The sequence below is a fragment of the Salarias fasciatus genome, chromosome 20 (genome assembly GCF_902148845.1).
Source record: "Salarias fasciatus chromosome 20, fSalaFa1.1, whole genome shotgun sequence".
Classification (NCBI taxonomy): Eukaryota; Metazoa; Chordata; class Actinopteri; order Blenniiformes; family Blenniidae; genus Salarias; species Salarias fasciatus.
The window spans coordinates 4076184-4195580 of NC_043764.1; the positions used below are offsets into that span (position 1 = coordinate 4076184).

At 43.8% G+C, this 119397-nt stretch overlaps 8 protein-coding genes across 18 annotated transcripts; 2 read left to right on the plus strand and 6 right to left on the minus strand.

Annotated features, from left to right (window-relative positions):
• Positions 1-564: 564 nt before the first annotated feature.
• Positions 565-13709, minus strand: LOC115408399 (protein-glutamine gamma-glutamyltransferase 5-like). The gene is made up of 16 exons (XM_030119130.1): positions 13676-13709; positions 11721-11915; positions 9916-10152; positions 9713-9831; positions 9499-9627; positions 9198-9375; positions 8116-8251; positions 7768-7871; positions 5429-5668; positions 5300-5353; positions 4417-4458; positions 4115-4171; positions 2835-3068; positions 2589-2749; positions 2378-2517; positions 565-868 (listed from the first exon to the last, which is right to left on the minus strand). Exons 1-16 carry the CDS (start codon positions 13707-13709, stop codon positions 715-717), a joined length of 2214 nt encoding a protein of 737 aa, XP_029974990.1. The 3' UTR covers positions 565-714.
• Positions 13710-18859: 5150 nt separating this feature from the next.
• e2f1 (E2F transcription factor 1) lies at positions 18860-24737 on the minus strand. Its single transcript, XM_030119667.1, has 7 exons — positions 23543-24737; positions 23335-23434; positions 22360-22579; positions 22128-22280; positions 21700-21814; positions 21337-21616; positions 18860-20948 (listed from the first exon to the last, which is right to left on the minus strand). Exons 1-7 carry the CDS (start codon positions 23792-23794, stop codon positions 20704-20706), a joined length of 1365 nt encoding a protein of 454 aa, XP_029975527.1. The 5' UTR covers positions 23795-24737; the 3' UTR covers positions 18860-20703.
• Positions 24738-25016: 279 nt separating this feature from the next.
• znf341 (zinc finger protein 341) lies at positions 25017-34960 on the plus strand. Of its 2 annotated transcripts, none has more exons than XM_030119675.1 (16): positions 25017-25364; positions 27189-27299; positions 27461-27666; positions 27763-27912; positions 28267-28599; positions 28679-28862; positions 29940-30033; positions 30113-30203; positions 30307-30469; positions 30571-30785; positions 31290-31498; positions 32303-32399; positions 32859-32991; positions 33447-33558; positions 33679-33749; positions 34231-34960. In XM_030119675.1, exons 1-16 carry the CDS (start codon positions 25334-25336, stop codon positions 34743-34745), a joined length of 2715 nt encoding a protein of 904 aa, XP_029975535.1. In that variant the 5' UTR covers positions 25017-25333; the 3' UTR covers positions 34746-34960. The 2 variants fall into 2 exon arrangements, with proteins under 2 accessions (XP_029975535.1, XP_029975536.1); XM_030119676.1 differs by having other exon boundaries at positions 29943-30033.
• Positions 34961-42081: 7121 nt separating this feature from the next.
• ralgapb (Ral GTPase activating protein non-catalytic subunit beta) lies at positions 42082-65344 on the minus strand. Of its 9 annotated transcripts, XM_030118195.1 has the most exons (32): positions 63850-64026; positions 60386-60588; positions 60056-60222; positions 59787-59973; positions 59454-59585; positions 59083-59261; positions 57393-57461; positions 56768-56919; positions 55984-56242; positions 55334-55369; positions 54226-54427; positions 53536-53703; positions 53263-53377; positions 52804-52951; positions 52650-52714; positions 52424-52562; positions 50978-51108; positions 49903-50085; positions 49657-49805; positions 49235-49422; positions 48629-48732; positions 48370-48525; positions 48177-48242; positions 47370-47579; positions 47047-47205; positions 46796-46964; positions 46594-46716; positions 46368-46504; positions 46168-46276; positions 45279-45357; positions 44700-44848; positions 42082-44406 (listed from the first exon to the last, which is right to left on the minus strand). In XM_030118195.1, the coding sequence occupies exons 1-32, from the start codon at positions 64024-64026 to the stop codon at positions 44213-44215; spliced, it is 4704 nt and encodes a 1567-aa protein (XP_029974055.1). In that variant the 3' UTR covers positions 42082-44212. The 9 variants fall into 9 exon arrangements, with proteins under 9 accessions (XP_029974055.1, XP_029974063.1, XP_029974057.1 ...); XM_030118203.1 differs by lacking the exons at positions 48177-48242; positions 57393-57461 and adding an exon at positions 65207-65344 and having other exon boundaries at positions 48370-48522; positions 63850-64084; XM_030118197.1 differs by lacking the exon at positions 55334-55369 and having other exon boundaries at positions 50978-51099.
• Positions 65345-70824: 5480 nt separating this feature from the next.
• On the minus strand, positions 70825-82256 carry vwa1 (von Willebrand factor A domain containing 1). The gene is made up of 6 exons (XM_030119648.1): positions 81870-82256; positions 76648-77205; positions 74566-74895; positions 72813-73088; positions 72248-72523; positions 70825-71796 (listed from the first exon to the last, which is right to left on the minus strand). The coding sequence occupies exons 1-6, from the start codon at positions 81946-81948 to the stop codon at positions 71768-71770; spliced, it is 1548 nt and encodes a 515-aa protein (XP_029975508.1). The 5' UTR covers positions 81949-82256; the 3' UTR covers positions 70825-71767.
• A 16018-nt stretch (positions 82257-98274) lies between these two features.
• On the plus strand, positions 98275-106490 carry tmco4 (transmembrane and coiled-coil domains 4). Its single transcript, XM_030118689.1, has 14 exons — positions 98275-98333; positions 98906-99056; positions 99155-99329; positions 100624-100651; positions 100754-100883; positions 101149-101246; positions 101385-101528; positions 101610-101729; positions 102439-102603; positions 102724-102860; positions 103807-103891; positions 104044-104161; positions 104238-104355; positions 105567-106490. Exons 1-14 carry the CDS (start codon positions 98291-98293, stop codon positions 106005-106007), a joined length of 1953 nt encoding a protein of 650 aa, XP_029974549.1. The 5' UTR covers positions 98275-98290; the 3' UTR covers positions 106008-106490.
• A 487-nt stretch (positions 106491-106977) lies between these two features.
• Positions 106978-113627, minus strand: htr6 (5-hydroxytryptamine (serotonin) receptor 6). The gene is made up of 3 exons (XM_030119131.1): positions 112758-113627; positions 110542-110676; positions 106978-107334 (listed from the first exon to the last, which is right to left on the minus strand). The coding sequence occupies exons 1-3, from the start codon at positions 113625-113627 to the stop codon at positions 106978-106980; spliced, it is 1362 nt and encodes a 453-aa protein (XP_029974991.1).
• Positions 113628-115580: 1953 nt separating this feature from the next.
• On the minus strand, positions 115581-118776 carry micos10 (mitochondrial contact site and cristae organizing system subunit 10). Of its 2 annotated transcripts, none has more exons than XM_030118944.1 (4): positions 118648-118776; positions 116979-117026; positions 115812-115918; positions 115581-115733 (listed from the first exon to the last, which is right to left on the minus strand). In XM_030118944.1, exons 1-4 carry the CDS (start codon positions 118709-118711, stop codon positions 115722-115724), a joined length of 231 nt encoding a protein of 76 aa, XP_029974804.1. In that variant the 5' UTR covers positions 118712-118776; the 3' UTR covers positions 115581-115721. The 2 variants fall into 2 exon arrangements, with proteins under 2 accessions (XP_029974804.1, XP_029974805.1); XM_030118945.1 differs by having other exon boundaries at positions 115581-115730; positions 118648-118774.
• Between the last annotated feature and the right edge of the window lie 621 nt (positions 118777-119397).

Below are 119397 nucleotides of genomic sequence, written 5' to 3' on the forward strand. Positions count from 1 at the left end.
TCAGTCCTCAAGTGTCCTCCAGCTGGTGTTCAGTCGGGGCTTATTCAAGGAATGGCCCAAAGTAACCAGACGACAGGACTGTGCACGGTGTGTGTGAAACACTGCGATAGTGCCACAACTGTCACACCATGCTATTCTGAAGGACTCGTTTATGCCTTGTTAACCCACATTGAAGTGAAGGTGTGGTCTTTATTCTTATGCTCTACACTCCCAAACTAGTATTGTATGACCTTATAGAAGGTATATTTTAAATTGATGTTATGTTGTTTTTATCGCAGACCCTGTGTCACCATTTTGTTCTGCAGTGCATCTCTGATGTTCTACCTGAGTGACGGTAAAGCAATCTGAATCTGAATCCCGTCCTTTTCTATTCAAACAGGCACAACCTCCATCAAGGTATAAAATTCACTCAAAGTAAATTTAAATATACTACTTTTTTACTTCCACTGAAGAAGACGTTTATTGTTATGTACAGTATTTAGGCAGCTTCCTGATATTTACAATCATTTGTATACACGGAAACTGAATTTAATGCAATGCATCATGGAATATTGAGTGTTTGCTGGTGCAAATGCTTGAGCAGAAGAGAAGCCTGAATTGAGGAGATCTTTCAATAAATGGAATTTATTTTTTTCTTGAAACACATGGAACAAAAGTATTTTCAGGAAAAATACACCAATACTGCAATATGCTGAGAGGATTTGGAGGTGGGTTTCATGCAGTGACAGAGACTCTGTGGAAGGTCCTGGACACGATGCTGGGGCTGCTGCCGTGTGAGAGCGTGGCCATGAGCAGCTTGGTGCCCGGCGACGTGGCCTTGATGGACACTTTCTTCTGGATCTGCTCGCCTGGCTCCAGGATCAGCAGCCTGGAAAACAAGGAAGAGAAATTTAAAGTCTTCAAGTTCCAGCCTTCACATGCAGAGTTTCAGTTCAAAGTACTGAAACAGATGTTGATTCTCCAAAGGTATGAAATGATGGTTAATCGTCTGTCCTTTAAATATTGATTAAAACCACCAGTTATTCCAGAGATTCTGGAATAACAGGTACAAAGACTTTTGTGGTTCCCTGAACTCACTTTCTGTTCTTTCTCAAGCCAAAGGCACAAATTCAGCACAGTGATGGGTATAAATTACCTCGTAACTCGATATTCATGCTGAATGACCTCTTATTAGCCACCTTTTTCCTCTCTGAAGAAAAACTTGTGCCTCATAGTCTGTGCATATAAAAAAAAAAGCCACCAAATGTCCAGCAGGTCAAGCCAGTACAACTTTTTTCTCACTTTTATCTGTAAAGAGTCCAAAAGTACCATGGAGAAAGATGCAAATGTGAAATATTACTAAACTTTCTCATCATGTTCAATACGGAGCAGAGCTGATCAAGCTCTGGTCCAGGGGCCAAAACAAAACCAAACTGTCACAAAGACATGCAGACATACCAATAAGAGATGCAAATAAGAACAAATCAGGCCAAATAATAAAGTACTAAAAAAAAAAAAAATTAAATGAAATGAAAATAGATAAATATGAAATTACTACAGAGGCATGAGGAAAATATAAATAACCTAAAAAAAACTACAACCAAGGGTAAAACCACCACAAAAAGTTCCCACAAAGAGACAAAATCTGTTTACTTCAGAAAAATAGTTAAGGATCGCTCAAGTTTTTCTTTACAATCAGATGTTGAGTTAACATATTAGTGGAAGGTCATACATACATTTAATAAATTAGGCAGATACCAGAGGTGTCAAACAGAAGACCTTTTTGGACATTTTACTGTATTTTGCACCACAAGGTTTATTGAAAACTGACTTTATGTTGAGATTCTAGTATTTTTCAGTATTAATTTTAAGGTTTTGTGACAACATTGACATTTTCATCACGTTTATTCTGCGGTGCAACAAGAAAAAACCTTCAAGTTTAAATTTAAAGGTTATTGTGTCACTGTTTGACTGGTCAAGATGAGACTGGGCAGTCTGTGGCCCCTGAACTAACAGGTATTTGACAGCTCTAATGTAGATATTCAAAAATAGAGTAGAAGAAATTGCAGCACGATATTTCTTTTCTCTTGTATAACCTGATCTACAGGTGAGGCTTTATGTTACTGATTGCAGCATAAATATGAGAAACGACACAGTCTAAGAATGCAGTTGTAAATCTGTCTCCTGAGGGTGGTAGTGCTGCTCTACACACAGTTAACTCCATTCACGTGTCAACATTGTGTTCCTGCTGAAGCACGGACACACCCGACAGCATTCCCGGGCCACATTCCTCAGGCGGAAACCACAAAGGCAATGTGTGTCTGCGTCTACAGGAATGTGAGCTCTGAAGTCGTCTTTTTAATGATGATTTATTGCTTTGCTCCCACTCTGCGCTCACCTGGCCTCCTGATCCGCCTGCAGCAGGCCGGATGCCTTGACGGTGAGCACGGCTCCGATCAGAGTCTCAGGGAAGTGGTTGGTGAAGGACACCTGAGCTGTGTGCTCCTGGTTCATCTGGATGCCGTTTCCTCCTTCAATCTGCGCACAAAATCATGTCCTGACCGACACAGCCACACAGCACTGACACTTCATCAGAGCGGGGAGGATACCTGGATGGATATCTGAGGGGGGCTCATGTTGAACTCCTGCACGGCCAAAACTCTCTCTTTGGTCTTCAAGTCTTTTATCACCACCGCCACATTAACGACCTGATCACCAGTCAGGATGGCCTCGTACTGGGGGTGAGGGATGATGTGGTGAAGCTTCAACGCTTCAAACGTGGTGAGACGGGAAATGAAGCGTCAGAATAAGGTGAATGAATGAAAGCGGTAGTGTAAAGCGTGTCATGAAATCACCTTGGCAGGGCGACAGGTGCAGCTCTCTGTGAGCGGTCCAGAAGCTCTCCTGAGGGCTTCTGTTGTACTCTTTCACCTGAGCGCTGACGTGCTCCCTCAGGACTCTGGAGCTGCTCCGATGGTTTGTTACCGTCACACACATCCGGATGCTCTCGCCCAGTAACGGCACCCCGTCTATGCTGAGGGATACCTCCAAACCGGGGGGTATTTCTCCTGAAGACAGTGTGTTCATCACTGGAGGGGAACAAAACCAATAATGGCTGCACCTTCTGCCATCAGACATTTAATAATATTTGATTAAAAACTTTATGCACTTAGAAGAAGCTCAAGAAATTCTGCATCAAGCAGTTTCAAAGGACATCAATCCTTTACAAGAACTTTACAAAGAAGCAGATGATCTGGGATTATGGCCTTTTTTTTAAGCACATTTGAACCAGGTGTCAGTGTAAATTACTTAAAACTAGAAAATTATTCAGCTTTTTTCAATTTTTAAAAAAATCTAATCCCAGTTTGTTGATTAAAAGTAAATAGATTTTGCTGTCATATCAATCCAATACCTTGGAGCACATGTCAGATATTTTAGATGATCCAGAGAAAAGGAAGTCGCTCAACTGTCACTTTAATTTAAATGTTCACTGAGGAAAACTTGATGCAACAAAACTGCTGACGATAAATGAAATCCATAAACTTTAATCCAGTGATCTGCCCTTTGCAGTCAGAAAAACTCTTGTTCTTCCTCCTCTGACCAGCTCTACCCTGTGTCTTTCATCAGACCAGTGAAACAGAGATATGTTAAAGCGTTGGGCTTTTCGTTTAGACGTAAACAAAGGTCCAAGTCACCAAAAATGATTATCTCTGTAAATTCTGGGCCAACGCAGAGTTCAGGAAACACTCTGGTCTTTGTGTTTGCATGCAGATAGCGAAGGAATTACATTACAGCACGAGACAGAAGCATCATCAGCCTCATTGTGCCACCTGTGTTTACAGTTTTCTGGAATCCTGATTGGCTAATCATTATGCTTCTCCTTACACTGCCACCTATAGGTGTGACAAGCTCAGAGCAGCTCCTCATCAGGCTTTTGTTGCGTGTTTGTGTAAAGGAAAATGTTTTTGTAAACGTGGGAAGATGAATATGTGCTGTTGTAAATACCCAGGTATGTGCAAACTGGACATTTCCATGACAACAATTGAAGCCTTTTTGATTGAATTAACTTCAGCATTGAGCATCACCAGCCTTAATTTGACAGATGTTTTATCAGTTCTAGCTATAGAGTTCTTACCTGGTGCATTGTTTGGTGTGCTCGAGAGTAAAGCAGGACATGAGTTGAAAAGAACCGCTGTAAAAACAAAGGAGTGAAAAAGCAAAAGCAGGTGATCATAGTTGGGATTTCGTTGAGGCCCTCTGGTTTCCTCCCACATGCTTTTGAGGTTAATTGCTGGCCATAAATAGTCCAGTGAGCTTAAACATGAGTGTGTATGACTGTCTCTGTGTTTTCTCTGTGATGGACCGGTATGTGTGTGATATGCCTGGACCTTCAATCGGTCAACGGGTATCACATGCTGAGCCTTGAGTTTCACTGACCCGACCGTGGCTTCAGTCTCTCTTCCGTGGCTTCTGTCCTTACTGTTGAAATAAAAGAAGAAAACCTCATAAAACAAGTGGAAAACAAACAGAGGATTTTCTTTGCGGGACTGTAAAATGGCAACGGCCAATAATGTCATAACTGCCAAAAATTTCATAACGTGAGTGCAATAAAACCAAAAATATAATAAGGAATGTTCTTACAATCAGGATTAAGAGTGTTGTATTGTATTTAACAAATTAATATGAATACTATTTCCATCCATTATACCAGGAGTCGACAACTTATTTTGCCACATGAAAAATAAGCACTTGAGGGGGGAGACAGCAGTTAACTTCAATTTTGTTTGAAAGGAATTTCCTCTTGATCTAAAAAGATTATTTTTTAAAACAGGATATTAATGAGCTGCTGTTGCTCTGACTAACTTTTTCTCTGATTATTTGTCTGGAAAATATGATTACATTTTTTTCAATTTAGAGTTCAGTAAATCAATAAATAAAAACTTTTTTTTTCCGTACTATCAGACAGGTTCAAGGATAGACATTGCTATGGTATTGCAACCAAAGACAACCTGCGATAAATTCAGACAGTCTGAGAAATTTGACAAGGTTTGCTTTATGCCTATTTTTAATCAGCAAACAGCATAAAAAAAATGCATCAATGGCTGTAGTTATTACAACGAGAAAGGATCTTATTGTCATTTAACTTATAATAAGAAATTGATCACAAAAAGCTACTTCAGTCATGTAACTTATTAGATTATCTGCAAAATGTTATCACAATTATGGATCAAATATTTTGTTACCCTCTTGGTGAATCATTACAGGATGAGATTGATTCCATTGAAAATGGCTTAAAGTATAACATAACAGTGTTTGTTACCTGACCGTGGAACTCTTCTCTCTGGGCTGTGGGCACGACGAACTGGTTGCCTTCCTGAAAAAGTCCAGAAAACAAGTATTTCACACGAGCAAAGATAAAATGTCTCACATCAGTGATCCACCGTCTTACTCTTCATGCCTTTGTACGTCTGCGTCAGGTTCTCCGGCCTGTCCGAGTTCACGCTCTTGGTGTAGATCCTCTGTCCCACACACTCGGTGTCCACCCTGCGGCCCACCACCGCTCCGTTTCGCACAATCAGCTGCACAACGTCCGCGTCCACGGAAGCAAAGATGAAGGAGGCATCGTACGGGGCGCCGAGGAAGCGCGACTGGATGGCGGCAACCGGACAGGGCCCGCAGCAGAATATACCTGGGGACAGGTCAAAGGTCAGGGCTTTGGTTGAGGGGAGTTTGTGCCTCGGGAAACATCGGTCAGAATGAACAGTGTTGGTCAGGATCTCTCGATTCAACATCTGGTTGGTCATCCTGCAGATTTCATCAGAGCCAGAGTTCGACCGAACATGTGAAACTTGGGGTGCAAGCACAGGAGATCCGACTTCCCATTTCCAGCAGGTGGCGCTGTGGCTGATGGCGGTGAGCATCATTTTGTTGTGATCAGATGGGGCCTCTGATGCATTGAGTAAAGTCTGAAACATGTAAAGCTTGAGCCTGATGGAACCATGTTCAGAGTATTCACAGTTCACTTCCTGTTTCATGGCCACACCCCCATCTGTGAGTCTGGCAAGGTTCCTAATGAGAAACTCTACAAATACATTAGGGTCCTTGACCTCTGGGGCTCGGTGAAATGCGTACATAAAAACTGCTCCATATGATTCTCCTTGGTGGTTTGTTTGGGAAAGTTTTCACTTGCTTGTTGGAATATAAACTGAGAATATTCTTTGATCTGGCCTTTCAGTGAATTTATATAAAACTAATAAAAGGAGAGACAGAAAGTTGGATACATAAAACATTACTGTGTGAATTTAGGAACGCACTGGAAATGTAAAACCGAAAATTTGTATAAAAAAGAATATTCTTTCCGATTCATTTCATAGATTTGTAATCTAGTATATTGATTTACAATGATTTAACCATCAGTCATAACATATTAATAATGAACAAACTGGAATAGCATGGGATCAGGGGAATAGTTCTACACGAGGTGGAAAGTTATTCAAAGGTCAGGAGGCAGTTTGTGAAGCTGGGAAACTGGACTTCTTCATGCTTGGAATTTTCTTCTAAGTTTCCTTTTTCATTGAACTTCAACTCATTACTTAATTTCTATTTTTCATCTTCAAAATTTAACAAACAGGAGATGCGTCAGGCGTTATGCTGCTGTTACAACTTCAGCATTCTGCAGACTGTGGCATCACGACCTCCACCACTGCTTCAGCAGCTTGGCGGAGGAGAAAGCGAAGCTGCAGGAGGAGAATGAGTCCAGGAAGGTGTGGGGAGATGGCCGGGCCATGGGAGAAGAGGAGGTGGCTGCTGAGATCTCAGCTCTGCGCCAGGACCAGGCTCCTCGAGGAGGAGAAAGATGAAGCAGCCAGCACCTCCACGAGAAGGCAGCACTCGAGGCCAGGCTGACAAAGCTGTAGAACCAGCTGCTGATCACTGAGGCTGAGTGGGTGAAGAAGTACACAACTCTGGAACAACTTCAGAGGGAGACGAGAGCTCGGGAGAAGGAATAGCAGCAGGACATCCAGGTTCTCGTTGCTTCCATGAGTGATCGGCAGAAGGCAAAGCTGGAAAGGGTGGAAAAGAAAGCACGAAAACAGGCCGCAGAGGAGCGTGAGAAGGAGAGGAGGGAGGGCGAGAGGGTGACAAAGTCTGAATATTCACAATGTCTGAGACGATGACCTCTTCCTTTGTTTCCCCGAAAAAAGAAAAGATGACATAAGATCAAGTAAAATCGATCTAAATTTGTGTGACTTCTTTCTAATTCAGGTGTTGCTATTGGTTGTTTTTTTTTTAACTCACCAGGTTTGATCAAAACTTGTTTAATGTAATAAATCCTGGATGTGTCACTGTGACACACATTAAAATTTCATGATCTGATATATAGTTATTTAAAAATGCAGCATGTCATTAAAATGCTCAAATATTCATTTGAACCACTTTAAAATAAGTGTATAGTGTTTTAGATAATAACAGCCGTGAGAGGTTGAACATGTAGAAATGGTTCATTGACTGGCGTAAAGGAATGTGTTCTGCTGCTCGGTTTTCACGTCGGGCCACTAGTGGCTGCTACTTGTTTTCGTCATGAAAACACAAACGCAATATGAGAACACTATACCATAAACATTAATGACTGCATGTGCAAACACATTCAAAAGGACTGGCTGGAAAATCTGATGTCTAAAGACAAACTGCAGACTCCCTGTTGGATTTAGGTCAGGAAGAACCGGCGCGTGATTTAAAGTCTTGATGACACGAACGAGCGAGCGTTGGTTTGGTCGCTGGACCCACCTGCACTTTTCTCCTGGGGGGTCGGGTCCACCACCTGCCAGCCGTCAAAGAAGGCACCCAGGTCTGGTCTCTTCATCCAGCACTCCACCCACACATGGAAGTTCCTGCAGAAACACACAGACCTCACAGACTGATGTGCATGGGGGGAGAACGTCTCATTCGGTGTCTATGTGAAACACACTGCAGTGCATGCTGGGTGTGCTGCAGTGCCGAGTTGTATCGGGGATCTTATATGAGTTCGAGCACTCCGTGGAGTATTGGGCCCAGTGCTGGTATCAGTATCGGTGCACCTCTAGCCAGTTGTAAAACAAGGAAACTAAAAGAGAAATATTGATCACAGACACCAACCAGATGCTGTCCTTCGACAGGCCGAGCTTCTCTCCTGTGCTCGTGTAAAACTCGGTGATCTTCACGTTGCCGTCGCTGTCGTGGGCCGAGTTAAAAACTGTCACCACCCTGGAGGGGATCCCCAAAACTCTCATCACTGTGGGAGGCAAAAAAAGAGCATTCAGACTTTTTTTTCCTCCTGAATGAGATTTCATGTCCGTGTTGACATGTATAGTATATACATAGATGCACTTTGAAACAAACGTGAGTTAAAAGAAATTACTGTGGTTGAAACTGAGAGTATAAAGAGAAAGACCGCTATCATTTACCTGCAAATACAGTGCTGCCTTATCAATCCAATTTTACAGTTGTGCATACGAATCCACTATAATAGGCCTGACTAATCAAAATTTATTCATTTCAAAGTATAAAATCCTTCCATTTCCATCTAGTCACTTCTTTTAGAGTAAATCAGAATAAATAAGAATGATAAGACTGCTTTACTGAAAGTTATATTAAAATATGTTTCAAAATGCAACATATTGTGAATGAAATGAATACAAGTTAGATCTATGCAATAAGTTATCGAATGGAAAAAAGTAAAAGGTGTTTTGATTCAAAGCTTGATGCAGTCACACAGATTTAAAAAATAAAATAAAATATAAGCTTTTAACTGTCATACATCAGTATTTACTTCTGTTTGCAGAAGCTGCCAGTTTGTCCCACATAAGATGGTAAATTCAGAAGGAAAGAAAGCTATTCTCCTTCCTCCAGAGCAAAAATATAAAGAAACCAACAGAGGCAGCAAACAGTTCACAGTCAGCTTCTTCTGTCTGACACCAAATCAAGATGAAAAGATTCTCAAAAATGCCGTGCTGGGGAACATGTTAGTCCACACTGAAGATAGTCTGACGCCCAACTACTCAATCCCAAAACACATTCACACACTCCAAATCATCAACTTCCAGAAGTAGAGCGGCTCTTTAGAAATCAACATTCTCATTTTCATGGGTGTGCATTTCTGTGTGCATCTAATCCAGACTTGTTCTGGTGGTTGATCAACTTTTCCAGTGTCACAGTGGCTGATTAGTGGTTCACAATACCTGTGCAGAGGACGGATGCAAAGACCCAGCACTGTCCGTAGCGCACGGGGCTGCAGTTGGAGGAGACCCAGCGGTGGAGGATGTCGGCGCTGCCGCTCCACTCCACGGGATTGACTCCGCCTGCGTAGCTGCCCTGCCACCGCCCCTCTAAAATCCCCATGTCGTCATTACAGTTCACCTTGGACCAGAGGAGACACAAGACTGGCGTTTTAGTTACATGCTGGTGATCCTGCAGAGAGCACTTTTTCTGATGATAACTGGAACAGCCCTCTTGATTTTAAGGGATTCTTAAAATTCTCACCATGGCACAGACCACCCTGCTGAGGTAAGCTGGGTCTGCGCGTCGAAGGAAATCCTTGTCTGGGTCCCTGAGATGCTGGGGACTGACCTGCAGGAGCTGCAGACATGCCTCCAGGACTCCAGGCTCATACTGCACACACAGCCAGCAACCCCTTCAAATTACAGCATGTGTAGATTTTACATGATCTACTCACTGCGTGCCGAGTGTCACGCACCTGACCAAAAGACCAGGGCCGGCTCCTGACATTCAGATGTGTGCCCATGTAAATCAACCCGTAATCGCTCTTGACATACTCTTGTATGTGGACGTCCAGCGGCATGTATACCGGATCGTCTGGAAAGGAAACTCTTTAGTAGGGTTTGGGCACAGCAATAGGAAACAGGCTGCAGCCCCCATCAGAGACCTGCACCGACCCACCTTTCAGCCAAGGGTTGCAGAGCAACACAAACGTTCCCACCACGTAACTCATCCTGCAGTTTGCGTCCTCGATGTGGAGCAGCAGCTGATACGTGGCCACGGAGGACTGAACCGGGGAGCACAGGTGGACGGTGACCGACTGGGAGTGAACATCCCCGGGGTAGACTGCTGCCCACCAGGCCAGGGAGCAGCAGCTTCTGTCAGAGATCCGGACTGGGATCCTCTCTGAAAGACGGCCTGTAATGAAGAGAAGAGGGAGTTGGGCGGGTGACGGACCCAAATATTCCAAACACACTGTTCAGGAGGAGAAAGTGGAAGCGTGACCTGGTCAAATATGTGGCTGGACTTGTCTGTGACTAAATAAATACCTGTGAGCCATTCTACAGAGAAAGAAACAATAGAGTAGGAAAGAAACCCCTCCAGCGTAGAGCTGCTGAATTAGAGTCTGTCCAGAACACCTGAGAAAAGCCACAAGCCACTGCAGCTCAAAGAGAGTGAGCAAGAATAAATGATAAACTTTTTAACTGCAAATATGATATGGAACAAAAGTGGGGAAAAAGGAAAAAAAAATAACAAAATAAAAATATAACATATCTCAGCTACTTTGCTGTTGTGCTGTTATGATCTCCGTGTGTGTTTTCTGGTAGGATGAGCCTGTTATCAGAGCTAACAGGGAGTCTAGACCTGATTAATGATGGAGTGGTTTAAATTCTCACCTCGGAGTCTAAACATCTCCGGTTTGAGCTTGAATCCTTCACGAGCTGCATGTTATTTACCAAGCTGCTGTCCACCTGGTGACTGCAGCTCTGTTCAGCACTCACTGCTGCTGCCTGGAGTCCCTGATCAACTGGACAGACTGGACAAACTCACTGCTTTCATTTCCTTTACAACACTTCTCTGTATCTACAGTCCCTTCTCTGCTCATACCCAGAACCCGGACCTCTATCGATCGCTCCTCGTTTCAGTCATCTGAATGCCAGATGCCTGAATCATCTGATACCAATAATGACGGATCACTGCACTTTTATTTATCTTTTATTGATTTGTTTCTCAATATGTCAGTACTTTCTTTATAGATTGTGTGACTTTGCTTCTCTTTGTTCCTCCTCGCCGTTTCTTGCTCAGGTCGTCACTGACGCAATATTGAGCCCATATGGTTCTCACTTTCCATTTGGAGTTTGCATGCCATCTGTGTGTTCTCTGGATTTTCGGGGTAATCGATAACTCAAAGCCGTCTCTGTGAGACACGAGGGATGATTGGAGTCAATGTTTTAACATGTACCAAGTTTTAAAAGATTGTCCTGTGAAATTCTCTGTTTTCACAAGGAGCGAAATCTATTCCAGAGTCATTAAACTCATTTAATTCAGGCTGTTTGATCTTAATGGGAGCAAGCAGCTGAAAAAATAATGCTTAATGCCCTCTTGATGAAGTATGTCTCTATTCTGAAGTCGTTCACATTAAATTTTTGACATTTTGTTCTACAAAAATGAATATGTGCATCTGGAAATTCTGTCTTCCACTGTATTTCTGGGCTGTATGAGTTGTGATTCCTTCACAGGGCACATTTTCACACAATCACCGTGCATGAATTTTTGCCAATGCTATGCTTAAGATATCAGGGATTGTGTCTGAGTTTCACGTTCTGTCTCTATCGTCAGTGGAAATATCAAAAACAGGCAGTGACTTGTCTCAGTGTATTGCAGTCAGCGTCGGGTCTTTGTCACACTGACCCTGTCATAACGTCGTCTAGCGAGACCAAACGGTGCTCAGAGTGGAAGTGATTCAGTTTCTGAGGTGTCTGTACCTAAGCAGACCTCCAGCCACAGACTCTCCAACAGAGGGCTCCACGAGCGGCCGCGGAAAAACAGCGTGAGCTTGAACGGTTTCCCCCGCCGGACCACCAGCTGCGCTTTGCTCAGGCCCTGTGTCTCATGGGAAACCGTGTTCTCCTCGGCCTCGAAGTTCACGAACTTCAGCTGGCAGCCGCCGTAATGAGGCACTGGAGAGGAAAACAAAGACAGAGTGAGAAACAGAAATCTGCTGTAAGTCAAAAGTCTGCATCACAGAGAGGAGGTGTTAAACACAAGAAAGAAGACAAACTGTTTTTCCATGTTGCTTTTGCATCACAGAAAGTTACTGTCTTCTACAACGAATAAAATTCTTGCAGTTCTTGTGAATGAAATCCAGTCTAGTTTTCTTAAATTTATGCTCAAAAAGACCCTGGATAAGAAAAGCTTTACCTCTGACTTTAAATGTTAAACTGGATTCTACAACCAGGTTCTTCCAGGTTAGGAATCTCAAGCATCCAAGATGAATAAACTACAGCATCATTACACACATGCAGTGTTCTCACTAATGTGTCACATCCTGCCTGCTGCGGCCGTATAGGGGGCTGGGTTTTGTTCTTGTACCCTCTCTTCTTCGGTGGGCGGTGCTGGCGTTGGGCTGATGGAAGCACGGGCCTGGCTTTAACGGTAATGGTGTTCAGCTGCGACTGGGAGCGGAGATCGTATTCCTAAAGAGGAGGGCGTCTGTTTAAGCGGACCTCAGACTCCAGCCCGGCGCTGGATCCTAGCTCTACCTAGAGTCAGTTCAGTGCTCAGCCTGCGTTATTTGTGGTTCTCACATCTCTGCTCCATTCTAGTGGAAGTCGGCCCGATCAGCCTCCTACCTGCTCCACCTGCTCCTGGGTCTCTCTCTGAACCGGCACATTGGCCCTCGGTAGTTGGCCAGGTCACCCAGCACCTTTGGACCTGCTCCACCTTTCCGGAGAAACTAGATTCACTGGCACCCCTCTTAGGACTTTGATCTTTAATAAATTTGTGTTTCTGCACACATTTGTCTCTGTATGTGTGTGTGTGTGTGAGTGTCTGCCCCATCGTATCACACATACATAAATATAGAGCTGCTGTCTTAGGTTGGTATAGGTACAATGCCATAAGAACATTTGGATTTAAAGTTTTTCTTTGTTGTGGCACAGAGGACACGTGATGAAAATACTGATATTTTTACAAAACTAAACAACTGAGAGAGAAAATGAATGAAATCTCAACATAAAGCCAATCTTAATGAAACGTTCTGGTGTAAAATACATTTGACGTGCATATACGTCAAATTCTCCAAAAGAGTTCTCCTGAACGTCTGTTTTTACCACCTCACCCTGACAGCATGGCTCTGAGACTAAAACCAGTTTGCTGTTTTTCATGGCAGCATCAGCTGACGCCTCAGCTCGGGTCTCAGTGTTGCATTCTGCGTGCTACTTATAGATTTTTTTTTTGTTTTAATCAATATTTTCTTTGAAACTTTGGCCATTTGCTTGGTTTGGTGGACCGGAATTGAGCCTCCTGCTGAGCGGTTTTGGCCCATGGGCCTTATGTTTGACACCTCTGTTTCACAGCAACACTACAACAACACTGCATCATAAACCAAGAGGTATTTCCACAACAACTTTAAATTACGTCCACAGTAACTACAAAAGTAACTGCGTTGCTTTCTGAAGCTGTGACTAATCGTGTCTGCAGAGGTTGTTTTGATAAGCAATAATATAACAAACTAATCTTTAGACAATCATTTAAAATCAATTAATTCAAGCCAATGCTTTAAATAATTCAATGAGTCACGTGAAACAAACTTCACCACGAAGCACAATGTGAACACATATTGTGACCCAGAACCTTTCCATTTAAAAATGCTTATACATATATCTCAAAAGCCTTTCGTTAATGTCTTTTAAGCTTTGTGAAAGACTGAGAGCCTCACCCCTGATGTGGTTCTCCTGCTCGGTGCAGTCCATGGTGTGACAGGATTCAGTGGCAGGTGGCTGAAAAAATGACTAGCATGCTCCACCTTCCCCCAGATAAACATCTCACTCTCCTTCTTTTTTCTAACAATAGTCTACGCACCATTCTTCAGCTTTATCTCCTGAACACAACTGAAGCAACGCAAGTTCCACCTCTGCTGAATCTTATCTCCAGCTACCAAACGCTCCTTGGCTAGTTAAAATTGAGGAAGGCTTGACCTGGTGGAATCTGGATCAATCTGAGTCAGGGGTCAAAGTCACTTTTCTGTTATGCATTAAAACCAGTGTACATATTTAACTGAAAGGGAACCTGTTCACCTCTGCTTTATGTGATGAAAACTGAATGAAGTAGGCAGGACTTCATGCATAATGAATTTAAAAAAAAGAAAACTTCCAGTAGCTGTCAAAACAAATGAAGGTCTGGTCTTATTCCCTGAATGGAGCCAGCCTCCTGTGGTCAGGATTTCACTTTCCCACTTTAATTATAAGTAGCCACCACTTATTTATTCATTTAAAAACAAGCCTGGCTTGCTTCGTGCCACATTAACTGCCATCAGCAGAGGCTCTGCTCCTGTTTCTTTTCCTCTTACTGCATGTTTTAGAAGGTCCAGCACAGCTGATCTCACCACAGCATCAAAATGCATCAAATAAACGTTTTCAAACCTCTGTGAAACAAAGCCGCACACTCTCACACAGCTCAACTCGTGCTTTCTCTCAACATGTCCACACTTTGCTCACACTTTTAACTTTTTGGAAGCAGAGATATTAATGTATTCCCTCATTCATTACATCTTAAACTTAGAGAAATCTCCTCTAAAATAGAGATATTAGTTTACTCTTTAAAGGGTATTCAATGTTACACTTGTCACGACACAGGCTTGGCTGACTGTGCAACAGGTGGACTTTATTCTCCAAGTACAGAAAATAACAGTATTCAGTAGTAGCGGCGTCTCTGCTCCAATCAGTGGTAGACAGTTGGAACACACTGAGCATCATTTCTATCTTATTACTATGCAGGGTAATACCTTAGCAATCATACAGTCCTTTACATAGTCTGTCACATTTTACAAGCAAAAAGAAAATGTTTCTGAAACTCATGTTAACATGTAACATGTAAACATAAAACATAACAAGAAACTTGGCTTATAAATTTAAATTTGAAAACTCATTCTGATTATTTGTAACAGTGAGTAAATATTTCAAATAATCCATGTAAGTTCAACCAGGAAGTAACACATTTATATACAGCATAGCCCAAACGGGGCAAAAAGGCCTTTTCCTGCTCTGCCCCTTCTACCTGGAGCACACTTCAGCAGGAACTGAAGTTATCCAGCTTGATTCCTCTTGGAGACTTTAAATTATTGGTGCAATATGGCGTCTGGGCCTCTGACCAGCGTCAGTGCTGCGCCTTTACTGCCATCTACTGGTGAAAGTTAGTATAGCACCAGAAATTACTTTTCAACAAGCACAAACAACACAACACCGGTGGACTGTGGGCAAGTGCTAAACAATATTAACAAAACAATTGAGCTAATTATATCTTGTATTAGCAGATCTTAATGAGATCATTTGACTACAGATTAAATATATATGGTGATTTAACACGTATATATATATATATATATATATATATATATATATATATATATATATATATATATATATATATACGTGTGTGTGTGTATATATTGTATATATAAAAGACATATATATATGTGTGTGTGTATGTATGTATATATATATATATATATGTGTGTGTGTGTGTGTGTGTATATTGTATATATAAAAGACATATATGTATATATATATATATATATATATACATATATACATATATGTGTGTGTGTGTGTGTGTGTATATTGTATATATAAAAGACATATATATGTGTGTGTGTATGTATGTATATATATATATATATATATATATGTGTGTGTGTGTGTGTGTGTGTATATTGTATATATAAAAGACATATATGTATATATATATACATATATATACATATATGTGTGTGTGTGTGTGTGTGTGTGTGTGTGTGTGTATTGTACATATAAAAGACAAGTTTCTCTTGTTTTGAACTAACGTTAGCTAGCTATACTGCTTTTACAGGCTAATAGGCTAGTTAATAACTTTACTAATTTGAGGAAGCTTTTAAAAAATCCCCTTGACACCAAACCAGCCTAACAATTAACCAAGACATGCAAACATACCTTTATCTTTTTTTATCCTCTTCCTCTTTCTTCCTTGTCCTCTTTTCAGCACCTGAAGGGTATGTCTTTTTTTGCGACATAATGCTGAACCTGCGCCTACCCCTTGGATGCGCAGTGTGCACTGCAGGGCTGAGGCACACATTACTGGTGGAGCGCTGACATTTAGAGCAGAGAGGCAGTAGGAAACTAGTCTTTTAACATATTATCTTTTTTGTACATTAACGTACATTTGAGGATATATGAGCCATCATCACTCACACAATATAATATTGTGTGGAAAACATAAATGACTTTTTTCTTTTTTTAAGTTAATTGCTCTTGGGGGGCCCCCTAGTGGTCACGGGGCCCTAAGCAGTTGCTTAGTTTGCTTATGCCTTGGGCCGGCTCTGACAAAACTGTATTATCAAATCAAAAAAAAAAAAAATGTTGGGATGTATTTTTTTCATAAGCAATACTTGGGTGCCACACCAACACTCATGTAGTTAAAGAATATTTCAAGACTTAGAGTCAGACTTAAAAAAGTTATTAATGTAATCTAAGTCTGCTAATTTCTATTAAGCAACTTATTATTGAATAGGTGAAAGGTTTCACTGCAAAGTGAAAGTTCCTATAAGAATTTACATAATTTTAGAAAAGTTAAAGTAACACTAAGGAACTTTCAGTTTTCGTTGATTTTGGCAGCACCAGTGGACAAAAGCACGTGTTTTGCCTGAAGGAAGACTACAGTTCCCACGAGGACTAGTGTGTGGCGTGGTAAAATGCTGCTCCCGGTGGCGTGCTGTTGGACTGAACTCGCCTACATTTGTTTCCAGTGGCTGTGTGAAGGACGGATAGCGACGAGGTAATGAATCTAATGGTGGCTAAACAATGTTACATCATGATGTGACGCATGCTGTAAAGCAGTCCGCACATTTGGGGTTTTTAGTGTGCAGGGTTCCTACCACCCTCCTCACAGCTGCTTAGTCCAAGTGAAAGCAATGCTGACGCCCTCAGGCCGTGACAGAGGGGTCATTCAACTAGTTGTACGTCGCTGTATCATCACAAAAGATATTAAAATGTTTTATTAAAGGTGCCTTCAGGAGTTTGCACGTTTTATGCGAAACAGTGCCCCCTGCAGGCCTTGGGCATAATGCAGCTTAGTGAAAAACTCGTCCCTGTGGCTCGCGTGCACGGAAGAGGGGGACTCCGTCTTCGCTCGTTTAGTAGCGCTCAAGTGAGATTTAAGTTTCTTCTACCTGGTGGAGTCTGTGTGGAGCTGTGGCAGTGCTAGAAGCCAGTCTGTTCTGACTTTCTGGAAGCTCCTGCTCAGTTGTTGCTCACTAAGCATCTGGCGGAGTAATGGCGGACAAAATGAAACCTAACCAGCCGGAGCGCGCATTAAGTCATTCCTTTCAAATTCTCCCCAAAAAAACTCTTGTGCCGGACCGGCACTGCAACTTTCAAGTGACAATTTAGCGCTGTTAGAGGTACTTGTAATGAATATGTCAGGGCACATTGTACACATCATTAAAAATGTGTAACATATTTATGGTAGAAAATAAGTATTTTTAAGGTTGTAAAACTCCTTAATGCACCTTTAAAAAAAAAAAAAAGAAGAAGAAGAAAAACAAAAAAACTTCACGTTCACCTGGCATCGTTTCGTCTACCCGAAAACAACAGAAATACTGGAAATGTAGTTTTGATGTTGGGTCATGTTGTATCATTTCAACAAGTGGACACGGTTGGAGCGTTTTCAAAAAGTTGCGTTTTCACTTGACAGTGCTGTGGTGTAAACACGGCCTCAGAAAGACATGACGCCAACTGGTCAAATCAAAATAGTCCATTTTTATTTTTGTCCAAAAAAGCTGGTAGAAAAGGCAACAGCTGTGGGAACAAATACAAACCTGATGTTTTAAACCAGAATGAAGCCGAAACTGGAGGGAAAAAAGTTAAACAATGATTGTGAAACCCGTCATTTCATCACATTCAGTCCGCAAATGTAATTCCACTTCTCAAAAGCGTTCTCTGATAGTGTTATTCAAATGGGAAATTTTATTGATTTTCAAATTCATCTGAGAAACTCCAGCGAGGTGAACTCTGGAAGAGTTTAAAAAAAAAACCCTGGAAACCAAATCAAGACGAGAATCCACACCAGTCCTGAAGAGAAGAGAAGACAAGGCACTGCATCTGTTCTGCAGAGAACTCAAACCTGGCACACACACATGCACGCACGCACACACAGAGTTTAAAACGGGATGTTTCCAAAGATTTTAAAAAGTTTTGGGGGGAAATCCTCGACTTTCTGTCAAATGTGTTTTTTTTAATACATTGATTAAATCAATAGTCAAGTGCTAGTTAGGGGTTTTATGTTGGAATTAGAATCCTTGTTACCTCTTTAGAAAAAAAAAAAAGAAATCCTGTTGAGGAAAGACTCGGGTTCCCTCTGAAATGTTGCATTTTCCTCAATTAACACATTTTTTAAAAGTTGCGTTTTCCATGGAGTTGGACATTAGAGTGTTTTTGAAAATTGCCGTTCTCAAAAATTCACATCGGCAGTGGCTTTACGCACCGCTGCCACGTGAACGGACACCTGCACGGTTACGCGCACGAGGCCTGAATCGAGACTCCTTCCATCAGCTCTGTTGCCTGCAACAAGAGAGTGACTGAAATATTCCCTTAGTTTGTATTTATCTGGTCTTTTGATGTATGATTAACCAATACAGAGGTTGCGCATCCTAATATATTTCTTTAAGTTGGGGAAAGAATATTTTTTTAAACGAAGCAAAACATTACAAGCTAGCATACAAAACATACAAAATTCTCAATTGTATGGATTTACAAATAAACATCCCTTACAGACAAGAAAATTGATTTTTTTTTTTGTACCTTTTTTCTCTACTGAATTTTTTTGTAAATAATAAATATCAATTTGAAATTCACACACACACACACAAACCTCAAGGAATGCAATTATAATGTTAGCTTAACTTAAAACACAGATTTTTAACACATGCATGAAAGAAAAATGATTATTGCTGCCTAAATCCAGACGAAAGAAACAAGGATGTGATGGAGGAGGATGAAGATGAAGACCTTTTACCTGATTTACACTGAAGTGGAGATTAAACATGAAGCTTGGGAAATTATTCGAAGTGCATTTACTGCAGTCATTTACTGAAGGGGGGGGGGGGGGGTTTGAGGGTCCTCTTCTACTCCCACTGCTGTAAAATTTGCTGAAAACATTTAGATTCCAAACCTACATGAAACATTTCTCTCTGTTCTCCGAACACCTGAGACTCGCCAGGCTTTCCTGAACACATCAGACGTGTTTCGCCTTCAAACTGGACTCCTGAGCGGCTCCGGGGTCACAGGTCACGAGACGAAAAATTACTGGACAATTTGAAAAGTGCTCTTAACAAAAATAAAATAAAATAAAATCACATAAAGGGGACGAGTTAGGCTCTCCTGGGTGTTTCAGTCAAACAATGACAAAGTGTTTGTGTGATCAAAAATTGTCCATTTCCTTAAATGGACTAATGAAGCAGGTGCCAAATTACAGGTACTGCGAAGATGAGCATGAAATGATGCTGGGGGCAAATTACAAGGATCAGAGCGGTGATAAATGAGGCAATGTCAAATTACAAGTGCCATCCACCAATTGGAGGATGTACAATTATTAATACTGAGTCTGGAGGCAAATTACCGGCACCAGATGAAGCTGGTGCAAAATTACAAGCATCAGCAAGGCTGGGGCCAAATTACAAGCACTGACCAATTAAGTGCTAAATTAGAAGCAAAACTGACCCTGGAGGCCAATTGGGGGCATCTACGAAGCTGGTGTCAAATTACAAGCATTATTGAGGCCGGTGTCGAATTACAAGCACCAACAAGGCTGGTGCTAAATTACAAGCAGCAATGAGTCGAAAGACAGTTTCAACATCTGCAGAAAGATTACAAAGCACTGACAAGGATGCTGGTGTCAAATTACACAGGCTATCTGGCTGGTGTCGAATTACGTGCAGTGACTCTGAATCCAAACTATGATAGGAATAAATTGTTTGTAGACAGTTAAAAATAAAGACGTGTTTGGATGAATGAGATTTCTACAAATTTCATGTCCGTAGATTCATGGTGTGGAGAAAAGCCTGGACTGGAGGGAGATTATCTCGCCCCGCTCTGGAGCCTCAGGCTGAGCATAACTAGTCCTCTTTAAGCAAACTTCCAGTTTTCATTCTTTTTGACATTTACTTGGAACCCGCTGACTGCAGGTCAGTGATTATGATTTACTGAGTCTTCGGAATTTGTGCAAGTCGAGTCGGGGCTCCGGAATGCCGCCGCAGGCTGTCGGGACGACACAGAATCCAGTTTTTCGGCTTGTTCGATGCTTTTGGGAAAAGCTGGACTCCGAATCTGTTTGACTGATCCTGAATCAGTTTTAAGAGCATGAGTCAGTGTTAAGGAAATCAGCCCAATGAGTCCAAACACTACACACACACACACACACAAATACACCTGCACAATCCACATGTAAAAAACACGACAAAGAGCCCTCTGCAAATATCAAAATAACATTCATATAAATAATTTAAATAGCTATGCCAAAGCTAAAGTCTTGGTCTAAATATTTTATGGCCAAAAGAAGAGGTGCTAAAGATGTGCTGTACAACTCTGGGGAAATGTCGGGGATTTTGCGGTTGGAGAGGAATAGGGGGATTTGGAGGGGGGGGCACAAATTTTCCCACATCCCAAATATTAGTCCATTAAGCGCTTCGTTTCCACCCCTCGGTCCTGAATTCCTGGTCTAGCCCTCGCCCAGGACCTGCGACAGGTCCCCGAAGTCGCAGTCAAACAGTTCGCTGATGCCTTCGTGGTCCTCCAGGCCGAAGTGGTAGTCGTGGCTGTGCGGGGGGGACAGGTTGATGAAGCCGTCCAGCGGGAGGGGGAAACCCTCGCCGTTCAGGAAGTCCGAGGAGGACAGTGGGGACAGGTCGAAGTCCGGGAGGTCCGCCATGCTGGAGAAGGGGTCTCCTCCTCCCAGGAGCGAGTCTGAAACACAGAGACAAAACAAAAGTCACTTTAACTCAGATCAATACCCGATTACAAGCAACGAGCAACGTCTCAAGCTGTGGAAATATCAGGAACAGAAGCACCCAGACATTTCTTTAACCTCTGCTGTTCTCTGGAGGTTCTCAAGCATCTCAGTAGAGATCAACCCCTGGACTCCTGCTCAGGTCGACAAACCCTGAAGACCTCTGACAAACTCCTCATCGCACCTCCCACAATCAGACCTCCAGATGCTGGCGCTGCACCCGGAGCGGGTCTGCCATCGTTTTCCATGAGAACTTTGGACTTCTGTTCCAGTAAAACTGAAAGACCTCATGGGGCTATCCCAAAAGGACAACATCCCTCCTGCTTCCGAGACTTCCGTTCTTACCCGTGTCACCACTCAACGCCAGCGACGAAGGCTCCTGCTGCGACGCTGCCGTCACCGTGGACGACGTGGAAGCCGGCGAAGACAAACCCACCTCCACGGCCGTCGAGCAGGTTCTGGTTTGCGACTGGTCGCTCGATTGAGGCGGGACGACAAGAGAAGGGTCTGCGCTGGGTTTGGAGGGGCTGGCCCCGGTCACCGGGCTGCAGACCCCAGAGCTGTCCTCCGGGCAGAGGAAGACGTCGATCGGGCCCTGCGTGCTCTTCAGCGACACCTGGTAACCCTGAGAGACGAGGACAGACGGACACCGTCACCCAAAACCCAAAAGCTTCAGGGCAAACGCAAAAATCCAAACACGGCTTGTACCTCGCTGGGTTCTGAAACCTGCATCTGGGTCTCCGGAGGAGCTCGGATCACCATGACCAGCTGGTCCGGGGAATCGAAGGACTGCCTCAGGTCCTGGCAGCGCACGTAGCCCAGCGTAAAGAACAGGGTTCAGGATCTAAACTCAGCAGTTTGGGTTTTATATTGGCCACAACAGGCTGAAATCAACTGTGCTGCTTCACTTGAACTGATCTCAAAAAAGTCAAACCCTCATCTTCCTTCTGGCAGTTCACAGAGAAAATTCTGAGCTTTCCAAATCTGGTGTAATCTTTACGTTAACTGTAGAGAGCAGTGCATTAACAGTGTGACCAGCTCAGATGTTTGACTGACGCTGAAACTTTTCATATAGCTGCACTGAAACGTCTCTTCCTGAACCGACAGTGGAGGAACGGTTGTGTTTGGAAGGATATTTCTTGTTGTGCGAGTCCTCTGTGAGCAGCTGGAGCTGCAGGTTGCATTTCGAAATGAGTTCGTCCAGCTGCTCCTCGGCCTTGGTGAGGTCACACACCTCCCTCTGCAGCTCCTTATATCGGGACACCTGCGCCGCATCGATCCGGTTACCACTGCGGAGGGGGAGGGGACGTCGTGGTCAGGACGGAAACACGCCCACAGCTCTACAGAGCTCCCACTCTGAACACTCACAGCCACTGGATGTGGTTCTTGGACTTCTTGGAGATGAGATGGATGCCCTCCAGGACGTTGGTGATGTCGTAGATGCGTCTCTTCTGGACGTCCAGCACCTGCGAGGCCCAGTTCAGGTCCACCACGCCGTCGGCCGACTGGGACAGCAGGTCCAGGAAGCGCTTGGTGGTCAGGTTGAGGGACGTGTCGTAACGGGACTTCTCCGCAGTGATTCGAGGGACTGGTGGTAGAAAAGATACACCAGCGCAGAGGAATATTTTGTCTTCATAAAATGACAGGAGATCAGGAAGCACTGCACTGACAACTTCTAGAATCATGCTTTGGGACAGATTTTTTTTTTTCTCGCCTCTAATTCACATTTAAATTTCAGATTTTAATAACGGGGACATGCATATGTTAGAATTTAAACAATTTACAATCTGTTTACACATATTGATGTGTGGATAGTAGAGTGTAGAGGACAACTTGCGTTGCTGTTCTTCCTTTTGTGAAGTGTATGTTAGGAGTGTTTATATTACAATATGTTGTTCAGCTTTGTGTCTGTAAGATCCAATAGATCAACTTTTACACATTTGCACATTATAATGCATTGAGTAATACAGCAGTTACAGAAACATCACAGTTGACATTTAGTGAAAATCATGTTGTGCTGATGTTTCTCCTTTAATACTGTTTTTGCAAACAAAATCAAATGCATAAAAAACATTCTAAACATGCTAACAGCTCCTCATCCTCCCTTATGAGTATACTGGCTTTTTCCTTTCTCTGTTGAACCAATTCCACCTTCTACCTGATATTTAGGATATATTAATCACATTTCAACAACGGAGAGCGAACAATGGTCTGATCAATCATTTGCACTCATAAAGGAGAATGGCTTCTTGAGTACGTATTCAAGAATGAATGGATGGATTAATTGGATGCAGCGCATACTTACAGGTGTGTGTGTGTGTGTGTGTGTGTGTGTGTGTGTACCTCTGGGAGGGGCAGGAGTGGAGGGAGGCGCCTGGCCTGTGGACGGTCGAGTGGTGCTAACATACTGATGATCACTGTCCAGGTCCAACTTTCTCTTTACCTGAAGAAGACAAAAAAGCGTTTTTCAACCCGTGCTAAATGGCATGTTATTACAGTTATTTTAGCACGAGGAGAGCAGAGGAAGCTCAAACTTTCACTTTCTCCTCACCGGAGGTCTCCCAAGCACCGGCCGTCTCTTGTCCTGGACCCCCACGTCCACGGGGCCCTGTGGCGTGGCGAACAGCAGGATCTCCCCAGTGCTGCTCGGGGCGGCTGCCGGGTGGAGGCCCTCATTGCTGGGGCTGGTGATGATCACTATCTGGTGGTCCTCGCCCAAGTCAATGCTCCCAGAGTTCAGCAGAGTCTCAAAGTCTGCCAACAGATCCTCTGACGTGTGGCCTGTGATCAGAGCCTCTGACATGGCAGTGTGACACTGGACTTCGGGGAGGGTCACAAAGGGAGGCAACACTCACTAATATGGAAAATCCTGAAGCTATGCCAGCAGAAGTTCAATAGCATTTCTTAAAATGTTCCCATTCTGCCCGGTTGTGCAGAAACAACTGCAAGTAAGAATATAACCCAACAACAGGATGTTCTGTCAAACAGGAAATCCAGCAAATAAACTCATCGTGCTAAGTGCACACTAAGTCTAAATATGGAGGCCGAGTCTGTCGGGGGGAACAACCGTAAACCATACAGAGGTGGAAAAAGAAAATCTGGAGGTTAGCAGGCTAGCACAGGAGCGAGCTAATCTTTTGTTTTGGTGTGTGCTGTCAGTCCAGTCAGGCAAGGCCTATGCACAGCCTGCACAATGCACACAGCCTCTACAGGGCTGCTAACAGCTAGCGAACGACCCCAAAAAATGACAAGGAAGCCCGAATCCACCAGATCACCACTGGAAACCTGGAATACTCATCTTTCTGTGGGGCAGAAATCTCTTTTCATACGTGGTTAAAACTTTATGGCAGCTTACAAAAGTAAGCTATCAGGATAAAATCCACACATCTCGAACGGCATCGACGTGATTCTAGAGTCTCCTCAAGAGAATATCTTTCAATAGGAGCGTCAGTTCAGCGATAAACACACGGATTCAATCAGATGTGGAGATATAGGGCAGATTAGCATGCTAGCGGAGGCATTAGCCGCTGTTTTCAATCCCCTCGGTTTGTTGGGGCACGCAGGAAGCAGTCCGAAAAAACTGGAAACGAAAGCACAGAAAGCGGTGAAATCCCCGCACATCCTTCAGTCCAGCGGCCGCTACTTCTTCACTGCTCTCCCCCGGGCGCGGTCCATCCAGAACAGCCACGTCGCGACCCAGTTATCCGCCGATATTGTTGTTATTGTCCCAGCTGATCCACATCTAAACAAGCCCCGGACGGTTTTCGCGCGAAATCTTTTTTGCCGCGAAACTGACACGTGCCTCAATCCGAGGCCGGGCATTGGTCGAGAAGCTGCGTCTTCCGCGGGGCGAAGGGAGAGCTTTCTGATTGGTCCAGACCGCCACTGTCATCGTGATGCGTTTTGCGTCATTGAAGGGGCGACGCTTGAAGTTGCGTTCAGTTCAGACAGGAAAAACTGAATTTTGCCTTAAACGACGCATTTAATTCAGTTAATTTAAGTTCAGTATTACTCATTATAAACTCTGCATCAGATTTTATTGCAGCAATTTTGTATTAGTAATGATAAATTAGATTTTTGTTACAATATTAATATATTTTTCAAAGCTATTAACGTTGGTACGATACGCCCATTTGCAATGTGTGTGCTTTCTGGGGTTTATTCTCTCAATTATATCAAGTATTGCTGTCATACTGACACAATTGTATCAAAAATACAAGTTTGGTGTTTACAAAAACAATTCAAATGCAACTCGTGCCGCAAAATTTTCTTGTTTTGAATGTAAACTATGAAAATTCCAGATCCCGAATGCCGTCCCTGAAGCGGCTGCAGTACGACCAAGATGGCGCAGGCAATATTTGAAGTGCTTGAAGGTAGGAGTATTTTCTGCATGATTCTGTTTAACTGAGGAGAGTTAAACAGCAATAGCCGTTGTAAAAAAATGATATTCTAAAGGTCGTATGGAGCATACAGAAAAAAAGAGAACCGTATCTTGTTAGGATGTGTGTATAGGTCTCAGAAAGAACAGGGAGGATGTAAACAAACTGATTGATCACCAGTGAAACCTGAAAGAATGACATTAATCTGGTTTAATAATACACCGATAGAGCACACCTCACACACCGAGGTTCACCTGATATTTAAACCTCACATACTGAGCTTCATGTGATGTCTAATCGTCACACACTGAGCTTCATTTAATGTTTAAACCTCACAAACTGAGCGTCATGTAATGTTTAAACTGACACGTTGAGCTTTATACGATGTTTAAAATTCCGTAGGCAGGTAATCATGCCATATTCAGAGGTAACCATGTGATATTTAGAGTGCTGTTTGTGTTTATTGCTGCCAGATTGGATTGATTGTGCAATACTGAGATCCCTGTATGACCACGCATTGATAAGGTGTTCACGGTCATTACACACTGTGCATAAATACAAACAGAACATTTTAGTGTTTATTCACATTTTTTATGACCTGAACTCTAAATCTAAGACTTTTTCTATGCACTCAAAAGGCCTATTTCTGACATATTGCTTACAAATGTCAATAAATCTATGTTAGTGAGCATTTCTACTTTGCTGAGATAGTCCATCCTGATCACAGGTGTGGCAGATCAAGGTGCCGATTTGACAGCATGATTATTGCTCAGGTGTGTCGAGGCTGGCCACAATAAAAGGGCACCCTAAAATGTTCAGTTTTATCACACAGCACAATGCCAATGATGTCGCAAGCTCTGAGGGGTGCATCCTGACGGCAGGAGGGTCCACCACAACTGTTGCTTGTGAAATGAATGTTGATTTCCCTCCCATAAGACAGCTCCAAAAATCTCAGAGAATTTGACAGTACATCTGACCAGCCACATAGTCTATGTAACCACATAGTCCAGGACCTCCACATCAAGCATCTTCAACTCCAAGACAGTTTGAGAGCAGCCACCTAAGTTGGTTTGCACAAACAACGAAATTCTGCACCAACTGTCAGAAACCCTCTAAGGGAAGCCCTTCTTCATGCTCGTCATCTTCATCTTCAGGGTCTCAAACTGACTGAAGTTTGTGGTCGTAACAGTCTTGTGTGAGCAAATGCACACATTCAATGGCGTCTAGGACTTTGGAGGGTGTTGTCTTCATGGACAAATCCCAGTTTTCACTGTAAAGGTCAGGTGGCAGACAGTGTGTAGGGCATCATGTGGGTGAGCGGTTTGCTAATGGCAACATTGTGAATATTGGCGTGGGATTATGGTATGGACAGGCATATGTTATGAGCATCGAACACAGGTGCATTTTATTGATGGCATTTCGAATGTACAGAGATACCGTGATGAGAACCTGAGGGCCAGTGTTGTGCCGTTCATCCACAACCATCCCCTCATGTTGCAGCATAATGCTTTGCCCCACATTGTAAGGATCTGTACACGACTCCCGGAAGCTGAAAACATCCCAGTTCTTGCATCGCCGGCACACTCAACCAGACATGCCTCCCACTGAGCATGTTAGAGATCCTCAGGGTCTGCACTTGGCACATACCATGGCATCTTCCAGCTCCTGCCAATATCCAGAAACATGATGTAGCCATTGAGGAGGAGTGGACCAGCATCATTATCAATGGCGTTCTGTAGCTGGATGAGTTTGTTATTGGGGGGATGGATCATTTTCCTGAACAGATTTTGTCCTCAATTACTTCCTGTTTGTTTCCAGGCATGGACAACCAGACGGTGTTGGCGGTCCAGTCTCTGCTGGACGGCCAAGGTGGAGTTCCAGACCCAAACAGCCAGAACGTCTCTGGGACGCCCACCATCCAGTCTATGGGTACATCTGAGAAAAGCTGCCTTGCTTTCTTCTTATTACTGTTAATTTGTTCGGCTGAAAATGAAGGATTATGAGCTGTTCCAACAGGTCAGGATTTAAATCTGAAATGGAAATGAGACAGATGGTGTTTTTCAGTTTGATTTCTCTCTTCTTCCCTGCAGACGATGAAGACGTGTTCTTGTGTGGAAAGTGTAAGAAGCAGTTCAACTCACTGTCAGCCTTCATGACGCACAAGAGAGAGCAGTGCCAGTCCGGAGCCGCCTCCCTGGGCGCCCCCTCCCTCTCCACGGTGTCCTTGGCCTCCACCAACGCCTACACCCCCGTCCCCTCCATCAGCTCGGTGCCGCAGGCTGCTGCCAACAGACAGGTCCGGACATCAGTCACTCCTTTCAAAGTGCAGAGCACAAGCGAGGGTGGAGTTCATCTCTTTTGGAAGTGAAGCTCATGTGTGCTTTCTCATCAGGTGTCCACCTACATCACCGTCCCTCCCTCCCCCCTCACACACACTCTGGTCCAAGGCAACGTGCTGGTCAGCGACGACGTCCTCATGTCGGCCATCTCGGCCTTCACCTCCATCGACCAGCCCATGGCTGCCATGCAGACGCCTGTGCAGGTAACAGAGGACGGCCGCTTCCTTTAGTTTGTTGTTGTGTTCCAGACTCAACAGAGTGTAGAGATGATTACTGTTTCCAAAGTTGTGGTGTGGGACCTCCTCAGGGGGCACGAGAGGTCAAAACCAAGAGCTTTGTCAGAAGTAGATTTACAAAATTGAAAAACTGAAAACTTTCAGGAATCTGCAGCAGACTTAGAAAACCGGCCTTTTCTTTCTATACAAAAGCTTCTTTTTTGAGGGGCTGAAATGTTTGTGAACCATTGGAAGACCTGCTCACAACACCACCATGTGGTGCAAACTGGCATTACACGGCTGAACCTGATGACTAAAAACTGACCTCTTCTTTTAACACAGAGTAACCTGAGCATGCACACAGCTGGCGTGTCCTACCTCCAGCACCACCCTCACCCTCACCCCCACCACCCTCACCACCACCACCACCACCAGCACCACCAGCAGCAGCAGCAGCAGCAGGCGCAGCCGGCAGCCCACCCGCTGCCCTCCAGCCAGGCGCCGCCGGCCCAGCAGCCGCTCTCCTCCCAGGTCCCGGCGAGCCACAGCAGCTCTGTGGTGCAGGTCTACAGCACGCTGCCCCACATGGCGGGCGGCAGCGGGGGGGGCGGGGGAGGCGGTGGAGGCGGGGCGGAGATCCACACTCTGGGTCTGCAGCCTTTCCATCCTGTGCAAGTGAGTGAAGCTTCAGGTCTGACTCTTAAACGTGTGTACAGTCCTTAAGTGTGTGTGTGTGTATGTGTGTGTCTCTCAGGTGCCCAGTCAGTGTGTGGAGAGCCAGTCGTTCACCACCCCGCCCGTCTACAGCCCCGGGAAGCAGGGCACCAAGACCAAGACGTGCAGCATCACCGCCACCCTGACGGAGCTGGGAGACTTCGAGAAGGTCATCATCCCCAAACGGCCGCGGAGCAGCAAGAAGAGCGCAGACGGAGCCGCCGGTAAAACAACGCTCACCGTGCAGCGTTCACGCACGTGATGCAGCTTCACCGTTTAAAGGACTTAATATCAGCAGTTCAGTGAGATTTAAAAGGAAACGAACAAAAATTAGATTATCAAGCAGATGAGAAAAGTCACATTTTTGATTTCAAAACTCCGTCTCTCATGTTACTTTGAGCCCGCTAGCGTCCGGGTTGATTCCACTTCTATGAATTTGTGTTTTCTCCTTCTTGTTGGACGTTCACCAGAGCAGAGGGTCAACCTGTGTTAATCGAACTGTTGATCAAACATTCTGCACAGTTTGACCCAAGATAACCTCGTATTGCAAATATTTTTGACGTTAACTACTGTTGCAGTGGTGGCAGAGACAAAACACAAAAACGGCCCTATCAGCTCAGGTCTGAATGTTGTGTCTTTTTTTTTTTAACTGATAGAATAAACTAAAATAAAGATTATAAACAATAAAAGTTTACATTTTGTAAAGTTATCCCGAGAGTCAGACTGAACTCTCTGGTGGACCAGGTTAGGTCCACGGGCCATATGTTTGACACTGCTTCAGTCACAGTAACACAATACTCCCCCGTGTGGTAGAAAGTTGTATTACATGTTGGTTTGATTAATGACTTCAGCAAAGTACATTGAAATCAAATGATGGATTGAGTTTATATTAATGCTTTAAAATGACATATTCTCAAGAGAAAGTGACTCTTTAGATTTAAGTATAAGTGCATAATGAGTGTTTTCACAGCTTCACTTTGTCCTCTCCGTTGCTTTCTGATCACATTTAGACTGTTGGTGTTCTTTTTCGCTTTAAACCTTTAAAGCTGAATCGACTAAAGGGAGCATTTTGCCTGTGTTGATGAAAATCATTTATCTATTTCTACTTCGAATAGACTTTCCCCTTTTTTTTAATTAACGTAGATCTTCTAAATGTAGCACACAACAGTTTAACTATTCATCTACATCCATGTGATTCAAACTAACCCTGAAGTGAATGTTTTTACATTTCACGTCATAAAAAGTGAAAAGATTCTTTTATTTCAAAGTCTTGAAAGAAACTCTTGCGTGGCTCTCGTCAGCAGAGCAGCTGAAAGGAAAAGGGCCCAAGCTGAAGTGCAACTTCTGTGACAAGATCTTCTCCAAGAACTTCGACCTCCAGCAGCACATCAGGAGGCGAGTTTCTGCTCCGCACCATGACTGTTTGGTTTGTGCAGAGAGAGAATCGATTCTCACGGTTCTCTTCGCCCTGCAGCCACACCGGAGAGAAGCCCTTTCAGTGCATCGTCTGCGGCCGAGCCTTCGCTCAGAAGTCCAACGTGAAGAAACACATGCAGACACACAAGGTCACTTCTCCTCGATGTAAAAGCTGCCTGTTTGACAGAAAGAATTATTGAAGATTTATTTGAGATTTCCGGATTCGGTTTGTACTCTCTCTTCACGTTGAAGGTGTGGCCGATGGGCGTGGCCAGCACCGTGTCCAGGCTGCCAATCACAGTGAAGGTGGTGCCCGTGTCAGCCAATGGGGACGAAGGGGGCGGGGCTCAGCAGCATCACGGCGATGGGGAGGAGGAGGGACCGCAGCGAGGAGAAGAGGAGGCAGTGCCGACAGGTGGCGTTAAGAACAACATGATGAATTCCACTTCACTCATAAAAAAGCCTCAGAGAATCTGACCACAGCTCTTTAACTGGAACTGGGATGTTTGTTTTCAGAGGCGCCCGGCGAGCTGGAGGAGAGCGGGACCGACGCCCAGCCGGCCGAGCCGGAGGCCGGCCGGGGAGACGAGGCGCAGGACGGACCGCCGCAGACCGCTCAGAGCAAACACATGGTGGTGATCGACAGCTCCTACCAGTGCCAGTTCTGCGCCGGCAAGTTCAAGACCTACTTCCAGCTCAAGTCCCACCTGACGCAGCACAAAGGAGAGCAGGCGAGTGCAGCAGGTCTACTTTCAATGTGAAGCTTTCACCGTTCTGTCCTGACAGGACGTAGAATTTAGAATTAAAACTGCTGCATACTTTCTGATATTAGGAAAATTCAAAAACTAGTGGAACTTAGAGAAATAAAGATTTTTTACATATTTATTAGTCATTAAGGAAACCTCCAGTCACACATTTGTAGCATGACAGTAAAATCTAAGAACTGGCAGATACTGAATGTTATCTTGGAAAAAAGGGCAAAGACATTTTCACAATTTCTAAATAAATCCTGGCTTTCTTGTCATTAAAGGGTTCAAATCTTTTAATTTTACATTGATAAACACGTTTGGAGTGTTTCGCAACAGATTATTAAATCTAGATTCTTTAAATCAGAGCGGTTAAACTCATTTTAGTTCAACCTTCATGAAACCTTCTGGTGCTAAATCTCCACCATAAACTCCTGTAGCTGTTGCTCTTCCTCCCACTTCATTGCTTGTTTTTTTTTCCCCGCGCAGGTTTATAAGTGTGTGCTGAAGTCTTGCTCACAGACCTTCCAGAAGCTGGACCAGTTCCTGGAGCACATCCGGACGCACCAGGAGCAGCTGACCTACCGCTGCCACCTCTGCAGCAAGGTGTTCCCGTCGCTGTTCGAGCTGGGGGTCCACCAGTACTCCCACTGCTTCTGCCCCCAGCAGAGCAGCCGCAAGGAGGCCACCGTGTACAGGTCAGCTCCGCCCCGGGACCGCACCGCCCTGCCCCGCTCAGCACCGCACTGCCCCGCCCCGCACCGCACCGCACCGCCAGCTCTTCAGGCAACTCACAGGTTGCCCATTCTGTCCTCAGTGATCTGCTTTGACGACAGTCAGTAAAATTAGAGCAGAGCGCAGCGCTTCAATAATGATCCTGATGTTTAGAGAAATCATTTACTTTCAAACGTGCTGCTCTGGAGTCCAGCAGTATGTGGAACAAATGCGTCTCCTTTGAATTCATACATTGGTCGTGAAAGTGTCTTCCAGGACTTTTACAGTCTGATTAGAGAAGCCACAATGTTCATAAGAAGAACTGGCAGAAGTTTTGGGAAAACGAGGGGAAAAAATTCCAAGGTTTTGTAGATTTTGATGATTTTACAGACATAAAAATCAAAATAAATTAAGAATATCACTCTCCTTAAGAATTAATAGAAATTAAATGGCGTAATTATTTGGACATTTTCATCATTTTTCCTGCAATAAATCCTCAGCAACAGTGTGTAATTAAATTTTAACATCAACTGTTTAATGATAGATTGTCACCGACTCTCACCTCGACTGTATCTGTGGAGCTTTTTGAAAACAGTTAAAACTAATAAAAACAAAGTCAAAAATTAATTCTGAAAGAAAAACAAAAGGAGGATTTCCTCTGATCTTCTGCACCCAGACACATAAAAATAATGAAATATCGGGTTTTCCTGGCGTGGCTCGGTCGTGTCTGTCGATCGACTCCCTGCTGAGCTTCATTCCTGTTGGGTTTTTTTCTTTTTGTCTTCCAGATGTGTGAAGTGTCAGAGCAGATATTCCACTCAGGAGGCTCTGGAGCAACATCTGCTCACGGCGTCGCACAGCTTCCCCTGTCCCCACTGTCAAAAGGTAACCACACACACACACACACACACACACACACACACACACACACACACACAGTCTCGTATTTCTATCCTCGTGGGGACCGTCCATTGACTCCCATTCATGTCTAGCCCCTAACCCTAACCCTAACCCTAACCCTAACCCACACCACAACAAAGCCTAACCCTAAAGAAATGTTTTTGCACTTTTACTTTTTTCAGTAACAACAACATGGTCAAGAAAACACTGTTTCTCCTACTTAGGACCGGAAAAAGGTCCCACAAGGCACGTCGTTCCACGTTTTGCTATCCTTGTGGGGACATTTGGCCCCAACAAGGATAGAAATACGAGAACACACACACACACACACACACACGCACACACACACACACACACACACACACACACACACACACACACACACTGCGTTAGTGCCAGCTCAGGATCCTCCGCCTCTTCACTGGTCTCCTCCTCACTCGGCAGGTCTTCCCATGCGAGCGATACTTCAGGCGCCACCTCCCCACTCACGGAGTCGGAGGAAGGTTCAAGTGTCAGATCTGCAAGAAGGCCTTCAAGACGGAGCACTACCTCAAGCTGCACACGCGGATTCACTCAGGTGGGGCATTTTTCCAAAGGTAACGACTTCTAACTGAGCCACCACGCTCTGGAGTCTTTCGTCTGCTAATCGCACACTGAACTGTATCGTCTGTATGGAACCAAAATGACCCAAATTTCCTACAAGAACTAGAAAAAGCCTACATGTTCTGTGTGTCACATTGTGCTGAGATTTGGAGAAAAAAAATGTTTAAAACTAATAGACTAAATAATCGAATTTTGAAAAAGGCTGTTAGATTAATGAATAACAATTTATATTCTGCAAATTGGGGACAAATGAAAAGGGCCGAGCAGTCACATGGGGTGGTTTCTGATGGTCGTGATCCAAAAAGAAGAGGTAGAAATCACAGTTCAAGCAGGGAGAAAAAGTCCCGGTGTTCTGAATCGTCCATCCGCTCCACTGCGCTTTGGATGCTTTCTGCCGATGACGGCAAAGACTTGTTTCAACTGTTCCAGGTGAGAAGCCGTACAAATGTTCCCTCTGTGAGGCGACGTTCAACAGGAAGGACAAGGTGAAGCGACACATGCTCATCCACGAACCCTTCAAGAAGTACAAGTGTCCGTTCAGGTAGGAGATCTCTGCTCCTCCTCCTCCTCCCCCTCCTCCTCCTCCCCCTCCTCCTCCTCCTCCTCCTCCTCCTCCTCCTCCTCCTCCACTCAGAAGTTCCTGGTGTGTTTTCTCCGTCAGGACGCATGTCGGCTGCACCAAAGAGTTCAACAGACCCGACAAGCTCAAGGCCCACATCCTCTCTCATTCTGGTGAGTGAAGGAAATGCATTTCACCTGATCAGTGGTTCCCAACCTGTGGTCTGGGGACCCTGGCTGTCAGGATGTAAGGCTCCGTGTCAGGAAGTCTGGGATTCCTCACAGTTTTAACTCAGGAGCACCCGTCTGCACGACATCGTGTTTGCGTTTTGTTGTTGATTTGTAGTTCTCATGTAATGCCACTAGTTGGCGCTCATGATTCTTTTTCCAGTGAACTCACACAAACGTGCAGACAACAATATGCTATAAACATTAACAGTGAAGAGAACACAGACATTCATATGAACAGACGAATTGCTATTAAGAGTGACTAAACTGTAAAACTACCAAACTGCAAACTACTCTGGACATAAAAAGAATTAATAAATAAATAAAAATTGAAGACGGATCAATTGTCTCCTGAATCCAATCAGATAGAAGTGTTTAGAGCGTCGGTTCGATGTGGATGCGGCTCACGCCCCGCTCTCTCCCGCAGGCATCAAACCCTACAAGTGTCTGTTCTGTCAGAAGGCGTTCAGCCGCCGGGCGCACATGATGGAGCACCAGCAGTCCCACACCGACAACTACCGCTTCAGGTGCTCCGCCTGCAACAAGGGCTTCACCCGGCAGAGCTACTACCGAGACCACAAGTGTCCCGCAGTGGCCAATGGGACAGGAGGAGGCACCGAGGGGGAGGAGGAGGAGGAGGAGGAGGAGGAGGAAGAAGAAGAAGAAGAGGAGGAGGAAGAGGAGGAGGATGGAGAGCACAAGGGGAGAAGGCAGAGGCTCAACAGGAAGGCAAAGAGGCCGCGGACTACAGGGGAGGATGAGGGGTCGACTGGCAACCTCCAGCAGGAGGAGGAGGAGGAGGAGGAGAGGAGCGATGAAGGCTGCCAGGCCGCCATGTCCATCGCCATCGAGGGGCAGACGGACAGAGAGGATGACGACATCCGGAGCGATGAGCCGGTTCAGAGCGGCGAGCAGAGCCGCCTGCCGCAGCCGTGTTTGTAGTTTTATTTATGGCGGCGGAGTCTAATTTGTTTTAAATTAAAACGTTAAATCGCTGCCGCCGCAGCATCTGTGTCGCCGTGTTTCAGTTCAACAGACTCTAAAGCAAAGCCAACATCTCCTGACGTTTAATGTAGCAGCAGCTAAAATACCGCCAGTGTTCTCAAGCCTCACTGTGTATGTCACTTTAACGTTGCAAATATTTTCAGTAAAAATGTTCTTTGAATGTGTTTTACCAGTGTGATTCACTTTCTGCACAACATTTATACAGTCGATAACAGAACAGCTGCCAGTGGTGGAACAATGCTGAGATAAGGCTGCAGGTCTGAACAAAAAAAGCTTTTTTTTATGCAGCTTTCGTGCTGCAAAACTTGACATATTAGGTGGTTTATCATTCAGTTATGATACACACGTTTTGACTGTTTTAGTAGTTTTTGTAAGTTATTTGACAGAAATATTACATTTTTGACCAAAATTGTTATTGCACAAAATTATGTTATTAACCAAAATGATTAGATTATTGGCCAAAAAGACACATCATCAGCAACATTCGTTTCCCAAAATTGTCACTGGTAAATACAGGTAATACACTACAGGCCACTGAATTATGCCGTTGCCCAAAACTATAACATTACTGACTGAAATTAAGCTATTGGCCAAAATAATGTGATGAGCAGTGATGGCAAGTAACGAAGTACAAATACTTACTTACTGTACTTCAGTAAAAATTTCAGGTACTTTTTACTTGTAGAAGTATTTATTTTTCTGACAACTTTTTACTTTTACTCCCTACATTTTGAATCCGAATATTGGTACTTTCTACTCCTTACATTTTCCCGAAAAGCTCGTTACTTCTTTAAATGTACACAATGCCTCCATAACGCCGGCAAACACTTTATCAGGCGTTCACGCGTGTTTGTCTGCCCTCATGTTCTCCTGCCTGGTCACCTGCCTGCTCCTCTTGAGGACCTGTGCTGCTGAGTTGGAGGAACTTCTACAGCAGGTCTATAACCTGAAACTTCCTGCATCGTTCCAGTTCCCAAGAAAAATCATCCGTGGGAGCTGAGTGACTACAGGCCGGTCGCACCCACGTCGCACATTATGAAGACACTGGAGCGACTGGTCCTGCGGATTATACACCCTCAAGTGCTGGGAGGACTGGACCCCCTCCGATTCGCTTATCATGAGAAGGTTGGAGTGGAGGATGCCGTCCTCTACCTCCTACACCGTGCCCTCACATACCTGGATGTTGGGGGGTTCATGGTGAGGATGCTATTCTTCGACTTCTCTAGTGCTTTCAGTACCATCCATCCCAGCCTTCTCCAGGAGAAGCTGAACATCATGGCTGTGGACCCCCACCTCGTGACCTGGATTTTGGATTATCTGACTAACAGACCACAGTTTGTCCGAATTGGGGGGGCCTGCAGGTCCTCAACACTGACCTGCAGCATTGGAGCACCTCAAGGCACAGTGTTGTCGCCTCTCCTCTTCACTCTTTACACCTCTGACTTCCAGTATAACTCAGATACATGCCCCATGCAGAAGTTCTCTGATGACACTGCTATTGTGGCGTGTATTAGGGAGGGTGAGGAGGGGGAGTACAGGGGCCTGGTGAAGGACTCTGTGGAGTGGTCCCAGCGCAACAAGCTCCAGTTGAACACCTCTAAAACAAAGGAGCTGGTGCTGGATTTCCACCGGGCGGCCCCTGCCCTACAGCACATCCCATCTGAGGTGGAGGTGGTCTCCACCTACAAGTATCTGGGGCTGCAGCTGGACAACAGTCTGAGCTGGGCAGCAAGCATAGATGCTGTGTACAAGAAGGTGCAGAGCAGGATGTATTTCTTGAGAAGGCTGGCGTCCTTTAGAGTCTGTTCTAAGCTACTGTGCATGTTCTAACAGTCTATTGTATCTAGTGTTCTTTTTTATGCTGTTGTGTGCTGGGGGGGGGGGGGGGGGGGGGGGGGGGGGGCAACGCCAAGAAAAGGGACACCCTAAGGCTGAACAGGCTCATAAGGAAAGCTGGCTCTGTGGTTGGACTCAGCCTGGACTCTGTGGAAAAGGGGGTGGAGCAGAGGACGCTCTCTAAGATCAGGGCGATCATGTCCAATCAGAGCCACCCCCTAAATCCTGTGGTCTCTGGGCAAAGGAGCTCTGTTAGCTCCAGGTCCCTTTCATTGTGCTGCTCCACCGAAAGATTTAAAAACTCTTTTGTCCCTCGTGCCATCAGGCTGTATAACGCAGCCACTTCAGGGAGGAGCAGGAGAGTCTGATGGTGTTCCTCAACTTTGCTTTTTAGTGCTTAACTTTAACTTTTACTTCATAGCACATTATGAAGTACCACTTGACTTTTTAATGTTGCATTTATTTATTTATTTATTATGGCTGTTGCTTTTTGTCTTTTTAACTGTACTTTTTAACTTTATTTCTATTTCTGGATTTATGAATGTGAGCAACAGACTACACAATTTCCTTTGAGATTAATAAAGTATCTATCTATCTATCTATCTATCTATCTATCTATCTTGTTCTCCTGTCTGGTCTCCTTTCTCGTTAACTCCCTAATGTGCTGCACCTGTCCTGCCCTCTTTGTAAGCCCCGCTCTCCTGGTGTGTCTTGTCGGCTCCTTGTGGACCTGTCTGCGTGCTTCCGTGTCCCTGCCTGCACCTCAGCTCTGCACGCCTTGTGTTCCGGTATCCTGTGTTCGTGGCAATAAAAGACTTTTTGAACTCCGCCTGGCTGCCTGCGCGTGGGTCCTTCCACCTTGGATCGTGACAGAAGGAGCCGACCATCTCTCGACCCAGCAGGCAGTAAGTCTTCAGCCTGTCGGTGGCGGTGCTCCACCCACCCCGGATTGTCTGCCTCTGGCCCCCGCCGGCGAAAGAAGCTCGCCCCCGGATCGTGTGCCGGTGAAGCTGCTCGTCCTGTTCCTGTTTGCTGCCGGCGTGCAGTTCCGACCCATCCCAGTTCCTGTTTGCTGCCGGCGTGCAGTTCCGTCCCGTCCCTCTGCCCCCGTCCGAGTCTGGTTTCTGCTCCCGTCCCGTCTGCCCCCCTCCTCTGCCCGGGAGGGTTGCCTCATTGTGCGCCAGGAGGCGCACATTAGGAGGTGGGTACTGTCACCCCCTGTGCCTCTGCGGCCATGTGGGGGCGCTCGGGTCCTGATTTTGTGTTTGTCTGCCCTCATGTTCTCCTGTCTGGTCTCCTGTCTCGTTTACTCCCTAATGTGCTGCACCCTCTTTATAAGCCCTGCTCTCCTGGTGTGTCAGAAGACCTTTTGAACTCCACCTGGCTGCCTTCGCGTGGGTCCTTCCACCTTGCATCGTGACAGTTCGGTCTATGAGCATGATTTTTGACACTACAGTTTAGAAACCAGGTCCATCTAAGTTTCATAAGTCAATATTCATACAACACAGAAATGGTTTCTAACTTTGTAGTGAAGCGGGCAATAAAAATACTTTTTACTTTTCATAATACTTTTGAGTACATTTCAGGGCCTGTACTTTTTAGTTTTACTTGAGTGGGCCACTACTTTCATGTTTACTGAAGTAATTTTTTACACAGATACTTTTACTTCCTCTCAAGTAAAGAATTGGGGTACTTTTGCCACCTTTTGCACCCCCCCCCCCTACACACACACACACACCCCGACTGTGCCCTCACCAATCGCCCCATTTGGGGAAAATGGAATCCCCTTTTTTCCTTTCACTGCTTCTTGCTCTTTCTGCTGTTTCCTTGCATTGCTAATATTTCTGGATGTGCTCATCTTTGTATTTGGGGATTCGGGTTCACCCCCTTTCAATTAAAACACCAAATAATTATACGAACTGCAAGACGCTGCCGATTTCCCGGGGAGCTCCACTCCGTGCGTGTCTCACAACATGGTGTCTCCAGAAGTCAATCAGACTTCATTTGGATGACATTTTGGATCTTATCCTGCGGCAAAGCTTTGCACATTCATATGATACTGATGCCGCTACTACTGCTGTGACTATAGCTACCCCGAATGCTACTACTGCCCCTACTACTGCTGCGACTGCAGCAATTCCTACTACTACTGCTGCTGATGCAACTGTTATCACTCCCACTACTGCCGCCACTGCAACTGCTGTGGCTACTACTGCTGTTGCTGCCGACCCCGCTGCCATTACTGCATTGGTGGTCCATGTTGTTGCAATGTCTGTTTCCGTTTCGGCAACTTTTGTTTCGGCCACTTCTGTTTCGACCCTATCCGTTTCGGCCACTTCTGTTTTGACCATATCCGTTTCATCCACTCCTGTTTTGACCACTTCCGTTTCGGTCACTTCTGTTTTGACCACTCCTGTTTCGGTCACTTCTGTTTCATCCACTCCTGTTTTGACCACTTCCGTTTCGGTCACTTCTGTTTCATCCACTCCTGTTTTGACCATTTCCGCTTCAGCCACTTCAGTTTTGACCACTTCCGTTTCGGTCACTTCTATTTCATCCACTCCTGTTTTGACCACTTCCATTTCGGCCACTTCTGTTTTGACCACTTCCGTTTCGGCCACTTCTGTTTCATCCACTCCTGTTTTGACCATTTCCGCTTCGGCCACTTCAGTTTTGACCACTTCTGTTTCGGCCACTTCTGTTTCAATCACTTCCGCTGCCCCCACTGCCGTTTCCGCTACTTCTGCTTCCATGCAGGAAGTGGGCTCGATGGAAATGCTCCTCGGTGTCATGTCGTCTTTTATAATTGTGGTGATGGAATTCTGCAGTTCCAGACAGTCCTCTTCATAAGGTTTTGGTTCCCAGGGTTCTTCCACGTGCCCGGGAAGGCTCACCAGTGAGTCTCTGTCTGGGTTTGTTGTTCCCAAAGATGATGGCATGCTTTCAGATATTTTGAACAAAGTCTCCTAAAACTTAAACTTCAATGAGATAAAAATGCCTCAATCCAGTCGAAGGTTCTACCCGCTCTTCTCAGTTCTAAGTGCGTCTGTGAGCGAATGGCAGCTGGCAAACTCAGCTCGGAAATGTGGCTTTGATGTGTCAGGTTCAGTCACTCTGATGTCACTGGATGTGTCAGGTTCAGTCACTCTGATGTCACTGGTGAAAGTGTTGCTTAGCAACCATGCTGCTGCTGGTCAGTGCAGGCCAAGCCTGTTGAATGATTTTAGTATAATAGCTTTTCATAGTTTATTCTCACACACACACACCTCTGATTTGGAATTTTATACACCGTGTAAATAAACCGTTATAAATTCCCTGTTGGTTTTGTGTTTGATGTTGTCAATAGTTTAGTCGGGCATTCCAACTGAACAGCTATGGGGTCCCAGCAGGACGGGAGTGTGGGAGGAGCTTATCTGGTGCCACTGCCAATTGTTCAGTACACAGTGAATGCATTCATGAATAGAGTGAGTTCATATAGGTGATGAGGAAGCAGGATAACCATAAACTCTGATTATTAAACACTGGAGTTTTTCCTTTTCAGACATGTCAAAGTAGATACAGAATTGGACAAACTTGTTGGTACCCGTTGTTTAATGAAAGAAAAATTCACATTGGCCAGAGAAACAACTTGAATCTGACAAAAGTAGAAATAAATAAAAATTCTATGAAACGTAACCAATGAAAAGTCAGGCATTGCTTTTCAACCATGCTTCAACAGAATTACTTTAAAAAAATAAACTCTTGAAACAGACCTGAAAAATGATGGTACCCTTAACTCAATATTTAGTTGCACAACCTTTTGAGGCAATCACTGCAATCAAACGATTCCTGTAACTGTCAGTGAGACTTCTCCACCTTTCAGCAGGTATTCCGGCCACTCCTCATGAGCAAACTGCTCCAGTTGCCTTTTCCAGACGGTTTCAGCTCCTTCCAAAGATATTCGATAGGATTTAGTTCAGGCCAGGCTCATAGAAGGCCACCTGAGAATAGTCCAGTGTTTTCCTCTGAGCCATTCTTGGGTGTTTTCATCTGTCCATAGGACATTCTCCCAGAAGCTTTGTGGCTTGTCAACATGTAGTTGGGCAAATTCCAGTCTGGCTTTTTTATGATTTGTTTTTAACAATGGTGTCCTCCTTGGTCGTCTCCCATGAAGTCCACTTTGGTTCAAACAACAATGGATGGTGCGATCTGACACGGATGTTCCTTGAGCTTGACGTTCACCTTTAAGGTCTTTAGAGGTTTTTCTGGGCTCTTTTGTTACCGTTCGTATTATAAGTCTCTTTGATTTGTTATCAGTTTTCCTCCTAGAGCCACGTCCAGGAAGGTTGGCTACAGTCTCATCAATCTTGAATTTCTGAATATGTGCAGCTGTAGTCACAGGAACATCAAAGCTTGGAGATGGTCTTATAGCCTTCACCTTTAATATGCTTGTCTATAATTTTATTTCTAATCTCCTGAGACAACTCTTTCCTCTGCTTCCTCTGGTCCATGTTGAATGTGAGACTACCTGTCGCCCTCTATATGAGCCACTGACTGATTACAAGATTGTATATTGTAATTCTGTTGAAGCATGGTTGAAAAGCAGTGTCTGACTTTCATTTGTTAAATTTCATGGATTTTTTTTTTTAAATTATTACTTTTGTCAGACTCAAGTTAATTCTCTGACCACTGTGAACTTTTTTCATTAAACAAAGGGCACCAACGATTTTGTCCACGTCTGTATGTGTATTTCCATGTTTAAGTTTGCATATAAGTAAGTCAGTTTGCCGAGTGTGTGTATTTCATATAGATTTATTCATGTTGTGTTTTTACCAGGGGGTTTATATGTGACATCTTTTTCCTATTACATTCAGACCAATGTGGTGAAGAGTCAAATAACCCTGCATTCAAATGTTTCACAAAGTTGTATTTAGGGATAAAATGGGTAGTTTTACTTTGAATATTTTCAGCTACAGCATGTTCATATTTGACTTCAGCATCACGGCCTGTTTTATCTCTCATTCACTAATTAAAAGGCTGTGTGTAACGTCACCCCGAGGAGAAAAAGTCAAATATTAGGAGAATTTAAAATGTCAATAATAGTTTTAATTGCATGTTACATTCAAAAACCCACCGCGCTCCTCCCACACATAGTTGCATACATACATCTTTTTCTGCAGTCTCGGATGAGGAAAGCAACAGACAACTTGTAAATGCCTTACACCGTCATATATTTACATATCATCGTCCGCTTCTGTACATGGCAACACAAAGAAAGAAAAATCCTTAAATATGATCAAAACGTCAGGAGTAACAGGATACGACGTATGACTGATTGTATGTGGTTCCCATGTAGTTTCCTTCCAGAAAAAAGGCATGTGCGCGCGGCACCCTCGTTAAAAAGTGAGTCACGATTAGATGTGGTCAGTTAAAAACACTTCTTCTTCATTCGTATTTCACAAGATAAAACTCTTCCTTCAGCAGGGTCGGGGGTCAGATTGGGGTTTTTCTCTTTTTTTTTTTTTTCCTTTTTAATCCCCCGGGTTTTTCTTCCGAAATGCACAAAAAAGTACAAAAAGACATGTAAGGTAACCAAAGTGATTAGAAAAATCAACATAAAATGTGCTCAGTGCATTAAGACTTTTCCAATAGGACAAAGAAAAAGTGGAGGAGTTTGCCCCGGTTCCATCTGTGTGGTAAATAAATTCACATTGTTGCAGGCAGACAGTCCGAGGGCTTCCATCCCAGTACAGTGAGTCAACAAGAGGGAAGGAAACGATTCAAAGCTCACGTGAACTCCAGTAATGCTGGAGTATTCCGGCCTCTGAATGCATCATTTGCTCAGAACGGAGGAGAAATGTGTGTGTGGAAGGTTTCTTTCCACAAACTTATTTGAACCTGCTGGATTTCCCATCATGCTGTGGCTTCTTCGCATGTCGAAATACATTTTGAATGTTTGTTTCTGTCTCAAGGTGCTAATTCTGATTAGCACAAGAAATATTCATCCAACTTACAGAACAAAGTTAAACAGAAATCTGTGATTTTTTTTTTTTTCAATCCACCGTCTGTGCAGAAGAAATCAACAAGGCTCACTTAACTACCATCAGGAGTTTCAGGAGTGTTAAAACAAGATCAATAGTATATCTAGAGGCATTATTTGGCTCTAAAAGAGCCAATGCTAACTCATATTCAGTAATTAAATAAATTACTATTGCAAATCTCCAAATACAACTTTGATTTCTCACATATTTGTCAGAGTCTGACAGGAACTACACCCATAGAAGTATTGATGGAGTTCACCAAAGAGAGACCTTTGATTGAAACTATAAAGAAATCTGTAAAGGAATCATTTGTAGTGTTCGTTTTCGAGTCGTAAAGGTTTAACGCTAACCACTTTCATGAGATCAGTAAAAAAAACTTGACAGTCTTTCTCTCTGTGACTGCTCTTCAATCCTTTAGATTCAAATTGATCATCTTACACAATAGTTTTGGAGATCTTGCTCTCCTAGCTTAAGGGAGGAGTAAATCCAGGACAGAGCTCGGTGGGTTTATCTTCACTTTTTCAGTTCTTCCCCAGAGGTGAAGGGAGCAAACGTCAAGCAGCCACAATAAATAACGACGTCGATGGAAATCAGAGCCGGTTTAAATAAACCAAAGATCCAGAGATCGCGATGCTAATCAGTTTATCTGTGGGGGGGTCTGAAGGGGTCTCTGACGCCTCGTAGTGTCAACTGCCCATCTGAAGTTATATTCATGCACACGCACACACACACTTTCTCTCACACACAGTGTAGTGTCAGGATGGCCGGGCACAGAGCACAGGGGTCAAACCTTCCTCCACGTACAGTAAAGCAACAGAGGACTTCTAGAAATCTGGAAAACTCCAAACCACAATATGTGTGCTCAGTCAGCTCCTGCCAGACGGGTTCGCACTAGGAAGACTATCGCAGGTGTCTGCACGTCGACGCCAATCTGCTAGAAAATCCGTGGGTTAACGACTTCTCTGTCCCGCCCGCAAGCAATGTGCGTTACAAAATGTGTTAATCTCCTTGGCTAAAAGTCCGACCGCGGATCTGTCCCGACCGAGACAAAAACAGATGAGCAGATCTGGAGTTTGGACACAACTCTGTATTAGCAGACGTCATGACATCCACTTCGAAGGACAAACGGTTTACAGGTTGGGGAAAGGCCAACAGGGAAACTGTTGTATTGCAGTTCGAGACAAGCAGAGAGTGTTTTTGCAGCGAAGCGTTGAACCTAAACGAGGAGAGATGATCGCCGTCGAGCCGTTCGGATCCTCGGTCAGAGGACGCAGTCGGCGCAGTCACGTCTTTTCTTCACCCCACCTTGGCATGATTTTTGACACTTTGATCTCAAAGTCAAAGGCAAACAGTGTTGATATACGTAGTCATATAAATAACAAAATAGTACAGTATAAATATAAAGATTCTGTGTGTGTGTGCGTGTGTGTGTGTGTGTGCATGCACAGCTGTAAATGGTGTTTGAGCGTAGAATAAGCGTGTGTGTAGTGTGTATGTGTGTGTGTGAGTGTGTGTAGTGTGAGCCAGTGTTAGGACAGGACAGCGGGGTTAGAGGTGAGGCTTCCCCTCCCCCACCTCGTGGAAGAGCGAGGTGTAGAACTCGGGCTCCAGCTGCTTGTTGCGGTAACGCTGGACGATCTCCGTTATTTTCTGCTTCCGCCTCACGTGAGGCGGGTTGTACAAGTCACTTTCCAGACGCTTCCGCCGGCACACGTTGATGACCGTCTGGCGCACCAGGAACCCTGGACGAGAACACAGAAACTCAGCAAATCCCCCAGAAAGACATTTAACTACTAAGAAACCTTTAGAACAATCTCTTCATAAAAACATTTCAAGTAAAAGGTATTTTTTTTTTATATTCAAAGTTTTGAAAATTAGCTATAAAAACTAAAAAGCCTGAAAGACATTCAAGAGTTTTCCTGCAGATCACCGAGGTAAAACAGCGACTCTCTGCTGCCATCTACTGCTCAAACATGATCTCAGCAGGCGAGCAGTAATGAGGAGCGGAATCGGAGGATTCTGGGAGGGTTTTCACCTAGAGCTCTGCGGCTGACCACCATGCCGTCCACCAGGGGGATCACCATGCCGAACTTGCCCACGGCTCCGTGCAGCCGGATCCTGAAGAGTCCCGTCTTCAGAGGGTGGATGAAGATCAGAGGAACGTCTTTTTCTAGTAACCCTGACCTGCGGAGGGATCGGCCAGCACACAGTGAGGAGACGGTACTGAAAGTTACTCCAGATTACATTCTATCCAAATACAGGCCATCCAAATGGTTTTAATTAGAAAATCAATCACAATTAAATCTCTCTAAAAACCCCAGTGTTAGCACATCTAATTTAATCTCACCGAGCTTGATTTTAAATGTCAGTCTTTCAAGTTGACATGAGCCTCAAACAGGTTGTCAAAAACATCAGATTAACTTCTCATAGCTCTGCCACACTTCCGTGTTTCACTCACTCTCCACGCAGTACTTCCTGCTTTGCTCAGAACATGACAATGTATTTGGGTTTTTGCAGAACTCGTTTTCTTTCTTCCTTTTTTGCACCTGAACCGAAACCTTCCTGGCGACCAGCATGCGGCTGCACGGCGCTGAGAGAGTGAACTTCTCCATACCTGCAGGAAGTGCTGTTGCTCATGCTCGCCTCCAAGCCAGTGCTGGTTTCCGCCAACAGGTCAGACAACGGGAAGTTCTCTGAACACAACAACAAAAACCCCTTTTCATAAGCACACCTTAACAATATTTCCGGACTTAGAGGCCAGCTTAAATCGGTTTGAACGAGACTAAATATACTGTTAAATAATATAAGATAGTTTCAACAATCTTACTGCTTCTCACTTATTTTCTCATTGACAAACTCTCCAGAATAGAGCGGATTGGATCTGATCTGACAGAGCAGTGTCGCTACTGATCAACTGAAGGAGCTGCCTAGAGGAATGTTAAAGGATAGACTTTTTTTTTTAATGTTTCTTTTAGTCTTTCAGCTTGGACATCAATTTGTTTGAGTGCATATGTTGATTTGTAAGTATGTCTCATTTGAAGTATGCAATGCTATTTGTGTGTGAAATAAAATCTGTATGTGATGAAACAAATAATGTTTGTTTGTCAGATATACTCACGAAAAGATATACAAAGTACGGTAGTTTCTTTAAAGTTTCCTATTCTTATCCTGCATCGTGCAACAAATCGTCCCTATTTAAGACTCGTCCATCTCTGAATTGATGAATATGAAAAGTCTTTGAGATGGCTTTGGAAACTCATCCAGGTTTTTTTTCAGCTCATTAATTTCAGGTTACTTACCATATGAGGACTAACTATGACAAACCTCACTGGGACAAACATCCTTTTCAGTTTGTGGGTTTTACATGTGAAAATCTCGACTGGATCCTGACTCATGTCATTTTATTGGATTAGCACTAGACCCAACAGCCCAGAACGAGGTTCTCAAACACATATTTGCACCTGTTCTGATATTGGAATCATAAAACAAGAGCAACTGCTTACCGATGTCATCAAAGCGCTCCACCCACACCACAAACACCTTGGTCTCAGGCCCCAGCTGAGGAAACGACTTGCCAGTCGATGATCTCTTTGCCTTCACCAAAGGACTCAGCTACAATTCAAAAAGTGGACAGAAAAACTAGGAATGAAGATCAGTGCTGTGAGCTTGGAGTTCAGATGTGCCCACACCAGCTGAAGTTCACCTTTTTGGCAGACTCCAGGTTGTCAGAGTGGTTGGGGAACAGTTCCAGTGTGAGATTGGGTTGTTTGAGGATGCTGGGCATGAGGTCTGTGTTGGTGTCTGCTTCCACTGTAGAGTCACTGTGCACTGATGACTCCTCTGTGAAAACAAGACACAGCAGCTACAATGAGCTTCAGTGCCTCAGCGGGATTATTTTATATCTGTGAAGCTGAAGTAAAGTAACTGACCGGAGTTTTCTGTGAGAGACGGAACAACAAAGGCGATCTCGGTCAAAGCGTCGGCGTAGTACAAGACCTTCTTCTCTCCGTTGAACACCGAGCCTCCCGTGTCCTCCGGAGTAGCTGCTTCTTCTACAGGGAGGAACGTGGACTCGGTCACCAGCTGTCTGTCTGCCTGAGATCGTCTGCAGTGGCTCGGTTTGCGGCTCACCTGCTTGTTGTGTGTCGTTGTTTTCGGAGCAGGAGTTCAGGGACCAGCTTCTGTCCAGGTGTCCTGTCCAGCCAGGGTGGCGTCCCACATCCACGGGCCAGCCCAAGGACAGGAGGAACTCCAGAAAGTGTGGCTGGACGCTGCTCGACGACTCCACATTCCTCAGGATCTGAACAAAAACAGACCCGGAATGACACCGATCCCCACAGGCGGAACTGGAAGTTCTGTGGGTCCAGTTCCCGTTTCCTCACCTCGGGGCTGCTCTTCTGTCCGGCCCTCACGTAGAAGATGAAGACGGTGTCGAAAGGTCGGCAGGGAAGCAGGTCCAGGTAGCTGATGTCTTCAAAAAATCCCGGCAAAGACGACTCCAGGCCAATCAGATGAGGAGGTAGACGACTGTTGTTGGGTTCCTATTGATAATCCCACAAGAGAATACGTCAATCGTTAAAACAAATTGTTGTATTTACACATCTTTCATTCTGTATGTTTTTCTTTTTAGTGTGGAGAAAAGAAAGAAATAGAACTTTAAACAGGTTCTCAAATCATCCCAACAAGGTGAGTCATTTTTGCTGACCTTCAGTGCCTCCAGAGACAGAAAGCCGAAGTGGGAGAGGAAGAGGCGTGCAGTCTGGAACTCCTGCGAGGGCGCAGGCGGTTTGCAGTCGGTCTGTGGGTCGGGGAAAGGCTTGGACTTCCAGACTTCCTCACTGTGCCGGTCCAAGGCGTTCTCGTACTCCATCTGCTTGCTCATCAGGATCCGGAGCTTGTCGTGCTGCACCTCCAGCTGAAGAGGCAGAGACGGGACACTCCTCACACAAATGTTTTAGGAGAGCGTGCGTGTTTCGCAAAAACAGCCCAGTGTGTGAATTCAAGCATCGACCCACAGCGGACAGGGCCCACAGCCAGAAGACCACCTCAGGAGGTTAATGCTAATCACTCCTGTCAATCCTGCTTCACATGTTTCCAAAATTAATCTAATTCAATTGAAAGCGACAATCCTTCAATAAGACCAATCCTCATAAACTTTAAACTATTAGAAGTTAGTTAGGGTTACACCGATCCCACTGTTTTCTCCATTGTGGGTTAAAAAACTAAAAGGACTTAGAATTTCTTCAAAACTGTTATTCAATGACTCCAACACATTTGATCTGGTATTGGGTGGGATATATCTTAGACTTGCACACAGGATGTACTCTTCATATTCTTGATGCTGGTGTTGGTATCGGTGCAACCCTAAGAGTTAGTAGTTAGTTTGGAATGCATTACGAGCTGTAACATTTGCAGGAAATGTACAGAGCGTGATCCCCAAACCTGATTATTCAACCTGCGTTTCCCAATAGAGACGCCCAAATGAAAATTTACCCACATAATAACAACTCACGTGAGTGCAATTACTCTGCAGTGAATTTGCGGCTCTGGAATATTCCTGCCAGCCCTGACAAAACACCTGAGTTTGTACAATAAACACATTTGATAAATAAGCAGTGCAGCAAGGGTCAACATCAGCTTCGTTTCAGACTTGTCGAGCAAATCTACACATCGAGGAACATACTCAACAAAAGCTTTTCTCTCACCTCCTTGCTGACGATGTCGTCGAGGTCGGGGATACTGACGTCCGCCTTGACCAGGGGGATCTTATCCACCTCCTCCGGGAAAGGCCTCTGCTTGACGTTATACTTGATCCCCACGTCGTTGTTGGGTGTTGGACGGCCCTCGGGAACAAACACCTGCTGTGGAAGTGGAGAGGAGGCCAGACAGAGAGCAGAGCTGTTATCGGACCGTGGTTTCACGCCGTTTCCCTCCATCTCGCAGTGACCTGACATGTGATCTCACCCTCTGATTGGCTCGAGCTCCTCTCGGCTGGTGGAAGAGCTGCATGGTCCAGGCGTGTCTTCCAGCAGTCCCTCGAATCAGAACAGTAACCGATGGACTGGGATCTGAGGAGAGGACCAACATTTTCATAGAATCAGAAGAAATTAAATGATCTGTGTGATTTCTGAATATTGGTGCTTTATATGTGGAGGGTCACAATTAGAACATTAAAAAGGCCTGATTATACTCATTTTAATGCAGTTTCCATATTGCAGATTGGTGGCTTCTGTGTCTGAATTGTCAAATACTTCCACACATACTCACTATCCCCAACATACAAAGTCTACAGACTTCGCAATTAAAGCAATGAACATTTTTCTACAGTGTTGTTTCAAGGTTCTCATTCACGTGCTGGGAACCACTGTTCCAGATCTCCCCTGACTCAGTTATTCCTTGGACTTTTACAGATAAGACATCTAGAACAAAAATGTTTCATCTTCAGTTCCTTCATTGAAATATCGTGAATCTGCAGCTTCGCTTTTGTGTAATTTCACTGTCTGAAGGATATTGCTTCTCTAAATGTCACCTTAAGCAGAAACAAACAGAAATCCCCACGGCGGTACTGACTCTGCTCGTTGCCAAGCGGCTGCTCCAGCATGGCCAGGATGACGGAGTTGTCGAGGACAAAGTAGCGGAAGTTGCTGGCTCCCGTGGCACTTAGTCTGGCATAGCGGATGAGCGTGTCCTCGTTCAGCAGGCTGCAGGTGGAGGCAGGCCCGCTGGGAGAAGGGAAGGCCCCCAGCACCTGCATGATACTGGGAAACACCACGAGACCACGCCAAAATCAGAAAGGTGAAGAATCTGGGCCAGTGTGCAAAACTTATTCCATTTTCTCATAGTCATCAGTGTGGAGGTCCAGCTGAAAAACTGAGGGAACTGGGACTGTGGCATTTGCATTGACAGTTTTTATAGTGGAAGATATTCTTGCTACAGCTGAGAGATCAAAGCATTCCTCATTCTTTCCTTAAAAAGATAAAATAAACCCTCACCAGGACAAAGTGGCCTCGGCGGCGTCCTTCACCCTCATGGACGCCGGGTTGTGCTCCTTCTCCCCTTTATGTCGGACCTCCTGATCCTGTCTGGACTTACTGCCAGAGATTCCAAGCTCCACAATCTCCAGCACCTCCACCAAACAATCCTGTTACATAAAAACAGGAAGTGGTTTTTTTTTTTTTCTTTCATCGAATCTGACTGATTTATCAATCAATGTACGAGGCACCGAGTCAAGCACGTACCTTCTCATCCAACATGTCGGGATGCTCTGTGAGCCACACACACAGAAACTGGAAGGCAGCTACGATCATGGAGTGCAGGTCTCTGGACTGCAGAGGGGCTGGACGGCTGCACTGGTACACAATGTAGCCACATATCGAGCTGACGGCACGTTTCCGGTCTGCAGAGTCCACTCCCACCTTAACCTGATGAAGGCGTTCACATAAACAGGGAAGCAGAATTATTCTGATACGGAGAATCACTTTTAATGCTTTATGAACACATCTGGCTTTAGCGAATGGTACTGATGATGAACCTGATCTGATGATATTCTTTGTGACTCAGTCATATCAGGAGCCTGATCAGTGCATTTTATAAGGCACTTTCAGACCTTTTTATATTTGGAAAGTTATACACATAATTCTACAGGTTATTTCATTCAGTCATTTGGAAAGCAGTAGCTCTATTTCACAGAGAAGAAGGGCTAAAATAAAGTTAACCTGCTGTCTTACAGCTTCTCTTCAGGTCAGCTGTTGCAGGAGTGTTTCATTTTCACTCACCGTCACAGTGAGTCTCTTGTGAACTGAAACCATTAATGTGACTCTGGTGTGACTCAATGGTTCAGTTTGAAGTGTGAAAATGTGTATGATGAAATGTATGTGTGTGTGTGTGTAACAGACTATGCATGTGTGTAATACAGTGATGTTTACTGTGTGTGTGCATGTGCCTATAAGGACCTGCAATTATCTGTCTCTACCCTCACCTCTGGACAGCTTCTCCCTGGCTGGATTTCTACAAATGGATTTTGTCTCTTCTGCCAGGAAAGAGCGACATCTGCCAACAGTCTGGACTCGCAGGCTCACTTTTGTAAAGCTGGGTCCTATCCTGCACTAAATTTCAGATCACTGAATTCTATTACAGGGTTTTACAAGTGTTATAAAAACTATACAGCTCAGCCGGCATATATACAACACAAGACACAAATTTTACCAATAGCAAATGTGCAAGCTGGAAGGTTGATGCTCAATTTTGGCTTTTCTATTGGGCTCATATATATCAGTGCATCAGGCTGTGATTGTAACCTGGTTGTGGTTTTACCTTGGCGAGGCCGGCCAGCAGCTCCAGAGCAGCCAGTGAGATGCTCATGTCCTGCCTCCACTGCGAGTTGAGCCTCTGCGTGACCAGGTGGATGCTGCGCACCAGCAGGCCTGCCGCTGTATCTGGAAGAGCTAAACCATATGACACCCCGAAATACCAAACACCGCAAAGAATAGCAAAGCAGGATTAAGGCAACATCCTGAAAAACAGTTTCTGGATGAACAGTTAGTAGGTATTTACTGGTACAAGCAGCATGCTTAATAAGAGTTTGAAATCTGCACAGCACACAATCCATGACTTGGACAGAGTACAGAAGGAATAGTGGTAAATAACAGGCTGAAATGAAGGGCTGAGTGACGTCAGCTGGGAAAGACAACGGTTCAATCACAGCAAACTGAATAACACTACGTAGTACAACATAAAATCAACTTGATTTGTTGTTATTCATCTAAACCTTTTTTAATCTGACAATACTCCAAGATTCAACCTTAATTAAACAAATTCTTTATAAATCTTCTAATCATGAAAAATGACAATATATGGAAAATGAGGATGGTTGAATGTATGTCTGCAATATATGAAAGAAAGACCAAATTCTCACTAGAGCTAAAGAGTTACACATGCTAAATGTGACAGTGTTGTTGAGTACTGCAATATAACTTACAATAAATAACCAGGTACAAGACATATTGATGTCTTTGTGCTGTGGGATACGTTTTAAATCTAGTTTTAATCAGACGCAACTGCGCTGTATTTGTTTTTCTTTCTGGATCACAGGTGTATCTGCAGTTCTCAGTAACAAGCAAGTGTAGTTGTTGATTTTGTTTATTTAGTGCAGTTCAGTCTTTTTTTTTGCGATGAGAATCAATTAGTGATTAAAAAAACCTTCACAATTCCACATCATGTAGCCAGTCCTGTAACCTTTTCACACTAAATTCCTGTGTCTCCTGTGTTGCACTGATCCTCACAGAACAACGCCACAACCCTGCACAAATATCCCATAGGAACCAATAAATGTCCCCCGCCCCAGTATCCCTGCAGTTACCTGCAAGCAGCTCAGTGTATGGTGTAAACAAATTATCCCTGGTAGCACTCAGTGCGACATCACTCAGACGTCGCTCAGCCCTCCAGAGGAAAGCATCAGATTAGCAACATTCCCGTTGCAATCAGGCGATACACTGCATACAGATCACTACCAAGCAGTCTTTGAGAGTAAAACAACACTGTTGTCACCTACAAAGACATTTTACCCAGCGCTTCTTAATTCTGCACATCACTTTAACCACGTTAGCTATAAAAAACACAAAAGCTCATTGGGTACGCTGTGTAATTTGCATTAATCAGCTTGCACGGCATGCTAGTTATCCCCATTATGCACTGTCAGATCAAACATATGGTTACTGAATTAATGCTAAAAGCGCGCTGCTGTTAGCCTGTGGTTCATACCGTAGTCTCGCAGCAGAGCCTGTGCGGGGCGCTCGGAGTCCGGGCTGGTGGCCTCTGCGCTGCCTCCGCTGTTGAAGCTGATGCCGCTGTTGGTGCGACTGTGACTCCTCACTGTCATGTGACTCCCGTCTATACTCCCCTGAAAACGCCACAACACGGATATCTGGATGTCAGATTCAGATTTTAACGGGATGAAGACGTTTCACAGCAGCGACCAGAGGCTTACCGTTTCAGTCTGTGCACCAATGGACTCTAACAGCGCCGAGTCTTGAACAATATTCAGCATTGCACCTGAAAAACAAAAACATTGAAACAAAATGTGAATTTAAAAGGTTTACATATACAAACTAATAGGAAAAAAAGATTATGTAAGCATATACCAAGGATGAGCTGTGTGTTGGTGGGGTCGGTTTCAGTCTGCAGCGCTCCGATGAGGACATTCACAAGACGGAGCCGCAGGGACAGAAAGGAGACAGGCTGGTCATGAGGCCACCCGTCCTCCTCATTAAACTTTCCCTCCAGCAAAACCTGAATAACACAAACACAGTGTGCTTCACTGAGATGAAAAAGAAAGCTGCTGGACAACAGAATCAAAATAGAATTTACTGTGACTGTTTACAAATGACCGACCATCTAACAACTCAGAAATAAGATAAAGAACAGGATTAAATGAAGGTGGACAACCTCACAACAGCATATTTTTTAATGAATAATGGCTGTAGTTTGCATCTACTTCCAGTGGTCACTGATTTGTTGGTGTAAATGTCTGAGAGCCGATCACTGTCTGTTCATGATAAGCTCTGTCACGAAAAAATAAAATATGAACATAATATATTTACCTCTGATTTGATGTTTCCAAAGTGGTGGGGCAGAGGCAGCATGGCCAGCAGGATATTGATGGAGGCTCTTCTTAGGTCCGTAGGATTTACATACATTTTGAATTTGGACAGTTCCCTACAAATGTGCAAGAGGAAAGAATCAAAGTGAATCAATCGCTCTCTCTCTCTCTCCTTTTTTTTTTTTTTTTTTTTTTTTACTTGTTGTATCAATGCATAACATTCTTCAAGAAACATCGACAGAGTTGGGGGGGGGTGTCACAGAACTGGTCTAACCTGTCTGGCACAATCGTCTCCAGTGCAGCTATGAAGTAAGGCACCACCACATTGATGCCCTTCAGGTCAGTACAGAAGAGAGAGGAAGAGTTTAGAATGATCGAAGCCAGAACTGGTCGGCAGATAAAATCGGAGATTTGGAGACCCTGAATCAGGACCATGTAGAACCTACAAAAGGAAAAGAAAAGCGCATTCTAAATCCAACTTGGAAAATGAAGAGAGAACATTGTATTTCCCACTAATAATGTTATCAGCTTACACCTGGACTGGAAGTCATGTTACTCTGAAGAACTCCATTACTCTTACTGGCCATCTACTCACGCATGTGCAGAAGAACTATTTACCACAGCCATGGTGTGCATGCACAGCGTTTTCAGAAAAGATTTCCCATTTACACAAAGACCGAGTCAGAGCGTTTTGGCTCCAAACACGGTTGTTGTGTAAACAGACCCAAAACGCTCCGAAAGTTTACAGTCTTCACTTGAAAACATTGTCATGTAAACGGGGGCTCAAAGGCACCATAGAATGAACATATAAGGATTTTAATAAGTACATATCTTACAATGTTAAATTTTCCAACAGCTAAATGCATGTGGAATTCCCAAGGAAGAACAACTTTAACCAAAACATGTAGCTTAAATATATACTGTATGATCTTGAAACATGAGCTCCACAGAATCTGCTCTTCACCTGGACAGGTACACGGGCAGAATGTCCTCTCCGGTTTTCTTGCTACAGAAGATGCGGCACAGAGTCCCGCAGGCTTCGGCACGCCCGGCCTCGTAGCTCTCCGGGAACTCGTTGGCGTCAAACATCGGGTTGGACACCATGGAGTCGGTGGACATTTGGGAGCCCTTCCTCCTCAGCTCCAGGCCCACCTGGGTGGCTATTGCTGAAGAGAGTGGGGGCAGACAGAGAATCAAAGGACCCTGAATTGTAATACTGTCCGCTGCAGTCATGCATGTATGAGAAACAAGCAGACATATACCTGCTATATGCACACTATACCCACAAACTTAAAAAATTAAAAAGTAAATAAAAAAAAACAAACTGAACGCAACAAAAAGCAGACATTTAATCACAACAAGAGAGTAGAATAACTTCACTGACTGCAAACACACACTCGCATCCAATAAAAAAAAAGGAAAGCTTGACACAAAGAGTTTGCCAAACGACTTCCACTCATTACTGGCACCAAGCATGACTGAGTGGAGTGTGCTGCTAATGCAATGTGTCAGTCATTCACAGCTAGCATCATCCCTGTGTCAGCTCCCTCCATGTTGCAATTACATGACTGTCACTTCAAGATTCAGGACATTCACTTCATGCATTGAGGCACCAAATCAATACAGAACTTAAGTGAACTGACAACACAAGAAGAACTTAAAGAGTAACGAAACATTAATGCTCGAATTGAGGGAGCGGGGGGTAAGGGGGGGGGGGGGGGGGGGGTCTGAAACTAAAACGGAAGGATTAGCGTGACTCAAAGGAAACAAAAACAAATATATTTAAAAATGGGGTGGCATTGTCACAAACTGGCAACGTTATGGTCGAGACAGGTGGTCAGTTGGTGAAACCCATTCCATCACCTTTGGAGAAACGCTGAATACGCTGGTGAATTTTTTTTTTTTTATATATATAAATATATATATGACAAGGAGAGGGAACAGAAATAAAAAACAAAACAAAAACAATGGTGACAATGGCGATGGTCATGAAGAACTCAACCGAAAAGCAGGAAGATTTGTCAAGAGAACGCAAATCAAGTGAGGAAAAGAAAGCTGCCGTTCCTACTTACAAGATTTATAAGAAAGGAGAATTTGGATAAAAGAGGCTGCAAGATAACAGAAATAGTGGAGAGAGACAAAATCAAAGCAGATCCAATATTCCTGGGATCAATTCATATCAGGCATGAATTGTGTGTTTGTTCTCCTCAAGTACATGACTTTCTTGACCCAGTACAACTCTAACATTAATCAGACATGGTAGACACGTGCAGGACACTACACCAAAAAGAGAAAAATACACGGAGAGCCAATGATGAGCCAAATTCACATCCTCTAGATAAGTCGTGTGTTGTGCTGTCAGTGACTCCTCTTGTGATGGCTGTACCAGTAAAATGAGTGTATGATAATCTCAGCATATGGGTGCAGCCTATATGCAGTTTCAGCCCGGTTGAACAGTTGGTGGATGCAGAATGGATTAGAACTGGATGGAAACCTCATTCAAGGCCACTTCTAACCAAGCCCTCCAAGAACAGAAAGGCACGACCAAGTTTCAGAGAGAATGGTGAAAAAAGGAAAAACGCATATCCCCACGACAAACGGTGACAAAATAACACTGAAAAAAAAACACAGAAACGCCACCAAAACACGTACTCAGGAACAGCGACAGAACACCCACCTGCCCATGCACTAACGCTCATTTAGCGGACGCCGCGCTTCTTACCGGTCATGCTGGGGTCTCGGCTGAGGCCGCTGTGGAGCTTACAGTGCACCAGGGCGGCGTCGAACAGCCACTGGCCAAACAGGTTGAGGATGCTGTTGACCTTGGGCCGTGCCGGGGCGGGCAGCGGCCGCGACTCCCAGCTGCTCTGGTTGGGGCTGGAGAGCAGGGTCGGAGAGGACGACTGCTGCTGCTGCTGCTGCTGCTGCTGCTGCTGCTGCTGTTGCTGCTGGGATGCTTTGGTTGGTTGGCTGCCGCTGCCCTGCAGGGTGACGGGGTAGCAAGAACAGATCTGATGAATGGGGCAAACGTCTTGAAGACATTTGTGCTTTTTCAACTGTCTTTCGACCGCTCCCTTCTGATCAACTGTAAAGTGGTTTCTCTTCTTTTACACCATCTGCATGTTCTCCTTCACTACATACATGAAGTCTTCCTCTTATCCCGTTTGCAAGACCCAGCTCCAAAATGTCCACCATCTCAACCTGGTCTCTCTAGCTTTCTCTCTCTGATCTGTTCATTTTTCAGTCCATTCTGGTAACTTCCGATGCTATGACATTAAAATCTTCCGCTGACTAAAGAGTCTTTATTCTCAAACATCAATGTTTAGATTAACCCAAAGTAAATCGCAATGAAATTTATTCCACTTCATGTTAAGACTTGACACATGGATGTCTCTAAATTGCTCCTGTGTTTTTAGGCTCAATGTGTTCCTGAGCAGCAGCTGCACACACCACAGGATGGAACGCTCACTGATTTGTGTAATTAATAGCATGTTTGACAGACTTACGGTGGAGCTCTTGCTCGCCGTTTTGGTGACCACCGTGTGCCGCTGCTTGCGGCTGTGAGGGGGTGTGGTGTTGGTGATGGACGGGGGCGGGGACATGCTCATTCTGTTGACCGGGGTGGGCGGGGCACTGTCGGCCCTGGGGCGTGATATACCTGCAGACAGGAGAGTGAAGTGAGCGGCACGCCGCAGGGCACATTCTCTACAGTAAGAAGCCGTGAGGGAGGATCTGATTGGCCTCAGGAAATGTGAGAAAAAAATTTTCACCACCATTTCATCAGTAAACAGAACCGGCTTTGGGTAAATAAAATCATCAGAAGCCTTTTCCCTAATGTTATAGCACATAAATAAACTGGCTTCAGGGCTGATCAACTGCGACATTCATTCGTAGACATGCAAAGAGGTCAGTCGGACACAAATCACCAATGATCGGCGCGAAAACATCTTGATTGATTTTTCCAGCCTGCAGGAGACACTGTTCATGATTGTGGAGTTTAGTGCGAATATCTGGGAACTAGAGCAACACAGACCCCCAGATGTTAATATCATTAATCCCCACCCCCCAATAAAGCAAATCCACCAATCTGTCATATGCCCATCATCACGACGTATCAGCTGATGTGTGTACCATGAAAGAGCAGCAGTGGCGAAAAAGAGAACACCCTCTCTCGTACGTCTCTCTTTTCAACAGAGACACCTACAGCGCAGAGAGAAAAATACACACCGACATGGTTCTACTCCGCAATTGTGACTTTCAGTTTCTGAATTACAACAGAAACAGAGAGACAACTGCTGGAAAAACAAAAGCTTGGATTAGTTTTGCACATTTCAGCATGCAAATTTTTTCCTAACGTAACAGAATGTCCCTCACACGTACCTGTGTCTCTTTATAAAGTAACTGCACTCAGATTTAATTTATACATTCATATATAACTGCAGCAAAAGCATCATTATATAGACCCTCCAGAAAAACGCGAGCAAAAATTCTCGATTATGCGTACTTAAATCCCAGATTATGCGAGTCAAAATGCTTGATTATGCAAATGAATATGCGGGGTTTTTATGCCATTTTATGCGGTAAAATTGTGGACAGTTGTGAAGTATGCCGTGAAATCTGTGAAAGGATGCCAGATATGTCAGTTACCCTCTCTCTCTCTCGCACGCACACACGCACACCACTAAATCACATTCATTTTATACTAGTTCGTTATTTATCTTAAATTGTTACTCACCAATGCTCATCAATGGAACACACACACACACACACACACACACACACACACACACACACACACACACACACACACACACACACACACACACACACACACACACACACACACACACACACACACACACACACACACACACACACACACACACACACACTTTATTACAGGTTTTAGCAAGTGTGTGTGTGTGTGTGTGTGTGTGTGGGTGTGCGCAATTGCTGAAACCTGTGAGAAAGCGGTCAATACGGTGTTTCAAATGAACTGGTTTCCTTGTTAACTGGTGACTGACTTTCTTTAGCACTTCCTGCTGCTGCTGCTAGTAGCAGCAGATGTTGAAATCAGACTCATTAAAGGCCTGACACGGCTTTTTGTCTGGTTTTTAACATCTATCAGCAACAAGGGACGTGAAAGAAACCCAGTCGCCAGTTAACAGGGAAACCAGTTGTTCCAAAACACCAGCTCCTCTCCGGTTTCTGGACACTTCTCCTCCGCTAGTTAGCTGCTGCGTTCAGGTGACTGGAGCGAGCTGCGGAAAACTGAAACTCCGTCATTCACATGAAGGCAGCGGTGACAGCTGGACTCAGGAGACACTCAGGAGACACGTGAAGGAAGCGTGGACTATTTGCACAAAGGAACGGTGGTCCGGCTCTCATCATTCACTTAAAAGAACGCGTTCAAACAAATGGCTCGTTCATTGAACGTCACAGCACTTCAAGGGTGACCATTTCTCTTTTTTTCGCGGTAAATGTGAGATTATTGCGGGAATTATGCGCCCTTTTGGAAAATATGTGGCTCCTGCATAATCAGCGGCAAAAAGGTGATTTATGCGTGAATTCATGCGATCGCATAATCGCGTTTTTCTGGAGGGTCTAATTATACCCAAGAAGCAGCATGAAAAACACCACATGTTCCAATGAGAAGAGAATAAACTCTTTGTTGTAAAACTATCACTGGGGTTATTAAAAAAACTTTAATTACTTACTTTATATGACAGCTTTGATGGATAAAGACTCTCTGTTTAATTTTTAACATGCATATTAATAGACAGATGAGAGACACTGGCGTTTGAACTCTGCATCCTCTTACCCAGGAAGGCATCAACGAGGCAGCTGACGCCCCTCATGGCCCTGAAGAAGATCTGGGGCAGCTGTTTCAGACACGGATGCAGGACCACTTCGTGGGGGATGCCGCTCGAGTTGAGAAACTGCTCCTGAAACTTTGGGGTGGTGCTCACTATCGCAGGGTTGCTCAGGTCCACGGGGTTACTGAAGACAAGCAGGTATAAAAGATTGGTGTGATGGTACAAGAAGCACTTCTACAAGTACAAGCCTTCAGTATCGGCCGCGATACCCAAAGACAGTCAAACAGTTATTGTTCTAACCAGCTACATGGAGAAACAAGTTCCCTTTTTACTCATTTATTTTGAAAGTACGCACTTAAGTCAGGTCGAGATCTACCTGAGCATGTGGAGGAAGCGGTACCACGTCTGTGCCACGCAGTCGTTGTCCATCTCTACAGGAATTAGATTGGCATCTTCGTCAGGAACTTTGAAAGGAGGGAAGGAAGGTCCGTGGGTGAACCGCAAAAGTCTGAAAACATAAAGCATGGAGAGATTTTTTTTAAAAAAAGCTGGCGTCACAACTACATCTACAACACTGTCTTGTTTTCTTTTTCACTCTGTGACCTCAGGAGCTAAAGTCTAATCCCTCAAATTGAGCGATTACTTCTATTAAGTGGTTTTAAGTTTTAAGATTCAAACCCAAATGACTTCGAATTAAAGTGATTGGAACCTGGAGGTCAGAGCGCAGGCCACTCTGCTCCACTGCTCTACGACAGGAGGGTGATGTCTCCAGTTGGCCAGCATCTCCCGGGCCGTCTTCCAGTACGGCGGCGTGGGGAAGCAGCGGGCACAAGCCAGCAGCCACACCTCAAACAGCACCGCCATCAACTTCTCAGCCAGCTTCTCTGCTACTCCCACTGACAAGAGGGAACATATGTGTCGTGGTTACAATTAATCAGAACATCATGCAGGAATTCAAAGAAGCGGGGCGGGGCTTACCTCCGACTGTAGGCGGTGCGAGTAATGTGTCATTGATGCGAAGCAGGAAGAGCAGAAGCACCTCCCAGGTTTCTCTCACCATGGAGGCGGACTCTCTCGCCAGCTTCTGGACTGCAGTTAGAACCTGCTGGCAGAGCCTGATGTGGTTCAGGCTGTGCTGCTCAGGCCTGCAGGGGGAGGCAGTGGGAGAAGAGAGAAGGGGATCAGTACCACAAAAGTACAAAACACTCCAAAATTCAGAAAATGCCACAAAATCCAGGAAAAAAAAACAAACTCTGAAGACACTATAAAACAACACTATACAAAAGAGAGGTTGCAGAACAAACTTACCTGGGAACAAAGACGTTGTAGAGGTGTTTGAGAATCGTCTGGACGTACATATTGGGCTCTTTGACCACAGGCTGAGGCATGGACTCTCTGGGAGACACCAGCGCCATCATCCAGTCTGTGTACACATCCACACACAGCTTGACGGTGTCCCCTTCGAGTGGGAGGGTCAGGCCATAACACAGCACCTCCATGGTCCACTTCACCTGCGGTTGAAAGCAGTCGCTGTCACTTCAGCTCAAGCTATACAGTCATTTTTTAGAGGGACTTTTGTGGACAAGGTGGCAATAGATATCCAGAGTCGTAAAAGATTTGCAGATTCACAAGCAGGGGAACTTATGAGCCACAAAAAAAGTTAAAAAAAAAAAAAAAAAAAAAAAAAAAAAAAACTGGAGTAGCCCTGTCTTCAGAACAGATACAATTCTGTACAAAAGTTTATAAATTCTCCACTGGAAAAATGCACAATCACATCCAATGCAAGCATTTTGACATTAACCTGCGCAGAACAGCTGCGAGCAGGACTCGCCAGGACTATTAAGATAACTGGACATCATTTATTTGGTCCTGCATGTTCTGAGAAGATTCAAAACCCACTCCTGTAGTTGAAGATTTGGGAAAGAAGTTTAAAACGGCTCCTAATACAGACAATATTAGGTCACCTAACTATAAACTGTGCTGAATTTTGACTTCTTTGTTTAATGAGCATCATATGATAAGTTTTGATTAAAAAAAAGTTCTTTTAGTCAACTGGAAAATCAGTTACCTGAACAAATACTGGCTTTTCAAATCCAAAGGATGAATTAAATCAGATTAAAAAAAATGTTCATTTATCAAAGACATCAGCTAAGAATGGACTTTAGTTTTCTTCTGTTGATGATCCTCCCTTTATTCCACATAACATAAAGTTGGCCCACATAAAAGCCTGCATCTCCTTTGAAGGTTTTCTGTTTTGTCTTCTTCCAAGACACTGTTTCATGTGAAGTTGGTGGAAAAAGCCAGTCTAAATCCCAGCTTTATCCTCAGCACGAATTTCAAAGTAACATCAGCCCATCAAGATGTGCCATGAACCTGAGAAATATCGCAGAAAAACACGCCATCACATCATGAATTGAAAGTGCTTTTAACTCACTGACTCATTTACAATAATGCACTTCACAGAGGTTCCTGCACATTATGGGAACGTGAACAATGTTTTGCTTGACAGCTGGTTCACACAGGTGTACAATCACTGAGCTCAGATCTGAAGCCCACTTGTTATAGCAAACAAATCAAAAATGACTTGCATCAGTTTCTGGATGCATCCTTGCTGAAGGATTGAGGGCATCCTTATTCCAAAACACATTACAGCACAGTCGAGAAGGTTAAAAAAAACATTAAATATCTTAAAATAACTCTGAGCTTGTGGCTCTTTAAAAGAAGTGTGGTCGGGTGGATTGAGCACAGAGCGATAGGGTTATTACACCATTCACCACCCTAAAATAATCCCTGTTGCACTTGTTACTATCAGCGGAGGATGACTGGCGTTAACACAGACGGGCGGTTCTCTGGTAATCGCTCCTGATGACACAACATGACTACGAGGAGCTGAATTGTTTGAGCAGTGTATGCAGAGTTTTTCCAACCGAGACATATATACAGACATGCGGGATCAGAAAGCAGCAGGATCTCTGTCCTGAGGCTAACCTTATTATTCATATATAAACCATCCATTACAAAAAATAGGAACTTGCAGTAATTGGTGCAATAAACCTTTCTGAACTGACAAGAGGCTGTTTTCAGTTCTGAGCAATGCTGCTTTCACTTTGAGCTCAAAGCGATCTTTTTCCCCTGCAGAAAATCTACCTTTGCTATCGCTGACAAAGATGCCATTACGTTAACAATGCGCCAACATGCAAGGAAGTAAACAGGAGTGTTGAACCATAAATATCTATAGGATTGAGCACAACCCTTCATGTACCTTTTGGACTGAAGACACATTCAAATGCTCCACTGATTTTGCAGTGTCAGCTTAGCAAATGTCTCATAATACTTTGGCCTCGTTTACGCAAAACGTTACAAGTGAAAACGCATGGCTTTCGTTGCAGAAAAGTTTATATGACAACGTTTTGAAGATGCATTTTTTTCATGGAAACCGCAGAAAAGCTGAAAACAATATAATTTTCATGTCGGTCCACTGTTTGTTTTTGTAATAACTCCCCTCCCAACACACGCACACAGCATAGAGAACAATAAGATATAAATATTAACAATGGTGAGTCCAATGATGTTCGTACAGACAGAGGATGGAGTTGGGATTGCTATTATGTTCAATCTCAACTATAAAACTACCAACTACCAGAAAATTTGAATCGTGAGTCATGTCACTATGTCATGCTATTATATGAGACTTCTAGAGACTCTGACGTAGCTCTTTAGTTGTTGGGGCCTTCCACAACTTTACCTCATTATAATTCAATGTATATTTCAGGTGACTTTTTATGCAAATGATGTATGGGAATCATTCAGCGACTTCGGGCAAATTTTAAAACGGATGTAAGCCTCTTTCCTCACTGAGGGTTGGCAACAGTTTCAGATCTAAAAAAAAAAACAAACATTGCTGAGTTTGTGTTTTAGATGCAGATCTAGTGCAATGTTAAAAGAAACCATCTATCAATCAAGCCTTTGTATGCTACAATAACTCCAAACAAAGATGTTGCTGACTAAAAGACATGTACGCTCTACTGGGTTTAACTTCAAGAAATTCAAGCAGATTGCTACAGCATGAGAGAGAGAAAAAAAATGTCGAGCATGTATCTGGATAAAATCAGAATCTATAAACACAGCAGTGGTAATGTGTCGTCTTAACAATAATGACAGGAGCATGGAACATACACGTGATGTATGAGAATGGGGAATGAACAAATTATAGTGAGAGGACAGAGGAAATACTGCTCGCTCCATGGAGCAGCCTCGCAAACACTAATTTAATAAGAACCCAGCAGGACAGTGACACAATGAACAAATCTAATTGAACTCTGGCTTCTGTCCGGAAGATGCTGAATGGTCAAGATGAGATCTGACTCATTGAAAACTTAAGGATGCTCATTCAGTTAATTGTAACATATTTTTGTTCTGAAGTAGTCGAAACAAGATTATTTATTGTATCTGCTTCATCCAACAAAAATAAAGCCAATCAGAGATAATGATCACAAGCAGGGGAAGCAAGCAACTGTATGCATCTGAATATGCAACCTCACAAAGCAGAAACAATTCTGAAAATTTGAGAGAGTTCCTTAATTTCGTTAACTTGTAGTATGTCACAAGTGTCTGGCTGATGCAATGTGCATGCAGTAAAGGATTTATCATGTAAATTGCATCAGACAGCACACCAGTAAGTTTTTGTTCAATTGATAGGAATAATAAAAAACCAAAGACGAACAAAGCTTCCAATTCACAAGTGAAAACACCAGCACAGAACTCTTCCTCACCTCTTTGTCGGTTTTCAGGATGTTCTCTGTGGCCACGGGACTCACAGCCGTTCCGAGAGGCTTGACCACGGCATTTGCCACCTCCGTGCCCACACTGGTGGGGTAGGTGTGCAGGACGCTGAGGTGGCCCTGGTCACTCTGCACCACCAGCTGCAGCGAGCGCCACTCGGAGTACATGCTGCTGATGTCTACTGCACTCTGCACACACCTTCTACCTTCTACCTCCTGCCTCCACCTATACACACACACGCACACACAGACACACACACAAGCATATTACGAGTTGTTTAAGGCAGAACTGTGAAATGCTTGTCTTGCAAAGTCTTGCATAATGTCTCTCTACTCCAGCACACCTTTAAATCTAGTAAATGTGTCTGAGAAAAAGCTCTGAAGAAAGCATAATGATCCATTCATTAAAACTAGCAGTGCTGGAGCTGGAAGCCACTGAAAGTTAAGTACACAGGACTTTTGGATCTGTAAAATAATGCCTCAAGTCATATATGGTATTCCTACAGCTATTATAAGAATTCTACAAATCTGTCAATGCTACCCTAACAGAAGACACCTTTCCTCCACTAGTGTTAATTTGAACAATCATTTTGATCTTGTGATGTCCATTCAAACGATTAAACTTTAACTTGTTGGACTGGTTTTCTTTTTATCACAGCGGTCTGACGAACTTGAGTAAAAGGAGGCGAGGGCAGGACAAAACCACAAGACGTTTAACACGAACAAAACATTAACTAGGCATAAGTTTAACAGTTTTCATGTGTTCAGGGCAATAAAGTCCCTGTAAAGATGTGACTGTCGCCTTGATTGCTGCGAAACCTTGACAGTAAACAGAACCATCAAACAGCCCTGGATTCATCTGAAGCTGCTAACACCACGCCAGCTGCTACCACATGAAGTTGGCAGAAATTATGTTAACCACATGCTGGCCTTTCATTCCATGAAGTCTAAAACACACTCAATGAATTAAAAGCCATCATTCACCTCCGATCTGTAACAATCCCAACCAGGAAACGAATCTGGAAGAGTAGCAGCTTGCTATCGTTAGCTAGCACTGACATCTAAACATCTCCCTTATCTTACGGATGACATTATCTGGAGCTAGCTGCTGGCTGGCTTCCGCGATGCAAGGCTGTAATTCCGACAACGATAGGAAGCCACAGTTAATAAAAAAAAACCCACCGGATTCGGATGCTAACTTTTCAGATATCCCAAACTACGCTGCTAGCTAGCAGGGCTAATGTTTGCAGCGCTAGCCCGCTCGTTGACATTAGCTAGCTGAGCTGGCTGTCATCTGTGCTAACTAAACAGCTAACTTTGCACGGACACTAAGCTGTTTTTTATTCACCTGAAGCGGCTGGAAATGTTGTCATAACAGAGCTCTGGAATGCGGAGTTTCTGCTTCCGACGTATCCTGGTCTAAACCATAACAGCCTCCATCTTCGCAATGTCAAGGCTCGACGAGCTAACGGGAGACTGGAGTCGCAGGCTAACGCCCCCTACAGGCCGGACCTGGAAGTGCACCCTAAAGATGCATTCAAGGACTCCCAGTGACACCATGTTAAAGTAAAGACAGTGAAGAAAAAGATTAAACAGATAATATCAGGTGTCAATATTTCCATTAAATACGCGGAATGAAAGAAATGTACATTTCCACGCAAACTGTACAAAGCTATACATGTACGTAGTACTTAGAATTTGCACATTTGGCACTCTCAGCATGCTTATCTCCGTACTTTTTCATGGATCTATAGAGTCAATAATGCATCACAATCTATCTTTATTCATTTCCCCTCCATATTATCAAAACGTTTTAATTTTGCATTTCGTATAAAATGAGCCACTATTTCACATGTTTACAGACAAAGTATTTGATTTGAATGGTCATTGATTACTTTAACTTGTCTGCAGGATTATAAAGCATTACAACTTTATAATTTAACTTTGATATTTATAGTTAAAATATATATATATGTACATATATACATTTTATTTATATGTATGTGTGTGTGTGTGTGTGTGTGTGTGTGTGTGTGTGTGTGTGTGTGTATATATATATATATAAATTTATATTTTACTCCCTCTAGAACTGCCACCTTATCGTGGTGGGGGAGTTTGAGAGCCCGCATGATCATGATCCCAGAGCTATGTTGCCGGGGGGGGCTTCATGCCCCCCAGTAGGGTCTCCCATGGCAAACAGGTCCTGGGTGACGGGCCAGACTGAGAGAAGTTCAATAGCCCTTATGCAGAGAAAAAGAACAAAGGGAGTTACGCCGCCCGGTATGTCGCAGGTGGGGCCCCACCCTGGAGCCAGGCCTGGGATTGGGGCTCGTAAGCGAGCGCCTGGTGGCCAGGCCTTTGCCCACGGGGCCTGGCCGGGCTCAACCCAAAGGGACGACGTGGGCCTGACCTCCGGTGGGCTCACCACCCACCGAGAGAACCGTAGAGTTCGGGTGCAATGTGGATTGGGTGGCAGCCGACGGCAGGGTGCCCGGCGACCCGATCCTCAGACACAGAGACTAGCTCTAGGGACATGGAATGTCACCTCGTTGGCGGGGAAGGAGCCCGAGCTTGTGAGGGAGATTAAGAGGTACCAGCTAGATATAGTCAGGCTCACCTCCACACATAGCCTGGGGTCTGGAACCCAACCTCTCGAGAAGGGCTGGACTCTCCACTTCTCTGGCCTTGCCCGTGGTGAGAGGCGACGGGCTGGTGTGGGTTTGCTTATAGCCCCACAGCTCAGCCGCCATGTGTTGGAGTTCACCCCAGGGAACCAGAGGGTCGCATCCCTGTGCCTTCGGGTCGGGGATAGGTGCCTCACTATTGTTTCGGCTTACGGGCCGAACAGCAGTGCAGAGTACCCGACCTTCTTGGAGTCCCTGGGAGGGGTGCTGGACAGTGCTCCGACTGGGGACTCCATTGTTCTACTGGGGGACTTCAACGCCCACGTGGGCAGCGGCAGTGAGACCTGGAGGGGGATGATTGGATCGCACGGCCTCCCCAATCTGAACCCGAGTGGTGTTTTGTTGTTGGACTTCTGTGCTAGTCACAGTTTGTCCATAACAAACACCATGTTCGAGCACAGGGGTGTCCGTAAGTGCACTTGGCACCAGGACACCCTAGGTCAGAGGTCGATGATCGACTTTGTTGTTGTGTCATTTGACCTCCGGCCGCGTGTCTTGGACACTCGGGTGAAGAGAGGAGCAGAGCTGTTGACCGATCACCACCTGGTGGTGAGTTGGATTCGTTGGCGGAGTAGGAAACCGGACAGACTTGGCAGACCCAAACATGTTGTGAGGGTCTGCTGGGAACGTCTGGTGGAACCCTCTGTCAGCATGGTTTTCAACTCCCACCTCCGGGAGAGCTTCTCTCATGTCCCGAGGGAGGCTGGGGACATTGAGTCCGAGTGGACCATGTTCTCCACCTCCATTGTCGAAGCAGCTGCTCGGAGCTGTGGTCGTAAGGTCTCCAGTGCCTGTCGTGGCAGCAACCCGCGAACCCGGTGGTGGCCACTGGAAGTAAGGGCTGCCGTTAAGCTGAAGAAGGAGTTCTATCGAGCCTTACTGACTCATGGGACTCCAGAAGCAGCTGACAGGTACCGGCAGGCCAAGGGAACTGCAGCCCGAGTAGTTGTGGAGGCAAAAACTCGGGTCTGGGAGGATTTCGGGGAGGCCATGGAGGAGGACTATCAGTCGGCCTCGAAGAAATTCTGGCAAACCGTCCGGCGCCTCAGGAGGGGAAAGCAGGTCTCCGCCAACACTGTTTACAGTGAAAGTGGGGAGATGCTGACCTCAACTGGTGATATTGTTGGACGGTGGAAGGAATACTTAGAGGACCTCCTCAATCCCGTCGCCATGTCTTCCGTGGAGCAAGCAGAGGCTGAGGTCTCAGAAGTGGACTCATCCATCACCCAAGCTGAAGTCACCGAGGTGGTTGGTAAGCTCCTCTGTGGCAAGGTACCAGGGGTGGACGAGATTCGCCTTGAGTATCTCAAGTCTCTGGATGTGCAGGAACTGTCTTGGTTAACACGTCTCTGCAACATCGCGTGGCAATCGGGGACAGTGCCTCTGGATTGGCAGACCGGGGCGGTGGTCCCCCTGTTTAAAAAGGGGAACCGGAGGGTGTGCTCCAACTATAGGGGGATCACACTCCTCAGCCTCCCCGGGAAAGTCTATTCCAGGGTACTGGAGAGGAGGATTTGACCGATAGTCGAACCTCGGATTCAGGAGGAACAATGCGGTTTTCATCCTGGTCGTGGAACAGTGGACCAGCTCTATACCCTCCACAGGGTGCTCGAGGGTTCATGGGAGTTTGCCCGACCAGTCCACATGTGTTTTGTGGACTTGGAGAAGGCGTTCGACCGCGTCCCTCATGGTGTCTTGTGGGGGGTGCTCCAGGAATACGGAGTCCGGGGCCCCTTGTTAAGGGCCGTCCGGCCTTTGTATGACCGGAGTAGGAGTCTGGTCCGCATTGCCGGCAGTAAGTCGGACCTGTTCCCGGTGCATGTTGGACTCCGGCAGGGCTGCCCTTTGCCACCGGTTCTGTTTATAATCTTTATGGACAGAATTTCTAGGTGCAACCAGGGGCCGGAGGGGGTCCGGTTCAGGAACCACAGGTTTTCATCTCTGCTTTTTGCAGATGATGTTGTCCTGTTGGCTCCATTGAACCTGGACCTACAGCACTGGGGTGGTTCGCAGCCGAGTGTGAAGCAACAGGGATGAGGATCAGCACCTCCAAATCCGAGGCCATGGTCCTCGACCGGAGGAAGGTGGCTTGCCCTCTCCAGATCGGTGGAGAGACTCTGGCCCAAGCGGAGGAGTTTAAGTACCTTGGGGTCTTGTTCACAAGTGAGGGAAGGATGGAGCGTGAGATTGACAGGCGGATCAGTGCAGCGGCTGCAGTGATGTGGTCGTTGTATCGGTCTGTTGTGGTGAAGAGGTGAGCCGAAAGGCAAAGCTCTCAATTTACCAGTCATTCTACGTTCCCACCCTCATCTATGGTCATGAACTTTGGGTCATGACCGAAAGGACAAGATCCCGGATACAAGCGGCTGAAATTAGCTTCCTCCATAGGGTGGCTGGGCGCTCCCTTAGAGATAGGGTGAGGAGCTCAGTCACCAGGGAGGAGCTCGGAGTGGAGCTGCTACTCCTCCACATCGAGAGGGGCCAGCTGAGGAGGCTCGGGCATCTGGTTAGGATGCCTCCTGGACGCCTCCCTAGGGAGGTGTTCCGGGCATGTCCCACTGGGAGGAGACCCCGGGGAAGACCCAGGACACGCTGGAGAGACCATGTCTCTCGGCTGGCCTGGGAACGCCTTGGGATCCTCCCAGAGGAGCTGGAGGAAGTGTCTGGGGACAGGGAAGTTTGGGCATCCCTACTGAGACTGCTGCCCCTGCGACCCGGCCCCGGATAAGTGGTAGAAAATGGATGGATGGATAGATTTTATATTTTAACACTCTGTAATATCGGTTCAGGGGTTGCAAATTTAAAATTGCATTTTAGCTTCCTGACAGCTTTTGTCCACTTCCTCCTTTCTGCCTGTTTCTCCTAACTATTAATTATAAGTCAAAGATAATTAACCTAAGTGAAAAAATTATTTTGTAGGACACTGAAATATGTGCTGCTGGTAATTGTTTTAGAATCTGTGTAAATAATTACTCTATTCAGTAAATTTTACTCCATTTAAGTCACAAAGACACTTTCTACTGATGTTTTCATTTAGAAAATCTGAAAGTCTACAATTGTGGGAGCACATTTCATCACAGTATCCATGAAAGAAGCATCAACGAAGAGATTCTTGATAATAATCTTGATAATAAAACATCACATTGCAGGACAGATTGAGAAATAATAAGTTCCTCCATAAATCCTGGGGGGAAAAAAACATCCTCTTCTGTAAATAATGAAATATGTGAGATTTTGTAAATTTTGTAATGTTTCCCACAGATTTTGACATAAATAAAAAGTGCAAGAAAAAATCTTGGGTAAAAAAATATATTTCAAATACCTAATATGAAAAGTTCCACTATCAAGTAAATAAAGAAATAACCTTTTCCATTTCTCAGTTAAAAGCTTCCATTGATCATTCCATTGACATTCCATTGATCTTATAGTTTTTTGTTTTTTGTTTTTTTTTAATTGTTATTGCCCACAAGTGTAAGAAGTTTAAAGATGAAAGACTATTACGGACTGTGATGTTCTGATCTGTAGGTGCGTAACATCTTTAGCTCTAGGTTGAAAGCAGGTATGTCAAACAAAACTGGCCCACAAAAGACAAGCCAAAAAAACAACCAAATTGTAAAGATTTCTCAAAAAACATACATTTTTAAAACGAATATCATATGACACTATTTTATTGGCCAGGCCCACTCAAGATGAAATTGGGATATATGTGACCCCTGAACTAAAATGTGTTTGACAGTCCTGCCATAATTTAAAGAGTTTAACATGCACCAAGAGATGAAGAGATGAAGTGGCTCCGGTTGGCCAGCAGGGGGAGCCTTGACACTGTAAACCTGGCTCACTGGTTACCTGGTAGATTAATAATTAAAAAAAAAAAAACTAAAAATACATAAAAATCACGATTATAAAACATTTGCACTTGTTTTAGCACATGCTGTTATCATTTTTCTATTTTTAGTATCATAATGTTCCTATTTATGCATCTTCATGAAATATTACATTCATGTTTAAATATGTACTTCCCTGGCACATTTACGACTGCAGCTTCAACATCAGAACTCAAGAGAAAAATCTGTTTCCTTTCTGTATTTTACTGATGTAATTTAAAAGATAGTGGTATCACAGATAGATACTGAAGAATAAGAGAGTGATCCAAATTATGTGCAAAAGAATAAGCATAATACATGTTATAATGGGGAAATAGAAGGAAGTCTGACATTCAACACTAATAGTAATAATAAAAATAAGGAAATTATTATAATTTTACTATTATAATGAAAGACAAGATTGTTAAAGTAGTTTATTGAAAGCTTGTGTTAAATTTCAGTGGTCATTAACAAACATGAAACAGTAAGTTTACACAGCGCACAGTCAAGTGTGCTATAAGCCGACCAGCGAGGATTCTTTCAGTAGGGGGCAGCAAAAAGGTAACAGTCATAAAAGATGTAAACAGCAGGTCTGTAAATACTCCAGGAGATTAATTATCATACATACACATCTTCACTTATAAATATGAATAAAAGCTTTGTGTCCAGACAACAGTATAAAGACCCCCTTCAGTTACGCACAAATCTGTATTATATACAGTATGTCTCCAGTTTCATGGCATGTGATTGGTCTGTCTGTAATTTCTATGTAAATTCAACACAATCTTGAAGGCTCTCTTATCAAAGAACACATTGTAATGATACTCACAAAACAAGTAATCAAAGTTGTCAAACATGCTGAAAGAGAAGTCACTTCAGTACAAATCAAATGTGTTCACCATCAAATCAGATGCTCCTTCTTGCACATGGCTAACACATGGTGTATGAACCGCTCTCCAAAACAATCCAGATCAAACATTCCCAGCATGCCTCGCTCTGTATTTTGCACGACAGAACTTAAAAAAAGCTTTGAAATGAAATGTTACACATTTTCTACAGGTGTAACCCAGATGAGATGGTAAAAAAAAAAAAAAAAAAAAAAAAAAAAACAGAAAAGCAGAGAAGCACAGAGTCCTCTGTGTTGTGGATTGTGGCAGTCAACATGTGGCCGGTCTTGTCCCAGACCGCTCCTCACTGTCTGTGGATTCCACACGAGTCGTCAGCAACCACACACCTCCCTCCTGGAAGACGTCCACAGAGGCAGAGGAAAGAGGCTCGGGAAAGAGTTACGACTGGAAGTCAGCATTCTTCTCGCCGTCGTCCCTCCATGTTTGGTAAGGTGCAACTTGCAGTTCTGGGGTGCTATGACTGGTAGCCATAAGCAAAGGCGTCTGCAAGAAGGAAAACAGCAGATGAGATATTTAAAAAAAAACAAGTTTCCCTGAGAGGGCCAAACTAAATACGTTTTATGGGATGTGAAAGTCATTAAAACAATGCTTTAGTGTTTTACTGTCATGCAATGCAACAAAACATATCAATCTGGAGATGTGGATTTAGGCCAAGCCACATGTCTACAGTGCAACATTTGTCTTCACTCAAAATAGAAGACTCATTTTCATTTAGGAGTCCAATACAGCACCGCTGGGGCCTCTCAATGGAGCCAGACCAGAAAAATGATTATCACTCGATCATTTATTAGGTTTTAGATAACACTTACACAACAGGGGTGTCACACATTTTAATTGAGGAGTCATATACTGTCCAATTTCAACTCCACAGCATTTTAAGAAATGATTTAAAACCGAGAAGGTCACTTCCTATGTTAACCCTGGGTGGACTCACCTGTGTTAAACTGCGTGGTGCAGCACAGCCCCTCTCCACGCGCCGTCCGGTAAATAGGCGACACACACACCCTTGTTAAAGGGGGGAGGTGCGTGAGGCGAGTTGATAGAGAGTCGGGAGGCAGGTACAGGGAGGAGCGCTGGCCAACCACGGAGTTTTCCTGTCCCTCCCAGGTGAGCCAGTAGCCCCTCAGACCAGAAACGCTGCCTTTCCAGTCCACCTGCACCGAGTCACTGCCCACTGTGGTCAGCTGGAGGTCCGCCAGGGCTGGAGTCACTGGAAAATGGAAACCGCAGAGAAGTTTGACTGGCTGCATTTCAAAAGGGAAGAAAACTTGGAGAAAAAAAAAGTAAAAAGTAAAAGCAGCAGAAAATCTAGACTTTCCTAACTGCTCGGCTTACAGGTAATTATCTGAAATTCAAGATGAAGAAAGGACAATGCTGTGCAGGATTAGGATTAGTGTCTTGATCAAGTTTCACTCTGAGTTTCTGGTATTCCAGTCCAGAGGGTTGGTGGTTTGAAACCCCAGCAGGATATTAGGTGAAATGCTTTCGCTGTAACTCACCTTCTTGAGTGCACGCCTTCACCGACATGGCCCTCTCCTTCCCAGAGACGTGTCGGGCACTCACGGTGACCAGGTACGTGGTGTCGGGCTGAAGGTCTCTGAGCAGAGTAGAGTTCTGGGCCCCTCCCACTGTGATGGCATGGAGCTTGCCTCTGGGCAGGGCAGAATATTCAACGTAGTAACTTGGGACCGTCTCGGGCTGCAGAGGACCCCAGCTCACCCGGACGCTGGTCGGCCCCGAGTCAGAGACTGTTACCACGGCCGGACTCTGCACCTCTGGTGTGTGAGAAACAGGAATAAGCACAGAAAAGAATTACTACAAATAATATTCAAAATTCATTTGGCTATTTTTAGACTGCTAAAAGAAAAATGAAGACATTCTTAAACTTTGCTGCCTGTGAATGATTAAATTAAACCAACTGAGCTAATACTGTTTTTGAACTTGAGCCTTTAATGAAGAAGTAATGTCTCTGTATTCTTTGAATGTTTTAGTCATACTGTGCATCTTAATTGATAAAAACCACATATTCTTCACAGTTACATTCTTAAAATGTTGCATTATTTCCAAAAACCCAATTTTTCTTAGCTCTTCAAAAGCTTACTCTGCCTGTGACGTTCTTTCATAACACAATAACTGACTTATTCTGTGGAGACCCACAGGGCTTGGTCTTAGGGCTTCTGCTATTTTCATGTTCTGCCCACTAGTTTTCAGATGACATTCATTATCACTTTGCATTTAAACCCAATAACGTTTTCAGGATAGTTAAGCTTTTGGATTGCCTTAAATGCTAATAGGAATTAGACTGCAAGAATGTTTTTTATCTTTATTTAATTTAACTTTTATTTAACCAGGAAAGTCCCATTAAGATAAAAAACCTCTTTTTCAAGGGAGTCCTGGGGGTTGCAAAGTTACAGTTACAGTTACAATACAAATGACTTCAATGCCAATGCTGACAAGACTAAACATTCAGGACTTGGTCCAGAAAGGTCAGCTCTCATTAAGAATTTCTCCATTCTTCTCAAGTACTTTAGACGGAGCACTTTAATTATGAAGCTCTTTGTCTGCAAGCTTACAGTCAACTGATCCTGTAGGCTCATTCAAAAGCAGCTCAAGTCCTCTTCAAACAGGCTTTTGTGTGAACTGCACAAGTAATGTTTCATTTGTGTGCATAAAGTCTTCATTGTTGTTTTTTGACTTAATATTTTATACTTGTAAATTCTTTTGCTATTTATTTTTGAACACTTTCTGCTACTTCACTGTGAAAAGCAGCTTATTTTTTTCCTTTTTTTTCTGTTGTGAATTTATAAAACTAGCTTTTTCAAGCATCATTCATCCTTCAACTTTTTTGTGAGATTCAGTCAAATCAGGAACCTCTTTCTAAAACATGATTATATAAAAATCTATTTCTGATACATGGTATTTTTGTACTGATTTGTAATGCAGGATTAAAATGATTTGTCTACATTTCCATTTGACAAAGTTACAGCAATTACAGAATTAGGGTTTTACTACAAATAGCAAACAATATCATAAAGACTTTTGGGATCGTGTTGGTTCAGTAACAATAAGCATTATTCTTGAAACGTGTTCCAGATAACACAGTCCATGACAATTTAGAAATAAAGCAGACTCTTATTGCCATTCAACATGTACAATATTGGATGCAATCAGTTTTTTACCTTTTTTATTGTGTTGTGAGAAAGTGCATAATTATGTGTTATGACACCACTTGTAAAAAGGCTGTAACCTGACCTGGCTTTGTGGTGAAGGAGACGGAGAGCGTGTTAAATGCCTGATCATTGGACTCCGGGGTCAGGGTGGCAGTGTAGGTGGTGTCAGGCTTCAGGCCGGTTAATCTGACAGTGTTGGAGTCTGCCGGCCGGGTCACTCTCTGGTACTGACTCCCCCCGGTGCTCGGACTGGTCCCGGGCCCACCCACACCCCCTCCTCCTCCGCCTGTCAGGACCGGACTGAAGCGAATCTCGTAGTAGCCGTTCAGACCGGACAGAACGGGCCGCCACTGCAGCGTGGCTGAGTTGGTGGAGACGTCTCGGACTTGAATTCGCCCGGCTCTGATAATCTCTGTTGGAGGATTCGGAGAAAAGAAACAATGTGCGAGTTGTAATCGGGAAAATAAAGAGAGCGGGAGATGATAGTGAGGAGGAAGATGGTCTGACGGACGGCTAAAAATGCCTTGGCTTCAGACAGCCACCCACATGGACACAGACAAGACTTCGAAATGCATTTGTAAGCCATGCAACATAACGACTTGAAATAGCCTGCGCAATGGGGCCCTGCCACTAAATGACCAACGCCACTGAGGCAATGATATTTGTGCTTCCTTCTGCACATAGCAAGAACCAGTGCCTGACTCCTTGTTGTTCATAACCCTTATTTAAACCATGCATCTTGGTTTACAGCTGCGCTGCATACGGTGCACATGCTGAGGTGTCCCCACTGAGTGTTACGGCAGTTACCTAATCGGGCCAGAGAAATGGGCGATCTCCCAGGGCTCCATCTATATATAAATAAATATATATTTGTATGTCATGTCTGGCATAGTGTTGGGGGATGCAGCAAGGGAAGTTGAATCATTAATCCATTAATAGATCGGCCTATCTCATTACAAAGAGGCTTACACATGCACAGAGATGCTCTCGCTGTCCCGGCTTCTTATTTCATCTCACTGTCTTCAGGACTATGTGAAGAATTAGAGTGCAGCACAATGCCACGTAACAAGTCTGGCCGTGATTGGAGCTGTCTGAATCGGAGGGGATATATCACAGATAGATGGCTGTACAGGAGATGCCGCTTCAGAGAGTTTTGAAAAAGGTTTTAGAGATATATGCATGCTGGGATTTTCATTTGACAGACTGAACCATTAAAAAACTAATGATAAAGTAATAAACCGAAACGTTGCCTGAAACAGTGTTTGATAATGGAGCCCGAAATTTGAGCTTATATAACAGCATCAACACAATCACAGTCAGTGTACAGCCCATTCCCAATCTGGACTGATACATTTTGGGGTTCCTAATGAGGATGGAGAGGTGGAACGATTTCGGACGCGTGTTCACGGCGGGCCAATCAACCAATATTCCCCACGTTGAATATTTTGGGTGCGGCGACCCATTTATTCTCCTCCGGTGCCACCCACTGTTTACAGAGTCCGGTTACCACAGTTGGAGCAAGCGAGCTCTCAGATACAGTTTCTTTTTGTACGAACACGTCTGGCACAACCACTAAACACGATCGAACACACCCGAACACGGTCAAAAGACTTTTTACTGTCCCTCTCTCACACACCTGAAGCTCATCACCTGCCTTACATGCATTCCCAAACCATCCTGCTCACCCTAGAGGTCAAATCATAATACATTACCTGTAAGCCCAAAAAGACAAAAGAGATGATTTTTTTATGGGAAATGATTGATAATCACATGATCTATTGCAGATGCAGGTCTTAAAAATAGATGAATGTAAAATAAAATACAATAATTCAGGTATAGTGAATACAAATATTTTCCTAACCTTAACGATGCATTTATACATAAATTAAAATTAGATTAGAGTTTGGAAGCTTGCCAGAAAGGTTGCAGACCCCATCTCTGATCACTGATCTTCCAGAGCATCGCAGTGAAGCTAAACACTCAGGACACACAAACTCTCACCAAAAGCAATAGTTTTTACAGCTCTGCTCTTGATTCAGGACCGTGTGTTATTTTGGTTGAGTTTGACAAGTACAAATTTAATTTTGCTAAGCTTCGAGCATGCAAAGCTTTCAACCCCGGTGTGATTCCTGATGCCCGCCTGCCAGCTCTATATCACACTCACCAATGATGGCGTCTCGCAGGTCGTCCGCGATGATGCTCATGTCGTCGATGTCCACAAAGTACAGGTGGTCTTCTACAGGCGGGCTCACCACCTGCCTCAACACCTGGTAGTTGCTGTGGCCGGTGGAGACCACCAGCACCGCCACGCCCTGCTCCCTCAGCTCGGTCATCGGTTCGATCACGTCGCCTGGTTTCACCCCGTCCGTCAGCCACACCAGCACTCTTGGGAGCCCCGCCCTCGACCCGTCCGGCCCGCCGGGTATCAGCACCCGCTCCCTCGCCATTTTCAGGGCCTCCACGGTGTTGGTGTCACCCTTGAGGGGCTCGATGTCGCTCAGAGCCCTCTGCAGGGTACTCTGAGAGCTGTGCTCATTGAAGCCGAACTCCAGGCGTGGCCGTGTGCCCACCTGAAGGAGTCCCACCTTCACCTGGTCCTCTCCCAGGGAAAAGGGAAGCAGCAGCTCAGACAGAAAGGTGCGCATGCGAGAGTGCTCGTAGGTCGACACGCTTCCTGACGAGTCCAGTAAGAAGAGGACGTCGCCCTCGCAGCAGTTCAACACTGAGGAGAAAAAATAAGGATTGATTAACAGGCAGAGGCACAATATGTAACATAGTTGCAAAAACACACAGAAAACTACAAATTGAAAGAGTTAAATGCAGAAAATGTTTTTTTTGCAAAAGATTAATTAAGTAAGCATTCTTCCTTCTTCCTCGTTTCTTTTTAACCAACAACCATCTGGAAATCCACTCTTGTAATGCCAGCTTGTACCAATAGATGGTGTAGTGAGTCACCTCAGCCTTCTCAGAGAACGGAAGACCAGCAAGAGTTAATTAGGATGGAGGACAGAGTGAGCGTGACAGTGTCTTTAAAGCGATACTTCAACATTTTAGCAAATTGGCCCATTTACCGCAATTCCTTAATCATTTCGAACAGCATACTTATTTTTCTTGTGAGGGCGAGCTGTTGTTTATTCAGAGGTGAGTCGGGGAAGGTTTTCGGGACGGACACAGTGGAGGTGAACGGTATTTTTGTTCCCCCTCGTCAAACTCATCAAATACACAATCCAACAACCCCAAAACACTTTGGTGGACACGTTATAATCCGCACATTCACTACGCTGTGGAATATTAATGCAAAATTACCAGATTGAGTTGTTTATGCGAAGATTGCTAGGACGGAACTACTTACTAAACATGGCGTCTGGGCGTAGTGATTTCAAAAGAAAAAGTAGTTCCCAGTATTTGCTTCAGTGTCGTAATGCTACAATATTATTTGTTGGTGTTCCACAGCGTAGTGAATGTGCGGATTATAACATGTGCACCAAAGTGTTTTGGGGTTGTTGGATTTTGTATTTGATGAGTTTGACGAGGGGGAACAAAAATACCATCCACTTCCATTGTGTCCGTCCCGAAAACCTTCCCCGACTCACCTCTGAATAAACAACAGCTCGCCTCACAAAAAAAGTAAGTATGCTGTTCGAAATGACTAAGGAATTGCGCTAAATGGGCCAATTTGCCAAAATGTTGAAGTATCCCTTTAAGCTTTTCACTATTCACTGAATAACAAGCAAAGCTATAGGAAGCAGACTGGTTCATTGGTTTTTCTTCCTTGGGGATCCCCCCCAAATCCCCCGTCTGACAGCATCACAGTGAGGCCAAAAGCTGGTGCACACACCAATAGGCAGTTCCCTAGGTGTTCTAAATGCACACAAAGTCACTGGACCCCCTCTGGATCTGTGGATCAGGCTGGGAAACAGGCTGAAGAGACCCATCACTCAATCGTCCAGTACACATGCGAGTCAATGCCTCCATTCTACACACTTTAGATATGAAGCTCACTTAGGTAACATCAAAGAGAATATCAAAGTAGTTTTTGGAATCCAACTCCCCTTTTCTTCCATCCACCTTCCTGGAAAAACACAGTCTGACTGTGATTTCTGCAGATGGGCAGTACTGTGAGCATGAAAGCAGGAGCAAATAACAAACAGGCAATTACTGTGGAGATAAGCAGAATCAAAACAACACGAGGAAACACGCAGTGGTGCAGGAACTGTGATAACTTCTGAAGGGGATGATGGGATAACTGCTCTCAAGCACTGAGCTGGAGGGTTTTTTTTTCCACTCTCAATTTTCCATATTTTGAAATAGAAAGTTAAAAGAATTCCAAAAGAAAAGAACGAGAGAAAACAGTAGCTGCTGGGGATTGGAGGGAGGGGAGGAGGGGAGGGGGAACAAGGGGAAGTTAAAGGCGTTAAAAGGTAAGGAATGAGGCCGAGGGTAAAGAGGTTTGGGGGGGGGGGGGGGGGGGGGGCAGTTCCATGTGAGAGATGAGGAGGAATGCTGGACGGCTGTATGGAGAGCAGAGAGAGGACGAAAGAAGCTGCGGCAGCAGTGATATTTAGTCACAGATGTTCAGACTGTGAACTGTTCCAGAAAAAAAAAAAAAAAAAACATCACTGCCTAAAATCTCAGATCACGTGTTAAGGAGAAAAAGAAAATAAGCTGTGGGACAGAAGAGAGAAGACCGTGGATTTCTTCGACTGCGGTTGCAGGCTCAGACTCGGGTACTTAGACAGTCTCAGAGAGCCCCCTCCTCTTCATATCCCCCTTTTTCTACAAATATGTGAAAGACCAACATATGAAATACGGTGCTGATAAGAGTCTGAGACACTGAAACCTGAGAAAGCAGCACACAGCTCAGGACCACGCTCACTTTTTTCCTCATCAATCTCCAGAATTCCTCACATCTCGCTTGTTGCTTGGACTTTGGAGTAAGAGTGCTGAACCCCCCCCCCCCCAAGTCTACCTATGTGCAGGTATGCCTTTATCTACAAGCCCTGTCTGGAGATAGCCGATCCACTGTTTATCCAAGCTGCTCTTATCGCCGGCAGGATCATTTGGATTCGTTGGTGAACTATTAGAGCTCAGGTGATGTGAGCATGGAAAAAAAGGAGGGAGTTCAAGCCTCATGTAGCCTCTAGTAATAACACAGAGAGCAGAGCAAGTGTTACAACACGCTATGCAGATGGCAAGGCATGTGCAAAGTAAATCCTGTGGGTCGGATTTACAAAAGTACAGCAGTTTTCAGAGGTATGACAAATGATAGGAAGACGAGCTCTGCAGAGGATTACAGTAAAGGTGTAGCTGCACATCATTTTACACTGCAATGCTCAAACACATTATTATCGCTCCAAAAACCTAAGCTGATTGAATTTTGCTGTTTCAGTCCATGAACTTTATATTTCTGAGTGTAAATACTTGGCTTACACACTACATTTTTGTCCTCAGTGATCACCTCTGTACACATGCATATTTCAAACATGAGTTTCTTTTTTTCATTCAATGTTGTGCACAAAAACACTTTTTTATGCTTTTGTTCATAAATTTTGGATGAAATCCACAAAAAACATACAAGTTTATAAGCTTAATTATCTCAAAAACTATATAATGGTGTATTAATTATCATGAAAACTCTGAAAGAAGATGATTTAACTATTTTATTTGTGTTTTTTGCTCCAATTTTCTAAAAATAAAAATTCAGCACATAAATCTACTTAAATCTTGCTTCTAAATCTAGGTTGTCATTAGAAGGTCTTTATTTAACAAACATGACAGCATAGGTTAAACAGCCAGCGCACTTATAAAAAGCCTAATTATTGTTATTTAAGTGGTCTCACAAGGTTACTATTAATGGACCGAGTCAAGCGACAACATCTCCCTCATGTCATGCTGATACAGTCCTAAAAATCCACTCCTGACGGGAGCACCACCACTTGGTAGGTTTCATGATCATGAGGCTGACTGCAGAGTGTGTTATCACTGTGATGACAGCTGACAGCAACGTGCTCACGAGCAATCTGTAGTCACTGACCATGAGAAACAGCTGGTTTGAGGAAACAGTCACCGTGGACGGTCACAGTGAAGATCTGCTCTTCATGTGAGTGAACGGACGGCAGATCTCGCTCAGGTTTCTTTACATTTCAGTGATCATCAAATGGGACATGAGTATATTTTAGCATTCTTGACTTGGAAAAATGAGTTTTGGTGGCAAAAGTAAGCATCACAGAATAATCTCCACTGGTGTGCGAGTGTGTGTGTGAATGGGTGAATGTGATAATGCAGTGTAAAGCGCTCTGGACTTCACTGTAGCAGTGTAAAAAGCACTACATAAATGGAGTCCATTCACCATTCAATCTGATGAAGTCTGTATATTAAATGCAATCTATAAGTTATTTTACTCGTGAAACCAACAAGACCTTTCAGACCTTATTCAACTCAGACAACAGCCACACCAAGAAATTTTCTATCCTATTTTTAGAATCAAAATAAACTTCAATGATCAGGATCAATCAAAAAAATGTATAATTCTTGGTTTTGTCAGTTGAACTGTATCCCAAATGTGATCTACAAATCAGTGTGTGTTGAAGTCAAGGCAGCCAGTAGGTGCAGTCACTCTTGTTGTCTTCTCTTTTTTTCTCATTGGTGATCATTTGTTTTCTCATACTTTACTCAGACTTGGCTGCAGCCAGTCCCAGCTGACTATGGGCGAAGGCAGTGTACACCCTGAACATGTTGCCAGGCCATCACACTGAACTCACAGAGACAGGCAGTCACACACATTTCCACTTTGAGCCAATCTGGAATCATCCATTAGATACCAGTGTGTGTTTTTAGAGTGTTAGAAGAGAAAAACACACATGCACTGAGAAAACATTCAGACTGAAAGGCCTACAAGCCCAGATCCAAACAGGGGGATGTTGACTGACTGCCATTACACGATGACAAACGCCAAAACATTTCTTCAACTGACAGTAATGTGAAGATTTCAATTCCCTACTGTGCTTTATAAGGGGAGCACCTGCGCCTTCCACGGGATCCCTGGGTGGTCCCTGAACGCCCCAGGCATGTGGGATTTCATCAACTGACAATTCAATACCTGGAGTGGTGCCATTTTACTGAAAAGACCAATGTAATATCAACCCCACCCTGATCCACCCTCAGCTAATCCCCTGACTTCAGACTGTCTCCCAAACTCCCGCTGCAGAATTCAACTTCACTGCATCTCATATGAGCAGCAACCCTTTTTATAGTAACAGGGGATTTTTGTCACACCTCGGGGCGATTGATTTAAACTGGAATGGTTTTTAAAATGGTTATTCCGTCACCTTTGCTCTTGTGTAAACACCAATCCTCATTGGTTTCGATGGATAAGGTGACGCTTACCTCCCTCAGGTGCGGTGTTCTGGGTCGTCCCGGTCCGCAGGAGCAAACCCAGCAGCATCCATGTCAGAAACATCTCCATCAGAGGGGAATCAGATCTTATCAAGCTATATCACAGACGGAGGAGTTCACCATATATCCAGCAGAGCCGCGCGGAGTCGTGCGGAGCCGTGCGGAGCCGTGCGGAGCGCACTCCCGCTCAGTGAACCACAGCCAGAGGAAGCATGACTTTAAATGAGTCACATCCAGGCAGCCTTATCTTCCGCCTCCGCTGAGCATGGTCCCTCACCCGGTAAATGGAGTCAGTCCGCGGAGGTTAAAGTTAAACTGGAGGCGCAAACTTCGCTGTGCGTAAAGTTGGAACGTGCCCCGTCAGTGCGCGTAGCTCGCGCTCCGGGACCCAGAGTGGAGCGCGAGAAAGTGAAACGCGAGAGTTCCCGGGAACTTTCAAAACAAGACTAATCCGGTGACTGCAGGATGGTAAATACTGCTCAATTAAAAAAAAATAATAATGGTGTTTTCATCTCCGATAGACAAATTAATGAAAAGAAAAACTAAATAAAATAAAATAAATGAATATTTGGTAACTGAAGCAGATTAGGATTTCCCTAACAGATGTAGCCATTCTTCTTATTGTGGTTTTTGTAGATTAATAACTTTTCATGCACGTTTTTTTTGACGGATAATTCCGATCATGTTCTCTCAAGAGGTCATGACTACAAATCCAGGCCTCTAATCCCAAAAGAACCCATCATCCATCCGTCCATCCATCCATCCATCCACCAATCCATCCATCTTTATCCTTTCTCAGGGTTATGGGGTGCTGGAGCCAATACCAGCTGTACTATGACAGAAGGCAGGGTGCACCCTGGACAGGTCACCGGTCCACCACAGGCAGGATGAAGACATAGAGAAAGACAACCAAACACACAATCACTTTCACACCAAGGAGGGATTTAGGCTCACCAGTTAAACTCACAAGCATTTTTTTCTTTGGACTGTGGGATGAAAGCAGAGAACCTGGAGAAAACCCATGTGCACATGGGGAGAACATGCAATTTGCATTTTTAAGGCTGTGTGAAATAAAACAAGTGTTTTATTGCATCGGTGGGTTGATTTTTTAAATAAAATAATACTCTACAAATCCACAATATTTTGAGAAGAAGCTCTAAAGTAAAGTACTTCTTTTATAGATGCTACAATACGAGAAAGTTTCTTTTATTTTGAAACTGAGTTGAGGCTGCTCTATTCATATGTGATTCCTTGTGCTTGACACACCTCCTCCTGAAGCTGCTACTCACTCCTCCCTTCTCTCCAGTCTCCCCAGTTACTCAGAATAGTAAGTAGTCTCCCCATCCAGGCGTCAGCTCGAATGTGAAACGTTTTTAGAGTCAGATCGTCAAGTGACCTCATTAACAAACAGAAGGAAAGTGTTTAAGATCCCACACATCAGGATAAATCCACAGATCTCGGGTCAGGTGTGTATCAACTGCTCTCTTACAGCTTTTGTACACCCTCAAGTCAAACTTCAGAGAATGTATGCATACTTTATTTACTCCTCTCTACTCATCTTTTATCCAAAACACTTATACCAACCAAGTATTTCTGCAATGCGAGAGACGGACAGAAAGTGGTAGGCCAAGAGATGCCACAAAAACCCTGAGTATTTGAAACCACTGGAAGTGGATGTTATGGGAAATTACACAGCACTCAGTCCTTAAGTGGAAAAAAGTAAACACTTCCTTGCGTTTTGTATTCTAAGCCACTCCACCTTTTAAAATAGGTTAAATAAATCAACACTTAGACACAGAAAGGGGGGCAAACAGACAATCATTTATCATGACGGCATATCGGGGCTGAGCTATGATTCATCTCGGAGACTATTAATAACTGTAAGTGTGAGAGAGACGCAAACAAAGAAGAAGCACAACTGTAGGAGGGAATAAATGGATGGAAGAGGATGTAAGAATTCAAGTGGGACCAAACAAAGGTCTGGAATCCTCTGTGACACACTGTGTCCAAATACTTGTATTATTCCAGTAAGACATTGACAATAAACACACCCTTCCTCTTCCCAATACACACACACACACACCTAGAAGCTAAACATTACCAGTACAGTGCGGTCTGTGATTTGGAGGAATTAAAATGCATCTTTCTGACCTATATTTCCTCCAGGTAGCAGACTAGTACAAGCAGTCAATCATCGATGTGGCTGGTGAGTCACCATTTCTGCACTTTCTTTCTAATTGAGGCGGTGTTTTTGACAGCAATGATAATTTATGTCTGTCGAAAGTTGTTGAGTGTTTGTGCTGAAACTGAACTGCGAGGTCCTCACTGCATCGTGGTTCATCTGCACCCTGTTGCTACTGCATAACACTCATGCAACATTAATTTCTCTGTGAGGTTTTCTTTCTTTCTTTTTTTTTTTTTTTTTTGCACTGCCCCTCCAGGCCTCAACAAGTTCTCGCACGAGTATTTGTGGCCCCTGAAGCGCACGGTCACTGACACTACCCTGGATACTGCAACGGATGGGAGTTCTCTTCTCAATGTGTGTGTGTGTGTGTGTGTGTGTGTACGCGTGTGTTTTCTTTTCTCGGTCTCAGCTGTAAATCAGTTGGACGCACACCGTATATCCCCACCTGGAACAACTTGGCAGTGGTGTAAAATGTGTGCGTGAGAGCAGTGAATAGCTGAACATGCATGTGCACAGAGCAGTGAGTGAGTGTCTGTCTGAATGAAGGTGATCGCTCGCCACTTTTCATGCAAGGTTGCATTACTTTCTGCAATAACTGACTGATCTGTGTCAAACACATGAAGTCATGTTTGCATCTGTCATGGCGCTGAAATCTGCAGACCTTGGTGTGTGTTTTGACCCAGGTCTGCCTCTTGTCAGCACCCTGTCTCCACTGTCACTAGCGCCACGTCAGGTTATGTAACCTGAACGGTGACCTGTTTTCGCTCATCTTTACATACCATAGTGCAGGGATGACAACCAAAAGTCTCTTAAGAGGGGGGAAAAAGTGCAGGAGGGCATGCATGCACACACACACACATGCACACACACATGCACACACAGTAAAACTGACCTTTCAGCTCCACCTCTGGAGCAGCATGTGGACTGGGAGGAATGGGAGGAGAAGTGAAAACAGCTAAATGTCATTGACGCAATGGAAGAGTTACAACATTTTATTCATCAGAGTTTTCAGGGTGTGATTGCTTGGACATAAAAACAGTAAACAGCAAATCATTTGGGAGGGAAATTGAAGCCCGTGACACCGAGTTACTGCTGCTTATACAGGGTCTCGTAACTTCGGCCCATAACAGCAGGCGGCTTGTAATTACCCATTAAAATTTCGGCTGCAGAGGATTTGGCCACATATTCGAATGCCACTGTTGGTGGTTTAGCAAATTCCACACATCTATATTCGCCAGCGATTCCCTCTTTCTGCCATCTCTATGGTATGTGAGGTTTGGCTTGCAGCAAACTGAGGGCTTTGTGCACATTTGTGGGAGAAAAGTCGAAGCATTGCCTTCATGTCACTGGAAGAAACTGCTTGACAGAGACATAAAAGACGGATGAGGAAAGGCACATATTATGGAAAAAGGGTTTGAAGAGAGGAATGAGGATGTTGCAGGTGGATGAGTAAGACAGATCCCAAGGGATGTTGGAAAGGATCCAGAAACAGAGACATAATCGAGTCACATATTCACGCATAGACCTTCCAGGCAAATGGGCACAGATAAAATGTACAAAGAGCTGAGAACACTGTTGGCCTCCTGTGCACTTCTGCCAACACATAAATAACATCTATTAAACTAAAAATACAGACAGGGAAGCTGGAGGGACTTCCCATCACTTGGGTGTGCAGAAGACCAGAAGTCTGCCAAGAGCCCACCGGCTTCCTGAGCAACACAGCGCCCTCCGGTCCTGCGTCAGTGGCACTTTCCTGCCTCCAACGATCAGCATCCTGTGTCTATCCACTGTTTTTCTCTTTGTTTTTTGAGATGGCTGAAGGCAGCCCCGAAGGCTTTAAAATTTTGGAGCATCCTTCCAAAAGCAACAGTCTTTACAACAAAGCCAATTAGCTGTTGCCCAAGTCTGATTAATATGGCTTTTAGTTGACATTTAAAATTTTTTTAATGTTGATGTTCTCAGAGCAGGCAAAGCCTCAGGTACCCACTGGGGTCTGTGGTGCCCCCCTCCAATGAAGCCCGGACTGTTAGTCCATCTTCTCCTCAGCATGTGGTACTTGTTTAAACATGGTTTGATCTGAACTCAATTTAAACCATCTATTCTTCTTTGTAGCTGTAGACATATTTATGCAAACAGAAGCCATTAGATTAGCAGGATTCAAAAGATTCATGGTGAGCAAGTGTCTAAGTCATGAAATCAATGAAACTTCCAAAGCGTGATGCTCGCTGATGCTGATAGTTACTGTACCCGTAACAAAACTGACAATGGCAATGGAATCAGTAACTATTTATGTTTGTTAGAGTGATAAAACGAGTACATAAAAACTTATATAGGCCTATTTTATTCTTAGCTCAAAAGACATTATAAACAATATTTAGAATGACCCATTCTGTGTTAGTAGCATGTTATTGTTCCATACAGCTGTATAATTGTGGATATTTTTCAAAAGCCTGTGATAACTAATCAGTGTAGTCATTTTCTTTTTCTATTTGATTTGTTTTTCATGGCTGGATGCAGTGTATGTCAGATATCACCGATTCTTATTAGCTGATGGAGCATAAGCTAAATAATAATAAAAAAAAAATGAAAAACATCAAACAGTTTAGGTCATAACATTTTAGGATTTGTACATCACCAAAAATGAACAACAAAAAATCATTAAACCATAGAAACATTAAAAGGAAGATAAGAAAAGGGAAACAATGCAGCACTAGAGCCTAACATTCAGAACAGCGTAAAAGGAGTGATTGTTTGATTGCGAGTGAGCAGCAAGCACAAAAGCCATGTTTTGAAAGAACTCAAAGTTGGAGCCAACCTGCAGTTTTCTCAGAGATTGTTCCAAATAACTGAAGCATGATAACTAAAAGCATGTTTGTTTTCTGAGTTTGGGGAACAGAAAACAGATTTGAACGAGAGGTTTGATGGTTTATAAGGAAACAGAAGATCCAATATGTATACGAGACCTAAACTATTCAAATATCCAGTCTTTGTAGTATTTTGATGCCAATTCTCTAAAAGACGGAAAATGTGATTTTTTGATTTGATTTTAACACTTTTTCAGGGTTTATATAGCTCCACACTCTCCAGAGTTAAAGTAACACTTTCAAAGTAGTTAAACATTTAACACTGTGCCAGAGTTCATCCTTTAACTCATAAAACAGTGTTAAAGTAACACTGAGAGATTTGACAAATAACACTGCTCTGAGTTTTTTTTTCACTATTTAGGTAGTGTTAGTTTAACTCATTTACAATTTTACTTAGCAGACACTTTTGTCCAAAGCAACGTACAACAGTAGGGGCAATTCAGGGTTCAGTGTCTTTCCCAAAGACACTTCGACATGCAGACAGTGGGAGGCAGGAATCGAACTCACAACCTCCAGATTGTGGGACGACTGCTTTCCCCACTGAAACATCGCTGCCCCTTAAAGTTTAGCAGCCTATGTGAATTGTCGTTTCCCTCCAACCGGAAGAAGTGAAATGCAAGGGCGGGGCTAAGTTACATCTCTGCAGAGTTAAACTAACTCAGTTCTTGATCAACTCTGTCAAATAACGCCGACACTTAAAGCTGTTTAAATCAGAATGTGTTAAAATTACACTTTGGGAGTTGAAATTAACTTGGGAATGTTTAACCCTGAAACTTCAACACTCCTATTTTTGCTGTGCACAAAGATCTGAAAAGTGGAGTAGTCTGGTCCAGCTTTTTGTTTATTTAGTCTTCAGGAAGACCAAAATTTAACCGGTTCCAACCAGGGTAATACAGACAAAGCACAGTGACCAAATAATAACAGAAACACACAAAATAAAGTAAAACCACAATTAACTCAGAGGAAAGTCCTGGGAAAACGTCATCCCAGAAGTCCTTGCACTGTTCAACTTCAATTCAATTCAATTCAATTTTATTTGTAGAGCACATTTAAAAAACAACTTCAGTTGGCCAAAGTGCTTCACCGAAATACAAAAGTAAAAAGAGAAAGATAGAATAAATAAATGAAAATAAAACAAGGCCCACCTAAACATATTTATAAAACACAAATAGGACAAATAAGACGCCAAGATATATTCCAGTTTAGCTAGTGTTTAAAAGCCTGTGTGAAAAGGTGTGTTTTCAGTCTGGACTTAAATTGTCCTACAGACTGGGAGGGCTTGACATCCAGGGGGGAGGCTATTCCAGAGGGTGGGCGCAGCTACCGAGAAGGCTCTGTCACCTCTGGTTTTCAGCCTGGCTTTTGGGACAACCAACTGGAGCTGGTCAGCTGACCTCAGGTGTCTGGTCGGTGTGTGAGGCTGCAGCATATCACTCAGGTATGAAGGATCCAAGGAGTGCAAACATTTAAAAGTGATCAGTAAAATTTTAAATTCCACTCGAAAGCGGATGGGCAGCCAATGTAAAGTGCACAGCACAGGGGTGATGTGCTCCCGCTTCTTTGTTTTAGTCAGGAGACGGGCTGCAGCATGGCGGTACCACCGCCATCCCACAGCCACCACTACACTGCTTTAATTTGATCTTAAGTGAGCACCTCTAAGTAAACGTTGTTACTGGACTACAGTCTATTGGTGAAAGAGTGATGGAAATCTGAGTGTCATCTGCATAGAAATGATAAAGCATTTTGTCGGTAACCAGAGTCAGAAAATAATATACGAGTAATATCAGATCTACATTAAAGATTGGGTGAGACAGGTGTATTCCTTCATGCTATGACACGTGTCAGGGAGGATGGACAATAGACGCAAATGTTGAAAGAGAAGGAAGTTATTAAACAAAAACTTTAATGAAGATGAAGCGAACAATACAAGGTCTAAAATGGGGAATAAGGAAAATCAGAACAAAAGGCAGAGCTGGCAATAAGAAGGCTTGAAAAGGTTAATTTGGAACAGAGAGGAAACAGCTAACAATCAGAGAGTATTCAAGGTGAAACAGCTGAAGGGCAGTGCAGCAGGACAGTGGAGGAGAGGAGAAGGATCGAACATGGAGACAGTGCAGATATCCAACACACTGCAGACATGAAATTAAGCAGAAATATCACACAGAACATCAAACAAGAAACATAAAGCAGACAAGACTGACAAAACCAGATGAGACGAGACTAAACATGAACAGGCAGACAAGATTTCCACTGCATCGAAGCCTTAATCTAACATAACAGAAGAAGCGCCAGAACACAGCTACACATAAACATGACACAGATTAGTGAAAGTACAAAGCATCTTAACATGGCCAGACATAAAACACTGAAGACAAGACACAACAAGAAAAGATACACATATAACTGATAAAAACCCAAATGACCAGAGTAGAAATATCAACAGCCAAAACAACCACATCAGCATCAGTTCAAAGGTCAAACACTTCAGACAACCCTGTTGGCTGAATGTTTAGTAGCCCAAAACAACCATGGGTACCTTAGTTCTTTTTTTTTTCTTTTTTCTTTTTTTTTTAATTGAACCTGGTCATTGTAAACAGTATACGTAGTGTGTGTGTGTGTGTGTGTGTGTGTGTGTGTGTGTGTGTGTGTGTGTGTGTGTGTGTGTGTGCGTGCGTGCGTGTGTGTGTGTGTGTGAACAGAAACAGACGTTTACAAACCCCTGAACCGCTGCCAGTGTGAGATATGGCCTATAGACCGAACTGTTGATATCACCCCGTGTTCCAAGAATTCAAGACTTAACTAAAATCAAGGAAACGCTCAATCTCTGCTTTTCCTAAACAAATATGACAAGTAACATTAAACACAAGCAATGGTTCAGTTTCAGTGGTGTACACACAGAATAAGTCAAACTGAATATTTAAGTTTGGGCAAACGGTCTGCTCACTATCATTGAGTAAAAATAGGCTCAGCTGGAGCCATCTCGCTTGATAGAACATCTGTTTTGCAATAATCAACAGCCGAGCGAGTCTCCACATTGGTGAGGCCAACACCCACTGCAAGTTTCCACAGTAAAATGTCACAAGCTGCCTCTGGCTCTGCCAAGTTGGGCCTATCGAGGTTTTGCTCCAGACCCGCCTTGGCTCCTTTGGAGAAGTCCGCTCAGACAATGGTCTTTTTGTGTGGAGGATAGGAAAGAGGACTTTATTTTTAGAGAGTCAGATAAACGTACCCATCTTTTTTCAGTGCAGTGTTTGTACAAACTGACCAGGGCAAGTTGGATACATTTTTGCAAAGATGACTGCTTGACTCAACAAGGTCAAATGCTGGATTGCACTGCAACACCTGAGGTGAAAAAAGCCCCTATGATTTATGAAGGCGCTGCCTGACAGAACATTTTACAGGTAAATTTAACAGCACAGTAGGGACCTACTCCAGCGCCATGTGAAAAGCTCCTAATAAGCCCGAAGTCTTCTGGAAGGGCTGTGCTGGATACTTCCAAAATGTCTAAATTGAGGAGCCGAGAGCAGAGACCTCTGCTTTGTTGATGCTGGTTCAGCAATATGAAAGGGAAATTCCATTCACGGGCTCAGTGTGCCCCCAAGTGCTCTATTGCACTTTCTGAAATGAACGACATCCATCCAAAAGCACATAACTGCTGAAAGAGACCTCCGGTGCTGGCCATAAACCGTGAAATACTGAAGTCCCGCTTATTCAGAGACCACATGAGAAAGGTCAGCGGTGGTGACTCATGGATGTCAGAGCTCTCTGAGCGCAGGCTGTCTGTGGGAAGGAGGGTGGCGGAGTACAGTTGACTGGATGTAACAGGCCTTTCTCACACACAAACTGACAAAACACAATTTGGCACTGTGCTGAAGAACTCCCATCAATCCTGTTTATGCCTTTTGCTGTCCTGTCTGGTGGTTCTGAGCTTTGTTTTCACGCTTCCTCGCCCCTCAACTGTTTTTAATATAGAGAGCCTATCATTGTTCTCCCTCTTTCACGCCCTCATCCTTTTGGGCTTGTGATCCAAAGCGTTTTTGGCCGCAGCCGACGGCAGCTGGACTCTCCATTCTCTCCTCCCTTCGTGACTCCTCGCCCCCTTTATTTGCTCTTCGGCAGCCCCAGTGCACTTTCTCCTGAGCCGTCCCTGCTGCCTCCCACCCTTAGTAACCTCATGTATACTTTATAAACACACAGGCACACGAGCACACACACGCACAAACCCTCACATGTGTGCCGACGCGGACGCACACGCCACAAAAGGCACACACACACGGGGCCGATGTATACGTGCACAAAAGGTAGCTGAAGTCACTTGTGTGGTATGTCTGAAGGTTTAAAGAAGTTGTGTTGTAATTACAAGTACATCCACAACGGTATCTGTTAGGGCAGGTTGAGTAGGGGAGGATCTGGCAGCCTATCAAAGCTATCAGTGAGGCAAAACGCCCCCTCTCGTGTATCTGCTTGCTTGAGAGGAGTGTAAGTTAAAAAAAAAGAGAGAGAATGTATACAAAGCTTTAGATATTGTTCTGTGATTTTTTTTTTCTTTCAGTGCTGGAAGCATATCAGGTCAGAAGAGGGTTGAAACGATGTTGTTCTTATTTTTTTTTCTTTCTCCAGCACTTCACCAGGTGTGGCAGGCAGCCTTTAAAGATACAAAGATGACAACCTTGCTGTCCGGCTCATCCTGCCCGTTAACGCGATCACCTGTCAGCCACATCCGCCGCCGCCCCTCTCAGAGTCTGCGCCTTTCACTTGGAGGCACGTCCAGTCAGAGCTACAGCTCCTCTTTGTTATCTTTCTCCCACTTCCTGCTCTTTCTTTTTTTTTGACTTAAACTCATACACACACACTCTGGATCCGTCCACAGGTCACACAGTCCCCTCCGCCTTGGTTTCGCTCAGTTCGCCTCTCGTCGAGTGTCAAGGTGACAGAAAGGAGAAGAAGCCTGACATTGTCTGCTAGTGATACGGTATCAGAGGGGAGTGAGATGGAAGGTGTGCTGTGTTTGAACATGTCTGGCTTGAGCCTTGCCTGTCTGCCTGTCTGTTTTCCAATGAGTAATCCATTGTACGGCTGAACACACACACATACACACGGCTCAAGTACAAGGAGGAAGAGGTTTTTTCGCCCCTGGCTGATCGATGGGTGACGGCTGAGACAAGAAGACTGGTGTTTGGGTTACAGAGTTTATCTCTGCTTACCCCCCCCCCTCAAAAAAAAAAAAAAAAAAAAAAGGTCTGAGCTTCTGAGGGTTAAAAAAAATGTCCGTATTGTCTAATAGTAGTTGTTAACAGTTATTTTCATTTAATGTGATAATTGAGTAGATTAAAGAATGGCGTAATCAGTGTGATCAGTTACAGACTTTCCTTCAGTCTGTAACCTCAATCTCACATTTCCTCCAAATGTGTCAACAACTGAATGTCGTGTCAGAGTCTGGATTGCATTCTTTACGTACAAGCTAAAGGGAATGAGTGGGCCCAAATCCAAGCCAAATGCTTCAGAAGACACAAAAAAAGAAAACACTCAAAACTGGCTCAACAGTGATTATCAGCACCGTGCCGGGTGAGAGAGGCGACACAGTTCCAGCCGGTGTAACGGAACTTTCTGAAGCGAGCAACATTTTGGTGGATTGTGGACATGAGCGTTTTACTGAGGAGAGGATCACCAAGGGTCAGACCCGGAGCTCCCACACGAAGAGCCAGACCATCATGGGTGGCCATCCTGACCATAGGAGCACCAGAAGAGTCCCACCGCTCATCCAAACATCCACCAGACAACCACACACTGAGACCAGAGCCCAGAGACTAGGAGTGGCAAAAGGCCACCAAACAGTCTCCTGACCCCATTGACCTCCCAAGCCCCAACCTACTCACACCTGACCCCACCTGACCCCTGGTGAGACCGGAGGCCGCAGTGCGACCCAGGCGGCTGAAGAAGCAGGCGAAAGAGGGACATTAAGCACACCTCTAACCCCCCCTGAGATCCTGGACAGGAGGACAGAGTGTATGTCCCAGACCCGACAGGAGAAGACGCCACGTGAGCCAAACAGACTGTTGCGTAAAAATGGACAAAATTATTTTGAGGTCTTCACTACCATATATGCTTTCACACTCCCTCAGACTCTCAAATCATTTTTTAACTTGATTAGAATTGCAAAGGAAGTTGGTACAGACTGGAAGGACATGGAAAGATCCATCATATAAACTGACTCTTTATATTCATTTGACACTTCATTAGTTTCATAGCTGCAGGTATCATGCTGTTGTTTTCATATGCTAATTTGTTTTTGTTCTCATGTGATATTATTTCAGTTATTTACTTCATCTGTAACTCGTCATTTACATATTTATGTTTATGAGTGTGTTACTGTAATGCTGACGGCTGTCTGGGTGAGCAATCTGGAGAAAAAAAGTCTGTATAAAGACAGAACGTCTTACATTTAATGTAACTGTAAATTATTTGATCTGTGTTTTGGACCTCAGTGCAAACCAGTTGGCTCATCCCCCATTGATAAACAAGCTCACTTTGCCCGGATTAAAAGTGTTGTGGGGGGCTGAAGCCTACCAGACAATACAGAGTACATCTTCTAGCATGCAACAGGGCTAACACACAGGCACTGGGAGAAACCACCAAGTTTGAACCAAGAACACCATAATGTGCGCACCTGTAGTCCTGAACAGAAAGGGTGTCATCCAAGGATAATGCTATGCAGTCACTGGATTGCAAATGCAGGAAATATTCTTCATTAGGTACCTCAACAGATGTTCAAGTCACTTGGACGGCGCCTCTCATCTTCAGCCCCGAGGCAAAAGCATTCTTCATTCAAAAACAGCACAACTTTGAATAATCCAGTCATAGAGCAGAGTGTGCTTGAACCTTAACTGGTATTGGTGTATAAATTGTGTTTACTGACCATTATTTTTCAGTTGATGCATTGATGTTTTCCATCTTGGAATTATGAGTATTCTTAAAGTATGAAGAACACAACAGGCACAAGTTTTTTTGTTTTTTTTTTGTCTTTGGTCTCTTGTGTATAAACTTTCTACAGATACCTACATGCATGAAAAATGTCATCCTTAAATTGTTGTACTCTTTGTCTTCACATCCTAATGACTGAGCCCTGCTGGGGTGTTTTTCACTAAGTTTTTGACTTATTCCCTACTTCACTGTTATGTGTTCCACCAGGGGCGACACAGTACTGTGAGATCAGACTTGTGCAAACTGTACAGTTGAAGTCTGTACTTAAGACCTTTCCAAGAAGAATTTGCATGTTCTTCCTGGGCATGTGGGTTTCACAAATATGCTGTTGTCTTCTCAAAGCCAAAAACAAAAAAACAAAAAAACATGGATTTGAACATGAGTGATGGTTTTTACCCTGTGATTGACAGGTGAACCCTACAGGGTTGCCTCCTGCCCCCCTACAACACTGGGATGCAGGAAATAGATGAATGGATTTTTTTTCACTTTTTATTAACTATTCACTTAGATTTTCCATTTTACTATCCTATCACGACGTTTTGAAACATATTAATGGTGTCATTGTCTGAGCAAGTAGACAATTTGTTGAAACCTTACCTGCCTCAACATTTGACATGTTGCCTAAATGCAATAAAAGCAACATCTAAAATAAATTGTACATTGTGTCCACTTCTTTTAATTTACATGACATCCAAACTTTTGAAATAGGGCCCTATAAAGACTGAAACCAAACACAGTCTGAGCACTGTTTGTGGAGTGCAGGTGTGCAAACACATTGCCTGAATTCTTATGGCAGAAGTTAACCTCCTATTATCGTTTCTATCACGGCTTTTCAACACATGAGGTTTTCAGAGTCAGACTCCAGGCTTTGATTTTTCCCTGATTGCATGTCAGGGCAAGCTGGAAAGGTCAAGTCTGTCAAATGAGAACTACAAGGGTCCGACTTAACAATTCTTCTCTCATAGTGTCTTTCATTATGTGTATTTAAATAAACATGGTGATGCCAGTTATTCATGTAAAGGTTATTCACATGTCATGATTATGTTACACAAATATATGGATGAAGATTTATTTGTGATACACCAGAGGCTATTAGGTAGGTGGTCTAAACAGGATGCCTTTCAGAGAGAGATAAATACAGGTTTGACAAGCCCAGGATATGGTTTTGACAAAGTACCCATGGAACGAGCTGTTCCTCTCAGTGGACCTGCTGGATCCATCCGGTGTTTGCCTGGATTTCTTGTCGTTGCTCAGATTTCACATGAAGGGGTGTTTTAAAGAGCTGGCAAGGACATACAATAAATTTAGAGCTGATTAAGCAGATGGGAAGGGAGTGGGAGAGGAGCAGGCCAACGAGGCTGACAACAGAGCTATACAAGGGAGCGTGAGTGAAGAAAGAGAAGAGACCACAAAACTAGAAGAGCAGCTTTAATTACTTTAAAGGGTTTGTATCATATTATATTATTGCCATGGATCATTTATAGCTAAAATAACACAAAAAAATCAGTATTCACTCAAGATCTTCTTTTCAAGCACAGTCTGTCATAATTAAAAAATACAGAACATTCGAATTTATAATTCAAAGGCAGCAGCAATGACTCTTGATCCCACTGAAGGAAAAACTGGAGAGCAACTCGTGCCGAGTCGATGCAGATCACGATCCGTTCTGATAATTAACTAACTGTACTGTATTAATCCCCTTGGGGAAATTCCTTTTCTCTGCATTTAACCATCCTACATCAGTGTGCAGCCACATTAGAGCACTCTGGGGAACCGATGGCGGTGAAAGCTTACTCAGAAACCCACAGATGTGGGATTTGAACCTGCAAACTACCATTCATAAGTTTGTTCTTCTAACCTTATGCCATCAATGTCAAAACCAATGGATGTAGCTGCCATGCAAAGCACTCTGTCCTTCCATTGGAAGCAGTTTGGGGTTTGGTGCCTTGCTCAAGGACACTTCAACATTTGGACAGGTGGAGCTGGGGAACCGAACCTGCAACCCTTCAAAGACTAACACCAACTGAGCCACCCCTAAACCTCATGATCTGCTCCTAAACCCTGTAATCCCAGTAAGTGAGCAGTGAAAAGACAGTCATCCTTTATTTTGAAACATAAAACAATATACAGCAGGCATGTTTGGGTTTTGTACAAATACCATTCAAAGCCTCAGGCGAAACACAGAAGCTGTATTTTTATGCTTTTGCAGTCATTTTCAGATTAGTTTCAAAGAGCCATTGGCATGTTTAGAAGGTGGAAACTCCACGTCAGTGCTTGGAGAGTGAAGGTGGGAATAAATGGAAAACTTTTAAGGGCAGATTTTGAAAGGATATTAGGGAAAAGGAGGCCAGACGGCTGTCTGCTCATGATTTCTATGAATGCACCTTACCTTAAGTCTTAGACAATCATAATAGCTCATGCTGTCAGATGTTAGGCTACTGATTGTTCCTCCGAAGTACTTGTGACCGGTCCTAAACCTGCCATTCCCACTGCTCTGGAGCACACATTTATAGCAACACAGCTTTAGCAGCAAATGTATTAAACCCTGAAGGTTTCTTAAATGAGCCGCTGTGGATCAGATTTGTTTCTTCTGGCACAAAACACTTGATTACCATAAAGATCTGGACAATACTGGGACAAATCCAACACCTTAAGCTGCCTTCATATGTTTTTCTTTAAGTAGGATCGGATAGCGTGGGACACTTTCTTCTCCATGGACCCATTAGAGAGCCTTGGCAGCACTCAGTCCTGTCACCGGCTGTCCATACTTGGACCACATTTGGGTTCTGAGACACTCATTCAGTCCTTACAGCGCAACCTTTGTCAAAGCCCCTCCGATGAATACGCTTTCCTGTTTCTGCGTCCAAGAGAATGACATTCGAGAACTGACTGTTCACTTGTGGCTTAAAGGTGAAATGAGTAATGTTTGTCTTTTAGGTCAAATTAACAGACTGAATGAACAGTACTGATCTCAAAGACGATACTGTGATGTACTGCAGCGATAAAGTCTGAAGACCGAAGCTCTAAAAGCTGGACGAAGGACAGACAGGTGCTGAAGAGACTCATTGCTACCATCTGATGTTCCAAAGAAGCATAACCTCCATATCACACAGTGCCCCTTTAATCAATCCCCACTTCTGATTTCAACATTAAAATGAGGCAGCAGTAGTTGCTTTTAAGGTATACCTGTCTAACAGATGTCTTTTTGAATAATGTAAGCAAACTAAAAGTTTTTTGCTTTATTACAATTTGATTATGACAATTACAGCTTCTGGTAAAAAATAGATAAATCATTGGATATAAAATATCTAAATATCATTAGATATTTTATTTTTTGAGTTTAGTGCTAATAAACTAAGACTGAAAAGACTGTAACAAAAAATACTTATTTTAATATTATTTCAGTTTATGTGCATTGAATCTAAAATAAATGGAGGTTTCACTATAAAATAATCTTCTCCATTGTATTGTTATTTGAGATGCATTTAGTGTTACCAGTGGGTGGGTGACTGGTAAAAAGACCATCACAAGGAAATGGTTATCACCAGAGGGACCAACTCTAACCATGTCCTGGAGCGAGGGCTGATATTCCCTCCAGCAATTCAAAGACATGCCCCTTAGGAGGGCAGTGGTTGGTGATGTGTCTCACTGTGAGAAGATCTGGGTTTAAATGCCAGCCAGAGTGGAAATTGATGTTTTAGATCAAAGTGTGTATAATTGTGTGTATAAACACATACGAAAACAGCACATTAACACTTAGAATACAAAAGATGTGTGTAAATGATTATTTAAAAAAAAGCCTAAAACAATGTGCAGACTGCAGACACAGAGCCCCAGGGAAAATTAATGTTACACTCACACCTACTGGCCACAGTTGTAAAACACCACTTGCTTTTGCTTTTTGTTTCAATGGGAGGTTTGCATTGATATCACTGCTCCTTGGTGAAGACACTCGCCAGCTTTTATGTATTAGTCAAACTTGATCCAAAACTGATCGTTTCAGATTATTACATTGTGCATAATTCACCAAATCAATATAAATTTGCAACTTTCGAGGGTACGTGGAAGTTACGTCACTGACAAGTTTCAAGCAAACGATGCCTTAAATGACGGTCGTAAATTCTACTTTTTACATTAAGGAACACATAGAAAATACTCAAATGACAATGAAAGTTGCATAAAGTGTTGAAGCATTTCCAAGGGTCGTCCCCAAATCATGTCATGCTATATTATAGTATTTCAAATTACTTATTTATCGTGGTGATTTTGTTTACACTGTTAGACAAGTGACATCGCGATGCGATAGAGCTGTGGGATGACCGAGCTCAGAACGAGTGCTTGAACGCATCAAAGGTTCAGTCTGAGTTGTGTCACACGGAGCAATGGAGGAAAAACAAGGGGCTGCGGACGCAAACTTCACCCCAGGTACCACGAAAACTGTGTTTAACTGAGTCCCCAGTGCGGTGGTACATATTATAGTTAATAAATAAAAGACAATATCCCCAGTAGGTGCTTTCATAATGGTACTGTACCTTTAGCAGACTGCACAGCCAGCTGTTTAGCGACTAGCAACAACTCTGTGATTAAAATGTACAGATTTAAGTGACATTGCTACTTTTTAATTAAAAATCTGATGTAGAATCTTTTATACACATACCTGGGTCACATTGTGACTACTGGAGTGGTAATTTGGGTAAAACCATTATTGGTGAAACTGACACTTTGTCACCCAGTTCTAAGTAGCTATAATCTTTTCCAGACACAATAAAACACTGTATTTTACATGAACATTAACATGATAGCAAGAACTGAAATCACTGTGGTTTTTGCTGCAAACTCATCTGCTTGTATCATTTACGTATTGAAATTCACTCTCAGATTCACCCTGATAAATATGTGTACTCTACTCACATGTGTTTGGTTTCCTCTGTGATGTAACTGCATCAAGTCCATATAATTCAGTTAATCATTAATCTTTGTGCTTTGTATTTCTTCAGATCCAGGGGGGGCTGGATCCTCACAAGATACCCTGCCTGACCCAAGCCCAGAGAGTATCACCAGCAGACAGCTGACTGAGCAGAGCCGCTTTGCCTATGCCGCTCTGTGTGGCGTCTCCTTGGGCCAGCTGTTTACTGGATCCGAAAACAGGTAGGTGAAGGATCAAGTCTCTTTATAGCAGTGTTCTTCACAGCAGTATCACTGCAGTGGGCTGTGATGAAAAGTGCTTTATTTCTGCCTTCTCTTAGTGTGTTTAGGGAGCAGTACCTGCAGGGCCTGGTTCGCTGGCTGGACCTGGATGATTCTGTGATGCCGGTGATGGGGGCTTTTCTGTCAGGCCTGGGCTTTGAGGGCTCGGACACTTTCCTCTCCATCCTACAGGCTGAGCCGCTGCTTGCTCAAGGGTCAACCCCCATCATTCAGGTGCATAAAAAGACATGCAAGTCAAAGACTACTTGTGGGATTTCATTATAGCAATGGAAAAGAAAATGCAAAGTGATCAAATTTATGTAATGCTTGAATAAAGCTACATAAATTTAGACTCAGACATATTAAGCATATAAAAAGATAGCTTCCCGCACCTCAGGTACAGAGCCAGGATCTTACAGGAACAGATGGCCCAGAAGAAGATAAAATGAGGTGCATAAAACTACCACCAACAACGTAAAATAAAACATAACAAAACAGACAATTCAATTCAAATGAACAAAAAACAGCCTTAAATTGACAAAAATTACATAAAGAAAAGATATGTAATCCCAAAGAGACACAACCACCAAGCAAAATGCAAAACTAACTTCAAGATCTCACCTAATAACTTTCAAAATCAATAAAATAACAACGATTAGAGGTATTCTGAATAAACAATAAATCAATCTACCACAAAGGAAAATAATACTTTAAAACTAGGCATGATTCGCTGTCTTGTTATCACCACTTCTGCTGAGCATTTTTGCAATAGGTGTGGGGTGGGGGGGTAAATCACTTCTTCGTAACTTCATAACTTCCTCATAACAATTAAAGTCATGTTGGATTGAAAAGAAAAAATATTCTTGATAGTAAAACTCAGTCATTTAATTGTAAACCTGTACATGCCCACATTGCCTCATGTTAGGTGGTCATTTTTGGCTGACTGCTGCTTTTCATGGAATATTCTTAATGGCTGCTGAGCTCAGTCCACAGAGAAATTCAAAGAACAGCAGTGAGCCTGCTTGATGTTTTTCTTGTGAAAATTTAGGCGTTTCTGTACATAAAGCCCTGCAGCAGATGGACATTTTACACTCAAAATTTTGCACTGTAGCTCATTCACTAATTGTATTATACTGTATTTAAAAGTTCTAAAAAGTGTGTTTCTTTTCCAGTTGACAAAATTTAAATGTATTTTATGATTACTGCTAGAAAGCAACTTCAAATAAGACAAGCTGGGAACCTACACTCAACTGAGAGATTTTAGTGTAATCATCTGTTCAGCTTTGTGGTTGTACCTCATACACACCCACATAACCAGAATCATGGAAACACCTCTGAATAGAGTGAATACTGATGCTGGTTCCTGTCGTTTCACAGTCTCTGTCGTACTTTACCCAGTTTAAAAGCCTGCATAGAATGTTCATGCAAGCGTTCTTTCAAGTTGACTCATCATCGACTGAAACTAGTTAATCCTATCTTCAGATCTACCAGCACGCTTATTTTAACCACCTCTGTCTTTGTGTTCCAGGATCTGGTGTCATTTTCTGTCAAAGATGGTAGGATAGATTCTTCCAATAACAAACTATTTACAAAGCTTGTATAAATTCAGAAACGCTTCCTCCTTTACATCTTTTATTCTCTGTCTGCTGTGTGTTTAGGTCAATATGACTCCAGAGCTCGGGTTCTCATCCGTCATGTGGGCTGTCTGCTCCGAGTCTCCCCCCATCAGCTGGAGGAATTTGAGGAGACTCTGGGAGAGAGACTGAGGGAGGGCGGGGAGGAAAGCGAGTATGTACCACTCACTTAACTATGAACGCGAGATGGTTTGTTTTTTTAAATCTCACACTGCCCCTACTATTTAAAATGACTACAATGGGAATCTGTCATGTGTTACCCAGGTTAGTTTCTGGGTGGCACGCATGAATAATTAACTAAATATTGTTCTAGATATGCAATTTCTGAGCATGAAGCAATGATGAAGAATTACCCTTACAAAAAAACCCTTCCTGACCGTTTTGTTCAGTGTTTCTGTGATCTGTCTCTGTTTGATAAGAGAGGAATCTTCTCGGCGCCGCAGGAGAGAGCGAGGCAGGAAGTTACGGCGCTACCTGCTCATTGGGCTGGCCACTGTGGGTGGAGGAACTGTGATCGGTGATTCTTTTTAACACAGCTCAAAGCTTTCTCCTCCGTACACTCATTTGTTTTTGAACTGGTTCGTCTTCCAGGTATTAGGTCTGACCTTGTGTTCTTGTCTTCTGCCCTGACTGCCCCCCCTCCTGCCTCTGCCAGGTGTGACAGGTGGCCTGGCAGCCCCGCTGGTGGCTGCAGGCGCCGGCGCTGTGCTCGGGGCTGGTGGTGCTGCCGCTCTGGGCTCAGCCACTGGCATCGCTATCATGGCCTCGCTGTTCGGAGCAGCCGGAGCTGGACTGACTGGTGAGCAGGCCGACCGCATCAGATGAACAAATACTAGAACATTTTCACCAAACCCTTCACTCAAACGCCTCGTTTCTACAGGTTACAAGATGAATAAATGTGTCGGGGCGATAGAGGAATTTCAGTTTCTCCCTTTGAACTCTGGAAAGCATCTTCATGTCACCATCGCAGTGACTGGTTGGCTCTGCAGTGGTAAATACAGTGAGTATTCGGCTGTGTCATTGTCACTTTAACTACTGATATCACTGCCATATCAGTAATGATATGATATGATGATATGATATGATGCACAGTGCATCATCTAAATCCATAAGACACAATACTGTCTGAATGCCTCCAGTGAAGACATAACCGATGCTGCTGCTCTAAACTTATTAACATCAAATGTTGGAGAGATTCATTGTAGAGAATTTTATGTTTGAAAAAACACTTATTGGCTGGAAACACATTTGTTTTGCATCAGTTGGCAAAGCATACTATTCCCTACACATGATTCTGTTTATATGTTTACCTTCGGTGCTGCAGGGTGCATTTGTTGCAGAGATCAGTGGGGATCATTTTTGTTTTTACTGAGATGTAAACAATTATCCTGATCAACGTGCTGGATATGTATAAAGTGTGTGCAGAAACCACAGCAGATACTTTCACGTTTGAATGAATAAAGCAGGTGTGTGTGTGTGTGTGTGTGTGTGTGTGTGTGTGTGTGTGTGTGTGTGTGTGTGTGTGTGTGTGTCTGATCAAAATGCAGCTCACAATGTCAGAAATCCAAGCGAATCAACTGTCCACCTGGAATTATGCGAACCGCTCATGTCCTCCATTAACAGTAGAGTGACGCAGATCCGTAGCCTCTTCGCGTACGAGCACAGTTTTGTCATCTTGTCCGGATTAAAGCAGCGCTGCTGTGTGGCAGGTTCCTTCCAGGCGCCGTGGGGCAGCCTGGGGGACTGCGGCGAGCAGTACTGCCTGGTGTGGGAGTCCCGTTTCCTTCGGGATCTGGGCTCGGCCATGGCCTCGCTGTTGGATGGGCTGGTCAGCATGATGGCCCAGGAAGCTCTCAAGTACACAGTGCTCTCAGGTAGGAGAGGAAGGAACCGCCTGGATACAGGAGTCTTTCTCCTGAGCCGTGATTTCAGTTTCTGTGTTGGTCCTCGCTTCCCTCTGCATTCATACAGCTGTGCACGCTCTCTCCGTTCAGGCATTGTGACCGCTCTGACGCTGCCAGCCTCCCTGCTGGCGGCGGCCAGCGTGATTGACAACCCGTGGTGTGTTTGTCTGAACCGCTCGGCCGAGGTGGGAAAACACCTGGCGCAGGTTTTGAGAAGCAGACAGCAGGTACCTCTGTTCTGTTAACACGCTCTTATAACCACCTGGCACTCCCTAACATTTATTTTGAATACACGTTTACATTCTACAGGTCTCTCATATTATTTTAGCTTTTCTTAACGTTAACTGATAGATAATAGATCTCCTGTGTGTTCACATCATAGTTTGTGCATTTGCATTGGATTCATTCAAGATATTATACTTATGGTCTTTATTCAATTCATGAAAATATTAAAACTAAATTTTGCATTGAAAAGCAAAGACAAGCTTTACATATGAAAGTGAAATACTGACATGCTACTGAAGTCAGCAAAAAAAAAACAACAACACACATTTGATCATTTCTGCAAGGTCTGTTACCATGGTGTCTAATCCCATAATATTATTTGAACTCACTTCAATATAAACTTCACCCTGTGTATAACAACCTTTATTCAACACATCTTATTAACAAAGACACTAAAAGAAAAAAAATTCTGACAACGCATATAAGTCTTCTCATACACTGCTGATATACGGTCTGTGATACCCACACATACGAAATCTAACTCATAGAATTACCAGACACAGTTACAGTAAATAAACAAAAGGCCAATGAAATAAGCAGGTTGCCACTCGCAAATGTAAACACAGTGTTTTGAAGTTCTCAATTCTTATGAAGTGATTACAAACTAAAGAGCAAACCGGCAGTCATTTCACAAGAATGGATTTATTCAAACCTGAAAAAAGTGTACCATTTATTTACTTATTGTGCCGTCAGGACGAACAGAAAGGACAAACATGACTGTATGAGAAGAAATGAATTGATTTAGTATTGCTTTATCGGCAAGGCCACCGGACAAGACACACATAACAACAACAATATTGCCGTTTGTATTAAAAACGATATTTGTCCAGTTCGATTCTTACTTGAACTAATAAATGATGCAGAGTTGAAATGTTTGTGTCTTTGCAGGGGAAGCGGCCCGTCAGCCTCATCGGTTTCAGTCTTGGAGCTCGAGTTATTTACTACTGTCTGCAGGAGCTCGCCAGTGACCAAGGTATGATGTCTATTTAGGCTGAACAGTGACCTTTCACCCCTCCACAAAGTCTGAAAGAGACAGAGACACTAAATCATTTCTACTGTGTCAGAAGTGGAGTGCAACTGAAGCGATGTGGGATCATGTAAGTGTGTGTTGTTGGGACTGATCAGGCAGCGAGGGCGTGGTGGAGGACGTGGTCCTCCTGGGAGCCCCCGTGGACGGCTCCGAGAAGGCCTGGGAGAGAATGGCTCGAGTGGTGGCCGGAAAAATAGTAAACGGATACTGCAGGTAAAGACAGACCGTCTCTGGCCGTGTGGTGTGGGAGTTTTTGGTGAATTGTGCGTCTGAACTGTCCACATGTCAGAGGGGACTGGCTGCTGGGCTTCCTTTACCGCAGCTCGGCCGCACAGCTGTCGGTCGCCGGGCTACAGCCAGTCAACGTCCAGGATCGGCGCATCGTCAACGTGGATCTCTCTTCAGTGGTGAGTCACGGCTCGCATTCAGAGTGTAACCTCAATTTTGGGTCTGAACCTGCACCCATTCACATCTTTCACATCGACTCACAAAAAAAGCGGCAGTCGGAGGAGGAAATTTGAATGATCGCCAGCCAATTTATCTGGTACAGGAGTTTAGCCTTAACTGAGTCAATGCAACAGCTCAGCTGCCAGTCCTGCCTTTACAGAGATAATCAGGGTTAGCTTCGTTTCTGATCAGACTACCGCTGAGGTTTTATTTTACAGACATGTTCTACCGGCTTTTCATGTAGAATGTTGAACTGGACTGCCTTATATTACTGAAAGGTGTTTCTGATATTCTGTCAGTTTCTATACATTTAAAAACATGAATTAAAAATCAGAATACAAATCACACACACACACACACACACACACACACACACACACACACACACACACACACACAATGACTCACTGATTCAATTACCTGTTAAATCACTTGCAGGCTGATTCACTCTTTCGTTCATATACAGGTTCTTTTACTCATTCACCCACTCAGACACACTATCACTCACTCACTCACTCACTCACTCACTCACTCACTCACTCACTCACATATTCACTTTTATTTTTTTAGCATGTCAGATTCTTTTTATAATTGATTGCATGTTTTCTGAATTTCTTTAATTTACTTGATCAACTATTTCAAATTGAGTGATTTACTCCATTCATTCATTCATTCATTCCTGGGTAGTTCAGGGGCATCAATGAATAGTCTTTGAATACCGGGAGGCTTTGCTGAGAGGCAGGAATGCCGTTCTGTTTCCTCTCTCTGCGGTCTGTAAACACTCATCATCAGTTCCAATGACATATAGATGGAGTATATTGAAATTCTGCTTTTTATTATCACTTGAAAAGAGACCGTTGTGCGATTTCAGTGATGTTAAGAAAAGAATAAGGCCCCTGCTGGTCTGTTTCAGGCCACAGCACTGCCTTTGTTTTCTGTTGAAGCAGGTGAAGCATCAGAAGTTTTACATTTCACACAAATTACAAAAAAAAAAGAAAAAAAAAAAGAAAAAGCATATTAGAGGACATGTGACATGTCTGCAGCACCATGTGTTAGAAACCTGGGCATGTAACACAGAAAAGGAATTTACAAAGCAACACTTTTCTACATTTTTTTTTAACAAGAAAAGCTTGAAAATATACACTGATAAATGTGTGTTGCTGCTCCCCAGGTGAAAGGTCACTTGGACTACATGCGTCAGATGGACACCATCCTGGTGGCTGTGGGAGTTCCCACTAAAGAAGTCCCAGGAGCCTCACTCCCCCTGCCTCAGCCTGTAAAAGACCAAATCAGCAATAAACCACAGGAGACAGAGACACAGAGCGCAGCCGGCGAGGCAGGAAGTCGCACGCAGGACAGCGGGGAGCAGATGGAGGAGGTGGCTGATGGTTGGGATATCCCTGATATTTCAGACCTGCTCGACTCGATACACGTGACCGAATCGGACCCGAGCAGTTCGTCGCCGCTCTCTGAGGAAGGGGCGGCGAGCGGCGACGCGGCGTTGGATCTGAACGTCCGGCCTGACGGAGAAGAGGAGCCCGACCCGGACGGCGAGCAGGTGTCGTGGAGCTGGGACGACACACACTGGACCACTGAGCCCTCGCACGGCTGAAGAGCCACTTCGTGCAAAACCCTCATCTCCTCTCAGCTTCCGCTGGAGAAAATATTCATTCCACTCTGTACACACTTCACAACAAGACCCGACGCACACGGACGGCAGCCTCTTGTGAAAAAGGCCCTGAATGAGCTGCACGCTTTACTCCTGCCGACGCCCCATGATGTGACATGAAGGATGCATTTCCACAACTTCCCATTATCGGGAATTATAAGCAACTCAGTACGATCGATGTTTGTATTTCCACATTATGTGAAACTGTCATGCACTCGGGGCCTTCCCTCCTCTGGTGTTGTGACTTTCTTTTAGCATGACTGGTAAAGAAAATGTTGAATCTGTAACAAGCAGCTTCACCTGTGAAGTGTTTTTAATGGAAGTGTGTAAATGTATGGTACTGACATTTCACACACAGTCTTTACAGTGATAGTTTTAATTTTTGTAGATTTTTATTTCTGTAAATATAGTAATTTATTTTCTAGACCTGCGTGTGTGTGTGTGTTCTCTTTTAAATGCTACAGAATGGGTGATATCTCTTCTCCTTTTGTGCTTCTTTTTGCTCGTCTGTCTGTGTCGTTGCTATGGATATCAACACAATGATTTGATTTGTATAAGGCTGGAGGCTGTTGGGTGAATGTGTGTTCTTCAAGGCCTCTCCACTCTCCATCCTGTTACTCCCAGATGAATGTGACACACACAAACACACACACACACACACACACACACACACACTTCCTCCAAGGGACTTACAGTACAGTCTTGATACTGGCACTTAAAAGTAGAAATACTCTTATCAGAGGAAATGCACTTGGAAAACACACCGAGTCTTCAAAGGTACTGTTCTGTAACCATAGGGACTGATGTGATATTCCTTTGAGGACCAAGCCTCTTAGCTCACAGTGAGTATATTAGGAATTGTAATGAGCCTTTGCCAGGTGTTTTTTTTTTTTTTTCCCAATTAATTCACTCCTCAGTCCAGGGTGTCAACCTGATTGGGCAAAAGCAGAGGCAACTCTATCCCAGCATGCTCTGCGTCCAGCAGGTTGACCGCGTCGGTGGCGGTGGCCGGCGGGTGGGTGGGGTCGGAGGCCAGAGGCGAGGGGGGGCTGCTGGCGATGTTGGGCTCCCCCGAGTTGCGCAGGGAGAGGGAGAGCGCCGGCGAGGGTCTCCGGGGCGAGCGGGTGGAGCAGCACGGCAGCAGCTTCCCCAGAGCCCGCTTGAAGTCCCTCATGAAGAGCGGGTAGATGATGGGGTTCATGGTGCTGTTGCAGTAGCCCAGCCAGGTGATGGCGTCGAAGAGCGCCAGCGGGACACACTCGCACACCGCCTGTGTGGAGAGGGCAAGAAGCATTGTGGGATGTCAACATCTCTGAATGAGCCAGATGGGTCAGGTACTGTGAATTCTGATCTCCAGGACCGGACTGGACTAACGAGATACCGTCATCCTTCTCTCTGACAGGCCTGTTTTGGTTTGACTCCCCTGCAATGGGTGTATTCTGAATTTGAGCTCTCAATCCACTCAAATTTTGAGTTTTTGTTCAGTTTTGCTAAAAAGTGCAGTATGAACTCTGGATGTTTTTTGATTTTTTTTTAATTCTGCACCGTGCTCACAGTGGATCGTGTGATCTGCAAGCTTGATTTCAGTTTTATTTTAGGCTTAACCCTCAAGTTTTATCCAGTTTACTTCCCTCCTGAATATCATTTCCCTTGGAAGCTAAATGTCCTTTTCTGGAAGTGACATTAAATAAAATAATGCTGTGTTTTGTCTGATTAATGAAGCTGAACTGATGTTAAATGGAATTTGATGCTGACGTTAGAAGTTCACCACGACCATTTGCTGTTGGTTATTAAAATAGAGCTGTTGATAATTCACATTTGAAAGATGAAAATTGCACCTCATGCAGCTATATCACCACGATTTCCAAAAATAAAAATACTTCTTTACATCCATCTACTACATCTATACATCTATACTTTTGCCAACTTACTTGAAGTAACGTACTAGAAGGCAGCGAACATGCCGGCTGTGGAGAGGAATTAATTTATCAAAGTATTTTCATGTCATTTTCTTCATCTAATTTTGGCTTCTGGCTTTTTTTTTTTGTAGCGATGCATTAACTTCAAAAACATTTCTTCCTGCTTCACACAGACTTCAAAGACACTTTGTTGAGGGACCACAGAGCGCAGCGTGCCATGCAGGATTTACATGCATTTAAATCTGTGTAAAGCTAATACCGAGGGCTCTTCCTTTACACATCCTCTGTTAGAATTATCCCTGAAATCATTTTAAATGAATGCTGCTATGATCTCTCCACTAACTTTGATCAGAAAGACAGGATAGTCACTGATGATCTGCAGAAATCTGCTTCAGTTGCCTTGCATTTGGTTTCAGCCTCGTTGGACCATATTCACACGGTTTCAAAGCTCAGAACATCACTGATTCTTTTTCATCATCGAGACACCGTTTTACAAACGTGTCAGTTTTTTAATCACTTTTATTTGGCTGGGTAGTTAATGACTTTAATTATGTGAGCTGTGACAGTCTGGAAGCGCTGTGTTATGGCCTCACGACACATTTTAATTTTTGATATTTTTATTGGCTATAACTCAAAAACATAAAATCTAAATGTCAAAAATTGTTGTGTTTCGTTTATTTTTCATGTTTTTATTTGCATACGGGGATTGATTATTAAAGCTATGGATAACAAATGCTGTTATTACTGCACTTAAATTCACTTTTCACTTACGGTACTTTCTCCCCTCAAAATGTCTTTATTATTAAATGACTATTGATTGGGAGAGTTTAAGCAAACAAGTAAAGAATCATCAGAAATCACGTCTGTTGAATGGAGCTGCTTCTGCAAAGATTTGCACAGCAGCAAATCAATACAAATACATGAAATCCAAATTCTGCGAACTAAGTGTGAATAAAAACACAGTGCAGTAACATGCACATGCTTCATTTCCATCAGAACATATGGGGAACATATGGAGTTCTGGAAGTGCTCCCAAACCAATGCAGTGGGGTCCTGTACTTCAGGGGTGTCAAACATAAGGCACGTGGCCCGAAACTGGCCTACATGCATAATGCAACAGTAATAGCAGAATTTTTTGGACATCTCATTATGCACAAGAAGGTACCGATAAAATTTGCTTTATGTTGAGACTGTAGTAATTTTCGGTGGTAATTCTTTGGTTTTGTGAAAATATTGACATTTTCGTCATATATACTTTGCATTGTAACGACTAAAAAAAATTTCAAAGTTTAAATTTAAAGGTTATTCTGGTTTTACTGGTCAGGCTCACTCCAGATAAAATTGGGCTGAATGTGGCCCCTGAACTGCTGCTGAAAACCGTCTCTTTTTAAAGTGATGCTGCCTGGAGGACTGAACTGGCACTCAGTCTTTATCTCTGCAGATAGAGGGAGCTTGAAAGTCTGCAGTTTATCGTCGAGGAACTTTTTTTCCTGAAATTGTTTCACAATTTTAAGAAGCGGTTTGTCGCAGATTGGTGAACCTCTGCCCATCTTATAAGAGAGCCTTTAAAATGTCTTCGGAATGCTCCTTTAACACTTTTTTAGTCATGTTACTGACATGGTGTTAATTAAAATAATAACTTGCATTCTTTTGTTTAACTTGAGTTAATAGACTTTCTGAAAAGCATTTTAAATTGGTTTCCTTTCCTTCCCTGTGTGTTTGATCATTGAGGACACGGACCTTGAACATAACCACGAGGGTTAAAGTGCGACTGTGAAGGAGGAGACAGCTGTTAGAGGAGAGCTTCCAATACTGTCAAGATGAGACGGGGAGGCGGTGGGAATAGGACAGAGGGTGTGTGTGTGTGTGTGTGTGTGTGTGTGTGTGTGTGTGTGTGTGTGTGTGTGTGTGGGGTGGGGGGTGGGTGAGGGAGTGTGTTTCACACACCACATTGAGTGCGAAAAGAGAGGAGAGCGCAGACACAGTCAAGTGTCTGCGCTCTGATGTGCAGGGGAGAAGCGAGAGGGCACAGATGGGAAACCAAAATGACTGGATCATTGAAGAAAAAAAAAAAAAAACAAGACAAGTGTCATTACCAATTTAGATTAAGCTGTTTTTTGACATTCATTTAGTCTCACTTAAGTTTTTCGTGGCCTCGCTTTGTTTGTCAGCGATGACTAACGTGTGTATTCAGCCTAATAGGAATCAACAACTTTAAGAGAATAACAATCATGGATGATACTTTGGTAGGTTGTTTATCGGGCTTCGGGATGAGTCAGCCACACCAAGCTGAAATGCCAATCTATTTCCTCGTTAGATAGCTTGGCAAGTGCTGTGACGCCAAGGCTGGCCAAAACAAAAATAGATCGGTATCCAAGTGTTATTCTCCTTTTCTTTCTTCCTTTTGCATTTACTTCACACTGTTTTTTTTTTTTTTTTATGCCCACCACACATATGAATTTGTGAGAAACCTCTGAATCACTGCGATATGTGAGCTGCTGCACTTAAAGGACTGAGGAAGATGGTGTGTGTGTCAGCGGCCGGGTGCAGGCACTGACCTGAGCCATGTTAGTGATGAAAAAGGGGAGCCAAGCGCTGAAGAAGAGTCCCAGGAGGACTCCCAGTGTCAGACTGGCCTTCAGGGCCCTCCTGCCCTGCCGGTGAGCCAGGCGACGCTCGCTGTTCACCGACGGCTGGGAACAAAAGCAAGTCTCAACGCCAGCAGGACACACACAATGGAAATGGTCTTCGACATCTTTTTGGTCTCCTCAGCCAGATAACGGCCTCATTTTTATGAAATCTGACCTTTACTATTGGGCAATATGCTTTTCTCTACCTCTTCACATATAGACACACATCGAGAGCAAACAGGTCTCCAATGCGGAAAGAAAATCCACCTTCAAGTCCCTTTAATTTCTATCATCTAATGCCAGCTAACTAATGCGATATGCTGATGATATTTTGTTGCTTTGCAGGTGCTGGTAGGTGGAATTTTTGGACAAGATGATCTAATTACCTGCTGGCTGCTTCAAAATATCCAGCTTACATGAGACTGACTCATCTGCTGTCTATAACTTTTATGTTCCTTTGGAAGATTTCCTGCAAATAAACAAATAAAAATGCTGCAAAATATTAAAGGTGCAGATCTTGAAAGTTTTTCTTCATGATTTACAGGAGATTTTCAACCATCTATCATTCTTCTAGGAGGATTTATTGAATTCAGACCCAATATAGAATCACCAATAACATGTTTTTCTGGACCGTAAAAAGAAACTGTGGGAGTAACATGCAAACTCTGCATAGCAAGACCCCCCGTCGTGGATACCAGGGTTATTCTCTAAGTGAGGAGAAGGAGCCAACTCCACTCCCATATAACTTAATTTATATGATTCTGAATAATCATGAAGTTTTGATAAGCGGCCCATACATGAATGACTTGGATAAGTCAACTGCATTTGATATAAATTAATTTTTCTCAAAGATTCTCTCTGCACTTTTGTTAAAAGTGTGGATAATTATTTATGACTGATGCTGTTATTTCTTTCAACCAATCAATTGCGATCAATAAAGCCTTTAACCTTTAAAGGGACACTATGTGGAATATACGCCATACCTCTGTTTGTACATTGGGTGGCAGTGTGGAGTCGCTTCAGTTCCAGTCAGTCTTTTTGGCTGAGTTTTTTTTTTTTGGTCCATCACACAATTGCTTCTAAAATGACTAAATCTCAGTCTTTTGGGATTTTGATTATATTCTACACAAATATTACAAAATGTACATTAAAACTGATGTATCTGTACTTATGAACATAAAAATACACTCGTCTTACCATCAGAGAACTGGGAAAGATTACTTTCTGCCCATATGCCAGTGTCACGTGTTTCAATTTTTTCTTTAGCAATTCTACAGACATCAATGAAAATAAATCCATGGAACCATAATATATTAAAAATAACCATAAAGGGGTTTAATAATTAAGGCTAAGAACTGATCTTTAAAGCTGAATCAATGTAAACATTTTGCTGTTAGGATATGTGGCCTACTATGTGTGTGTGCTTCCTTGAGTGAGGTGAGGATCCGATACACCGTCTATACTTTGAGGGATTTCCAAGATGATTATCTTATTTTCTTCCTTTCTTCTTGTTTTATTCAGCATGCACTGCTCTTTCGTACAGCACATTTCAGTCCTATACCGTATCCCCTGTCTACCGGTTTTGTTCTGTTCATTGTATATAAATGCTTCTTCCCCATTGTGTCCTCAATGACAGTCAGCTAATTCACTCACATACAGTATTATGAAGTATTTGCTTTGTTAGCAGACATCCGGCCCTTTCAGACTCAGCATTTAATGGCTTCTGTTATACTGTTGGAAGATGCCTAAACACTCTCACAAGGTCTTTGGCTCAGTTAACATCCTCTCTGATATCCTCTCTATAGGGACAGAACTGGCTGAGGAATAATCCAAAACAAAATCATGTTTACATTTATTTTTCTTTCCTCTTTTTTTTGTATTATGAAACTACATGGTTCTGAATGTAGGAGAACAAGACACTGTTCACCATTAAAAAAACCTTGAAAACTAAAGAGAATGAAAACAAGCTTGAGAGGAGCACTTGTCTTATGGAAAAAAAAAACAATCTTTTCAATTCCAGCCTTCCCGAAGGCTGCCTATTCTTCAGCATTGAACATTTCTGTAGTTCATTCAAGGTTTTGTTGAGTGCTGATGCACTCATCACGCAGAAATCCAACATGCCTGTATTGCTCGGTGTTTCTTACCGGTACATTATGTGAGACCGGGGGCTCCTGGTGGCTGCAGTCGTCTCCTTCTGCCTGAGCCGGCCCCGGTGAAGGGGGTCTGGAGGGCTCTCCGAGGGACGGGTGTGGGTGAGGCGGGTGGCTCAGCGCCGCCACCCTCTTCGCCTGCCTCCGTGCCGCCAAAAGGATCCGGCAGTAGGTGAAGCAAATGGCACTGGAGGGCAAGAAGAAGGTGAGCACCGACGCCACCAGGGCGAAGGGCAGGGTGACCCGCAGCCGGCACTGGAAGGACAGGCCGCCCGCCGGAGACAGCTGGAAGTAGGATTCCGGGTAGAGCCTGTCCGAGAACGAGCTGATGTTGCCGACGCCGGGAACGGACGCGTGGCCGAGGCTGTGCCACTTCATCTCGATGGGCAGGAACGAGGCCAGCGCCGCCAGCCCCCAGGCCGCCCCGACGAGGAGCAGCGCCCGAGGCGGGGTCATCCTCTGCTTGTAGCGCAGCGGCGAGATGATGAACAGGTAGCGGTCCAGGCTGATCACGCACAGGTTGAGGATGGACGCGCTGCAGCACATCACGTCGAAGCAGAGCCAGACGGGGCAGAAGGCCGGCCACAGCACCCAGGCCCCGCACAGCACGTTGAGCATGGCCGGCGGCATGACCACCAGGGCCACCATGAGGTCGGAGAAGAACAGAGACACCAGGAAGCAGTTCGAGGTGCAGCGCAGGGAGCGGTGGGCGAACACCAAGGCGATGAGCAGCATGTTGCCACAGATGGTCATGAGGATGATGGCGGTCAGCATGAAGGCCAACAGCCACGGGCCGCTGCCCGTGATGTTCCAGGTGCTGCTGTTGTTGTTTCCCACCGAGGCAGACAAGTGAGCGTCGGCCATGGTGGCCGTCTGCGACGATCGTCACGCCGGCTCTCGAAGGTTCCCGTCCAGGCGCCCCTAAACGCTGCAGACTTTAACTCGATCTCCCTCCCGGCAGCAGCAGCTCACAGTTAGGGGACGCTGATGAATGGAAAGAAGCAGCCCAGTTCTTGAAAGGAGAAGCCGTCCAGCTCGACGCTCCATGGAGAAATCCCTCTTTAGCCTGGTCTGACTTCCACACAGTTTCTCTCATCTCTCCATCCCGGCTGCTTCATCCCTGCCACATCCACCGCTCGGAGCCAGAATGAGCCATTCAGGAGCTGAGTGAGGCTTTCCAAGCAGCATGTCACACTGACAGGCACTGGAGGAGGGCACAAAGTGAGACGAGCCTTGAGTTGGCAAACGAGAGATGTGCCGGTGAGAGGACCCTCTGAAGACGAAGAGAGCGATGACCAATCCTCGGAAATAAACCTCCCCTCGCAGAAGTGGAGTCCTTCGCTGGGCAGGAGCTGAGCTGCCTCGCACGAGTCCTTTATTCTGGGAAACGGCACAAAGGAGCAGAAAAGCAACACAGAACTCTGCGGCTGTCATTTGCGAGGAAGGCTCTATTCTTAAGTGCTCTACAGGTATCACGGTCCCCGCAACGCCGCCTGTACATCCCTCGCTCCCGCTAATCCCCGTGTCGGCCACTCCAGCGTGACTCCCAGTCTGAGCGCACGGCGGCTGAGAGGGAGCGTGTCAAAGCATTGAGCTGTTAATGCATAAGCATGCACAAACACAGCCAAGATATGCTAATTCTGCATCATGGGAGCCAGTGTGGGAGGTCTTTTCTCCTTCTTTGGTCATGGTGTTGTTAACTGCTGAGGTACAACTATTAGCACGGTTCCAACACGTTTCAAGTGCCTCAAAGAAATGAATGTTACATTATTTGATCATATGTCTGTTTGATTTCTCTGATATCTCTTTGTTTCTTTTTCTCAGTGTTTCATTTCATGTCACTTAACACAGATACTCCAATAAACATCCACTGCATAGTATTTCACCATCTTATTAAGAAAAGACGAAGAGTTGTGGATGTTTTTAAAGCAAAATTGACAAGTTTCAGTTCTACAACTCCATGAACAGAAAAGAGCAGGTGCAGTGAAAACCAGCAAATGACTTAGATGGAAATCAAAATCATATATTGGATAGACAAAAAAATGAAAACCTATACATTAAAAAATAACTGTAAATGTGTTCTGTTCTTTATTGCAATCATTTGAACTTTTTCATGGATTTTCTGTTACAATTTTAGCCATTTTCTTTAAGCTGTTGTTACAAATGTAACTTCTTCTAGCTAATTTGTTACAATTTCAGAAATGTGCACATTTTCAAGATATTTTAAGAACATTGTAGCTGTTTCTATTACAATTTTATCAGATTAACTTTTCCAAAAGCTGTCTTTTGATGCAATTATACCTTATTTTGCTATTCTACCCTTTTTTGCGATTTTTAGTTATATGGTAATCCTCTTGAATAGGAAAGGAGTCTGGTGTGCTAATACAGTGAAAATGAGATCAAAACATTTTTTTCATTTTAGTAAGTACAGGTCCATATTTCTTAAAGATGACTAAACTACCATTTATTTACTTCATATTTGAGATCATGAAAGCATAGAAAAACAGTCTCGCTCTCGGGGTTACGTCTTGTGTGCTGCTGCATTTCAGCATTAAACGCTGGAAGCTGAGGATTCTCATGCCCCCTCAAACTGACTAATCTCCATCATCACTCTGCCAACCCGATGACCCCTGCTCACCCACACTGAGCCCACCACCTTATGGGACGCCGCTCACAGCCAGAAATAAACCCAGAGACCACCTTTTTCCAGCTACACTCCCCTCCTTACATTCCATCACCACTTCTGATTCCCCCTTATTCTGTTGCACTTAATAATCTCTCATCATATGGAAGAATTCAAGACGTCGCTCTTCTCTTTGTTCTTATGAGCATTTTATTAAATAAACACAGACTGTCCTGATCACACATATAATAAACAGACTCATACAAGGGAGGGATCCAAACTGTAGAACAGTGCAAATTAATGAAAAATAGAGACAGTCCCTTTGTGTCCTGCAGCTACTGCTCCTGTTGAAGAGAAGAAAAGCAAGTTAAGGAAATTTCATATTAGAGAAAATATTGGGAGTGAACTGTTAAAATCACGCCAACCTTTTGACTCCTGTGCTGCAGGTAATGGGCCCTCAGGTCGTTCTGACAGTTGGCGTACGCCATGCCGAGCCCCGCCCCCGAGCCCAGTGAGATGGGCCACGTGTGACCTGCAGGCGAGGCAGATGAGCCGTCTCAGATCCGCACGGAGAAGCGTTTTCACCGACACAGCAATCACAGACGGCATGTGTGTGAAATCCTTCTGTCGCACTCGGCTTTGTTCTATTGTTTCTGAGGACAGGTGTTGTTGATGCTCCTCTCATCCAATTAATGTGCACAATTTCTCACTTACCCAAAAAAAAAAAAAAAAAAAAAAAAATCGCACTGCATTCTGTTTTCAGTTAAATCAGTACACAACATGTGAATGTTATATTCACATATAAGATTTGTGTTGAGAGTTAAAAAAAAGAAGATGGAATCAGAGTGGTTCCATACAGTGAAGTTAACAGTGATCAACTTATATCAATACTGATAGGAAGCCAAACCTTGGCTCCAACCAATGCTGCTTGGAGTCACTGAAAACACAACTTTTTGAAAATACTTGGGTTCTGTTCCCATGTAAACAAGTAAAAACACAACTTTCTGGAAACGCTAAGGAAACACTGCTACTGTGCATGTGCACCATGCATGAAGTAAATCATTTTTATGCACATAGATGGACAATGACAACAATGACAGCCTCTACCCTGCCCTGACTCGAAGTCCATATTCTCATGGCACTTGGTAGTGTTATAATTGAGAGTCAATCCTAATAGCGATTCAACTTTATCTTCTGTACAAAACTACTACATTTTCAGGGTTGCTGCTGTTGCCGTGTAGACGGATAAAGTTTTCAAGACATTGGCTTGTAAACCTGAAACTTAAATGACAATGCAAAAATGATGCGTTTTCACATGAAACGTTGTGGTGTGAATGGGGTCTTTCTTCAAAGCTGTTTTCAAGGTTTAATATTACATGGATATAAATTTTAGCTTGAGCAAAGCTAAAGTGCTCAAAGTTGTTATGACAGCATAAAGTAAGTTTTCATTGGCTGTAGTTTTAGAATTAGCTTCAGCATTAACATTTTATTAAATTAAGGAGTGTGATAACTTCTGCATCTGTAAAGTTGTAGTTACATGTTTGAAAAGCTCAACAAGCAGTACAGGAAGAAAAATCCAACTAAATGCTCACGTTTGAAGAACAGAACTGAAAAGACGACTCCTAATCCCAACCCGGTACCTGGAAAACAGAGAGAGGGGAAATACACCCACAGTGAGACACAGGCGATCCAAATCCTGAGGACTGAGACCTCAAAAGACATTGGAATCTCTTGCTTTAAAGGTGCCTTAAGGAGTTTGCACGTTTTATGCAAAACAGCGCCCCCTGCAGGCCTTGGGCGTAATGCAGCTTAGTGAAAAACTCGTCCCTGTGGCTCGCCTGCACGGAAGAGGGGGACTCCGTCTTCGCTCGTTTAGAAGCGCTCAAGTAAGATTTACGGTTCTTTTACCTGGTGGAGTCTGTGCTGGAGCTGTGGCAGTGCTAGAAGCCAGTCTGTTCTTACTTTCTGGAAGATCCTGCTCAGTTGTTGCTCACTAAGCATCTGGCGGAGTAATGGCGGAAAAATCGAAACTCAAGGAGCCTGAGCACGCATTACATCATTCCTTTCAAATTCTCCCCCAAAAAATGCTGGTGCCGGACCGGCACTGCAACTTTCAAGTGACAATTTAGCGCTGTTAGAGGTACTTGTAATGAATATGTCAGGGCACATTGTACACATCATTAAAAATGTGTAACATATTTATGGTGGAAAATAAGTATTTTTAAGGTTGTAAAAGTCCTTAATGCACCTTTAAGGAAATTTGCAAAAATACAACTAGGCACATATGTAAATTGGGAATAAATTAGGGATTAAATAATTGTCATAATGGTTGTATTTTGATTGTAAATATGTCTAATAAGCTATGCAAATAGTTGAAGACAATTGACAAAAAGTGAAAAATACCTTCAATGTTGGCTTTTTTTGTTATGATGACAGACTGAAAATAACTCATTCATTTATCTATTTATTCTGATATATTAATCTTTCTAATGTTTAGCACGTTGTTAGTTTTTGTCGTTTAGTTTGAAATCTACACACCAAACACTGAGGGAATTCATGTCTGCTTAATGATTTCTTTACTGTAACAATTCTTTTAAAGCACTCGTGGATTCAGAGTCCTCCTGATTGTTAAAATACCTATTCCTTCAGATTTCAAGAGTCTCAATCCACAACAACCAGCTCTATTCCTCATCCAACAAATGCTTAACGTTAAGTCATTTACACCCTGGCATTACGATGTGTAGGAGTGTCCTTATTTGACTTTAAAACTACTAAATAAATGTTATTCCACTGAAGTCTACTTTAACATCTTTCTCTTTTATAGAAGTGATCGAGTTCCCACATATCCTGTCATAATCTACCAATAAAGTCCAAAATATTGAAATTCAAGACAGTAAAGTGTAAAAGCTGTATAGAATAAGAATAGAAAGTCATTGAGTGACGCTAACTTTACGCCGACCCATTTACAATGGAAAATATGAGTTTTCACATGAAAAGCGAAAAAGCCCAAAAACAACAGGAATTATTCATTAGGATTCCTTTGTGATAACGAAATCCATTATATTTAATTAGATTTAATTAAAAAGATATGATTTTATTGCTGCTCATTCGTGTGTCCTTTGCTAGCTTTTAGTGGCTAGCTCGTTAGCCTCCCGTCCAGTCAATGACAGCAGTGGACTTCACTAAAAAACTGCTGCTTATTCCACCTTCATCAATGGACACAGCAGTGTCATTACAGGAGGAAGACTGAGGGATATTTACCGAGTTTAATGGCACCATCTGCCAGGCACCGGTCCCACTTTTTCCCCAGCTCCTTCTCAGACATGCTAACTGTTGGCTCAAGTCCGGTGTTTCGCAGTAACTCGTTTCCCTGTTAACTGTTGACCGACTTCCGCGAGCGTCAGTCGTTGCAGATGTTGAAAAAGAGACACACAAAAGGCACGACACTTGAAAACTTTGTTGTAAATGTCAAACAGCAGTCATCATCACAGCTTCGGATTTCTGCCGAGTTTCTAATATCTACAACTGGCAGCATTAAAAGTGGACGCTAAAAGAATTTGGCCATCAGTTAACAAGGAAACCAAATAATCCGAAACACTCTCTGTCAACCACAGCTCTGCTGCTGCTGCCTTCAAGTGTCCTCGGAAATTGGATAAACTTCAAGTGAAAATAAAGATAAACTAACTAATTGAAGAAGACGTTTTCCCGAACAACAGATACTCAGAACAGAAAACAGAGAATAAAAACTCTGTTTTCGGTTCGCGTAGGTGCAATTCAATAAAATTCTGTGATGCGTACAAGTTCAAGTGTATTATGAATTGTTTTTGAACGCAACTTTGCTTTATAAATATACTGTTGATAATCGTAATGTGTGGATTTTAAGACTTCTACTTAAAACAGCTATATGTCTGATTACTGTTGTTATTTTCATGTATTTATTTTAAAGCGCAATAAATAAACGTCAGAAAAAAAACTATTTTAAGGCTAATGAACGCAACATGAAATCAAACG

Coding starts and splice junctions, on each gene's coding strand:
- LOC115408399 (XM_030119130.1), bottom strand. CDS start 13,709: ATGGACTGCACCGAGCAGGAGAACCACATCAGGG. Junction 11,916..13,675: donor GCAGGAGAACCACATCAGGG/GTGAGGCTCTCA, acceptor TTTCCTCTCCAG/TGCCTCATTACGGCGGCTGC. Junction 4,172..4,416: donor GAGACTGAAGCCACGGTCGG/GTCAGTGAAACT, acceptor TTGTTTTTACAG/CGGTTCTTTTCAACTCATGT.
- e2f1 (XM_030119667.1), bottom strand. CDS start 23,794: ATGTCAGAGGCTCTGATCACAGGCCACACGTCAGAGGATCTGTTGGCA. Junction 22,580..23,334: donor CACTCCTGCCCCTCCCAGAG/GTACACACACAC, acceptor TTCTACCACCAG/TCCCTCGAATCACTGCGGAG. Junction 21,815..22,127: donor GAGGACTCGCACAACAAGAA/ATATCCTTCCAA, acceptor CCTGTTCTTTAC/GCTGGGCTACGTGCGCTGCC.
- znf341 (XM_030119675.1), top strand. CDS start 25,334: ATGGCGCAGGCAATATTTGAAGTGCTTGAAG. Junction 30,470..30,570: donor AGAGGAGGCAGTGCCGACAG/GTGGCGTTAAGA, acceptor GTTTGTTTTCAG/AGGCGCCCGGCGAGCTGGAG. Junction 33,750..34,230: donor CCACATCCTCTCTCATTCTG/GTGAGTGAAGGA, acceptor TCTCTCCCGCAG/GCATCAAACCCTACAAGTGT.
- ralgapb (XM_030118195.1), bottom strand. CDS start 64,026: ATGTACTCCGAGTGGCGCTCGCTGCAGCTGGTGGTGCAGAGTGACCAG. Junction 46,277..46,367: donor ACCTGGAGTCTGCCAAAAAG/GTGAACTTCAGC, acceptor TTTGAATTGTAG/CTGAGTCCTTTGGTGAAGGC. Junction 44,407..44,699: donor GGTCAGCCGCAGAGCTCTAG/GTGAAAACCCTC, acceptor GTTCTCGTCCAG/GGTTCCTGGTGCGCCAGACG.
- vwa1 (XM_030119648.1), bottom strand. CDS start 81,948: ATGGAGATGTTTCTGACATGGATGCTGCTGGGTTTGCTCCTGCGGACC. Junction 73,089..74,565: donor CTCCTTCACCACAAAGCCAG/GTCAGGTTACAG, acceptor CTCACACACCAG/AGGTGCAGAGTCCGGCCGTG. Junction 71,797..72,247: donor CACCACGCAGTTTAACACAG/GTGAGTCCACCC, acceptor TCCTTCTTGCAG/ACGCCTTTGCTTATGGCTAC.
- tmco4 (XM_030118689.1), top strand. CDS start 98,291: ATGGAGGAAAAACAAGGGGCTGCGGACGCAAACTTCACCCCAG. Junction 101,529..101,609: donor AGCCGGAGCTGGACTGACTG/GTGAGCAGGCCG, acceptor TCGTTTCTACAG/GTTACAAGATGAATAAATGT. Junction 102,861..103,806: donor TTTTGAGAAGCAGACAGCAG/GTACCTCTGTTC, acceptor GTGTCTTTGCAG/GGGAAGCGGCCCGTCAGCCT.
- htr6 (XM_030119131.1), bottom strand. CDS start 113,627: ATGGCCGACGCTCACTTGTCTGCCTCGGTGGGAAACAACAACAGCAGC. Junction 110,677..112,757: donor CGGTCTCACATAATGTACCG/GTAAGAAACACC, acceptor TTTTGTTCCCAG/CCGTCGGTGAACAGCGAGCG. Junction 107,335..110,541: donor TCATCACTAACATGGCTCAG/GTCAGTGCCTGC, acceptor CTCTCCACACAG/GCGGTGTGCGAGTGTGTCCC.
- micos10 (XM_030118944.1), bottom strand. CDS start 118,711: ATGTCTGAGAAGGAGCTGGGGAAAAAGTGGGACCGGTGCCTGGCAGAT. Junction 117,027..118,647: donor AGATGGTGCCATTAAACTCG/GTAAATATCCCT, acceptor TCTGTTTTCCAG/GTACCGGGTTGGGATTAGGA. Junction 115,919..116,978: donor TTCAGTTCTGTTCTTCAAAC/GTGAGCATTTAG, acceptor CCTCGCCTGCAG/GTCACACGTGGCCCATCTCA.